This window comes from Aulonocara stuartgranti (genome assembly GCF_965226115.1).
Source record: "Aulonocara stuartgranti genome assembly, chromosome: 3".
NCBI lineage: Eukaryota > Metazoa > Chordata > Actinopteri > Cichliformes > Cichlidae > Aulonocara > Aulonocara stuartgranti.
In genome coordinates this window covers 5,065,711-5,209,889 of record NC_138941.1, presented here as the reverse complement: position 1 = coordinate 5,209,889, position 144,179 = coordinate 5,065,711, and the positions used below count along the sequence as shown (strand labels likewise).

Below are 144,179 nucleotides of genomic sequence, written 5' to 3'. Positions count from 1 at the left end.
TCTGTAAGGACACAGAGCTGGGTGGAGGTCCAGGCTGGTCCCTGTGAATAATGATGGAGCAGTGATGTGAGTGCTGAGCTGTGACATGGAGAAGAGTCATGGACAGTTAGAGATGGTCATCTCACCTCTGAGCTTTGGTCTGGCTCTCATGTTCCCCACACAGAGTGCTTTTAGAGGGAGGGACTCCCTCCTCTCTGTCCTCACACTGATCCATGCTGCTCAATTCAGCTCACACACACTTTCTACCTGCAGAGGAAACACAAATCATTCATGTGCACATCAGCTGAAATCCTCCTTTCATCATGTGTGCTGTCCAAATATCAGCTGCTTCTTTCCTGCTTCATCTCAGTGTCAGCTGGATGCAGTCAGACAGCAGTGTGAGGCAGAGGAAGCTGCCATCAGCTGCTCTGCTATCAGTCCACTAGATGGAGCCTGAAGCACACACGATGCATTCACTGACACACACTGATTCACTGTGACTGGAAGCTTCAGTCAGTCCAACACGTGTGAACAACATTTTAAACATTTCAGCTGATCCAGGATTCAAAGAGGATCAGCAGAGTTAAAGCTTCACACTAATTCTTGCTGCTGAGTTTGCAGAGAACTGCACACACACTGATTCACTGCTAATGAGAAGCTTCTTCCATCCAGTAATTCATCATCCATCAGCTCTGCTGCTGCTCTCAGTCCTGGACTCTGATCACACACTAAAAGCAACTTTTTAACTCGTGTCTGTAAGAACTCTTAGTGTTAGCTTAGTGTTAGCTTAGTGTTAGCATGCTGTGTGCTAGCTTAGCGTCAGAGCTCTGCAGGTGTCTCGTGTGTAATTATTAATCACAGTGAGAGTAAAGGAGGTAAAGGGCTGTGACGTCATCACGTACGCTGCGTCCTCTGTGGGCTCTGAGTGAACTCAAAGTACAAACTACAAGTACACAAACACGAACGTAGCTCAGAGTGGCGGACACACTCGGCCTCGTTGGTCCAGCTGTGAGTCCGTTACCGTGAACTATGGAGCGGCAGATTTGTGCTGAACTAAGCTGCACACAGCTGATGTTAGCCAGGAAACATTACACACTGACTTTAATGGAGAGACCGGAAATACAAACACACACAGTTTGTTGTGTGAAGAAATCAAACACGAGCTGAACAAACAGTAAAGTTCCTAAAGACAAACTGTTAAAGGAGGAAACAAAGCAAACTTACAGTTTCTTCACACACCAACAACAAGCTCCACTCCACACCTGGACACTAAACAGGGACACACAGGTGAGCTGCTTCCTGGAAGGAGGCGGGGCTCCACCTGAAACTCAGCACAGGTGGGAGGGGCTCAGCTCTGTGTGTGCTGATGTGTTAACTTTAAAAATATGCCGTCTGACTGCTCAGACTGAGTCAGAGTAAAGTTCACATGCTGACGTGTGGAGACATGAAACCTTGTTGTAGCTGCAGGTGTGAACACACTGATCCCAGATCAGCTCTGCTGTATTTGTAACATGAACATTTCTGCTGCAAAGCTTCAAATGTTCAGCATGTTTCTCTGTTTCCAGTCTATAGATCCAGTCACACTTTCTACCTTCACCTGTGCAGTAAAGACTGAGAGCAGAGCTGAAAGCAAGCGTCCAATCAGTGAGCAGCATCAACACCTGAGCTTCATTCAGACTCTGTTATTGAAGATGTTGTTGGTACAAAGTTCATCTGCTGCTCACATGAATCCATGAAAGATTTATTTCACTGAATGTTTCTTCAAAGCTCATTTCAACCTGTTGAAGTCATGAATGAAAGTGCAGACTGAGAGTGGATCACATGATGTTTGAGGTGTGTCATGTGACATGTTCAGTATTGTCACACATGTCTAGATTGTCCCTGATATCATAACTGCTCAAACACTGATGATTATATTTGAAGAATTATTCCTGATGGCAGCAAAGTTTGAATGGAGCTCTCTGTCTGTGCTGATTTGTCGCCCTCTGGAGGTCAAAGCACAAACTGCATGATGTCACTGTAACCACCACAGAGACAGGAAGTGTTTTTATGACTGAAACACTGAAATGATGCTAACGGCTGTCGTTAGGCTCACTGACAGCAGTGCTGATGTGTTCATGTCAAACACTGGCTCAGGTCAGACTCCTTCATCCTTCTCCAGCGTGAGGCCGCCCTCAGACCCACAGGAGCTCTGACCTTTGACCTCCTGACCCTAACCATTTTAGTCTTGTTGCATCTTTAAATGCAAATCCATCCAAACTGTAGCCGAGCAAAAGAAGCTGGAAGCTGTTCTATGAATGATGTTGTTGAAGGAGCTTGGAAAGAAAAGCGTCTGGACTTCTTTAAGTTGCTTGAAGAGGGACATGGACGTCTTAACGCCCACTCACATCCTGGGACATTTGATCACAGGAAATCACATGATAGCGTGGGGCTAGATCTCACAATGGGTTCACCCAAGACACGAGTAGTTCTTTATGTTTCTCGTGCACGGGAGAGACCTGGACCAATGCCGTTCCTTCGCTTGACCACAGTCGCTCTCGTCCGTTCCCTCGTAACACTGCTCTTTTATTGAGGTTACATGAATATACATAGGTTCATTAACATACACGTGAACAAAGGTACCAGTCTGTATGTTATGTAGGTGTGTGTGTGTGTGTGTGTGTGTGTGTGTGTGTGTGTGTGTGTGTGTGTGTGTGTGTGTGTGTGTGTGTGTGGAGTCAGAGTGTGACCTCATAAACGACTTCCCTAAACCTGCTGGTCTGGAAGTCCAGCAGTTCATCTAAACAAAAGGCACTTAGACTAAAACAGACATCCTACCACAAAACAATAAGAAGGTAGCACCTCTCCCATGATCCCAGGACGTGGGTGTGAATGCCAGAACACTCTGGAGTCACACAAAGTCTTTAAAGACTACTATCATTACACAATTGGTTCTACACCTCTAAGCATATATGGTTAGATATTCCCCAATAACAATGACAATGATAAAATATAAATCCAACAATGGTTTTCAGGGTTTTTATCGTTAACTTCGTTTCCCTGGGTCTTTCCCGTGTTGTAGTCGTGTGTCTTATTTTGAAAGAAATGTTTACGCGTTACCATAGTGACCAGAGAGCATTAAGGGAGCAGACAGGTGCATCCAACAACATTTTATTTTCCCTTATTTGATTTATGGACCTAACTGTATGAACTGGACTTTGGCTTTAATGCTGCTCCTCTTCATCATTGCTGTGTTGCATTTCCATCATTCTGCTGCTGGATTCACTGCAGGCTTTAACAAACACTCCTTTGGGTCCAGGCCCAGCCACGTGTTTGTAAGCTGCTGTGCTCCTCACAAATAAAGCCTGAAGCAGCTCAGACTGTTAGAAGCAGCACTGAGCCCTGTTACAGTTATAGTGTTAGAGCAACGGCTGCAGCCTACAGCATTTAAACTAGCTGACAGTAAACACATCAGTCCAGATGTTACCACATTACTTTGTGATGCTGAGAGTTAAAGGAGACTGGCTGATTAAAATCCCATTCCTTACATCACCGTCCTCTGCTCTGACTGCTTTCATTTAATCACAATCAGAATACTTTTTTGATCCCCAGGGGAAATTATTTAGGTTACAGTGCTGCAGCACAAACAGGAACAAAGACACAACACACTAAGTAAGAAATAGCACAACATACACAATATATACATGCATACATATGAGTCACTTATAAGTAACATGTGAGTGCTGGGGTCTATGACAGCAGGCAGGTCTGTATTTATGTCCAGGCTGACATGAACAGCTAGTAGTTCAGGGTTCAACACTCAGGAAAGTGTGTGACCTTCCACACTGACAGAAGATGCTAAACATGACTTTAAACTGTTGTTTGTTAAAGCCTCACAGATCTGAGAGCAGGGCTCAGTGGGTACATGAGCCTTTATACATGAAGGCTTTCTGTTTCCAGGAGAGGAAACATGTGATCCAGCTGTGTTTGGTCACATGGATCTGCTCTGCATGGATCACCTGACTAAAACATGTTGTTATTATTGTTCTTACAGTCTTAAATCGGTACATCAGGCGGGTCACATGACACCCGGGGGTGACAGCAGCATCTTTCCTCTTTAGAAAGCTGCTCTCTGTCCCAGGAGCTGTTGTCACAGTAACAGCAGGAACAGGAAGTCACATGCTCTCTGCTCTGTGATTGGCTGCTTCTTATCTCAGCTTCCTGCAGAGGGTGGGGTCTGCTGATAACGCACACCAACAGAAGTGTGACTTTCACTTCCTGTTTATTGCTGTTGTTCTTAAAGCTCTCAGGCGATGCTGCAGCGCCCCCTGCTGACACAAACTCCTCCCTCTGTCTCAGAGGTCACAGGTCAGCCTGCTGCAGAGGGTCTGCCTGTTCATGGACTTCCTGTTACAGAGACGGGTCTCAGCGTCAACACTAGTTTCTGATTGGACGGTGTGGAAAATGTTACGAGTTCAAAATATTGGGGATGGAGACAAGAGAAAAACCACAATAACAACACTGGTCCGGTCGGGTTGAGTCAAACGATGATTTTAATGATCACACACGTGGGAGATGGACACTGATGCAGACAGCCTCTGATCTCAAAATGGTGGAGTATTGCTCAAACTCTTATAGCCTCTGGTGCCTCCACCTTATCATAAAAGCCTAAACATTCACATGCTTTCTCTCACACAGCGCCTAAGCTACGACCTTGGCTCCCCGTTTATCTGCTCCTGCTGAGATGGGGCAGAAAACTCCAGCATGTTCTCTTCTAATCAGACAAATAAGGCGATGACTTTCTGCAAACAGTATTTCTTATAACTCAGCAATATAATGCATCATAAAACAATATCATTCATTCACAATAAATCAGCAGTTTAATATAATGCACATCAGTTTAACTAATGCAATAGTTATCAGCTTCTTCTAATTCAGGAGAATAATGCAAACTAAAACTACATAATAATTCACAATCTTTAATTAGGGGTATAACATGGCATAAAATAATATTATAATCTAAGAAAACCCAGCTTCCTCCAGCCGAGTGATGTGTGGATTCATCACTCTCTGTGGATCAGTGTAAGTCTGTGTGTGGGTCAGCTGCAGGACTTGTTTGACCTTTGACCCTGGCAGACAGAGCTGGTTACTGCTGTGTGACTCCTGCCGTCGCTCCACTTTAAATTTTACTTAAAATAAGTCCTGACATGGCCCCGCCCCCTCTGACCTGCTGCTCCTGGATGTGCTGAGGACACAGCGGAGGCTCAGAGGGGGCGGGGCTTTATGAGGTGCCGTAAGGGACATTATTACTGAAATGCTCTCACACACACTACTGAAACGCTCTCACACACACTACTGAAATTTTACCTCTCACACACACTACTGAAACGCTCTCACACACACAACTGAAACGCTCTCACACACACTACTGAAATGCTCTCACACACACTACTGAAACGCTCTCACACACACTACTGAAATTTTACCTCTCACACACACTACTGAAACGCTCTCACACACACAACTGAAACGCTCTCACACACACTACTGAAATGCTCTCACACACACTACTGAAACGCTCTCACACACACTACTGAAATGCTCTCACACACACTACTGAAACGCTCTCACACACACTACTGAAACGCTCTCACACACACAACTGAAACGCTCTCACACACACAACTGAAACGCTCTCACACACACAACTGAAACGCTCTCACACACACTACTGAAATGCTCTCACACACACTACTGAAACGCTCTCACACACACTACTGAAACGCTCTCACACACACTACTGAAACGCTCTCACACACACTACTGAAACGCTCTCACACACACTACTGAAATTTTACCTCTCACACACACTACTGAAACGCTCTCACACACACTACTGAAACGCTCTCACACACACTACTGAAACGCTCTCACACACACTACTGAAATTTTACCTCTCACATACACAACTGAAACGCTCTCACACACACTACTGAAATGCTCTCACACACACTACTGAAACGCTCTCACACACACTACTGAAACGCTCTCACACACACTACTGAAACGCTCTCACACACACAACTGAAACGCTCTCACACACACAACTGAAACGCTCTCACACACACTACTGAAATGCTCTCACACACACTACTGAAACGCTCTCACACACACTACTGAAACGCTCTCACACACACTACTGAAATTTTACCTCTCACACACACTACTGAAACGCTCTCACACACACTACTGAAACGCTCTCACACACACTACTGAAACGCTCTCACACACACTACTGAAATTTTACCTCTCACACACACTACTGAAACGCTCTCACACACACTACTGAAACGCTCTCACACACACTACTGAAATTTTACCTCTCACACACACAACTGAAACGCTCTCACACACACTACTGAAACGCTCTCACACACACTACTGAAACGCTCTCACACACACTACTGAAATTTTACCTCTCACACACACTACTGAAATGCTCTCACACACACTACTGAAATGCTCTCACACACACTACTGAAACGCTCTCACACACACTACTGAAACGCTCTCACACACACTACTGAAACGCTCTCACACACACTACTGAAAATCCAAGGCATTTCAGTTAAACAGGAAGGCGTTTCAGTTGAACAAGAAGGCATTTCAGTTAAATAGAAGGGCGTTTCAGTTAAACAGGAAGGCATTTCAGTTGAACAGGAAGGAGTTTTAGATGAACAGGAAGTTGTGTCCAGACCAGGAAAGTGAAGGAAAAAGTGGTACACTTCAAACCACTACACAGATGTCTACTCAGCAACCTGCTAGTAGCCTAAGTGAAGCAGCCGCATTACTCAACAGTATATTATCCTCAGCAGAGACCATCAGAACTTTGTCAAATGCCACAGTCGTGGGGCAGCAACCTGTTGCAAGTACCAGTGTGGACGGACTGGATAGTCACTTAACATCCCTCTTTCCCTCACGTCAACGTAGCAGCTTGCCCATGCCAGCGACATCTACAGTCAGGAGAGAATGTGCACCTGCACCACGTTATCAAACTCGGCAATGCTTCGGCAGCTGGACATCAGGCACCAGAAGAAAAAGGTAGTTACAAAGTTTAATGAGTTTGTATTCACTTGCCTGAAATGGGGCCATATGTAATAGTCTGATATTTAATAATATACTGCAGGGCTCGCAAAATCGCTAGCCCGACGTCCCGGGGCTAGCGATTTTTCCAGGCTACCAAAATCTATCTCTGCCCTGCCCGTCGGGCTATCGTAGGAAGGAAAAATATATGTCTATGCTTTTGCATTCTTTCGGAAATGTAGCTGGGTAATTATGTCATTGGCATCGGTGAGCCACTGTCAATATGTGACATATTGAAATCGCGTTTGAATTTGCGCTTGTTTTTTGCTTTCACTTTGCAATTATGTGTTATGCAACTGTGTATAGAGAGCGACAGCACTGATTGGTGAGTGATGATAATTTGCGCACCAATTCCTCTGACATCGTCTTATCAATCGTTAGCTTACTATGCAAACATGACAAGTGAAATCTCCCGCAGCTTAAACATGTGAGAGGTTGATTGCGCAGAGAATCGCTGAGCGTTATGTGTGTGTGTGTGTGTGTGTGTGTGTGTGTGTGTGTGTGTGTGTGTGTGTGTGTGTGTGTGTAAAAACAGCAGGATTTATATTTTAGTTCTGCTGAGCCAAATAAGACAGGTCAGGGTGAAGAAGTGACAGCCAAAGAAAAACTTACCACAAAACGGAAAAGTTATGACAAATCAGACTATAAGGCAAAAAGAAAGTGCAGCTTTATGGTTTCATGGACAAAATAATTTCTGTGGCTGCAATATGACAAGCTAAATAACCAGGGCTGCACATAAGTGGTCCGCAGGTGCGCATTCGCTGTCAAAACAAAAGACACGCACAAGATAAGAAGTTGCAACGCGTGTTTGCGTACATAGGATTTTCTGGAGGAGGACAGACATTTGTTTAGAACTCTTAAAGATGTCGAAGAAGCTCCTTTAAGCAATTACTTTGGTTTTCCTCCACCTCCAAAGAAATGTCAGAAGGAGTCCGAACCACAAAAGAAGCACGTATTCTCGGAAAAGTATAAAAAAAAGTATATAAAATTAACCCTTATGTTTGCCTAACTACAACAATTTTGTCTATGAAAGCATTCTGTGTAGGGGTTTGGATAGTGTTCTGCTGTCTGCATCTCAGTATTATTAGTTATCACTTGCTGTTGTTTATGGTATCTAATATTTATATTTCAGAGCTATGGCCCAGCAGCATGACCATTTCAACAAAGATGTTATACTACTTCCAACTCCATCATGGGGAGTAGTGTGCAAACAAGGTTCAAAATTATGGTTACACAAACATGGGCACATCCTCAGTGCTTTTGAATTCCAGAAGACCTGGGACAACCAAACTGTCGTGAAACACCTCAAGGAAAGCTTTGGTGAACGCCTTCCAGAGGATGTCAGGTAAAATACTATTGTTTATTGTTACTGTGTGTATTCATGTAATGACTTGTACTTAAAGATAATATACCAAAGTAAAGAAGTTTAAAATATCATTCATCATTATAAAAACATATGACTATACCAGTAGAATTTAAGTCATAAAAGCATACACACAAACAGAACAATATATAATAAAATATTTAACTAATACTTAAAATATTTAACTAATTAGCAATTGCTGTTGTCCCTATTTATTTTTTGTAGCCTCGAGTTTCTAATGGCTTGTGGCAATAAGCTGGTGTCTCCAAAGCTCCAAGTTGTTCAGGAGCTGAATGGGATGCTGATCCTAAAGGTTTTTAAAACCAAAGCCCTCTATGTAAGGCCATCAAGGACACTTTTAGTAAGTTACTAAAAGAATGAAAAGTAATCATGATTTGGGAAAAAACATGTCAACAATTGGGCTTCTAACAAAATAGAATATATTTATTTAAAACAAGTGTTTGGGAGCAATCAATATGGATATTTCTTATTTTAATCTTTTTAAGATAAGCTATAATTACTTGCTTTTGATATATGTTTTTGGTCTTTTTCTGTTGAAGAGTGAATCAGATGAAGACAAAGATCCTTCCCACATCAGCTCCAAATCAGCATTAAGCAGTTGTGCAACTGATAAGGACAGTGACAATGATTGTTTTGAAGTTGATAGTTCAAAAATCCAACAAGACATGAGCAGCCAAGTCACTACAAGGTTAAGAAGTCATGTTAAAGGTGATAACCCTGGCACTAGCAGTGATGAAGAAGATGATACTGGGACCAACTGTATTCGAAGGAGTGTTGGTAAAAGGCAACGAGCAAAGCAAGGAAGTGATGGGAACAGCATTTGTGATGAAGGCTACATGGCAAGAAGTGATGACAAACCTAGCACAAGCAGTCACAGCAGAGATTTCAATGCAAGAAGTGAAGACATCCCTGCCATGAGCGTTAATGATGAAGATTATTCTTCATATTTAACTCTCGTGGCATCGCTTTCTGGCGATTCTTCAGATGATGAGGATTTAAATCAAGCTATAATTGCGAGCTTGGAGAATCAGATGTGAGTAACAAACATACAGAATTTGAGTTTGAGACATAATTTGGGCTTTCCAGAATTGTCAAATCAATATAAACCTTTAAAGCTTTAACTCTCTATGATCAGTGTGACACATATTCTCAAATTCTGTAACATGACTACATGGCTGATATATTTTATTTTCTGTTTTATTTTCTTTTTTTAGTGCAGAAAAAGTCCCTGTTCAAGAGATACTGCTGGAACTATCAAGCAAAATTAGCACAAAACAGCAGTGCAAATTTAATATAAATCGCTCTGCTGTGTGGGAGGGAGCCTTGCGTGGTTTTCAAAGGCTATCTTATGATCCCAACTTGATGATCTGTGTGAAATTCTCAGATGATATGGGGAAAAATGAGGAAGGGGTTGATTTAGGTGGGCCAAGGAGGGAATTCTTGAGACTATTGATGGACACCATTGCCAGGTCAGCCATGTTTGAGGGGAAAGAAAACTGCAAGAACTTGGCTCTTGACAGTACTGGTAATTACCTATTTTTCTAAGATTAATAGTGGGAACTGTTTAACTGATATTTATTTTTACAGGCAACATTACTGACAATTTTGCTTTTCCTTTTATTCTGTTGCTTTGCAGCTCTCAGAGGGGACTGGTACTACATCTCTGGGAGAGCCATTGCAGTGAGCTTGGTACATGGTGGTCCACCACCTAACTTTCTGTCACCAACAGTATTTTCCCTTCTGGTTGGAAATTCAGCAAATCCAGCCCTGGAAGACATAGCTGACCTGGAACTCTTTGAAAAAGTCCGAAAGGTCTCTATATGTTTATTTTATAAATCTTATAGTGAATTGAAAATAGTTTGTGTTCCAGTTTTCTTTTGCAGGGAATGTTTATCCGGATCAGTCTGGCCATTGCTGAATGCCAAGTTTTTATATTTTGCTGCTATATTAAACTAAGATTCAGTAGATAAGGGTAGACGAAAGAGTATATTTTATCATTTTTTTAAGCACATTGTAAACATATTAAAAAAATATGTGTAGTCATTTGACTTCCAATGTACGCGCGGGCATATTGTGATTGTGTAGACCACTGGTGGCTGGGTTCCTTCTAATAGGTTATAAGACTACTGAGTAACTTCCATAACAAGCCCTTCCTCTGCTCTTTGTGATGCTAGATATCTCAAAGTACAACCCTTGAGGACCTTGAAAAGTCAAAAGAACCTCTGCTTGATTACTTGGCCAATGCAGGATGCCTGAGGCCTATGCGTTCACTAAGAGACAGGGATCTGCTGGTACATGATATTGTCATGTTTCAGGTCATCCACAGGGTTCAAGGTCCATTTCAAAGGTATTTTGGTATTCTGTGTTTTTCAGATTAATTAAAATGTGATAAAAATCTTACCTATTAATCAAAATGGCCAGTTAATAACCTAGTATAACTGATTGTGCCAAATTGATAATATACAATTAACTTAGAAGCATGAAATTGCAGAATTATTGAATAAAATTTCTTTGTGCTGTTTATCCAGATTTTGTGAAGGTCTGAAAACTCTTGGGGTTCTCGAGAAAATGAGGAGGCATCCAGACAGTTTTCGCCCTCTGTTCTGCTATGAGCCACATATGCTGACTGCTGACCAGGTGGATGATCTTTTCAACATTCATCTATCTCCAGAAGGAAGCAACAGAAGAGCTGCTGAGGAGACAGTTGTTACCTTCTGGAGAGACTATCTCCAAGATGCAGAAGGTAATTGTCACTTTAGTGCACAATAAATAGATGTAACGATTTATAGGTTAGCATTTCTGAAATCTTTATTTTAAATAACATACTCATATAACAATAACACCACATTACCCTCTTGGTTGTAGTAACATTTTTACATAGTTCTTTGAGACTATTGAAAGATGAAAAGCATGCTCTATAGTCATTGCAATAACAGTCATTAAGATTCTTGCTTTAGATTTGTACTCACTGACAATTTATGTTGGCCAAATGAAATAACCTTTTAACACTTTTTTCCTTCTCTGTTTTATGCAGAAGAAGAAGGACCTTCCAAATTACAGAAGATATTGGCCTTTGCAACTGGAGCAACTGCGGTGCCACCTATTGGCTTTTCCCCAACACCCTCGATTGAGTTCATTCATAGAGGAGACGATGACTTCTCTTCTACACCAATTTTCCCTCTTGCCAACACGTGTGTTAACTGCATTAGGCTGCCACTGCATGTTTCATACCAGCTGTTCAAGGAGAAGTTTGATTTTGCATTAGGTAACACTTACGGCTTTGGCAGGGTATGAACACATTATGCTGGAGGAGTTTGCGTGTTTCTCTTTTGTATTGGTCTCTCTTTTGATTCAAAGTGAGTATTGAGTATTAACTTGTTAAGGTTTTAATATTTCCAAATTTACCTGCTTCAGTCAAATTGATGTTTTAAGATGTAGTTTCGATCACATATGTTTTAAGACATCAATTTGACAAGAAGTGATTGTTCTTCAGGATTCATACAGGTAGATACCAATTGTTTAACAGCACGTCAGAAGTTAATTTAGATTGTTGAGTTTGAATATACAAAATTTGTGTCACTTTACTCATTTCATGTGTATGTCCATCGGTTTTTGATTTGGTTGTCTTTGTGTCTGTTTATTCTTCTGCCTGTGTCAGTTTCTGTTTGACAAAAGAGCTGTCATTTTATCATTTTAAAGAAAATGGTTTCAATATGTTAGTTTCGATCACATATGTTTTCTGAAATGTTTTTTTTATATATCTTTTTTTTATTTTTTGCAAAATATTTTATTTAATGTAGAAGGTGTAAAAGTGAAGAAAACACATCTATTCCATGATTTCCATCATTTTCTAATGGAGTCACTTGTTGAATTATGTTCATTGCAGTCTCATTTATGTTGATGTCAATAGCTGGAATATTGACATTATTGTTTGTTTGAAGTTCTGGTAATGGCCCTTCTTCATCAACGCCATAATAGTTATCAACATGAAAAATGTCATTTATAAACGACAGGATTCCCACATTGTTTGTGACACCTGTATGCCACAGCTGAAGAGGGGTCTGTCCTCCTTGTGTAGAGAGACCATGGTTGTTCCACTGATTGACAAATTCTGTTAATGCTCTTTCAATCCTTGGCAAATAAACATAATGCAGACAAAAAAGATGTAGCTCATTCAGTGAATCCAACATACCCTGTTCTTCCATAAAGTTAAAGATATTTATAAAGTGTCTTGATACAACTCTGTTGAGTTCTGCCCACAGTCTTTCAATTCTTTGGTTATGTACTGAAACACCTGTAATAACACTGCCTACTCCTCTTCTCTGTAACATAAAACGAGCAACCTGTATATTTTCCATACCATGATCACACCTGACCCTTAAGGGCAAACCAAAGTTTTGTATTCCTTCCAAAAATAATGACAAGACACTTGAGGCTCTGTTATTGGATAAGCAACGTAAGTATATGATAGTTCGGCTGAAGCCATCAACACAGCCATGCAGGACCAAGCGCCATCTAATCAATTTGTGGTTGCCGTCAAAATGCCTGTTGAGAGATCAGAAAGCATTACTACAGTTCCACATGTTTGTTCATATTATTTAGTAGTGAATTCCTGACTCTGTACTTAAACAAAAACTAGAGGTTTCATTTTGTACATTTACTTCAACAACAGCACACCTCTGTCTCTCTCACACACACACACACACACACGTGCACACACATACACACAGTGGCATAAAATGTCTTTTTCCACACTACGTTTACCTGGCACAATTGATGTTAGAGATTAAAATTGTGATGTAAAATAAAGGATTAAACAACTCAACAGTATATACATTAGACAACATCTAAATTGATGTACTATGAATCCCCCAAATATTTAACATACTTATATCAATTTCAGTTTTTTTGGTTATTGTTATTTTTTTATTATTATTATCTTATGCTGATCATATAGATTAACTTCAGTAATGTTTTGAATGAAGGACCATTAATTTTGATGTATTGTGTTAATACTTTTAAACACAAGGCCTGATCATTTGTTTCAAACCAGTGAACTTACCATAAGTGGTTGGGGGCCTGAACACTATAGATCCTTCGCCTTATCGCATGACGACGTCTAAATGCACGTCCAATAGGATCCACTTCCTGTAGACTTTGTCTGACCCTCCAACGTTGAACTCTTAAGCCACGAGATCTCAGACTTCCAAGAATGTATACTTCCCCTGCATTTGGAGTGTTCTGTAGGATATCCGTCACAAGGCCATTCAGTTCTTGATTTGAAATATCCACATAGCTTAATGGCTCAACTCCCAAAGTTTGTCTGTGTCTGTACAGGGTTCTTCGACTTATTCCAAAGCATGATGCAATTCTCTGCCATGTCATACCAATGGAAACAAAGTGAGAAATCTGTTCAGCAGATATAGTGTATCGTGGCCGACCTGGATGACCACTCAAGGTGGTTGGGGGTAACAATCTGTGGGTCACATAAGCAGATCTCTGTCTAGCATCATATTCATGTAGCAAGCTGCAAAAGCATCTATACAAGGATTGTAGTAGGTTGGTGGCAACCCTATTATTGGGATCATATCGAGATACAGCAGCAAGAAATTCTGATAGAGTTCGTGTATGATCATCTAGCTCTCTATAAAGCCGCTCTTGTCTGATATTGTCCGAATTTTCATTTTGGAGCGCCCCAATACATTGCAGAGCACAAGTAAAAAATCTTTCAACATCTTCTTCATTGGTTCTCACCTCAAAAAACAAAGAAAGTATGTAAAAAATGACAAGGATCTGATGTAATTTCATTGTAGATGAGGTACTGTCAGACACAGTCTTTCCAGATTATACGGGCAGCTAGCATAGCCAGGATGCCCCGACTTGTTGCAATAGGCTGCTACCCTACAACAATGTTTGGATAGTCACTGATGAAGGCAAAATATTTTTCAATTATACCTCTAACAGACTGTTGTCGACGTCACCGCGGTGTTAGCTGTGCATTAACGTGTTATTTGTTTTTCCTCACCTTCCTCTGCAGCTAAAATGCCTTCCTGTTCAATTGAAATCCTCTTGGTTTTCATTAGTGTGTGTGAGAGCGATTCAGTAGTGTGTGTGAGAGCGATTCAGTAGTGTGTGTGAGAGCGTTTCAGTAGTTTGTGTGAGAGCGTTTCAGTTGTGTGTGTGAGAGGTAAAATTTCAGTAGTGTGTGTGAGAGCGTTTCAGTAGTGTGTGTGAGAGCGTTTCAGTAGTGTGTGTGAGAGCGTTTCAGTAGTGTGTGTGAGAGCATTTCAGTAGTGTGTGTGAGAGCGTTTCAGTTGTGTGTGTGAGAGCGTTTCAGTAGTGTGTGTGAGAGCGTTTCAGTAGTGTGTGTGAGAGGTAAAATTTCAGTAGTGTGTGTGAGAGCGTTTCAGTAGTGTGTGTGAGAGCGTTTCAGTAGTGTGTGTGAGAGCGTTTCAGTAGTGTGTGTGAGAGCGTTTCAGTAGTGTGTGTGAGAGCGTTTCAGTAGTGTGTGTGAGAGCGTTTCAGTAGTGTGTGTGAGAGCGTTTCAGTAGTGTGTGTGAGAGCGTTTCAGTAGTGTGTGTGAGAGGTAAAATTTCAGTAGTGTGTGTGAGAGCGTTTCAGTAGTGTGTGTGAGAGCGTTTCAGTAGTGTGTGTGAGAGCGTTTCAGTAGTGTGTGTGAGAGCGTTTCAGTAGTGTGTGTGAGAGGTAAAATTTCAGTAGTGTGTGTGAGAGCGTTTCAGTAGTGTGTGTGAGAGCGTTTCAGTAGTGTGTGTGAGAGCGTTTCAGTAGTGTGTGTGAGAGCGTTTCAGTAGTGTGTGTGAGAGCGTTTCAGTAGTGTGTGTGAGAGGTAAAATTTCAGTAGTGTGTGTGAGAGCGTTTCAGTAGTGTGTGTGAGAGCATTTCAGTAGTGTGTGTGAGAGCATTTCAGTAGTGTGTGTGAGAGCGTTTCAGTAGTGTGTGTGAGAGCGTTTCAGTAGTGTGTGTGAGAGCGTTTCAGTAGTGTGTGTGAGAGCGTTTCAGTAGTGTGTGTGAGAGTGTTTCAGTAGTGTGTGTGAGAGCGTTTCAGTAGTGTGTGTGAGAGCATTTCAGTAGTGTGTGTGAGAGCGTTTCAGTAGTGTGTGTGAGAGCGTTTCAGTAGTGTGTGTGAGAGCGTTTCAGTAGTGTGTGTGAGAGTGTTTCAGTAGTGTGTGTGAGAGCGTTTCAGTAGTGTGTGTGAGAGCATTTCAGTAGTGTGTGTGAGAGCGTTTCAGTAATAATGTCCCTTACGGCACCTCATAGGGCTTTTCCCGTGGCGGTAACCAAACTGCATTAGGTCGCTGCACTGCCAGTGTTTAACCACACCTCTTCTGACTGACCTTTGACCTCTGACATGTTGATTTGATCCTTATTTAATGACGTCTTTTATCTAGTGATTTAATTCTGTGTATTTATATGTGATGGTGTTCCTGAGTTCAGCCTCAGCTGATATCCACAGACGCTCCTATTGGCTGGTTTTAAAAACACATTTTTCCATTAAAGAGACTCTTTTAAAAACACGTCTGCCTGAAATTCACATTTCATTTATTTTGGGGGATTTTAACAGAGAGATAGAACTTTATGAATCCCTCATGTTTATCCTCCAGGAAATCCAGTTTGTAGCAGCAGAACACCGACAAACTTTTACACAGCACAGAATTAGGATATCAAATAAAGGGGAATAAGAGAATATGAATATAAGCATAAATATGTACATATATACACAGACCTCACACAGAGACAGCAGCTACACTGTGTGTGGATGTGATCCACAGTCACAGCTGTGGGTTTCAGTCAGTGTGTCTCTAACTTCATGGTCACATTTCAAAGCTTATTGCAGCCAGAAGATGTTCAAGTAAAAGATTTATTGCTGTACTCGTCTACCAGGATAACAGGAGGTTCATAAAGCTGTGTCATACTTCAGCTTTACATCATGCAGTAGTAGTTTATTAAACCCCCCAAAATATGACTATCCAGAGTTGGGACCAGGAAGCAGAGTTGCAGTCTTACACGCCTCTCTGCAGCTTCTCTCCTCCTGCTACCCCCCAAAAACCCATCTCCATAGAGACTGTGTCAGCTTCCAAACAGACAAAAACAAACTAAAAACCAGCAACAAACAACTTAAACATAAACAATCACAAAGAAAGAACAATACAGTATCCACATCTGAACCAAAGAGTAAAACAGTGAAATGTGGATTATTAAACATTAGGTCTCTCTCCTCCAAGTCTCTGTTAGTACATGTTAGTAAAAACATTTCTGCATTTTATCCATATTTTATTTTTAACTCAAAATCAAAGATTCCAGATTCTCCTACATGTTGGTTTTGAATCAGATAGGACGACAGATTTCAGGTGGCCCTGTGTCTTTCTCTATTACATTTGCCACTGTGTAACTCAAAGTTATTTAAGGACTAGTTTATTTCAATGGATGAGTTTACTGACTGACGCGCAGAAGAAATAGTTCTTTATGGAGCCTAGATGGTGTGAATGATGAGACCAAAGACTGCAATATCTTGTACCAAAAATATATTGAATAAATGGAGGAAAGGGGAAATGGAACAAAATAATTAACACAACACACAACATAAATGCCAACAATTAAATAATAAATCAATGCTGTGATCTTTCTGTGCAAAAGTCCTTTTTGGTCCTCTTCTTTTTAAAGTTCACTTTTAAGGTATTCCTCCTTAGAGTCCAGCTTCATACAAATGGGGAAATATGTCCGTAATCCAAAGACGGCTAAGTGGGGGAAAGAGGGGAAACAAAGAATGGTCCTACCGGCTCGCCACTTCAATATGAAGAAGATTAATTCAAAGGGAGGGAACAAAACCTGACCTGTAGGTCAGAAAAACGTCCATTAGCACATCAAGTTCGATTCAGTTTACCGGTAAACAAATATATTTTTCTGCAAGCCTATGTAACAATGCAAATCATCATCAACCAATGTACAACAGTTAAATTATTAATTATCTTGGCTACGTAGCTTAATCTATACAGTCCAGTAGCGTTCGCTACAAACAATACAAAAACAACAATAAAGGAAAACAGCTGTCTAACAGACAGCATAGCCGAATTCAAGGCAACACATAACAATAATCATTCAATCGCACTTTGTTTCAAAGTAAGCCCATTAAAATGCTTAAGTAAATAAAAGTGTTCAAAAACAGCGGTTTTTGAGCCGGAGTTCTGCTCGCGGTGGGAACGCCGCCGCAAAAAGCCACTTTTTAATCGCGAAAACGATCGGCTGGTTACTGACAACCAAAAGGTTGTTTTTGGCAGATATTAAAGATCATGGGTGGGCGGGGCAAATGGAGCAGTTTTCTACAGTCGAGTAAAATTCCAGGAAAGAGCTGGGTGTGGCTTTCCTTTAAATCACATGATCAACAGCTTTAAGATGGAGGCAACTCGCTCAGTGTTTCCTGTTTCATTCTTAGACTGTGGCGATGGTAAGTAGCAGCTTTTCACTTGTTACCTGGCATCTTTTCAGCCACCAATGATAGTCATTGTATGTTATCAACATTTCACTAACTATGTTGTCTCTCATGTTTAAAATAGGCCGACCAAGAGCAAAATAGGTATGTCTGCAGACTCTGCTGTAGCCAAAGTTATCAGATCTCCTGTGTTTTTAAATCCCTAACTGCTCGATCATTATCATTTTAGAAGACAACAATTTCTCAAAGGAGGTTCAAAACTAATGCCTACAAGATTACCAAGAGGATGGTTCGGGGCTCTTACATGACTCCGGGAAGTCAACACTTGGTGGATGAGGTGTGTTACCTTTGACACTTTTAAGACAGTCCTGTTTATCACTACTAACAATAAGCAAATATGTTTTCACTCAACAGATCCTTCACAGCATGTTGTTTCTGGGCAAAATCAACAACATCCCCTTTTCTCCAGAAGAAATCTTCCCTAATCCTTTTGTTTTGGGTTTGTTAATGAGAAGATATCCCAGGCCTTTAAAGTTGTATTCGACTCAGCTTCCCAGGCGAAGTCCCTTCTCCTGTGTGCTCGACATGGTAAGATAACTCTTCTCACATTTTCAGTCAATCTGACAAACTTCCAGTTTTTAGGAAAGTATAATGCAAAGTGCTTTTTTACTGAGAAATCCAAAGAAAATCCATACTGTACCTTATACTTCAACATATGCTTCTAGCTATACTTCTCCACCAAACACAGAGACTGCAGGAGAGCTGGAGACTTGCTTCAGAATTTGTTAGTTCTAAATAATGTCTAACAGACTCATTATTGGAGATGCTTACAGTCTTCAAGGCGTATATGATGCTGTCACTGTGTAGCTGCTGGATCTGTTAAGCTCAAAGACTCTAAATTCAGCGTGTTTTGACAGCCCGGCATAGCAAAATAGAAAAAAAAAGGTCAATTAGCAAATTTAATTATAAATTAGTGAGAACAAAGATGGATTTTTGCTTATTGATTTAAAATTAAATAGATTTTTGTGACTTGTTTCACCCCCTATCTTAAAATGTCTAAATCAAAAGCATCCAATGGTCCTGCATAGTTAAACAAGTCAAGCAGCGAAACAAACATGTTGATCAACTTTCTATTAAAAACAACTATATAATCAGGTGCAACACTTTGACCAGATCTGTAACTGTTTTCAGATCGTCCTGCAAAATAACTCAGAGAATGAAGAGCAAATAAAGCAGAGTCTGCAAGATCTCCTCACAGACTTGGACTTAGAAGAGAATAATAAAAAAACAGCTTTCGTCTCGTCCACCATCTGCATTTCTCAAAAATCCCAAACCAACAAATCAGAAAGGTACTGCGGAGTCTCCATGTCCACCAAAGGTCCTAACGCTGGGAAAATTATGATTGCTGCCTCCTGTCTTAGCAAATGGCATAAATATGTATTGTTAAGGTTCAAAATATTGGGGATGGAGACAAGAGAAAAAACCACAATAACAACACTGGTCCGGTCGGGTTGAGTCAAATGATGATTTTAATGATCACACACGTGGGAGATGGACACTGATGCAGACAGCCTCAAAATCTCAAAATGGTGGAGCATTGCTCAAACTTTTATAACCTCTGGTGCCTCCACCTTATCATAAAAAGCCTAAACATTCACATGCTCTCTCTCACACAGCGCCTAAGCTACGACCTTGGCTCCCTGTTTATCTGCTCCTGCTGAAATGGGGCAGAAAACTCCAGCATGTTCTCTTCTACTCAGACAAATTAGACAATAACCTTCTGCGAACAGTATTTCTTATAACTCAGCAATATAATGCATCATAAAACAATATCATTCATTCACAACAAGTCAGCAATTTAATGTAATGCAAATCAGTTTAACTAATGCAATAGTTATCAGCTTCTTCTAATTCAGGAGAATAATGCAAACTAAAACTACATAATAATTCACAATCTTTAATTAGGGGTATAACATGGCATAAAATAATATCATAATTTTACAATTCCCCCTGATGAGGTCATTAGAATAATGACCTCACAAACACCCTGTAGCCCAGTGTGGCCGGGTTCATCTCTTCTCACTCCTGAGGTCCTTTGTCCCCCTGAGGGGCGAACCATATGTGGGATGACCTCTGTGTTTGCGCAAGTCAGGTGCAAGACAAACTATTACTACAAGGATAGCAGGTCCAGATGACACTCCCCTGTTCTCCCACAGCTTTATTTGGTGTTCCCTTATACCATTCAGACGTAGACTAGAACCTCTGTCCGAAGAGCTCTTAACCTTTATTTTATTGCTGCAGCTACCAGTGTCGTCTCGTCCAGTTGGGTGATCCTCTGCTCTTAATTCTTCAACCTTAGGGGTTAGACAACCCTTCAGTTGTAACACAGATCAGGGGATTATTCTGCTCCGATTTCAAACAACGATCTGTGTATTCTCCAGAAAAAGGAACAGGAAGGTGTCCCCTTTTTGCCCAAAAGCCTCTCGAACTTCGTTGGTCTGGTGTTCCCGGATTTCCGCCAACCCCTTCATGGTTATTGCTGTATTTATGGGATCCATCCTTTTGTGGTGACTAGCTGGAGCCCAAACGCCATGACCCTTGGACCCAGTTGATGTCTCGGCAGTCACTGTGTCTGACTCTGCTACGGAGGATCCTCGCATCTCTGTGACCTCGTCTGGTGTCTGTTCCTTTCTCTGTAAGAGACAGAAAACCAAAACACCTCTCTTCCTAACCCTAATAATCTAATGTTCTTATCTACTGACCTTCTAGTGATTCAGAATTGGTCTAAAACATTCAGAATGTCCCAGGGACTTATTCTAATCATATCTTATGTGTGTGTAAGCATGTTTGCATTTAGCCCTCTGCACTCAAGGCATTTCTTACACTTTATCAGTCCGGACAGTCACGCCGAACGAAGCTTCTGACCTTCAAAAGGCCGAGTGCCAACTCGTTATAAGCACATTTGCAAGGTGTGTCTGAAAATTATTGAAACCCCTCTTTTAACAAAAGACAAAAAATTAACAAATCTTCTAAGCGCTATTCAGTTCATTTCAATGAGTAATGATTAAACATGAAAGTGATAGTTTATGCTTTTTCACTGATTCTCTAAAAGGTCCGTCTCCTCGGACCGCTATTAGCTTAAGCTTTACCATTCCTAAATTATTAAAGACACAAATGAAGTTATAAAATGTTCAAATAATCCTTGTTTGATGTTAAAGCTCAACCTTCCCCCCCTTTTTTGACACATTCCAATGTGTCAAATCAACGGAGCTAGAACATTCAAAAAAAGTTAGGCAGCTACAAAGTTTCCCAGACTCTTAAGGTGATCCGCGTGTAACGTTCTGACTCAGGTATTTAATATTTTAATAAATCTCGTTTAATTAACTGCCACTATTTAAACTAACCTTAAAGACATGATTTAAGAAAAGATCACAAAGAATAACATGATATCAGTGTTTTGTAAGCGCGTGCGGCCTTCTATGCTCGAAGCCTTTCCCCTCAATAGATCAGTCAGACATTCGCGCTGACTGTAGCTTTTAACCCTTATTAACTTGAGCACAACTCTACAATGAGCAACAAGTTGCAATATGTATAAAAATGATCATGGTTACACCTGCAATGAAAAATTATATCATTATCCCAACACCTGTAAATAGAAGATTCATCAGAGGTTATAACAATCACAGGAACACAGATGTTAGTATAAGGTCAAAAGCTTCAATAAATGATCATCGATGCAATGCTTGTTGCATGATTCTCATACCATAATAATGCTGACATTGAAAATAACAGTATAACACCCCCTTTTGTCCCGTTTCACTTGACACCTAAACGTTTATAAATGCCTCTCTAATTCTTGATTTTATTTCCCCCTTTTCTCCCCTTACTGACCACAGCAGGGGGATCTTAGTTTTGAATCAGCCATGAATCCAGCTCACCTGATTCATCAGTGAGCTCCACCATCACTGGCGTCTGACAGGGTGGCGCTGCATACTCTTCCTTTAATATCACTATTTTCAACCTGTTAATGAGAGTGTTTAAACCTGAAGTCGACTACGTCCACAACAAGTCAATACAGCTGTAAATGTGGCCAATTATCAATCTATTACCAATCAATAACAACAGATAACTTCTATTTTATGCATGCTTTTAATCAACCACTCACCCAGAGGATCTCCAATCCCAGCAAGTTCCTTCTCCTCCTTTAATGAGTCTGTCCTCCTTCCATGCCCTGGTAACCGGTCCATCCAGAGCCATATGATCTCAAATATACATACAACAAGCCAAACCACACCTTGGTCACACCAACCCCCTTTCCACCCCCAAGATGTCCAATGCCACCCTAGTATGGACTGTCAAATGTGGCTTTAACGCTGACTGTTCTGACAATCCATTTTATAACGTTCCTGGTCAGATTTGCCAATCTCTGCACCAGGGTTTTAAATGTTTCGCCATTTTCATTAGGTTTTATCTTTTATTTAGTTTCGACTCCAGATTTTCAATTTTTTGCCAGTTGTAATTAGTTTTTACCAATTCTTTGCTAGTTTAATCTAGTTTTTATTTTCTGAAAATCCTTAGTTTCAATTTAGTTCTATTTGTGTTTTGCAAAAGTTAAGTGTAACAAAATCTCAGTTCCATCCTATCAGCCATGCTCTTCTAATTATCCTTGGGTGTTGAGACTAATAACTATTAACTCTTGCCGCACCGAGTGGTCCTAATTTTGGTTAAAGTTAATTGATAACCTTTTGAAGGCGATTGTTTCACACCTTTATTTAGATGTCCCAGTCCTGTTATCTCGGGATACATCACGCTGCCTTATCTGGGGTTAGCTATTTTCTTGGGATGCGAGTTAAGTGGGTGAGCTCTTCAACGAGGGGGAGCGTGCTCCCCCTGATGAGGTCTTCTAGGTAAGCTAGGTTAACCTTCTTGTGTGAGCTTTTCAAGTGCACTTTTAAGGTTTGTGGGATTTTTTGTTTTATAAATGTCCCTCAAGACCCCCTGATGACCCAGTAATTAATTTTTGCGCACTGTAGTACACATTTAGTTTTTTGCTTGTAGCTCTCATACTCTACTTGCCACTCCTCTAAGTCCTGATGTTTCTTAGAGAGGACAACAGAACCTTTAAAATTATATCCCATGTGTGGGGGTGTGGCCTTGCCAATTGTTTTTCCCACCTTTTCAAAATGGCTGGCGTGCCCACAAGCACATTTTATGGAAGAGAGAAAGGTAAGCTTGATATTTACATTTAAAATGTTTTGTTAAACTCAGATTTTTATTTTATTCAAAAAATAAACATCTGGTAAATAATTTCAGGGGTCTTTAAGAATTAGGCTCATTTACTTTCACAGGGAACATGACTAATTTATTAATGTGTGCTCTACACATTGGGACTTTATATTTATATTTATTTCACTTTTTCCTAATACCCAACATAGATTTTTCAAAATATGAGAGGGTCAGGACCCACTAAAAGCCACAGAGAAGATTATCGAGATGCAGTGGCAGATGTAATAGAGAAAGACACAGGGCCACCTGAAATCTGTCGTCCTATCTGGTGCAAAACCAACATGTAGTAGAATCTGGAATTTTGATTTTGAGTTAAAAATAAAATATGGGTAAAATGCAGAACTGTTTTCCAGTAAAGTAAAAAATAAGAGTCGCAATTATAGTTGAATCCATAACACCTAATTGTTTCTACGAGATCACGTCGTTGCTGAGAGTTATCAGTGATCTCAATGTGTGAAAAGAACTCACAGTATCTGGGGTTCAAGCTCCTCTTGGCTGAGAAACCTGGGACAAACATGTGAACAAGACCTGAATAATACCAGTAATGAAGACTTCTCTCCAAAGATTAATAAAAGGAAGCCCCAATCTGATGGGAGTCTAGCAAAATATGGTTCACTCCACTTGCCTGAAATGGTTAGCAGTCCAAGGCATTTCAGTTGTAGAATGATTGGGTACAACAATGAAACAGATGTGAGATGAGGGAAGTGCCAAATGTTCCTTTGTGTCTCCAAATAAAATCAGTACTTCCTCAGATATCCTAAATAAATTGACTTTTGTGAAATAGACAGTTCAGTGCCATCACTTATTCCTAAACCAATAGTTTACAGCTAGTGAAGTGTCAGTGACTTCTGGGTTGGTCCCTGATCTTCATCTTATGAGATTGTTATTTTAATAACACTTGATTCATTTAAAAGAAAAAAGAAAAAAAAGAAAAAAGAAAAAACGAAAATATTTTCTCCCTGTTTTTTCTTATTCTCTGGGTCTCAGGAGGACATTACGTCCCTCTCCACTACAAGACTCTTGTTATGTCTACAAAACAGTCATATTAAAATCATCCTCAATTCTATTCTGGCGCTGTCTCCCGACTTTTCCTGACCTGATTCTGCGCGTGAACGGAGCAGCAACACAGACGACTCGACTAACGTACTACCTTAATTTCACTATAGCAGGGCACGCACACATCAATGCAACCAAACACATTTTGCTACAAATCTAGTTAATTTTAGTTAGTTTTGTGAACATTCAGTACAGTTTTAGTTAGTATTTCTTTTTTGTTTTGATTTTATTACCGTTAACGCAAATTTTTCCACTTCTACTTTTCGTTATTTCATTTGTTGTCTTTAATAATAATAATCTCCTCTGCACCCTTGAATAAACACCATTAACATGATCAACCTTTTGCTGCTTGTTTTTTCACCATGTTATTGAATCAAATACTTCATGCTTATGTGGTTTACGACATTATATGTATCTAAATCTCCACTTTGTGTCTAAATGTTTGAAGAATTTTTGAGGGTCAAATTTTGAGAATTTGACCATAGTGAAAGTTATGGCATTATCACCCCCTTTGGGGATTACCTGTTTCCAGTTTTGATGATATTCCTCCCCGTTCTTTATTTTTGCAAGTACCCCTCTTCGGTGGCGAGAAACTGTTGGTGTGATCAAGCGGGTGCTGTAAAAACAAAAGCTCAGGACAGAACAGTCACCAGTCATGTACTTCATTCAAAATTAACAAATATCAAGCTTCATATTGATCCTCTGAGTGTAATGGTACATTTTAATTTGCACTTCTAAAAACAATATTTTCTTTATTTTACTCTTGTTCTTGTGCAGCACCACCCCTCAGCACATGCCCCTGTTATTTTATCTTACTTTTAAATTGTTGACTACTTCAAGAGAGCGCCCAAAAGACGGGGACCAGTGTTTATCATTACATATCTCCATTTTGAGTGTGGCTGTCTATCATTCCCCTCTTATTCATAGACCTCGGTGGAGGGTTTTTTGTTTGTTTGTTTTTTTTTTTTTCTAAAATTAATTGACTCTCTATAGTGACCCACTATGGTTAATAATAACATGCTCAGTCATGAGTGGGATCAAACCTTTTCTTCACTTTAGCATTTAATATTCCCAACAATATAATGTAATACCTTAATTAAAACACAGCTACTAAAACACAATTTCCTTAATGCAAACATCAGTAGCTCAAAATTAGCAACCAAAGGGTTCAGTCTGCAGTTCACACTGCTGTGAAGCTACAGCTCTTTAGTCTCTGTCATTCTTCTGTTCTTGCAGACAAAACAAAGCAAAACAAAACATCCACCCTTCTTTTACAGGCTGGGTGAATTGTCTGTGGACATTCAATAATCCTAAAGTCAGCACCGTTTTTGTCTCAGTATCAAGTCCGTTAAACTTTTAGTCGTCAGTCCATGACTTTTAGTCGTCAGTCATATGCATACATCCACACACATTCATACCAAAAGTTGCTGATAATGGAGTCTCACGCGCAGCCTATTCGAGGCTCCATCACCAGCAAGATGACGTCATCATTTTAAAGGAAACAGCTCCTTGTTTGTTTTTCCTTCTTTGGACTGGATTGACTCGCTGCAATCCTTTTAGGCTTCAGGATCAGTGTCCCATATAAGTGAATTTTCTCCCAAGCTCATTATAATCATGGAGAAAAAATACTTTGCGACTGTTTTCAATAAGAATATTTTATAGCGCTTTAAAGTTCAATCTCTCAGGCCTGGATTAAAGAGCTGATTTGTTAAATCAGGAACTCACAAAATACCAAAATATCACCACCGGTGGATCACACCTCTCAGATGTTCTTATCTCAGTGCACTGTAACGAAAGCAAACACAGACGTAACCAATTAAACACTCATATAATAACAGATACTGGGGCCCATTGCAAACATGTCCAAAGTTCAAACCATCTTCCTCTCTTTTAGAGAAAGAGAACAATCCAAACCTCACTGATAGAATCAACCTAGTGTCAAACAAAACCCAAAGATCAACCAAAACTCCTTTTTGCACCAACAAAACATGTTGGATTTACTTGACTCAATAGTGGACACTAGTTACACACCAACTCTTTACCTTGGCAAAAACGTAAACAACTAAGTTGAATCAACACAACCTTTTCATAATTTCTTCGAAATACAACTCACACCATTCATTCATCATTTTCGCTCTGTACCACTGCTCCTTGTTAGACTGTGTGAAGCACAGTAAACAATTCAGTGGAGGCTTTGAGCCATAAACAGACATCACGCACAGACATTGTTTTCATTATCAAAGTGCTTCAGACCATGTCCTCTAAATCTACACAAATGCCCTCTGCGTGGCATGAAATACATTTAAGCAATAAATAATCAATCAGTTCTTGCTGTTGTAACCAACTCCGTATTTGGATGTTTGTGTGCAGCATTTGTTAGTAAAGCATTCTTCATTGCATCAGCGTGTGTGTATGTGGATCACTTCTCAGTTCATTGAATCAACATTTTAATTTGTGTGTGTGTGTGTGTGTGTGTCATTTCTCCCTCAATCAACGAGTGCATATGTTCATATGTATGTTTCTTTTCACTCTGAGTCGGTGCATGTAGATGTGTGTGTTTGTGTGGGTGTTTGTGTTCATCACTTTCCTGTTGTAGTGTTCTGGGTAAACCACGGCCTGAAGCGTGCCCTGGGTCCTGCCCTCCTCCTTTTCAGTCTGTTTGCATCCATTGGTGCTGCTGCTCAGAGTTCTGTCCATACTGGTTCTGGCCCCAATTGAGGCAGTCCTTTTCTCCAGTGTCCAGCATCTTCTCCTTATTTCGCTCCTCCTTAACTTGACCCTTTTGCTTCGGTCTTCCTTCAGGGTTTTGATACGCAGCTCAATTGTCTGGATGTCCGTTTGTTGCTTGCAGAAGTGTGACTGCTGTCCGTTTGTTTGCAGGTGGAACGGCTGACATCCAGAAGGTGTATAGGAGAGTCTGCAGCTTCCACCTCCCCAGTGGAAGACCTCAATCTTTGTTCTGTTAGTTTTACACAGGCCTCAAGGCTCTCTGGGATCCCTTCTTGCACTCTCAAGCCCACGGCTGAGGTCGTAGTCGTGGTCCCATTCCAGGGGAATGGAGTCCATGGTTGTTTGGGTGTCTCGGCCCGAGCGTTCAGTCCAGAGCTGGGCAGCCCAGGACGCTGAGCGATCGGAGGACGGCAGAGGTGACAGGAAGCCATCCCCCTAACGTTCGCTCCATAGCAGACCGGACAAATCACACTGCTCATCTAGCTCCAGGATGCTCCGGCCTGATTTCAAGTCCGGTGTCTTGGACTCCAAGCCTGATGGGTTCGATTTTCAGCTAGCTCCTCCTGGGCCATGCTCAGTTTCTGCTCTGATGCCTCGAGGTCTTATTGAGGGCAGAAACCTCAGAGTCTTTTCCGTAGAAATCAGATTTAAGTCCATTGATGTTTTCCTTGCTTTGCTCCACGGCCTTTTGCGGCTCTGCTGTTCGGCTCTTCTCAGAGGTCAGCTCCTGGCCGAGCCCCGACACCTGTGCCTTCAGCTTATTTTCTCCTGGTGTTTTGTCCATTCTGAGGTGACCTCAGTTACTCCTCCTGTCCCTGGCACGCCCTTTTTGCTGCCCGATGGTCATTGTTGGTCCGTCACTGTCCTGCACAGTTTTAATGCAGAGTGGTTAAGGTCAGCATGGTTTTGCTCGGCCTCACATTTCATCTGGGCTTGATGGGCGTCTCGTCACAGCTCTGTCAGCTGAAGCTGTCTTTTTCCATATGGCAAGAATGTAAAGAGTGTGTGAGAGGGGTGTGTCCAATCAGGCACAATGCTGGTGGCTTTGCGAGTGCCTCGTTTTCCAAATCCAGATGTTTCTTTGTCACGTACACAGCAACAGAGAGAACAGTCTGTTGTTGGGATGGCTGAGGTCCTTCACGATCTTCCTGGTCTTGGTCCAGCACCGCCTGCTGTAGATTGAGTGCAGGTCAGGGTGCTCGGAGCGGATGGTGCGCTCAGCTGATTGCACAACCCTCTGTAGTGCTTGTCTGTCCGGCATGGTGCTGTTCCCGAACCAGACAGTGATATAGCTGCTCAGGATGCTCTCAATAGTTCCTTTATATAAGGTGGTCAGAATCGGTGGTGGGAGCCGGGCCTTTCTCAATCTTCTCAGAAAGAAAAGACGCTGACAGAAATCTCCCCGTGTAGTGAAACGGGCCTTGGATTACCGCTCTCCGTCTCTGCTGCATGAGATCATTTTCCTGCAGCACTGTTGACATTTTCAAGTTGTTGTTGCGGGTTCAGCTGCTTTAGCATTTAGTCAGGGTCACATCGAAGATGGTAAAGGAGAGAGCAACGATGGTAGAGGGGAGAGCAGGAGTCCAGGGTCAGCCTCGGCTTTTCCGGGCCGACAAAGCAGCCTGTAATCAAGCATAGATCACATTCCTGCAGGTCTGTTGACATTCTCAGGTCGTTGTTGTGGGTCCAGCTGTTGCAGCATTTGGTCAGTGTCACGTATGGGGGAGAGCAGGAGTCCAGTCAGCCTCGGCTTTCAGGGCCGGCAAAGCAGCCTGTAATTAAATATGTATAGAAAAAACAAAAACAAAACAAAACAAAAACAAACGAACAGGAAAATGATGTTGTATTGGCTGTGTTACTCAGAGAGGGGAAAAACAACGGGACCAGGCCCTGTGTCAGCCTTCTCTCCCCCTTTTTTTTTTCTTCTCACCATATAATCCTCTCATAACCCACCAAGCTGACAGGACAACACAGGTACATGTTAAAATTCTTAAGATCATGTTTAAAGCACAAAAATGGAATTTTCTTTCATTCAGTAATCACTTGTATTAATCAATCAGAAGAAAACATGTCACAATTTGACTTTTATTAACCACTAAATTTGTCGTGTTATCACTGGTTGTGATTTTTTTTTTTTTTTTTTGAAGTTAAGTTGTTGTCCTGCAACCCAGAGGGTTTATTTGTTAGTAGTGGATAAACTTTATTGTGTAACGGCGGGTGTATGTTAAGCTTCACTGCTTTAAAGTTGCTGGAAAATCTTCACATGTTCATGGGTGTAAGCTGTTTCTTCATTGCGTTTGTACATGGGCTAATTTAACGTTTTTTCTCAAACGAGGCATTTCTCTAGCACGTGCCTCTCTCTCACATTTCTCTGCTTGTGTGTGTTTTTGTTTCACCTTTTTGTTGTGATGCTCCAGGCGCCTTCCCAACCTCCACAAGTCTGTTGGCCGCAATTTTATGTGTAAAACTTCTCTTAATTTCTCCTTTAATTCTCTGCTAGCTGCTGTCTTTTTCACAGCTGCTGATTCTTGCTGATTTTGTGTCCATTACTATAATTTTGCTTCGGCCGCCGTGCTTGTGGGGGCAGTTGGTCCAGCCCCATAGCCACCTGTATCAACACACTGAGAGATTTATTTAATATCCTTTTCATCACTGTTAAATAGACTAGCAGGCAAGACGCCCACCTTTGCACTGCAGACTACATGCCAGTCTCCCAACACACTCCTCTCTGAGTTTCCGCTTTAAACTCCAACATCATTCACACCCTAGTCATTCAACACCTTATCTGTAGTATCATAATCAGCAAAATCAGCGTTTTACTTACAGGCATGTATCATTGTTTGCAAATCAAAATTATAAAACTCAAAAACACGCTAAACAGGAAGCAAAGTCCTCTGTGCGCGTCACAGCTCATTTGCATGTTCACACACCGTCTAAAAATAGCTCGCAGTGCTGCAGCTGCACATCACACACAGGGTCACACAAAGCTCAGACAAAACTCTTTTATTTTATATTACAAAGACGTCTTATATTTACAATCACTGACAGGCCTGACAGATTCAGCACCTAACAAATTTCGACAAATTTAAAATAACGGGTCTCACCGAAGAAAGTCTCACTTTTTTGTAATCAATCAAACAGTATCTGTTACTTCTGGGAACAGTTTCTGACCTAACTTCTAAATCCCTAACTCAATTTAACAGTATCCAAACAAGCACATGACACCATTTAAACGGTGAGGAGATTCTAACTCCTAGCTTATTTCGGGATGCCCTGTACCCCACAGTTAAAGCCAAACTGAACTACCCCTGTTCGCCGACAGGTCAGGACCGCGCGTCCACGGCCAGGAGGGAGCGTAACCTCCGGGCTATGTGCTTCTTAGCAGACTTCTGGGCTGCCGTCCTATAATAATTTTCACCTAACCGATTTTGAGAAATTTTACCATAACGGGTCTCACCGAAGAAAGATAACTTTTTTACGACCAATTAAACAGTCTCTGTTACTTCTGGGAACAGTTTCTGACCTAATTTGTAAAACTATTAACCAGTCTCTGTTACTTCTGGGAACAGTTTCTGTCCTAATTTCCCTACCAAACTACCTGAGCCTTCAGCTCAATATCCAGGGACTCAAACCCAACATTCTCTGTTACTTCTGGGAACAGTTTCATATTTCTTCAACTTCATTAAATACTCTTAAGCAACTTTAACTGCATACCACACGGTGATTCTCATCAAAATCAAAACAGACACTCTACCAGTAATTTCAGTGAGTAGACTTTAATTTAGTCATATCCAATTTGGCACATTTTGGAAATAATTCAACAGGTAGTGCCTTACCTTTAGATAAGCCGGCTTTTGTCCACTCAAATCAGACCACTGGCTCGTGCCTGTCCGTTCGACAACCTCGGACCGTCCAAACTTTTAAATTCCACCCCAATACCACAGGACGAGCCCCCAAAATGTTAAGGTTCAAAATATTGGGGATGGAGACAAGAGAAAAAACCACAATAACAACACTGGTCCGGCCGGGTTGAGTCAAACGATGATTTAATGATCACACACGTGGGAGATGGACACTGATGCAGACAGCCTCAAAATCTCAAAATGGTGGAGCATTGCTCAAACTTTTATAACCTCTGGTGCCTCCACCTTATCATACAAAGCCTAAACATTCACATGCTCTCTCTCACACAGTGCCTAAGCTACGACCTTGGCTCCCTGTTTATCTGCTCCTGCTGAAATGGAGCAGAAAACTCCAGCACACTCTGTTCTCTTCTACTCAGACAAATTAGACAATAACCTTCTGCGAACAGTATTTCTTATAACTCAGCAATATAATGCATCATAAAACAATATCATTCATTCACAACAAGTCAGCAATTTAATGTAATGCAAATCAGTTTAACTAATGCAATAGTTATCAGCTTCTTCTAATTCAGGAGAATAATGCAAACTAAAACTACATAATAATTCACAATCTTTAATTAGGGGTATAACATGGCATAAAATAATATCATAATTTTACAAGTCCAAAGCTGCTTTGGCGTGGCCGTGAGCTTCCTGCAGGGAGGCTCTCAGAGTCTCGGGGTAAGGCACACCCGGTTCATCAACACCTGCTGTAGAAGGCTGAGTGATAAGGTCAAGCGGGGTGTCTAACTCACGACCATAAAGCATCATGGCAGGAGTCATACCTGTACTGTCATGGGGGGGCGGTGCGCAGAGCAAAGCAAATCTGAGGGAGAAACTTGTCCCATGATGTGTGCTTATCACCTACATAAGCGCGGATTGCAGTTTTCAGAGTCCGGTTGACGCGTTCAGTAGCATTTGTCTGAGGGTGATATGCCGTAGTGAGTCTGTGCACTGAGCCTAAGGCAGAAACAACATGTTCAAAAAGCTCACTCACAAAAGGATCAAATAAGCATTACCAGTGGGGGTGCGGGGAAGTGGCCCAACAAAATCCACACCCACATACTCCCAGGGTTTCTGGGGGACAATGGGAACCATAAGACCGGCTGCTTTTTTCTGACTTGGCTTGGTGAGTTGGCACACTGAGCATGAAATCACATATTGTTTCACATCAGCTGCCATTTTGGGCCAGAAAAACCTAAAACGCAGTCTCGCCAATGTCTTAGAAACACCCAAGTGACCTGCTGTGGGGTGGTCATGGTAATAGTCCAGCAAGGTGCCTCTCATGGCAGTAGGGGCAAACAGTTTCAGCTCTTTCAAAGGGTGCAAAGCACATGTGGACTTGGGTTCTCTGTGATACAAAAGAGAGTCATACACAACATACTGTAACAAGGTGGCATTGTCCGAGCTGTTCAGAGAGTCTGCTTCAATGTCTCTGAGCAGTGGACCTGTGACATGATCGTCTAACTGCAGCTGTCTGAATTGTGAACGGTCAGCCAGAATGACGGGGGGCAGAGTACGAATGTCCAGGCTGCCCATAACAGCATGATCTGGTAAAAGATCAGTCGGCCTGTCACAGGTCAGAGGCATTTGCGATAATATCGCGACATGATCAAGTGCAATTTTCTAACCGCAAAGGCTGCGATTATACTGCGATTATAAGGCTGTCCAAATTACTACCATATCCCAGAATTCATAGCGCCGCCCAGCCAAACTCCAGTTTCCAGCAATGGCGGCCGCTACTAAGTTTTAAAATTACTCATACTAATCTTTCTGGGTCACAAAATAAACTTTTAACATATTTTCAGGCGAGAAAGTAGTTGTGTAAACATCAAATATCTGCTCGGTTTATCAAGATATCCCATATTTGCAAAAGTGCTTCGACGTTTTCAGAGGCGTCTGCTACCCACCAGCTCGACAGCTAGCCGGGAGCTCGAGGATTACTGATGCGGCCGAGAACGGCACAACTCCCGGCACATCATTTTCAGATCACCGCGGAGTTTCGTTGCTCGGGTTAAACGTAATATATAAGTCACTTAGACAACCTAAAAATGTTATTGTTGGGCTTTTTTCAGTGTTTTGTTTGTTCGTGAGTAAATCGGTTTGGCTGAGATTAAAGTTATTAGATTAGATAAAATAAAACTTTATTAATCCCCCGGGTGGGTTCCTCCTTGGTTTTCACACAGCTGACTAAACGTCAAACAGAAAACTTATTAAACAGAAGTATGAGACAGTCGAGAATTTACACCAGTGTCTGGTTATATTTTAGATAGCAAGAAGCAGACGGCCGAGTTTATTAAACTCCACCGAGACAGCGGTGACGCTAATCAGAACTAGCCTTCTGATTCAGAAGGCTAGACCGTCCAATTTCACGCCTTTAAACTTTAAAGGCGTGTTTGTGTGTGTGTTTATACAATTGCTATTATGTTTGCACTTTATGTGTAATGTTACTGACTGCAGAGATCAGTAAGATGTGTGTATTTTTTATTTATTAGTTTTATTTATTTAATATTATTTTTTAATTGAATGACTGTCTAGTAGTTCACAGATGTCGAAAAACTGAGTGTGGTAAAGCCACTGATTTTTTTTTATGTATATTTCTGCAATCTGCACATTGTACTGACTTTCATTTTAATGTTTACACCAGGGTTCCTTGTCAGCACTTTATGCTCAGATGTTTGTAAGCTAAAAATAAACTATTGTGTATGTTCAAATATACTGTTGTGATTGAAGAAGTTAAATAAAAATGTCAGTCATCAATTCATGCATCACCTCATGTCATCATAACAGAGGTCTGTCTTCCAGGAAAGAACAGTTTAAAATTAATGTAATATAGTATTGGCCATACTATATGATGTATTGCTTGTCTTTGTTTACTAATACAGAAGACAAAGACCTTAAAAAATAATCGCATATCGCATCGCAATCGCAATATTGGGGCAAAAAATCGCAATTAGATTATTTTCCATAATCGTTCAGCCCTAGAAATCAAAGTCCTGCAAACGAAGTGACCAGCGGGCGAGTCGGCCCGTTGGGTTTTGACGAGACATAAGCCACCTGAGACTGTTTTGGTCAGTGAAGATAGTAACATGAACACCTTCAACATATGGGCGGAAGTGTTCCAGAGCCCATATCACAGCGAGGCACTCCTTCTCTGAAGTGCAGTAGGGGAGTTCAGCTTTGTGAAGGGAGCGACTAGCAAAAGCCACAACGTACTCACGACCCTTGTCATCCTTTTGCATCAACACTGCCCCAAGACCAATGTCACATGCATCGGCGTGAATGGAAAAGGGACGGTTGAAGTCTGGAAATGACAGGATCGGGGCTGATGTGACATGATCCTTCAAAGTGTCCATGGCCCTTCGACAGCTGTCGTCCCAGTGGAAAGCATTGTCCTTTCTGGTGATGGCGTGAAGAGGTTCGGCATGGTGGGCATAATTCTGAATGAAGCGTCGATAATAGCCAGTCAAGCCAAGGAACTGACGGACGTGTTTCACTGAGGTTGGGGTATCAAACTCCTTAACCGCCTTTACTTTGTCCGGATCGGGCTTAACACCTGATGATGTGATGCGGTACCCAAGAAAGGTGAATTAATCGAGGCAGAATTGGCACTTTTTGAGCTTCAATGACAAGCCAGCAGCCTGGAGTCTGCCCAGCACCTCCTCAAGATCCACTAAGTGCTGTTCAAAGGTAGGTGAGGCGATAACAATGTCATCCAGGTAGACTGCGCACATTTTGTAAATGAGGCCAGCAAGCACAGAGTTCATGAGTCTCTGAAAAGTTGCAGGTGCGTTGCAGAGCCCAAAGGGCAGCACCCAAAACTGGAAGAGACCGCAGTGAGAGATGAAGGCAGTTTTAGGCTTCGAGTCCTCTGCTACAGCAACCTGCCAATAGCCTCACGCTAAGTCCAATGTCGAGACAAACTTTCCTCTTGCCAGAAAGTCCAAAGACTCATCTACACGAGGCAGGGGATAAGAGTCTTTTCGGGTAACTTGGTTGAGCCCTCGAAAGTCCACACAAAACCTTGGTTCCGTGGCCGCTCTATTTACAATGACTACAGGAGCTGCCCAAGGGCTTGTGGAAGGTTCAGTGATGTTGTCCTTCAACATTTGTTGCACTTGTTCTTCAATCACACGTTTCTTAGCAGGTGACGTGCGATAGGGTGGGAGTTTGACAGGTGTTGCATTGCCAGTCTCTATGGCGTGCTCAGTGAGAGCCGTTCGACCAAGTTGACCATCAAACAAGGAGCTAAACTTGCTGAGCAGATTTAGTAAAGCATCCTTGTTGTTCTCTGAGAGACTTGCTTCAGACAGTTTGGCTGTTAAGTCTGAGCGAACCAAGTCCAAAGACATCAGTGTTCCAGGTGAATGTGAGTAATCATTTTGAAGGTCCTCTTCATTGTCTGCGAGTGGGCAGGGGATGTCCTCAATGTAGACTGTTCTAGTGGGAATGTGAATAGAAACAGAAGCTCTTGCCATAAAATCCATTCCCAGAATGAAAGGAGAGGACAAATCTGGTATTATGGCAAAACGCTGGTAAAAGTTCTTGTTCATGAATCCAATATTGAGCCAAATAACACCAACAGGGATACAGGGAGCATTATTGGCGAGGTTAACTGCAGGACCATTCCACTCACTTGTGTTTCTAGGGTAAGAGTCATTTACTTGAATGAGATCTGCTCGTACAGCCGAGAGGGAAGCACCCGTGTCGAGGGTAGCATCCACAGATGAAGCATTGAAGTTCACTTTCGTTCTTAGTGGGGTATTCCAGTGGACTTGTGAAAAATTGTCTTCCAAGTGTCCAAGACTGTGTCCACCCTGTAGTGAATCGGGCGTGTGAGGCTCCGTTAGTAACTGGGGGAAGGTTGGCCTCTGTGAAATGTCCTCCCCCCCTGTAGTTTCCCGACTGCCTGTATTGTGGCTGGGATGTGATGCTGCTTAATTCCACCTTTTCATGGCCAGGGTCAGAGGTGCCAGGTGCTGGCAATGGCTGGACTGGGCCATGCCTAGCGGTGTTCGAGGCTCGTTGTGGCAAATGAGGTTGGGTGTTACAGTTTGGGCAGGTGCGTGTAGTGAACCCTGGCTGAGAGCATTTGAAGCAGTAAGGTTCAGGCTTATAGTTGTCTTTGCTACATAAAGCAGGCTGTGGTCTTTGTGGTCCAAGCACTGAGTGAAGCTCATGAGCGCGTAGCAGCAGGTCCATTACAGAAGTGACATTAGCGCCATACAGGGCAACTCTGTATTTTTCGAGAGCATGTTTACTAATTAGGTCAATTCTGTCTTTTTCAGGTGGGGGCCTCTTCAGTTTGTCAAACTCACTCAACATGTGGGCGACAAAGGTTGGGAGCGGCTTGTCCTGAGCCTGAACACGATCCAAAATTCCTCTCAGGATGCGTTCTTGGTTGTCGGAGGGCAGAAAAACTGTCTTAAACAGTTGACAGAATTTAGCCCATGATGTGATGTGGGAGCTCAGTGCCTTGAACCATTTCCCGGGCTCTTTTGCAAGAAAGTGTGGCAGTTCGTTTGGCAATTGCCCATCAGTTAGGTTCAATGAGGCTTTGTATGTGCCAACTGCATTTAACCAGTCCTCAGGTTGCACTTTTCCGTCCCCAGCATACACAGGAGGCTCCAGCTTTGCGTGATGTAAAGCTGCCGCAATCACTCTGGAAGTGCTGCTGAGTTCAAGTGAGTGAGATGGGAGGAAAGGATTTGTAGGTTGAAATGGGTTGCTGGGCAGGAACGGATTGGTACTGTTGGTGGGTTCAGTTTTGTCCATCACATGAATATGAGGTGTCGATGTGGCCATTGGGAAAACAGGAGACTGTGGGACTGCAGGAGGGGGAGAGTTCCCCATTGTGAGTTGGTCCCACTGCCTTAGTAAACTCTGCTGTATGTTCAGTGAGTCACGTAAACAATCACTAAGCTTATTCACCTCAGTTCTTAACTCCACCACTTGTTGGCTAAGGCTAGGAGTCACATTTTCAACTATCTAGCACATAGGTAACGAGGTAAGTTCCATGTCTGAGTCAGAGTCGTCTGGGCAGTGTGCCATTGCGATTTCAAAAAAATTAAGCCGCTCCAGGGCACAGCGCAGTTATTGATTTAGCAGTAAAAGAGTCAGTTAGGTCAGACTAGAAAGACAAAACTGCAAAAATGCGTTCAAGATTAAATTTAGAAAAACCACATATAAAATTTCGCCCAACAACTGAAATTAGACTGGCGTGATCAGAACCATGTTATTACAATAGCATGTCTGCAACACTAGAGCTCAATGCAAGATTAGTTTTAAGTCGTTTTGTTATACTGAGCCAAAGACCAGCACCAACGGTTGTAGTCGGCCAAGCTATCACTTACATGTGCTACAGTCAGTCTCAGCAGAGGGAAAGGAGAATGAAAAGCCAGCAGAAATGTTCATGTCCAGGCTCTCCACAGAAGAATTAATCCTTAGAAGACGAAACCAACAACAAATAACAAATCCACGGAGTCCATTCGCGTCGCGGAGTCAGCTTCTCTCTTTTTCTTTCTCCCAAGCGGAGCAGCGGCACACCACGGTATCCAGAAATTATTCGGGTCCCACCTGAGCTGAGGCTGCGGCCATGGCTGGAGAAAACGTCCGAGCGTCCGCAAAACTGGGGGGATTTCCGAGACAGTTCACGTGCTAGAAGAGAAGAATCCTCGGCGGGATGCAAAAATCGTCTGAAGTCCAAGGGGAAAAAGTTCGGGCGCCAGTTGTAACGTGCAGTGGAGATGAAGCCAGGCGTGGAGGTGTGCAGGTGGATAGCGAATGAGCAATAGCTTCTGACTTTCCAAAAAGTACTCATTTATTTACAATATCAAAAATAAAAGTGCTACCTCTACCACACATTACTAAAGAGCACACTAGTCCGCGTACACACGGGAGCATCCATTACAGGAGGAGTGCGAAGAAGAACAAAAAGGGGGTGACACCAGTCGTGAGACAGGAGGCGCCGCCATGTGGTGATACACTGCATTACAATAGCAACTGTTACAATATAAATATTGTTCTGAGAGGCTTTTTGTTGGTTGAGTCTGAAATTGATTGTATGTACAATTCATATCCTTATAAAAAGGCAGAAATATGGTGTTTTATTAATAAACTTACATTTATGGATATAAAATAGCTAAAAGTATTAACAAATATTTTATAAAAAAACATTTATCATTCTTCCTGCGGAACTTAAAGAAAAAGAATAAAACATTTTCCCATCGTAAAGAAAACTCCCTTAAAATATGGACAATAACAAAACTGCTAAATTCTTCCAGAATCTCTGTGTAGAGGAACCAAAAGACATGTGCCACAGTTTCTGGATGATCCCCACAGAAAGTTCAATTAGTATTTATGTCTCTTTTAAATGTTACCATATAGTGACTGGCTGGGTAACATTTATGAAGAATTTTATATGAGATTTCCTTCACCTTGTTCACAATTAGATATTTATGGGATCATCCAGACTATCTTCCAGGTGATATCTGGAACATGTCGGTTCCAGTAAGATATTCTATATATGGGAGAGACATGATATCTTCTTGGAATAAACTACGTATTCTCTTATTGCTGTTACCAAGTTCCTGTGAAAAGCAGATTTTTCCCACTGCTGACTCAGCTGGATCAGGGAGAGTGACTGAGGCAGATATTGAGCTGTCAGTGTTTTTATATAACATTAAAGTCCCTGAGGGTATGGCACCAAGCACCATTGAGAATTCCCCAACACTGTTTGACAAGTTTGACGAGCATCTTGACTTTTGGTCTTTGGATATTAACAGTCCTGGATATGTGACTTCTTGTTTAACAGAAATGTTACAGAGAGCATTTGCAGTGCAGCCTTTAATTGCTAGTAATTCACATTTTTTTAGATTTCGACATAAAGCAGATGCCTCAGAGAAATCACTAATAACACTAAGGGCTGGACGGATTTGATTTGCATTCTTCAAGAAGAGTGTGGTGTCATCAGCTAGCTGGCTGATGATGAGCTCCTTATCAGCTGTGCTGATTCCTTGTATAACAGGTCAAATCTCTGGGTGGAGTCTTAATCATTTTAATTGAGCTATTACCATTCGTGTACAAGGTTTTGATAGCTTTACAGAAAAATGCCAAATTTTTCCAAAGAGTGGAAAATAAATTGATGTTCAATTGTATCAAAAGCCTTTTAAAAATCCAGGAAGAGAATGAAGCTATAGTCAGATACCAAATCAGAGTAATCAAGTAGATCTAAAACCAGTCTCATGTTCTTAGAAAGGTGTCTGTTTCTCATAAAGCCTGATTGTGTCTCATCGATAATTGTGTCCAAGAACTCTTTCATTCTGTTAGCAAGTACTAAAGCCATAATCTCATAGTCATCATTGAGCAGACAGATGGGTCTCCAATTATCAATAAGAAGTTAAGTCTTTGTTTGGCTTTGGAATAAGTGTTATGAGACCCTGAGTAAGAGTAGGAGGGAGGATGTTATTCTCTACACTTCCTATGAAAAGCTGCAGTAAGAACGGAGCCAGGAGATTAGAAAATGATTCATAAAACTCTGCAGTTAAACCATCTGTGCCGGGAGATTTGTTGGCCTTAAGTGCAGAAATAGGATTACAAACGTCCTCCACAGTCAGAGGGCTGTCACAGTGACTTCTATCTTCCACAACAATAGTTTTTAGGTTTTTAATATTATTGAGAAACAGCGTTGAGACATATACAGTGGGGCAAAAAAGAATTTAGTCAGCCACCGATTGTGCAAGTTCCCCCACTTAAAATGATGACAGAGGTCAGTAATTTGCACCAGAGGTACACTTCAACTGTGAGAGACAGAATGTGAAAAAAAAAATCCATGAATTCACATGGTAGGATTTGCAAAGAATTTATTCATAAATCAGGGTGGAAAATAAGTATTTGGTCACCTCAAACATGGAAAATCTCTGGCTCTCACAGACCTGTAACGTCTTCTGTAAGACGCTTTTCTGTCCCCCATTCGTTACCTGTATGAATGGCACCTGTTTGAACTCATCATCTGTATAAAAGACACCTGTCCACAGCCTCAAACAGTCAGACTCCAAACTCCGCCATGGCCAAGACCAAAGAGCTTTCGAAGGACACCAGGAAAAGTATTGTAGACCTGCACCAGACTGGGAAGAGTGAATCTACAATAGGCAAGCAGCTTGGTGTGAAAAAATCAACTGTGGGAGCAATCATCAGAAAATGGAAGACATACAAGACCACTGATAATCTCCCACGATCTGGGGCTCCACGCAAGATCTCATCCCGTGGGGTCAAAATGATCATGAGAACGGTGAGCAAAGATCCCAGAACCACACGGGGGGACCTGGTGAATGACCTGCAGACAGCTGGGACCAAAGTAACAAAGGTCACCATCAGTAACACACTACAACGGCAGGGAATCAAATCCCGCAGTGCCAGACGTGTTCTGCTGCTGAAGCCAGTGCATGTCCAGGCCCGTCTGAAGTTTGCCAGAGAGCACATGGATGATACAGCAGAGGATTGGGAGAATGTCATGTGGTCAGATGAAACCAAAGTAGAACTTTTGGTATAAACTCAACTCGTCGTGTTTGGAGGACGAAGAATACTGAGTTGCATCCCAAGAACACCATACCTACTGTGAAGCATGGGGGTTTTCTGCCAAGGGGACAGGACGACTGATCCGTGTTAAGGACAGAATGAATGGGGCCATGTATCGTGAGATTTTGAGCCAAAACCTCCTTCCATTAGTGAGAACTTTGAAGATGAAACGAGGCTGGGTCTTCCAACATGACAATGATCCAAAACACACCGCCCGGGCAACAAAGGAGTGGCTCCGTAAGAAGCATTTGAAAGTCCTGGAGTGGCCTAGCCAGTCTCCAGACCTCAACCCCATAGAAAATCTGTGGCGGGAGTTGAAAGTCCGTGTTGCTCGGCGACAGCCCCAAAACATCACTGCTCTCGAGAAGATCTGCATGGAGGAATGGGCCAAAATACCAGCTACTGTGTGTGCAAACCTGGTAAAGACCTATAGTAAACGTTTGACCTCTGTTATTGCCAACAAAGGTTATGTTACAAAGTATTGAGTTGTATTTTTGTTATTGACCAAATACTTATTTTCCACCCTGATTTACAAATAAATTCTTTACAAATCCTACCATGTGAATTCGTGGATTTTTTTTTTCACATTCTGTCTCTCACAGTTGAAGTGTACCTCTGGTGCAAATTACTGACCTCTGTCATCATTTTAAGTGGGGGAACTTGCACAATCGGTGGCTGACTAAATACTTTTTTGCCCCACTGTATATATATATATATTCTACTTTTCTAAATGATTGACTATTTCAATGGAGAACCTAAATGACACGGACCCGTGTTTGTTATTACATATCTCTATTTTGAATGTGACAAGTCTATCATTGCCTGTTATTCATAGGTATTAACAGAGTTTTTGGCCTTTTTTCCTCTATAACAGTTAATTGACTCTTTACAGTGGCCTGCTATGGTTAATAATAACATGTTCAGTCATGAGTGAAATCAAAGCTTTTCTTCACTTTAGCATTTAACATTCCCAACAATATAATGTGATACCTTAATTAAAACACAGCTAATAAAACACAATTTTCTTAATGCAAACATCAGTGACTCAACATTAGCAACCAAAGGGTTCAGTCTGCAGCTCACACTCATGTGAAGCTACAGCCTCCCCCTTTAGTCTCTGTCATCCTTCTGCTCCTGCACAAACAAAGCAAGACAAAACCTCCACCCTTCTTCTACAGGCTGGGTGAATTGTTGTGGACATTCACTAATCCTAAAGTCGGCACCGTTTTTGTCTCAGTATCAAGTCAGTTAAACTTTTAGTCGTCAGTCCATCACAGTCCAGTCACATGCATACATCCACACACATTCATACCAGATATTGCTGATAATGGAGTCTCACGCGCAGCCTATTCGAGCCTCCATCACCAGCAAGATGACGTCATCATTTTAAAGGAAAACAGCTCCTTGTTTTTGGACTGGATTGACTCGCTGCAATCCTTTTAGGCTCAGGACTTCTCATGTGATCAATGTCACATATAAGTGAATTTCTCCCAAGCCCATTATAATCATGGAGAAAAACACTTTGCCACTGTTTCCAGTAAGAATATTTTATAGCGCTTTAAAGTTCAACCTCTCAGGTCTGGATTAAAGAGCTGATTTGTTAAATCGGGAACTCACAAAATACCAAAATATCACCACCGGTGGATCACACCTCTCAGATGTTCTTATCTCAGTGCACTGTAACAAAAGCACAAACAAACGCAACCAATAAAATACTAATAAAGTAACAAATACTGGGGCCCATTGCAAACATGTCCAAGCATAAAACCATCTTTCTCTCTCTTAGAGAAAGAAAACAATCCAAACCTCACTGATAAAATCAACCTAGTGTCAAGCAAAACCCAAAAATCAACCAAAACTTCACCAGAAAGTTTTCCTCCCTCCCGGGACAATATTGTGCAGGAATACAGGCACCGTAACTCCTTTTGCACTGACAAAAACATGTTGGATTTACTTGATTCAATAGTGGACACTGGTTGCACACAAAGGTTTTGCTTTGGCAGAAACTTAAACAACTGAGTTAAATCAACACAACCTTTTCATATTCAGTAAACCTGCATGTTGTGTTCATAAAACACGATTGAAACATGTTCAGATGGAGTAAGTTGAGCTCCTGGAACATTTTAATCCTTCAATTGAAATTGAATGGGTCTACAACAACTACCATCCTCCTATCTCTATCCTGGTTGCAGCAGGGCTGGGAAATAACCCTGAAGTGATAGGTTACCAGGCAGGGTACACCCTGGACAGCTCACCAGTCTATCAGATAGAAACACACAGCCGTTTACATTCATGGATAATTTAGCCCAGGACCTTCTTACTGTGGAGCAACAGCACTAACCAGCATGCCAACAATGGAGGAAATACAGGAAAGCTATGATTTCCTGTATTTGAGGCAGAATTATTTTGTTCTTGCCCTTGACAGGTTAATCCACAATAAATAGCAACAGCATGCATGTGGTGTGTGTGTCGTTGTCTGCCTCTTATAACTCCAGTGATTTTCCTGTAGTTTGAAATCTTATGCGGTGTTGACACAATAATTTGTTGTAAACCAGGAAATTCCCAACTGTGGTAGAAAGCACAGCTTAGCCTTAGCAAATGTTCAAAGAAAAGTCGTCACTTCCTGATTTCTGCTTCACTGATAAATATTGTCACACTGGGGTTTTTGCAAATGATATCAGTGAGCACTGTGTGGCAGCTGGAGTCAGACAACTGAAGCTCCCACAATCAAGACCACAAACAGCTTTCAAAGGAGATTTGAAGCTTTTCTGGCAGCAAGCTTCATGATTTATGGGACTGGAACTGGAACAGAAACTACCTGATCACCAATGGTGAGCTGGCATGGAATTATTTTTATGACATTTTATCAAAGTTATAAATAAGCATGCCCATTAACACATAGTGAGTGAGCATGTTGTCTTCCCACGCAGTGAACAGCGGATGCTAATGTTTTTGTCACTTTTTACAGAGTCAAACTCAAAGTAAGGTCAGTGCTTCCACGCTTTAAACGCTGCACGCTCACACTCTCTCCACACTCGATAGATTATCCATTGTTCATCTGCACACAGCTGCGGTTTTAGTAACGCAGTAACGCAGCGTGCTTACGGGAAAGTAACAGTAATCTAATTACCTTTTTTGCAATAGTAATCCCTCACTTTACTCGTTTCTTGAAAAAAGTAATCGGATTACTGCCCATCTCTGGTTGGAGCTGTGCACTTGTGGGTTCCACCTTGTGTACACGTTTATCTTTGCTGTGTGTACTTGTACCTCTGAGTGGAAGCTGAACTCTTGAGTTCGAGTATCGAAGCATCAGCTGTGACGTTAAAGTCCAAACAGCTCGTTCATTTGACGTGCAAATGAACGAAGGTAACGCCGTTTTCATGTGGATGTGTCACTGAGACACTTTCCACATCCACAGCTCACAAAATGGGAAAACTATAGAAGTATAACAATGAAGAAGTTACTATGTTACGGGTCCCAAGGATGAAGACCTCGATGACAAATATGTTACCTGTAAAAGCAGGTGAAGAGCAGAGTAAGGAAGACACGATGCGTCTCTGCTTTCCTCCAGAACGTGTCTGAGTCTGATTTATTTCACACAAATAAATGCTATAAAACACTAAACATGAGCTTTCAATATACTGTTCAGCTGGTTCCTCATTCACATCAATTACATTTACTTATTTCACAACATCAGTGAAATATACTCTTTTTAACTGGTTCAGTTTCTCAAGTTCACACTTCTTTCCATAACAGCTACATCCTTTTATCATATCAATAAACACATCACATTGTCTTCTGCAGTGTCTTACTGGCTAAACAGTTCTATTCAATAACAGCATTGGTAAATACATTACATTTGTTCCCTCCAGTAATTTACTGGCAAAATCACTATTTAGTGCATCATGAAACACAGCTTGTTTAATCAACCCATGAATGCCTCTGTTAGCTACACAGAGTTGCTCAGAGTGCTTGTGTTACACTAGCTAATCTACTCAGTCACTTTAACAGAACTATTAACATTCACATCTCACAGAACTGATTTGATTGGAGCATTACAACACGTTTGCACAGAGCATAGGAGCGCACTGACTCTGCTTCACGAGCGCTCCACCTAACGAGCGGGCTCGCGGTGCGGTCGCGCGGGACACTCCTCTGGTTTTCTCCCGTGTTTACATATAAATAACTTTGGCGGACCGCCTTAACTCTCCCATTCACATTAACGTGGGTAACCATGGTGACAATAAACAACATTTTCGGTGCGAGCACCGTGTACCGACCTGTAAAAGCAGGTGAAGAGCAGAGTAAGGAAGACACGATGCGTCTCTGCTTTCCTCCAGAACGTGTCTGAGGAAGCAGCGGAAGGTGGGCTCCACTTACTGCTCCCCGAAACCCCGGAGCAAGCACCAAAGTTCCGCCCTCACTGCTTTCTAACATAAAATGAATCCCTGTTACATGGATTTTCTATCCTCTTAAAGAAACTGAAAATAAATACATATAGCAATGAAAAATGTCCCGTTACATGAGTGTTTTACACAAAATAATATTAATGTGGTCATTCCCTCACAGGGGTGCCACAACTACACTGCTGTTTTGACAGAGACACAGTGTGTTTATCTAACTTGGCTGAAGCCAAAGTTCTCCAGACAAATTCAGTCTGTTTCTGCCAAGTGTGAACTCACTGGATGAGCGCCAGATACACAGAATCAAAAAGGGATAAATTAGTTTTCTTATGTCATGTTCCCGTCACAAACTGGCTCAAGGAGAGGGGAAGCAGGAGTCCACAGATGAAATGTTCCTATAAATAAAGTGGAATTTATTCAAACTTTACCAAAACTTCAACACATCAAATACAAGCAGTTCAGCAGGGAGTGGATGTGTGTTGCATGTGCCAGGTGGATGCAGAGAGAGGCCAGGGCCACGTTCAAACCTGAACACGCTGCACAGTGTTTTGTTCCATTTGTTAGGGATGAATGAAATGCTTCCTTGAAAGGATGTGTGCAGTCACCAGTGGGCGTGGAAGCATGTGCGCCCTCATTTGGTGGGTGTGCAAGAAAAGTCATCCTGTCACACAGCAATGCCTACATAAATCACACCACTCTGCTTAAAATAATAATGTTTAGTGAAGCAGGTGAAGCAAAGGGCTGCTTTTAATAGGCTGGGAGACCCAGGTGTGCTGCTTTAGCTGCTGAGCCTCTTATGACAGAACAGCGGAGAGTGGTAAGAAGGGAGGAGGGGGTCTGGCTGTGTTTGTGAACGATAGATGGTGTAACTCTGGGCATTTCTCTATCAAAGAGACGCTATGCTGTAAGGACATTGAGCTGCTAGCGGTTAGCATGAGACCGTACTATCTACCACGAGAGTTTACACACGTGATTATGATAGCTGTGTATGTCCCGCCCTCTGCTAACGCTGCAGCAGCCTGTGAGGTCCTGCACACTGTAACCAGCAGACTCCAAACACAGCACCCTCAGGCCCTTTTCCTGATCTCTGGGGACTTTAAAGATGATGTAACCATTTAATTATGGTTACATAATTAATTATGTAATTAATTATGCAAAATACAAAACGCTCAGCTGTGTCTCCAATCAAAGCTCTGTAACTTCAGAGGTGATGTTCATATGTTGACTAATGGTTTTCTTTCATTTTTGATGTACTGCAGAATATTTGTATAAAATCCAGGCCAGGAAAATCTCCTTCATGTGTTTCTGTGTTTTGTCTTCAGCTACGTTGACACAAAGGCCTCTGCTGTGACGCTCACACCTTTGATAAAGTCTGGAGAGTGTCAGCTTCCTGTTTATAGATACAAAAATATTTAATGTTGTGAACTCTGGCCGCAGCGGCGCAAGAAAAAGGAGAATTACGGGAAGCACTCACAACAGGTAAAATCAAAATAACAAAGTAAAGTACGATAAAATAAAAACCAACAAAAGAACAACACAATATACTTCCCCGTACTGTTACTGCTAACCTCTGTTAACCTAGTAACTCTTACCTTCTAACTGACAGCTGGTCAATAAACGAGCTCCATAAACGCTCCATATTCACCTTTACATGGAATATAAAGGGAAAAGAAGAAACACAGTGCTGTGTCAGCGTTAGACATATAGATATATCCTTGCTTTTAATACATTTGAAGGTGGGTGGGAGAGGTGCTTCTCCGCGTAGTCTACGGTCTCTTTGGGATCGGTAAAGCTTTTCCTCACATCACCATGGGTCATGTGATATTATTCTGTTATTATATGTTACCTTATACATGTAATCAAAATAGTTGAATTATGTTAACTGCTGTAGATCATATTATACCCTTTAATATAGAGTGTGTGATTAGTATGTAGTTTTAGTTTGCATTATACTTCTGACTTAAAAGAGTGTGAAAATCATTCGATCTATTGGTTTGACCTGTATTACTCAACACTGTTGAATGTATTACATTGTTTCTTGACATGTTTTACTGCTGAATCATGAAGAGAATGTTGTGTGCAGAGGACCTTGTCCAGATAATAGAAGAAACAGACCACATTCCTTTGGTGAAGAGCAGAAAGACAGAGAGCCGAGGTCATAAATTAGGCGCTGTAACAGAGAAAGAATGTGATGTTTGGTCTTTTACGACCAGGTGGGGGCCACTAGAGAGTATAAAAAGCTGTGTAACCCGTCACTATTTTGAGACTTGCTGTGACCCTCTGCAGGCAGCTCTCCCCATCATGATGGTCCTTATGCTCATAACTGTTGAATTGTATGGAAATAAATGATTGTTGATTGAGCATTTATACACCGAGTATTGTCCCTCCTTCAGCCCAAAGATTCAAAGAATTGGGAGATTTCAACAACTTGGTGCCGTGTGACCCGGATCTTTGGTGTGCTGAGGAGGTGCAGATTTGACCTTTGGTGAGATCGTGAGGCGAGGTGAACAGAGGACCGGTCCAAAAATAAAAAGGTAAGCACAGCCTGTTGTATTATAAATACCAAATGTGCATATTGGGCTTTCCAAATTAATCTGTTCACTGAGTCACATGTATTTTCACAGTAAATTTGTCGGTGTCTGGTTTTTGGCGCAAGATACTAACAACATAAGTTGAGGCTGAATTCCAGTGTGTTAAATAAACTGCTTCTACCGAGATACTAATAAGATACTACGTTGGACTAGTTGCAGCCACTTTACCTTCCACATTTAATTTTGTCTAATACTGGCTTCTGTAGCAATAATACGTTAGAATTTCTTCTGAAGACGCGGCCATTAGTTCAGTACATTGAAGTCGAGGTTTGAAGTTTGTTTATGGTGTCGGTTACGTCCTGGCTCTTGCCGGCTATGAAATAGAAGTTGATTTAAGGAAAAGCAGATGCTGGCTTCATGGTGCGGTTGAACGCTGGCAACGCGAGAGCGAAACACGTCCGTAGGTTTGGTTTATGATACGGCCGTGTTCCGGTGGTGCGGCCGTGAAGTGCAGTAGTTGTTGGTGCTAATTTTAGTACATTGAACAGAGGCTTGACGGTGGTTTGTGGCGTCAGTCGAGTTTTTTTTTAAGGGCTGCGGTCATAAAACAAAGTAAAATTTTACTTGCCAAGAAGTACATAGAGCAAAACCTGGTTTATGATGTCGGGTATAACTTCGGGGATGCAAGCATCACTTTTATGATGCGACTTTGCCCCGTGGTGGCGGTCATAAGCGCAGAGAAAGGGGTATTTTGGTCTATGGTGCAGTGTGCTTTAAGAAGATCTAATAGTTGAGCTCAGAGGTTTCTGTGCAAATTTCTGCAGATGAGAGGCGCTCTCTGTGTGTCTCACTGATGGTGTAACGCGCTGTGTGTGTAAGGCGCGCTCTGGCTGTGTGTGAGGCGCGCTGAGTGTGTTTCTGTGTGTGAAGTCTGAACACAGTGACAGTGACGGTTGATGTGTTTGATTAGGAGGACATTAGAGCAAAGACACATTTTAGGATCAAAGGTTGATGCCTAGTGTACCTGTGGAAATAATTTTGCCCTAGGAGTGGCGACCCTCCTGTTCGTGGACGCGTGGCCAGGACCGGCGGCGTCCGGGTGCCGAGGTGGTGACTTGGGGAGGTGAGGGCCCCCGCATAGCTACGGAATAACACTGGGACCGCAGTGTAATCACGGGTTCACATTTATTCCGGACTAGAACAAGACACATTTTGCGAACAAAGGTTGAGTCTAGATTAGTAAAGAAATATAAAAAGGTTGAATTCCTCGTTTCAGTGGTTGAAATTGTTGTGTGCCTGTCCCCTGACAAGTGTGAAATTAAAATAAAGAGGGAATTTGGAGCCACATAGAGATAGACGGGCATAATTGGGTGTATGACTCTGTGGTGTAATAAAAATAAAAAGGAGAGATAGTAAGAGGTGTGCAGTGGAGAATTATGGAGGAGTACAGAGAGGAATGTGTTGGGAGACTGGCGTACAGTTTACGCTGTCAAGGTAGGCATGTTGCCTGCTTATCTGTTTAACAGTGATGAAAATGAAATTAAATAAATCTCTTAGTGTGTTAATACAGGAAGCTGCGGACCTGGACCAACTGCCCCCACAAGCACAGCGGCCGAAGCAAAATTATAGGTAATGGGAACCACACCCAGCACGAATCAGCAGCTGTGAAACAGACAGCAGCGAGGAGAGAATTAGAGGAGAAATTAAGAGAAGTTTTAACACATAAAATTGGGGCCAACGGACTTGTGGAGGTTGGGAAGGCGTCCGGAGCATCACAACAAAAAGGTGAAACAAAAACACACACAAGCAGAGAAATCTGAGAGAAAGGCTCTTTTTAAGGTAACGCCTAGTTTGAGAAAAGATAAAATTAACCTGCTTTTATACAAATGCACATACACGCAATGAAGAAACAGCTTACACTCATGAACACGTGAAGATTTTCCAGCAAGGTTAAAGAAAAATTAACATACTTAAATGATGAAGTCTATACATTACTGACAAAGAAACCCTCTGGGTTGCAGGACAACAATTTAACTAAAAAAAAAAAAAAAAAGGAACACTGGTCTAACCAACCAGGCAAGACGCAACAAATTTAGTGGTAAAAAGAGTCAAATTGTGACATGTTTTCTGTTGATTGATTAATAAAAGTGATTACTGAATGAAAGAAAATTCCTTTTTTGGGCTTTTAAACATGATCTTAAGAATTTTAATATGTACTTGTGTTGTCCTGTCAACTTGGTGGGTTAGGAGTTGATTATATCGGGAGAGAAAAAACAAAAAAAAAGGGGGAGAGAAGGCTGACACAGGGCCTGGTCCCGGTGTGTCTCCCCTCTGAATAACACAGCCAACACAACAACATTTTCCTGTTCGTTTGTTTTTGTTTTGTTTTGTTTTTGTTTTTTCTATACATATTTAATTACAGGCTGCTTTGCCGGCCCTGAAAGCCGAGGCTGACTGGACTCCTGCTCTCCCCCATACGTGACACTGACCAAATGCTGCAACAGCTGGACCCACAACAACGACCTGAGAATGTCAACAGACCTGCAGGAATGTGATCTCATGCAGCCGAGACGGAGAGCACTAAACCTAAGGCCCGTTTCACTACACGGGGGAAAATTCCCAGACTGCGTCAGCTGACAGAGCTGTGACGAGACGCCCGCCAAGCCCGAATGAAAAGTAAGGCCGAGCGAAAGAATGCTGACCTTGATAACTTTGCATTCACACTGTGCAGGACAGTGATGGACCAACACGGATGATCGGGTGGCGAAAAAGGGCGTGACCGAGACAAGAGGAGTAACTGAGGACAGAAGGCACCTCAGAATGGACAAAAACACAGAAGAAGATGTAGGTTTCACCTGCGGTGAACATCGACACTGGAGAAAGGACTGCCCCAATTGGGGTCAGAACCAGGACGGATTGAATTTTGAGCAGCAGCAGCAATGGTCGCAAACAAACTGAAAAGGAGGGGGGCAGGACCCCAGGGCATGCTTCAGGCCGTGGTTTACCCAGAACACCAGAACAGGAAAGTGATGAACACAAACACACACACACACACACACACATCTACATGCACTGACTCAGAATGAAGAGAAACAAACACACACACACACACACACACACACACACACACACACACACACACACACACACACACACACACACACACACACACACACACACGCTGATGCAATGAAGAATGCTTTGCTTATGCTGATATGCAAAATGCTGCACACAAACATCCCAATGCATAATTTTTATGAGGAGCCATTGATTACTTAGAATGTGTTATATGTCACCTAGAAGGCATTTATGTAGATTTTAGGAATAAGCTCTAAAACGGTTTGGTTATGAAAACAATGTCTGTGCGTGATGTCTGTTTATGGCTCAAGGCCTTGACTGAATTCTTTGCTGTGCTTCACACAGCCCTGATGAGGAACAGTGGCACAGAGTGAAATTGATGAATTAATAGTGTAAGGTTAGGTTGGAGTACGGCATTTTCTGTGATTGAGTTTTAATTCAAGGAGGAACAAAAGGTGTTCCGGCACCTGAGGTTCTCATTCCCACACAATATTGTCCCGGCAGGAAGCAAAATGTTCCTGTGAATTTCTGGTTGATTGTTTGGTTTTGTTTAGCGCTAGCTTGATGTTATCAGTGAGCTTTGGCTTGTGTTCTTTCTCGTAAGCGAGAGAGGATAGTTTTATGCTTGGACATGTCTGCAACGGGCCCTAGTTTGTGTTATTGTTGTTAGTGTTTTGTTGGTTATGTCTGTTTTCGTTTTGTTACAGTGCACTGAGATAAGAAAATCTGAGAGGTGTGATCCACCGGTGGTGATATGTTGATATTTTGTGAGTTTATGATTTAACAATCAGCTCTTTAAACCAGGCCTGAAAGATTGAAATTTAAAGCGCTATGAAATATTCTTACAAAAACAGTTGCAAAGTGTGCTTCTCCATGATTGTAATTGGCTTGGGAGAAATTCACTTATAGGGAACACTGAGAAGTTCTGAGTCTAAAAGGATTGCACCGAGTCAATCCGGCCCAAAAAACAACAAGGAATTGTTTTCCTTTAAAATGATGACGTCATCTTGCTGGTGATGGATGCTCGAATAGGTTGCGCGTGAGACTCCATTATCAGCAACATCTGGTATGAATGTGTATGGAGGTATGCATGTGAATGGACTGTGATGGACTGACGACTAAAAGCTTTGACTGACTTGATACTGAGACAATGACTGCACCCACTTTAGGATTAGTAAATGCCAATAAACAATTCACCCAGCCGACAAGAGAAGGGTGGATGCTTCGCTTTGTTTTGTTTTGTTTTTTCAGGAGCAGGAGGATAAGAGAGACTGGAGGAGGAGACTCTAGCTTCACATAAGTATGAACTGCAGACTTAACACTGTGGTTGCTGATTTTGAGTTACTGATGTTTGCATTAAGAAAACTGTGCTATATTAGCTGTGTTTTGATTAAGGTATCATGTTATATTATTGGGAATGCCAAATGCTACAGTGGAGATAACTATTGATATCACTCATGACTGGAATATGTTACTATTAACCACAGCAGGCCACTGTAAAAAAGTCAATTAAATTTTATAGAGGAAAATCGCCAAAATTTAACAATACCTATGAATGACTGGCCACATTCAGAATAGAGATATGCAATAATAAACATTGGTCCACGTGATTTAGGTTCTCACTTGAAATAGTAAGTTATTAAATGTAGAATATAATCGACAGGGACATTTGATAGGATGTGGTACTGCAAAAGAACAAGAGCAAAGTAAATAAAGAAAATATTGTGTTTAGTTTGGATAAATTCAAATTAAAATGTACTATTACACTCAGAGGATCAATATGGAATAAAACATATGCAAAATTTGTAGGAAGTACATGACTGATAACTGTTCTGTCCTGAGCGTTTGTTTCCAGAGCACCCACTTGACCACACCAACAGTTTCTCGCCACCGAGGAGGGGTACTTGCAAAAAGAATAAAATAAAAATCTGAGTTTAACAAAACATTTTAAATGTAAATATCAAGCTTACCTTTCTTTTTCCATGAAATGTGCTTGTGGGCACGCCAGCCATTTTGAAAAGGTGGGCAAAACAATTGGCAAGGCCACACCCCCACACATGTGATATAATTTTAAAGGTACTGTTGCCCTCTCTAAGAAACATCAGGACTTAGAGGAGTGGCAAGTAGAGTATGCGAGCTACAAGCAAAAACTAAAATGTGTACTACAGTGTGCAAAAATGAAATACTGGGTCATCAGGGGGTCATGAGGGACATTTATAAAACTAAAAGTCCCACTAACCTTAAAGTGCACTTGAAAAGCTCACACAAGAAGGCTAACCTAGCTTACCTAGAAGACCTCATCAGGGGGAGCACACTCCCCCTCCTTGAAGAGCTCACCCACTCAACCCGCATCCCCAGAAAACAGCTAACCCCAGATAAGGCAGCGTGATGTATCCCGAGACAACAGGACTGGGACATCTAAATAAAGGTGTGAAACAATCGCCTTCAAAAGGTTATCAATTCACTTCAACCAAAATTAGGACCACACGGTGCGGCAAGAGTTAATAGTTATTAGTCTCAACACCCAAGGATAACCAGAAGAGCATGACTGATATGATGGAACTGGGATTTTGTTACACTTAATTTTTGCAAAACACAAATAAAACTAAATTGAAACTAAGGATTTTCAGAAAATAAAAACTAAACTAAACTAGCAAACAATTGGTAAAAACTGATTAAAACTGATGAAAATTGCAAAACTATTACAACCCTGGTCCAGACTAAGATGGTGTTGGACATCTTCAGGGCAGAAAAGGGTTGGTGTGACCAAGGTGTGGTTTGGCTTGTTGTATGTACATTTCAAAATGTTACAGCTCTGGATGGACCAGTTACCAGGGCATGGAAGGATGACAGACTTTATTACATGAGGAGAAGGGACATTTTCGGGATCGAAGATCCTCAGGGATGACAAGGCTGGAGCAACGGTACTCGAGAGAAGAATTTCTGATACTTTCTGAGATATGATGTCACCAACCTTCTCTTTTAATTGTCTAGCTCCAATGAATTGACACATGGGAGTGTGTCAAAAAGGGGGAAGTTGAGTCCGAACATCAAACAATGGTTTTATGAACATCTTATGACGTTATTTCTGTGTTTAATAATTTAGCTATGGTAAAACTTAAGCTTATAATGTGTTAGACTTAGAAAGGGTTCACTAATTTTTTATTTCTTTTACACACACATAGATTATGATTAGAATAGGTCCTGAACATAATATTTTAAACCAAATTTGAATCATTAGAACAACAATGGATAACAATATTAGATTATCAAGGCTAGGGAGAGAGGTGTTTTGGTTTTCTGTCTCTTGCAGAGAAAGGAAGAGACACCAGACGGGGACACGGAGATGTGAGGACCCTTCACAGCAGGGACAGATGTAGGGACTGCCGAGACAGCAACTGGGGTCAAGTGTCATGACGTTTGGGCTCCTGGAGAAGATGGATCCCACAAACACAGCAATAACCATGAAGGGGTTGGCGAGAACCAGGAACACCATACCAACGAGGTTCGAGAGGCTTTTGGCAAAAAGGGGGACACGGCGGTGACCCCAAAACACACAGATCCTTGTTTGAAATCGGGGCAGAATAATCCCCAGAACTGTGCAATGACTAAAGGGTGGTCTAACCCCGGAGGTCGAAGAAAGAAGCTGAGAATCACCCAACTGGAAGACACTGGTAGCTGCAGCAATAAAAATAAAGGTTAAAAGCTCCTTACACAGAGGTTCTAGTCTAAGTACATTTGAAAGGTATAAGGGGGCATTAAAATGGGAGTGGAAAACTGGAACACCAAAATAAAAGCTGTGGGAAAAATTGGGAGTGATGGGAGTGTCATCTGTAACTGCTGTTATGGTTGTAAATCTAACTTTGCTTGCATCTGAACTGCGTGAACACAGAGGTCATCCCACAGATGGTCCACCCGTTAAAGGGGGACAAAGGGCCTCAGGATCAAGAAGACCTGGACCTTGCAATGCTGGAGTGCATGTTGTAAGTGATCTCTTTGAGAAAAGAGATCAAAGGGGGAATTGTGATATTATTCTGTTATTATATGTTACCTTATACATGTAATCAAAATAGTTGAATTATGTTAACTGCTGTAGATCATATTATACCCTTTAATATAGAGTGTGTGATTAGTATGTAGTTTTAGTTTGCATTATACTTCTGACTTAAAAGAGTGTGAAAATCATTCGATCTATTGGTTTGACCTGTATTACTCAACACTGTTGAATGTATTACATTGTTTCTTGACATGTTTTACTGCTGAATCATGAAGAGAATGTTGTGTGCAGAGGACCTTGTCCAGATAATAGAAGAAACAGACCACATTCCTTTGGTGAAGAGCAGAAAGACAGAGAGCCGAGGTCATAAATTAGGCGCTGTAACAGAGAAAGAATGTGATGTTTGGTCTTTTACGACCAGGTGGGGGCCACTAGAGAGTATAAAAAGCTGTGTAACCCGTCACTATTTTGAGACTTGCTGTGACCCTCTGCAGGCAGCTCTCCCCATCATGATGGTCCTTATGCTCATAACTGTTGAATTGTATGGAAATAAATGATTGTTGATTGAGCATTTATACACCGAGTATTGTCCCTCCTTCAGCCCAAAGATTCAAAGAATTGGGAGATTTCAACAGTCACTAACAGCTTTGCAGGGTATAGCAGTCTGTACCTGACGCCGGTCATCCCACGTAGTCTTCCTCTCATATTTGCAAATGCGGCTCTGCGTTTCCAACAGAGGGAGGGAAATCTGGGAGGATGTTTATTTTAAAAACCCTTATACATCAGGTTCTTGTTCTCTGCAGCTTTCAGCAGAATTTCCTCACCAATGTGGTAGTAGTGCAATCTCAAGATGATGGGCCGAGGAAGATGACTTTGTTTGGGACGCTGGCGATTCGCTCTATGTGCTCGATCGATGAGTGGCTTCTCCTCGAGAGATAGCGCCTCCGCCAACAGGTGTGAACCAACTCAGTCATCTTGGGTCCCTCTGTGCCTTCTGGTATTCCTGCAGTTCTTAAATGATTCCTCCTGGAGTGCCTCAAGAGCTCCACATCTCTCATCTAACTTCTTTACCTCCGCAGACAAACGCTCCACAGTGGCCTGGAGAGTGGCGATGGTGTCAGAGTGGTTCGAGGCACAGTCCTGCAGTTCAGTCAAAGTGTTATCATGCCTGGCCACGTCACTTTTTATGTCCGAAATTGAGGGCTGGATGCTCTGGTTCAAGGATGATATCTCGCCTCCTATGGTGGTAGAAATCTCTAATATGCAAGTGTCCAGTGCTAGTTAGTTAGTTCTAGTGGTTAGTGGGGCTTTATTTGATGATTCTAGTGTGTGTTACATTGTTGTCATATTGTTGAGTCGCAGAGCTGTACAGTGTTACAGTTTCTGTAGAGTCTGGTATAAGGAACTCAGATCCCTCTGTGAATAATGTTCACTGAAACTGATCTGTAGTTAATGAACTAGTCAGGATTTACACTAGAGAATGTTTCTGCCATTACATGGCCTGTATTTGTAGAGCGCTTTACTCGTCCCTAAGGACCCCAAAGTGCTTTTTTGCCCAAGGACACAACAACCGAGACTGTCCAAGCCGGGGCTCGAACCGGCAACCTTCCGACCCCAAAGTGCTTTACACATCCAGTCATCCACCCATCACACACTCACACAAGTTTATATGCTTGTACTTGCTCTATTTTCTGACCTTTAATTAAAGTGACTCCGTGCCCATTTTGTTGTTTCCTAAAATCAACAACCATGTCTTTTGTTTTAGATATGTTCAGCTGGAGATAAGACTCCTCCCACCACTGAACAAAGTCATCAATGACTGGGCCGTGGTTAGTTTCACCCTCTTTCAGTAAGCTGACAATAACAGAGTCATCTGCATATTTAATAATGACCCTGTTTTCATGTCTGCCCTGACACATGTTTGTATAGAGAGTGAATAATAAGGGCGATAGGACGCAGCCTTGAGGAGAACCTGTGGAGGAGAACACTGGGTCAGACAGAACCCCATTTATTCTCACTCTTTGTGACCTGTCAGTTAGAAAATCTAAAATCCAGCCCAGCAGGTTTTTCCTGATTTCAAACTGTTCTAAAAGTCTTTTAATTAAAATATGGGGCTGTGTTGTATTAAAAGCCGAAGAAAAATCAATGAAAAGAAGTCTTGCAAAAGTCCCTTTACTCTCTACATGTTTAAGAATCAGATTTAGTAAAGTCAAAAGTGCGTCCTCCACTCCTCTGTTGGGCCTGTATGCAAACTGCATTGGATCCAGCTGACCTTCAGTCTCTTCATAATCACATTTCTGAGGATTTTTTCAAAGACTTTCATGACAACTGAAGTGAGGCAACAGGCCTGAAGTCGTTTAGATTTAGGGACAGGAACCACGACTGCTTCTTTGCAAAGAGAGGGCACATGTTGTGTTTGCAAGGATTTGTTAAAAATAACCTGAAATATAGGCCTGAGTTCATCAGCACAAGATTTAATTAGGCGGCCACTAATATTATCAGGACCTGGCTCTTGTTCACATTGACTGTATGAAAGGCCTTTTTAACATCGCTGAGTTCAATGATAAAGTGCTGAGTATCTCTCAGTTTCTGTTTCAGTTCCCAAATATCCTCGCTGAAATCAGAAGAACTAAAACGAGCATAAAACATGTTTAAAGCATTTGAAAATCTCTGTCTGAATTAAAACATCTAAAATGACCTGACTGCTGCTCTGGGGGTTTTGAAACCCTGCTATGGTTTTCATACAAGTCCAGGCAGACCCAAAAGTTTTTGCATCAAATTTGCTTTCAAGAAGGTTTTTGTCTGTTTTGCTTTCAACATCTCGATTTTCATTTCCTTGGTAGCTGTCTGAAAATCGGTAACAGCCCCTCTTTAAAGGCCTGTCTCTTTTTCCTTAAACAGGATTTGACACTTTTAGTGACCCATGGCTTATTGTTAGCGTAAATTTTAACGTGCTTACGGGGTGTAATCATGTCTTTACAAAATACTGCACAGGAGCTAGTAACATCCACCAAAGCGTCGAGATCATCTCCACAAGACTGAAGACGGGGCTGTACGAAGTCACTTTATCTCTACAGACTGTAAGCTGTCGTCTGTGAGGCGTGAGCGTGTTTGTTTGAACACAGTTCACGGTGGAGAACAGCTGCTGACATAATGTGGATCCCAAGATCCATAACTGGCCTACCTGGGGCTGAAAGTCTCCATAAATGCAGGCGTTTCGGCGGCTACACCGGCTTCCACGAGTGTGACGCTTATTTTGAGAAAATAATAGAATATAAATGTATTTTTTATATTCCAATATCACAATAATCTTCCAATGTAGAACTACAAGTTAAAAAAGAAGTAACATAAATCAAATCCACTTCAGCTAAATACTTCTCATTTATTTCCATCTTACATGCTGTGACTGCAGCCATTCCCACATCTCTGTGAATGGGACTCATGGACATGGATCAGTGGTTGTTGATCAATGGTCCTGAGAATCTGCATAATTAAGATGAAGGAACGGAGCTCCCAGCCCATCGTTCCTGCAGCTGCTTTCAGTCTTTATGCAAATGTCCTGTTTGTAAGACTGAAACCTGCAGCTGAGACTGAAGACGTCACCTGATGATGACGACACGTTTCTCCCACAAAACGCTGCGTCCAGATGAACAGAAGCAACAGACTCACTTTCCTGGATGATTGAGATGCATCAAGACTTCATTGTGTGTTACTTCTCATTCAGCACAGACACATTATTCCTGTTAGGTCATGTCAGCTGTCACTCAGTACAAGCACAACTGTGAACAACACAAACTTCTCTTCAATGTGTCACAGAAACACTAAGTGTGAGAGCCTGTATGACACACAGGACAGACTGTAAGCTCTGCTGGCTGCACAGCACTTTGTAGCAGTTTTCCAACATGTCCTCCACCCGTGATGTCAGTGGTGGGACCCCAGTCACAGCACTCAGCACCACCTCCTTTAAATGTATTTTATACCAGTTACTCCCGTTACTCGGTGCAACGCTTCTTAAATGTGTTTTTGCAGGATAAAACACAGCAGGTGGTGTAGAGAGGACGTCAGCTGACGGAGCAGAGGGAGGCAGACTGTGGATAAATGACAGAGTGAGAGGAGAGCAACCATGACAGAAGCACAGGTGTGGCAGATAGAAGTGGCTTTATAGACACTTATTGTCAGTCCTCGTGCATGCTGTGGAAATAAGTGTCTGTGTCATGAGGTGACATGTGAGCTTATCTTTGGTCAATAAAGCTGAACGACCAGTTTTCACTTTGCTTGTTACGCTTGTTTAGTGACGTCTGGGTTTCTGTGGAGCCCGAATTTTGATGAGTTCTGGTGAAATCATCTGAGATCATCTGAGCATCGGTGAAGAGTCAGCAGAGAAAGTGTGGGACAGAAGTTTGCTTTGGACACATGGACTGAAATCAAAAAGTAACAAACAGGATTTCCAATGGACAGTATGGAGAAGTGAAAGTACACAAAGGCTGTGCTGGAACACGTGTGTTACACTTTTTGACAGCTGAGAACAAAACACAATATTTTGCATCATCTCTGCAGTGTCTCTTCTTTCCTCTGCTGTTGTGCTTTTAGCTCCAAACTGTTTCAAATGGTTTGTCAGCAAGCTGACCTCTGACCTCTGCAGTACTAACTCCTGACCCGTACAAAGAGCGGGCGTTTCTGACCTTTGACCTGCAGCTGTATGTCTCTCAGTCTCAGTTCTTCTCTCCGTCACTGATGGAGCAGGTGTAGTTGCTGCTGACAGTCAGTCGTTTGTTTTCTCAGAGTGAGGCTGAAGTCTGAACTGTTCAGAGCATCAGGTCTCATCAACGTGCGCTGCTGTAACGCCGCTTTGTCCTCTGAGATCACCAGGTATGAAACCTGAGTGCTGACAGAGCAGCATGTTCCCCCTCATTCACCTCCACCACCACAGCCAAGGCATGCTGGGAAACTGAGGACACACAGACGGAGAACTGAAGTGTCTGCTGTGTGTTCATCTCAGAGTCCTCACAGGTGACACATTAGCTCCAGAACACCAAGCCAGGTGTTTGAAGCCTGACAGGGATTCTTCCCATCCAGAGGGAGGATTTAGCTGCACAACAATGAACATTAGTGTGTAGTTTAGAAACACAGACTGTGCCTGCACTGCATCTAGTGAAGAAAAGTGTTACTGCCAGAGAACGAGGCTCCTTTAAAGCAGCTGATATTAAGGTTGAAAAATCAACAATAAGCTGATGTAATCAACGTTTCACAAAATGGTCAGCAGCTAAAATCTGGAGCCGTTCTTTGGTGGTAATTAACAGTTTGTTCTTGTTAGCTAATTATGTCATTAAAGGTAGCAGCAGAAGCCTTGTGTTGAAAGCCCATTCACTCACACATTCACACAGTATGTGTGTGTCTGTGTTACACTGTGGACATCCCTTCTGTTGGAGCGCCATCTTGTGGCAGGTTTAAGAAATGTTCTTCTTGTAAATCCAAACTGATGCACCTCCATAGCAGACTGTGGAGGCTTTCAGTGACATGAAGACTTGATTTATACTGTCATATTCTCCTGTTACACAAAGCACAGCACGCTGAACATGGATGAACTGAAACTCCCAGCATCTGACTGAGGAAAAGCACAAATCATTCTCACACTGACTCCTGCTTGATTTTAGATTTGCTTTCAAATCCTCACACTTTCATATGAAGCACTAAATGGGCTCCAGACTGTTTATCTCAGCTTCCTGTCAAACACACTGCTGCTCACACCGAGGCTCAGTTTACTCCTCCAGCCTGGCTTAACCTGCTGTCTGTTAAAAACAGTCCCACACTCCTCTGTTTAATCCTTCTGATCAGACTCTTTGATTTTGTATTGTTTTTACCTGAAGTTGTGTTTTTGACATGGTTCTGTCTGTGAAATAAAGCTCACACACACACTGCTACAGTCCTTCATACACTTAGAAACGAAGCTGCTCCTTTCCTCAGTGCTGACACATAAAGAAGAGTTGGTTTTATATCCAACACGTCTCTGTTCCAGAAAACAGCTTCAGCAGCCTCTGAGTCTGAACTTGGAGTTGGTTATAAGCCACAGGCCTGTGTGCACAGCAATGAGGAAATATAATGCAGTAAGTGAAACATGGATGTGTGGAACAGATTATCCCAAAGGTTGATTCTGTTCATCTGGACGTTCTCAGTGAAACATTTGGTCTCTCGGTCAGGTGACTCCTTTAGTCTCAGCTGACTGCAGCTTTCCAAACCTTTGTCACTGGATCACTCACTTCATCTCCAACGTGTCCCTGACACAGACAGCTGGAGCCGTTACAGCAAAATCATTGATCATCGTTTTTAGAACATTAGCTGGTGTTGGTGGGCAGGCTAGCAGTGCTAATTGTTAGCACTAGTTCTGCTGCTCTCCCTTTGTCTCTGTTATTGTTGGTCTTTAGTGAACAATAGAAAGTGTCTTCATGAGACTGTTGCCTAATGTTCAAATGTAGATAACACCACCTGCACCAACCTGTTACACAGCACAACCCTCTGGTGTAGCTTTGGCTGGTGCACATATTGGCAGCTCCAGTGACATCACCACTCCATGGTGACATCATCTCTACAGACTGTGGCTGTTACATATCCTCACCTGGTAATAATAAGACTGTCCTCAGCTGCACACAGCTCCAAGATGAACAAACTGAAGTAAATACAAATTAGAGTTATGATAGATTGAAATCTTGTAATCAGAGCTAATTCTTAGTGAAACTCTCACAACATCATATCATGATCCTGGGTTAGTGTCTCGGTCTCAGATCACAACATCAGCACAGGCTTGGCTTGGGTGAGGTATTGAGTGGTTCTTGTCCATGACAGCTGCAGGTACAGTGCCATCAGCCATGCTGCACCACATGTCTGCCCAGGAACATTAGTGTGGCTGAGTCTCATGTAAACATTGTGCTAAAGTGGTGGGAAAGTGGCTGCAAGCTGGCTGCACTGTGTCCAATACTCTCAGTATGATATCCACAAACCTCTGAGTGTCACAGAGTGGGCTTGTGCTCAGCTCACTGTGCCCCATTCAATTCTACTTGCATAGTTTTACAAGTAAAATTAAAAGTTGCTCAATGATAAGTTATTGTAGTAACAACTAAGTCCATGGTTATTATTTGTTAATAGGAGCTTAAAGCTTCTGCACCAATCATGGAGCAGCAGGTTTAGAGCATGTGGATCTACAAAAGTAAGTCCCAGTAAGATGGGCTGAGCCTTACATACTAGAAGAAACATGTCATTCCCAGCAGATGAAGCGCCCTTTAAAGCAGGATCTCACTTTAAACCTAAAGAACTTGCTATGAGCATGCAGTGCATTCATGGTTATTATTCATACGATTGTGGGGAGCTAATAAAGTGCAACTATCACATTACATTTTATTATTAAATTGTTGTTAACAATCCCTTCACTTCTGCTTATCTAATTCATGGTTGCAGGATGGCTGACAGCTTCCATTAGGCAGGAGGTAATGTCCATTCTGGCCACAGTGCAACCCACAATGTGTAACTGACACTATTATATTGCATTATGTCACATTGTTACATCTTTTTAATAAATGATGACAGTCAGCTGAATTTGCTGCCCCCTTGGTGGAGGACATCAGGATCAGCAGCTCCATCACAAACACCACAGAAGAAGAACAACACTGGATCAGATTATCTGGACGTGTTTGACAGGGACAGTGTTCATGTTCATGGACATCAGGACAAAAACAGACGATGGAAACCTGCCAGATTTGAGCTAAACTGCTCGTTTCCATGTGTAGTCCCTGGGAGGTCACATGACCAACAAAGACACACAAGCTGTGTCCCAAAACGTCGGCTGCATCCTCCGGAGGCCGCATTTGAAGGCCGATGACGTCACAGCCAGGCGACGAAGGCTGTCCCGATTCCTCGACTCCTTCAAATGCGTCCTTCATTCCCCCGAGTTTGAAGGATGGGTCGGGTGTGTCCTTCGTGGCCCACCATATCCCAGAATTCATAGCGCGGCCCAGCCAAATTTCAGCTGCCAACAATGGCGGCCGCTACTAAGTTTTAAAATTTAACGAGGGAGTACTACTTACTTACAATGAATTCCTTACACTATATAATTTTCCCGTTAGTGTTGGGGAATTCTCAATGGTGCTTGGTGCCATACCCTCAGGGACTTTAATGTTATATAAAAACACTGACAGCTCAATATCTGCCTCAGTCACTCTCCCTGATCCAGCTGAGTCAGCAGTGGGAAAAATCTGCTTTTCACAGGAACTTGGTAACAGCAATAAGAGAATACGTAGTTTATTCCAAGAAGATATCGTCTCTCTCCCATATATAGAATATCTTACTGGAACCGACATGTTCCAGATATCACCTGGAAGACAGTCTGGATGATCCCATAAATATCTAATTGTGAACAAGGTGAAGGAAATCTCATATAAAATTCTTCATAAATGTGACCCAGCCAGTCACTATATGGTAACATTTAAAAGAGACATAAATACTAATTGAACTTTCTGTGGGGATCATCCAGAAACTGTGGCACATCTCTTTTGGTTCCTCTACACAGAGAGTCTGGAAGAATTTAGCAGTTTTGTTATTGTCCATATTTTAAGGGAGTTTTCTTTACGATGGGAAAATGTTTTATTCTGTTTCTTTAAGTTCCCCAGGAAGAATGATAAATGTTTTTTATAAAAATATTTGTTAATACTTTTAGCTATTTTATATCCATAAATGTAAGTTTATTAATAAAACACCATATTTCTGCCTTTTTATAAGGATATGAATTGTACATACAATCAATTTCAGACTCAACCAACAAAAAGCCTCTCAGAACAATATTTATATGTTGATTTTTTTCGCCTACTCATATCATCATTTTTTTACTCCTGGTTCTGTATGTTCATGTTCTGTTCTTTTGTAAACTTCATCTGTTTGTATGTTGTATACTCATTGTGTTTCAATAAAGTTCGATTTAAAAAAAGGTACGTTCTAAACGAAGCTTCAGACGTCACTGATCACGTGACTCTGGCCAAACAAATCAAGCCTCGACACGGTGCTTCTGAAGCAGCGCGTTGATCTTTCTGACACACGCACCGGAGCGTCAGCTTCAAGCGGACCATCACTACGTCTCACATCTAAAGGTGTCAAGGTAACTTTGAACTGAGTTCAGTCAATCTGGAGTTTTTCCAAGTTTTCTGTTGCTCTCTGTGAGAGAAGAGCGTTAAAGGCGGGGCTCTCCAGAGTCCAGCAAAACAGGAAACCACAGCTGGGTGTGTGTAAGTGTGCAAACCAATAGAATGCATCGTGGTGGGGGGGCATCACGGGCAAGAAAAAAATAAAATAATCGGTCGTACCCATGCTTCCCCGACGTCATGCCAGCGCATATTGGGAAATTCGTAGGCACCGATCGGTTTTCTATCAGCCATTTGCTGGGAGTAAGGGCGCCCTCCGTTTGCGAGGTGCGCCTGCTGCTGGCGGCACAGGGAGGAGAGGGCGGGGCGGCGGGGAGTCTCTGGCTGGCTGGAGCGGCATCTAATAACCAACTCGCAAAACAAAATAAAAACAACAAACAGATATTATGATACAGACTTATAATCTGCACCCATGTTTTTTCTAAATTCTATAAAGTGAGCGCGAGAGCCCTCGGTGCGCCTGCGCGCTGCTGAAGTCAAAGTAAACTTTATTGTCATCTCCGCTACAGACAGTCCAGCATATAGAGAGACGAGACGACGAGGCTGCAGTTACAGCGGTGCAAGTAAACAAACAATAAATATAAGAAGAGTAAGAAAATAAATCTACACTTTAGGACTCGGGGTAAAGGATCAATAACAATTTAATTTATAATTTACAGTTTGATGATTTAAAGTCTCACACAACCCGTCAAAAGGGGCGGGGCCGGCTGCTTCCAAGTAGAGCACATTTCATTTATAATGATGTAAATCCAAGCCCATCATGGATTCACGATCTGAATCCTGGGTTGTGTGAAATCCCAGAAATCAACCTTAGACAAAGTGAATCTGTGAACTAAGGTGTAGGTCTGTTAGGTTAATTGTGCTGATCCTCGGGTTGGGGGATTTGTGTTTGTACTGGAGCGCAAAATTCAAACCAATGGAAGATGGACAACAAAAGTTCAAAGCCATCAGGTGCTCAGGTTAGAAAAAAGAGAAAAGATGCAGGTAAGCAGACGTGTGATTGGATAATGGCAGGTCATCCTGAACCAATCAGACTAAACTCCAAACAATACATTATGTTACAGATTTTAATATTAATTAGTCATTGTTACTTGTTGATTTGTCCTTTTCTCATTGTGTGACGAATTATGACGACTGTTTGGTAGCTGTTATTGTCTCTCTCTCTCTCTTCATGTGTGTTTCTCTGGTGAAACAATAGTTTTGTGTTAATGTTAGGGCTGCACGATTTTGCATAAAATGAGAATCACGATTTTTTGGCTTAGAATTGAGATCATGATTCTCTCATAACAATAAATAAACATAAAACAACAAATGTCTCACGTTTTGTTGTTGCAGCAAAATGTTGTCCTGCTTGAAATTCCGTCTCCACCGTTGCTCGACGCTGCGTGTACAGAGCAGGTAGTGCAACAATAGAAAAATAGTTGCGGGACGGCACTGTGTAGCGTTTGTCTAGGGCAGTGGTTCTTAACCTTGTTGGAGGTACCGAACCCCACGAGTTTCATATGCGCATTCACCGAACCCCTCTTTAGTGAATTTTTTTTTTTTTTTTTTCAAATTCAAGACATAGATATGTTTTTTTACTGGTGCATAAAATGAGCCGTACATGAACATCACCTTGTTCAAAGAACAAAACCAACACAATGCATGAACTTACAACAAATTACATACCTGCAAATCAGTGTGACTTCTGCTGTTGCCTTTGAGAGACCAGTTCAGATATGCGTGGCTTCACCTTGGCAAGTGCCAGTCTCATGTCATTTTCACAGAAAAGTATGTTCCTTTTCTTCGTTTTTATGTCCAGCATCGTCGAAAAGGATTGCTCGCAAAGATATGTTGTAACAAATGATATAAAAAAATCCAGGGCTTTCTTAGCAATAATTGGATACTTGTCCATTTGTCGACACCAAAACGTTGAGAGTGTTGTTGTTCTGAAGAGTTGCTGTTGAACCTGGCTCTGCTGAATTTCAATGATTTCGTCAAGGTATTCATCATTGACATCTGCTGTCTCAACAGCAAACGTGAACGGCTGTCTCACCCATGCTGGATATGACTCTCTTGTAGGGAAATATCTGTCGAGAGACTTTGCAAGCTCATCTAAGTGCGTTGCAATTGTTTGCTTCAGTTCCGTGGATACAGAAACATCTCCGATTCCAGACACATCTTCGACCTTACTTACACAGTTGTCCAGAAGGGGGAAGTTTGCAAAGTTGTTGTTCTCTGTTCGTCGTTTCCATAACGTTAGCTTTTTTTGAAAAGCCTTCAGGTGTTCTTCCGCTTCTATGATATTGACTCCACCACCCTGCATCTGCTGATTGAGATGATTGAGAGCTGCGAATATATCAGCCATGTACGCTAAAATGAGAATGAACTCAGGATTTTTGAAGCAATCTGCATGACAGTGTTGGTGCTCTTGCAAAAACAGGGCTAATTCCACACGCATGGCAAAAACACGATTCAGCACCTGTCCCCGGGATAACCACCGAACATTAGAATGGTACAGAAGTACCTCGAATTCAGAGCCCATTTCTTTACACAGCTCACTGAAGATGCGGTGCCTCAGAGCACTATTTCGCACATAGTTCACACATTCCACCACGGTTTTTAATACTTCTGCCATTTTTGGAGGCAAGGTTTTTGTTGCCAATGCATGCCTGTGCAAAATACAATGAGTCACAATGATGTGTGGTGCATCGGCTTTTACTAGCGCACCAAAACCAGAGTTTCTTCCCAGCATGACGGGAGCTCCGTCTGTACAAACTGCAGAAACCATGTCCCATGAAAGATTGTTGTCTCCGAAGAAGTCATCCACAAGCTTCTTCACATCGGCTGCCTTAGTTGTTGTCGTAAGAGGCTTACAAAATAAAAAATCTTCTTTTATCATGTCATCTTTCACATAGCGCACAAAAACAGTAAACTGGCTTAGATTAGCAACGTCTGTGCTCTCATCGAGCTGAAGGCTGAATTTTGCCGGGCTTGAAATCAGATCGGCGACTACTTGAGCCAAGATGTCTTTACTCATGTCTTCTATTCTGTCGCTGACGGTGTCATTTGAAAGAGGAATTTGTGATAATTTACCTTCGGCCGCTGTTCTGAGTATCAGATTTGCCATCTTTAACGCGGCTGGTTTCACGAGTGTTTCACCAATGGTGTGTGGCTTGCCCTGCTTTGCGATCAGGTAAGCAACTTCGTACGATGCTGTGAGGATCGGTTTGTTAACGGGTACAAATCCAAGAGCAGGCAGAGTGGGCCTTTCATCGAATCTGGCTCTCTTCACCTTGAATTCAGCAAGTGTTGTGTTCTTGTATTCCCCGTCTCCATGCAGCTTCAAGAAGTGTTCCTTTAGTTTTGCCGGTGCGAGACTAGAGTTGCTCAATTTGGCGTTGCAAATCATGCAGATAGGACGCTCACTCCCATCACGTTCCGTGATACATGTAAATCCATATTGTACATATTCGTCCAACCACTTTCTTTTTTTGCCCGACATAGTTAGTATGGATTAAAATGTTAAAAAAAAATCACGCGAAGTACTACCACGACATTCACATGTTGACTACTGCGCGCGCTACATTCCCCGCAGCCCTGATTGGCCAAGCAGTGTAGCATGATCGTCTGCAGCCAGTGATGGCCAGAAGGGGGCGTGTCATCACAAATTTACACGATAATTCGGGCGTGGCTGGACCTCTGCGACCTCCGCAGTGGAGGCTCTGCCGAACCCCTGAGACCGACTCACCGAACCCCTAGGGTTCGATCGAACCCAGGTTAAGAACCACTGGTCTAGGGTGTTGATCGTTTTCCTAAATCCCTCGTTTTGCACAGTGTTGATGGAGCCATATCTTTGGTCAGGTGATAAGTGATAGCCTCCGTAATGTCTTTGTGCCTGCGGGAGTTCGACGTGTATAGGGAAGCGCTGTATAAGGTTCCCGTTATTGATGTTTGGGTGGTTGACCGGGACGGATTTTCTCCTGTCACTTTCTCCTCATCCCTGACGTGCTCTCCGTTGTTTTTTTCCCTGCTAATTTTAGCATCACACGGCACAGCTTCTGTATCACGTGGTATAAGGCTCCGCCCTTGTCATTTGTTGAGCAGGAAGAGTGAGCACTTGTTTTCATGCAGAGTACGTCCCGGATCAAAATGTGAAGTTTTACAAATCACCACTTCTTTAGTTAATATCATTTCAGTCTCAGACAATCTCGTTTCTCTTACAGAGGTTGAATGCACCTTCTGCGGATGGCAGTACCACACAGTGTGCGTGGACTTCCCCTGCACAGAAGGCAACTACAAATGCTGTGAATGCTAAATAAACAGAAACAAATGATCCCTGTTGTCTTTGCTTTTTTTTTTTTTTTTTTTTTTTTTTTAAATGACATCAGAAACAGCAGTATGCGACATTACGTGATGGCAGAGCTTCAGTTCATCCTTTGTCATTTTTTTTTTTTTTTTTTTTTTTTTTTAATAAATAGGACAGGGGGAATGAATGAGAGAGAGAGGGGGAGAGAAAGAAAGAAAACCCAAGGGGAGAAGAGACGGTGAGAAGGGGGGGGGAAGAGAGACAAAAAAAAAAAAAAACTCCTGGGTCACCTGTATGGAGAAAATGATTTTCTCCTGTCACTTTCTCGTCATCCCTGACGTGCTCTCCGTGGTTTTTTCCCTGCTAATTTTAGCATCACACGGCACAGCTGCTGTATCACGTGGTATAAGGCTCCGCCCTTGTCATTTGTTGAGCAGGAAGAGTGAGCGCTTGTTTTCATGCAGAGTACGTCCCGGATCAAAATGCGGTACATTTGATCCCTGTTGTCTTTGCTTGATGATTGGTTTGAGTCTTGACAATCCACATTGCTGGCGTTGCATCTTTCAATGCCAGCAATGGCAGGTATCAGTGCTCAAACCTTTTGTGTTTGTTTCCAACAAGTTGCCCACCTCGGGAAACAAAAATGTGTTCTTTTACTTGTCAGATGAACATATGAGACACTTTGACTCTTCAGTGCAGTGTGGAGCCTAACAAAGATCTGTTTTGTGTCCCAGCTGATCAGCAGGAGGAGGAGAGTCTGACGGAGCAGCAGAGGAACATTTTCAGCTACTTGGACTCAGCTCAGCCACTACAGAGGAAACAATGAGCTCAACACAGAAGGTGACAGACAGAGCAGGACCATATGACCAAAGATATTTATCACCATATGCATTTGAACATTTGCCATAACGATGTAGCTGACGATAGAATTGACACCAGACAAAATACTTTACAGCTGCACAACTTTATTAAAAACCCATCAATGTATTTTCACTGAAACAAGCAGCTGTTGTTTATGTGCATTAAAGTTATATAAAAATGTAACAGTGCAAATGCAAATTCCTCGCTGACAGTTTAACCAAAAGGCGTTTCCAGTGGAAACTGGCCGACACATCCTGAGCATAACCATGTATAATATCCACTAAACTTCAGAAGAGGTTATACAGTCGTGGCCAAAAGGTTTGAGAATTGCATAAATATTGGAACCTGGAGAAGTTCCTGCTTAAGTTTTTATAATAGCATTTTGCCTGCACTCCAGAATGTTATGAGGAGTGATCAGATGAACTGCATCGTCCTTCTTTGCCATGAAAACGAACTTAATCCCCAAAAAGCCTTACCACTGCATTTCATTGCTGTCATCAAAGGACCTGCTGAGACCATTTCAGTGATCGTCTTCTTAACTCAGGTGAGAATGTTGGCGAGCACGAGGCTGGAGATCATCATGGCTGTATCCCGATTCAGGTTCTGCAGCTTTAAAGTCCTCAAGGGCCGCGTACTCAAAGACCGCTAAGGCCGAAGTGCGAGGCTCGTAGGCTCGTGAAATGGGACGTCTAGCCTCCGTCGCGCTGCCCAGGTTGCCTAGCAACCATGATACTAACAGCTGGAAACGTTTCATACAGCTTTGTTTGACAGAAATGAAGGAGAACATATTTAGTTCATTTGTTTCTACATGAGCTCTGTGTGATTTGATGAGTATCTGAGGCTGAGACCACAGGACTGTGAAACATGATTGTTGGGCTTCATTTCTGTGCTGAACAGTCGTTTAAGATTAGCTGTAAATAACAATTAGCTGATGTTGTTCATGAGACTAAAGTCATCTCACTGTGGTAATGTAAATTGTTACGAGTTCAAAATATTGGGGATGGAGACAAGAGAAAAACCACAATAACAACACTGGTGCGGTCGGGTCAAGTCAAACGATGATTTTAATGATCACACGCGTGGGAGATGGACACTGATGCAGACAGCCTCAGATCTCAAAATGGTGGAGCATTGCTCAAACTCTTATAGCCTCTGGTGCCTCCACCTTATCATAAAAGTCTAAACATTCACATGCTTTCTCTCACACAGCGCCTAAGCTACGACTTTGGCTCCCTGTTTATCTGCTCCTGCTGAGATGGGGCAGAAAACTCCAGCATGTTCTCTTCTAATCAGACAAATAAGGCGATGACTTTCTGCAAACAGTATTTCTTATAACTCAGCAGTATAATGCATCATAAAACAATATCATTCATCCACAATAAATCAGCAGTTTAATATAGTGCACATCAGTTTAACTAATGCAATAGTTATCAGCTTCTTCTAATTCAGGAGAATAATGCAAACTAAAACTACATAATAATTCACAATCTTTAATTAGGGGTCTAACATGGCATAAATAATATTATAATCTAACAAAATATAATATGACCAATATTATAGTTATTATATTAATCACTTCACTCACAGACAAGTATCTGTGACAGTGTGTATACAGATGTATCATATATAAGAGACAAATATTGTTCATTTAATATGTTGGTACTAAATTTGGCTCAGTGCTTACATATATGTGTAAAAAGCAAATGTAGGAGCTGTGATAACTGTGTCTGATAGAATGAAGAGTAGACTGATATATGAAATATTCCTTTATTGTGTGAGAAAATCAGACCATGTCATAACTGCTGTAAGTCACACAGAATAGATATCAGAGCCTTAAACAGGCTGACTTCTGCTAAATGGGTCAAACTGGGCAGGAAGTCTACAAACACATAACATCCTTATAGAATATGATGTAACACTATAGATCAACTTAGCTCAGAATATATAAAGCATATAAACAGTTACAGCAATACGTTGGCGATTCTGTTCTCAGACATGTGAAGCTAGAGATACCGGCAACCATAGTCAGTTGTCTTCCAGGGGACAGAGCAGGCGACATTGAAGGAAATTTAAAACTGCTGGCTAAGGGTAAACGTAAATTCAGTAAAATCATAATTCACGTCGGCAGTAATGACACCCGGTTACGCCAATCGGAGGTCACTAAAATCAATATTGAATCGGTGTGCAACTTTGCCAAAACAATGTGGGACTCTGTAGTTTTCTCTGGTCCCCTCCCCAATCAGACCAGGAGTGACATGTTTAGCCGCATGTTCTCCTTAAATTGCTGGCTGTCTGAGTGGTGTCCCAGAAACGATGTGGGCTTCATAGATAATTGGCAAACCTTCTGGAGGAAACCTGGTCTTGTTAGAAGAGACGGCATCCATCCCACTTGGATGGAGCAGCTCTCATTTCTAGAAATATGGACAAATTTATTAAACCCCCCAAAATATTACTATCCAGAGTTGGGACCAGGAAGCAGAGTTGCAGTCTTACACGCCTCTCTGCAGCTTCTCTCCTCCTGCTACCCCCCCCCCCCCCCCAAAAAAAAACCCCATCTCCAAAGAGACTGTGTCAGCTTCCAAAAAGACAAAAAACAAACTAAAAACCAGCAACAAACAACTTAAACATAAACAATTACAAAGAAAGAACAATACAGTATCCACATCTGAACCAAAGAGTAAAACAGTGAAATGTGGATTATTAAATATTAGGTCTCTCTCCTCCAAGTCTCTGTTAGTACATGACTTAATAATTGATCAACAAATTGATTTACTCTGCCTTACAGAAACCTGGTTGCAGCAGAATGATTATGTTAGTTTAAATGAATCAACACCCCCGAGTCATTCTAACTACCAGAAATCTCGAAGCACAGGCCGAGGGGGAGGTGTGGCAGCAATTTTTCACACCAGCCTATTAATTAATGAAAGACCAAGACAGACTTTTAATTCATTTGAAAGCCTGATGCTTAGCCTCATCCACCCCAGCTGTGAAACTCAGAAACCATTCTTACTTGTTATCATCTATCGTCCACCTGGGCCTTACACAGAGTTTCTGTCTGATTTCTCAGACTTTATATCTAATTTAGTTCTGAGCTCAGATAAAATAGTTATTGTGGGTGATTTTAACATCCATGTAGATGCTACAAATGACAGCCTCAACATGGCATTTAATCTGTTATTAGACTCAATTGGTTTCTCTCAAAATGTAAAAGAACCCACCCACCACTTTAATCACACTCTAGATCTTGTTTTAACATATGGCATCGAACCTGAACATTTAACAGTGTTTCCTGAAAACCCTCTCCTGTCTGATCATTTCCTGATAACATTTACTTTTACAATAATTGATTACACAGCGGTGAAGAGTAGACTTTATCAAAGTAGATGTCTTTCTGAAAGTGCTGTAACTAAGTTTAAGAATATAATCCACCCACTGTTATCATCTCCAATGCCCTGTACCAACACAGAGCAGAGCAGCTATCTGAACGCTACCCCAACAGAGGTCGATTATCTTGTTAATAATTTCACCTCCTCACTACGTACGACTCTGGATACTGTAGCTCCAGTGAAAACTAAGGTCTCTAATCAGAAGTACCTGACTCCGTGGTATAATTCTCAAACACGTACCCTAAAGCAGATGACTCGTAATCTGGAGAGGAAATGGCGTGTCACAAATCTAGAGGATCATCATTTAGCCTGGAGAAATAGTTTGCTGCTTTATAAGAAAGCCCTCCGCAAAGCCAGAACATCTTACTATTCATCACTGATTGAAGAAAATAAGAACAACCCCAGGTTTCTCTTCAGCACTGTAGCCAGGCTGACAAAAAGTCAGAGCTCTTTTGAGCCAACCATCCCTTTAACGTTAACTAGTAATGACTTCATGAACTTCTTCACAAATAAAATTTTTATCATTAGAGAAAAAATTACCAATAATCATCCCACAGATGTAATATTATCTACAGTTACTCTTAGTACCATTGATGTTAAGTTAGACTCTTTTTCTCCAATTGATCTTTCTGAGTTAACTTCAATAATTACTTCCTCCAAACCATCAGCGTGTCTTTTAGACCACATTCCTACAAAACTGCTCAAAGAAGTCCTGCCATTAATTAATTCTTCGATCTTAAATATGATCAACCTATCTCTAATAATCGGCTATGTACCACAGGCCTTCAAGCTGGCTGTAGTTAAACCTTTACTCAAAAAGCCATCTCTAGACCCAGCAGTCTTAGCTAATTATAGGCCAATCTCCAACCTTCCTTTATATCAAACATCCTTGAAAGAGTAGTTGTCAAACAGCTAACAGATCATCTGCAGAGGAATGGTTTATTTGAAGAGTTTCAGTCAGGTTTCAGAGCTCAGCACAGCACAGAAACAGCTTTAGTGAAGGTTACAAATGATCTTCTTATGGCCTCTGACAGTGGACTCATCTCTGTGCTTGTCCTGCTAGACCTCAGTGCAGCGTTCGATACTGTTGACCATAATATCCTATTAGAGCGATTAGAACATGCTGTAGGTATTACAGGTACTGTGCTGCAGTGGTTTGTATCATATCTATCTAATAGACTCCAGTTTGTTCATGTAAATGGAGAGTCCTCTTCACACACTGAGGTTAATTATGGAGTTCCACAGGGTTCAGTGCTAGGACCAATTCTGTTTACATTATACATGCTTCCCTTAGGCAGTATCATTAGAAGACATAGCATACATTTTCACTGCTATGCAGATGACACCCAGCTCTATCTGTCCATGAAGCCAGATAACACACAACAATTAGATAAACTGCAGGAATGTCTTAAAGACATAAAGACCTGGATGGCCGCTAACTTTCTGCTTCTTAATTCAGATAAAACTGAGGTTATTGTACTCGGCCCTGAAAATCTTAGAAATATGGTATCTAACCAGATTCTTACTCTGGATGGCATTACCTTGGCCTCCAGTAACGCGGTGAGGAACCTTGGAGTCATTTTTGACCAGGACATGTCCTTCAACGCACATATTAAACAAATATGTAAGACTGCTTTCTTCCATTTGCGCAACATCTCTAAAATTAGAAATATCCTGTCTCAGAGTGACGCTGAAAAACTAGTTCATGCATTTATTACTTCCAGGCTGGACGACTGTAATTCATTATTATCAGGATGTCCAAAAAACTCACTGAAAAGCCTTCAGCTAATCCAAAATGCTGCAGCAAGAGTACTGACAGCGACTAGAAAGAGAGAGCAGATTTCTCCTGTTTTGGCTTCCCTTCATTGGCTTCCTGTTAAATCCAGAATTGAATTCAAAATCCTGCTCCTCACATACAAGGTCTTAAATAATCAGGCCCCATCTTATCTTAATGACCTTGTAGTACCATATCACCCTATTAGAGCGCTCCGCTCTCGCTCTGCAGGCCTACTTGTTGTTCCTAGAGTATTTAAAAGTAGAATGGGAGGCAGAGCCTTCAGTTTTCAGGCCACTCTTCTGTGGAACCAGCTTCCAGTTTGGATTCGAGAGACAGACACTATCTCTACTTTTAAGATTAGGCTTAAAACTTTCCTTTTTGCTAAAGCATATAGTTAGGGCTGGACCAGGTGACCCTGGATCCTCCCTTAGTTATGCTGCAATAGACATAGGCTGCCGGGGGATTCCCATGATGCATTGAGTTTTTCCTTTCCAGTCACCTTTCTCACTCACTATGTATTAACAGACCTCTCTGCATTGAATCATATCTGTTATTAACCTCTGTCTCTCTTCCACAGCATGTCTTTATCCTGTCTTCCTTCTCTCACCCCAACCAGTCGCAGCAGATGGCCCCGCCCCTCCCTGAGCCTGGTTCTGCCGGAGGTTTCTTCCTGTTAAAAGGGAGTTTTTCCTTCCCACTGTCGCCAAAGTGCTTGCTCATAGGGGGTCATATGATTGTTGGGTTTTTCTCTGTATCTATGAAGCGCCTTGAGGCGACTTTTGTTGTGATTTGGCACTATATAAATAAAATTGAATTGAATTAAATTGAATTGATGCAACAAACACAGCAGCTACTGATCCAAAATACTCAAAGCTTCATAGAACTGAAACCAACATTTATTTTTAGCTCCATCCTGCTGCTGATACAGACTTTAGGTTTCTGAACATTAAACTTGTTGCTGCCTTTCATAGTGTGTAACTTGAAGGCCCTGAGTACTTTCTCCCACACTGGAAACACTGGGATGATCACATTATTTGAACATTACCTAATAAGACTGATTCAGCACAGACAGTTATGTTAAACTTTCCTAGCAGTCCTTCACAAACAGGGAACAGTCTGTCTATTCTCTCCATCTGTCAGCTGCTGCTGGCTCTTCCTCCTCCTCTTCCTCACACACTGTTGAGTTTGTCCTGGTGGATCATCAGGGCTGCAAAGCCTCACAGATGATGTGCAGCAGTGGCTCCCTCAGTCTGTCCTCACTCGGGACACTTGCAGTCGTCACACATGGAAATCAAATGTGTGATAAGCTGCAGGATTCAAACACAAGTGTAACTTATAAACACATGTTCATACTTTTATTCCACAATCAGAGAGAAAGAAACAGAGAGAGAGTGCAGGACAGACAGACAGGTGACAGTCTCAGGTGTACACACTGCTACACAACAGCACCAGAGAAGCAGGATTTAGTGTTTGTGTTATTACGAGTGTAAACAAGAAGAGTTCCAGATGGTGCAGTGGACACATGTGTGACTGCTGTGATTAAAGCATCTTTCTTTCAGCTTAACGAGTGAACCGTCAGCTCGTTCAAACACACGTTAAAGTGCGTTTGGCTCGACACCACCGAACAGAGGCAGCAATATAACACAGCTAACATTAACAGTGCAGTGAATCCTGCTTGTGCCGTGATGTTCAGGACTGCAAACCGAGCAGCATCACTGACTTTCAGCTTGTTGTGTTTGTGGATATATGACTGACTTTAATTATCCACAAAATCATCACATTCTCTGTCAGATTAAGGTCGACTTATTGAACGGCGTATATTTTAAAGGCTTTAAAACCAAGTTAACGCTGAAAGTACAAACATCACTAATGTCACATGACTCTGCCGACAAGGCATAGCTATGGCTATGAAATGCTCTTTGTGTATCACTTCTTCATTATGAAAGATGTCATTAATGCACTAGTAATGTCTCATCTGGAGTATTGTTCAATCATTTGGTCAGCAGCTAATAAGACAGATCTTAACAGACTTCAGTTAGTCCAGAATAAGGCGTCCAGATTAGTGTGAAGATGTTCATACTATACTAATATTGATAAAATGCATAATAACCTTTCTTGGCTTCCTATACAGGCTAAAATATTCTATGGCTTACTTGTAGTTCTAAAGAAAGCAATTCTGTTAAACACACCACATTTATTCTGCTCAGCTGCAGTATCCAGATGAAATACATCATCATATTACACAGTTTTCAACAAGCTGCAATTTAGTAAATGCTCGAGTTAAAAGTAACGTTTTGTAAAACTGTTACATTTAGAGCAACTTTTAAGTGGAATAAGTTGCCTTAAAAAATTAGAGAATTATTCAAAACTTCAATGAACACTTAAAAGCCGATTTACAGAGCTTTTAGTTGTTGTAAATATTGTAAGACATGATTTGTTTTTGAAATTTGTGTAATGTGCCTCAATGTTATTGATATTATTATTATTATTATTGATTGCTTATATTTGAACAATTGTGAAACCTCACTGTGGATGTAAGAGTGAAATTATGTGGATATCTTGAATCCACTTTATTGTGTAATATTTTATGTGAGTATTTGACGGAAGACGAGCAACATCTGTTGTGGAAGCTAACGGGGTTCCTTTAGAATAAACAAACATAGGATTTATTATCACTGAATAATTCTGTATAAATCTATACAAATTATAGAAATATGTAATAGGAAACAACAAAATAATCTAAATTATAAAACTGTGTGTGTGTGTGTGTGTGTGTGTGTGTGTGTGTGTGTGTGTGTGTGTGTGTGTGTGTGCATGATTTTAGTGTTTGAACAGTCATAAATTATCTTTAACAGCCGGTTGGATGTAATGTGTTAGAACTACCAGCAGGTGGGGATAAGAGACCTTTAAGGTGTTTGGTCCCACGCTCCACCTTCAGGTTTAAAACTAGTGTTAATGGAGTTTGAAGGTTGAGTTTGTTCCACGACTGCATTTCACTCACTGCCTCTGTTTGTATCTCTGTCACTGCAGGACCAACATGGAGCCAGAAGTCAGCGCTCTCAGGAGGCCGACAAACCTCACAGAAGAAAGGGAGAGAAAAAAAAAAAACCTGTGACGAGTGTGGGAAGGGTTTTACTGTGAGGGCTAAACTAAAACAACACCAAATCATCCACAGTGGAGTTAAAGCGTACAGCTGTGATCAGTGTGGCAGAGCTTTTACTCGCAGTAGCCACTTACAGAAGCATCTAGTTACCCACTCTGGAATTAAGGCATACAGCTGTGATCAGTGTGGCAGAGCTAACCCAAAGTGAAATAAAGTTTTGCTCGTCTTAAAAAAGCTAAAAAACTAACTGTAGAATTGGTCGACTCAGTGACTTCATAAAATATTGAAGTGGTTCAGGTAGAGCCAGTTTTTAAATGACCATGAACACTGAGCGTATTGTATCTGTACAGCATGTTTTTCTATTAGACAGATTTGTAACAGAGGCCTTGCTCTCAGTAAGTTTGAAATCCTTTTCTGATTTATTTTGTAATCTCTGATCTTTGTGTATCCTGCTCAGTTTGCATGCTGCCTGTAGGAGTTTCTGTCTTTGTATTTGAAGAGAATTCATTGAATATACTCAGCTGCTTCCCTTTGGTGCCTCACACATCACTGAAGTTTTTCAGTGTCCAGTTATTTGTTTTTAATAGCTGTTTGAATTCTCTGTATGTTTGACCCTGTAGACTGTTTAATGGACTGCTCGTCTTCCTGTTTGTAACCACTGCCTGTTTAGGACTAAAGATTTGGATTTTTGACTTTAACACAGCCTCTGCGTGTCGTCCCTTTGTGTCCTCGTCCTCTGTGTCACAGATGTTTCCATGATAATAACACAGCTTTCCCACAGTGGCTTGCAGCAGCATTTATTCACAGCACATTTGAGAAAGGTTCAGATTAACTCGATGAGTTTATATTCAGAATGATTCTGACAGTGGGCCACTGTGAATTGTGATCTTTCATCAGGTCAATGTTTAAGTTCAGTATTTCAAAGCAGGAGCTATGAACAGTCATCATGTTGGCATTAGAATTATTATTATTAATCATTATTAATAATGTCGTTACTCATGTATAACTTTGATTAGTATACATGAATTTTATCAATAGTCAAAATAATGAATAATTCATGTATAACTTTTATTGTGTTTTGTATATTAATTATATTTAAATAGAGATGTTGACCCTGTCTCTACAGTAGCATCAGTGTAACATACATTATTGGTCCAAGCTGTCATAAATGGGGAGCCTGATCCTTTATTATGAAAACATGACGAGTATTTTTCTTGTCAGTTGGGAAGAAGTTGGTCTTTTTTTCCTTCTTTTTGCTCAGTTTGTCTTTTCTTTGATAATTGAAACTCTGATCAAACCTACTCATGTTCACAGCATGTAAAAGCAGCTGACAGTCCGTGGCATTGTTGTTTGTAGAGGTGCAGTGTAGTGGGAGCATAAATCAAAAGAAAACAGTAACATTTATGTAATAAAACATCTGAATGAAAATGAACAGGCCCTTTATGAACTTCAAAGGGATCTGAAAACAACACTTTTTAAAAGAGTATCTTGGGGTGTAGGTGGTCAAAATAGAAAACTGAGCTGAGACTCTAAGTTTAATCCATCCATTGGTTTTTACTTAGGAGGAAGAAATGTCAGGCTGGTGCAGGCTGGTTAGGTGCATGTGGTTATCTTTACCTAAATGAGTTCACTTTGTGGCTGCCAGGTTGGGCAGAAGTACCTGTCCCCTGTTAGGCTTAGAAAGGTTCTCCAGGAGTTTCTCCATGGGTAGAGCTTCTAGCTCCTCCAGCACATCTGTGGCCGTGCAGGCTGCCACTTTCTTGGTTGCTCTTTTTACCCCACTGGTGGATGAGCTGCAATGGTCTCCATTTGTCCCATATGTCTTTACTTCTTCTTCTTCTTTTGCATATTAAACACATTATTCTGTTTCTATGTATTTGCTATGATTTGCTATTTGTTAAGTAACATTGCTTCACTCACTATGCCGGGTTTGTGTGTGGAAGCATTCAGTTGCTGGCAAATCAAACATTCTGCAAATGAAGCTGAATACTCAGTTACATGTTTCTTTACATTTTATTATGTTACAGATTAAGTCATTTGTTCTTACTTTGTTTGTCTTTTCAGTCTTCATGAGGGTCAGGTGTGGGGAAACGCCCGCCCGGCATTTCCTCATTTTAAAGTCCTGCTGATGTCACACATGACATCAGCAGGTCAAACCAAGTGGAGGGGTTTGTTTGTCCATAGAGATGCTTCCTTTTGTTTGTTTTAAGGTTTAAATGGATTTGTTGAATGTGTTTCTTTTCATCAATACTGCCATTTAGTTGTGTAAATGTGCATGTTAGAAGTGTGAAGAGGTTTTGTGTTTAGAAATGTATAGAAACCAATCATTTACTGACAGCATGTCTGATGGAAATAAGTGCAGATTATGTATGAAGTCTAACTGCACACAGTAACTGTGTTACAATAAGGACTTAACAGCGCCCTCTGCTGGAGTGTTTCAGTACTGCGTTAACTAGAATACACCACCTCCTCCTCACACCACCTGCTACAGCTCTACTCTTCTATGACTACAGTCATCCACAGCACTGATGTGAGGTCACATGGTTCATATGTAAGGAGCACAGCTGACCTCAGGTCAGTTTAATGACTGTGAGCAGCAGCTGTGTTATTGTCACTGTGACAGGGAGACACTCTCAGACACAGCGCTCATGTCAGCTTGTTCTCATGCAGGAGGATCAGGAGCTCCATGTTTGTCTTTCTGTTTGAATCATGATGTGTTTGTGCCATCAGAGTCTGTCATGAGTACTCAGGGTTTCACAGCAGCTCTTCTGGATGCTGACGAGGACTCCAACCTCATGTTTCACCTCTCTGAGCTTCTGATGTCTGTGAACACTCGTGTTTCTTCTCTGGGCTCATCTGGACAAAAACACCTTTCTGTGTTTGGCTGCAGCCTCATTCTGACTGACAGGAAGTGTGTTATCCATGAGCTGCACTTCTGTGAGGAAGTTTCCTGCTGTGTTTCCTGTCTGTGGACAAACACGAGTGTTCCAGCTGAGGACTTGGTTCCTTCCACCTGTCCATACAGGACATCACGCTGTCTGCAGCTCTGTAAATGCAGCTCCAGGTCCTTCCACGTGCTGCTCTGTATTTGTGCAGTTTGTAGTGTGTCCTGGGAAACGTAGCACACATGGTGTTCTTCTGCTGTTTCCTCCTTTCACTGAGTGTGAAACACTGACGCTGTGCTGTTGTTCACAGAGGGGAGCTGATTCTAGCTGCAGCTGGACTCTGTCATCTAACTGAATGTGTTGGTGCTGATCACGGGGCTCTGAGGGGGGAGCAGCAGGAGGACTCTGGATGCTGACGTCAGTGTATCTGTGGAAGCTCCCACAGCGTGTCTGTCATTCAATATTGTGCTGTATATTGTATCTATGCAAAGATGAACAGACTGTGTGTTCACTGGTCTCTGTGCTGCAGCTCTGATGTCATCATCACTCCCTCCTCCACCCTCAGCAGTCCCAGCATGCTGCTGTGGTGCACCCCACCCTCACTCTACACCTGAGCCACAGACCACACCCTCCACCTCAATATACACCACAGTTTTCTCTGCTGTGGAAATGAGATCAGGAGGAAATCATCATTATTATTATTTAATAAACGCTCACATTAATGTGGGCTTATTTGTTTCATATTAGAAACATTAGTTGAGTGTTTTTAGTATAAAATGGTCAAAGTCCCTCTTTTTGCTCCTCCCCTCACCTGTGGATGGACGCTGCTGTTACCGTGGTGACAGCTTGGATGTGTTTCAGTCCTGCCTGGTTATCACTGCAGGAATCTTTCACATTTATTACAGGTAATAACTCTGATTTTTCTGTGTATTATGAACCAAATGTATCCTGATACACACAGAGATGGATGAGCAGAGGTTTTTTTTGCAGTTTATGTAGTTACTATGGACTTAATGCATACATATTATTAAAATTAGGGCTATAACAGTTGTATTGATGTATAGCAACTTGAAATGCTCCCACAAATGGCTCCACAGCATGTAAAAATATAACAAAAGCTCTGGCGGACTTGGTTCTGTGGTCAGTCTTAAAGGGTGAAGTTAAACTCTGTAATCTTCACTGTGTCACAGAGTTCAGTGAGTCCCGTTATTCACAGTATCAATCAGATCATCAGAGAACAGCTGATCAGCAATCAGTGGTCCCAACAGCGCCTCCTGTGGTGAGAGGATGCAATAATGCAATGTAGCATTTTTCCACTCAACACTTGCAGTCATGGAAACTGTCTGTTGGATCTGTGTGACGTTGCTTTCTTGGTTAGAGTTCCTCACAAATGTCCAGATGATTCTTCTAATGAGGCGTCGACCATGTTTGCAGCTCTTTGGAAGAAAACGTCGCCCTTTGCCATCCTTACTTTTCTTTGACTTCTTCAAATGCAGCTGAACTCCAGCTGGTATTTTCTTGGACTTTGCAGCTGTTTCTGGTCATCAGTTCATTCCTGCAAACCTCTGAAGCTGAACAACAATGATGCTGCATTGCTGGCTGATCCCAAAAGGTTGATTCTGTTCATCTGGACGTTTTCAGAAACGTTTGCTCACTGATCAGGTGACTTCTTCAGTCTCAGCTGACTGCAGCTTTACAAGCTTACAAACAGCACATTTGCACAATGACTGAAAGCAGCAGCACCTGATATATATGATACTAATATAATACATATACATATATAATCCATACTAATGATGAAGGAACTGAGCTCACAGTCCATTGTTCATTCAGTGAACTACTCAGTTTATTTTGGGCCTCAGAAATGCTCACTCTGTTTGTACATCACTGTCAGCAATAGACTCATTCTGCTGTGTGGACAGGAACACATGTGACATCACTTCCTGTTTGTTTGTGACTGAAGAAGTTTACAAGGAATCATTTAGAAGAGTTTCAAACATCAACTGATTGAATCCATGAATCTGAAAACGTGTTTGTGAGTGAAAGAGACAGACATGTACAGACTGAACTATCTGTTCAACAGTCAGAGTGTTTCTGTAACAGGAGACACTCTTTACACTCCACTCAGCACAGGGACACTGAGGCACCAGGAGACAAGAGAAACATAAACCCAGGATAAAGAGTTTGAGTGAATGTGGTGTTGAAGGTGTGGAGGTGGATCAGAGTGTCAGAGGAGACTCTGTAGAAGGACAGAGTGCCAGCAGGACAGTCCACATACACTGCTGCTCTGTTAGAGACAGAGGAGGAGGAGGAGGAAGAGGAGGAGATGGATGTTAGTCTGTTATTGTGCCTGACAGACTGAGGACCATCATCAGAGCAGATCAGACTCCAGGACTGATCATTGTATCCAAACACACAGTCAGCACTGCGTCCTTTCCTTCTGATGCTTCTGTAACTCACTGATATATAAACGTTTCCTCTCCACTCGACCTCCCAGTAACAGCGACCAGTCAGACCATTTCTACACAGCAGCTGTTTCCAGTAATCAAATCTGTCTGGATGATCAGGATATGACTGAACCTCCTCCACACGTGTCACCTTCCTGTTGTTGTCAGACAGTTGGAGCTCTGTGTTCACTGTGTTTGTGTCGATTGTGAGTTGACAGGAATCTGATGGAGAGAACAAACACAATCCAGCTGCAGTTATTGATCCATCATCTGTTCATTGATTGACACTTTGATGATGACTCCTGACATGATGAAGATGGTTGAATGTGTGCTGCTTTGTTTTCATGAATCCCATTAAAAACACACTTACACTTCCTCAGACCTGGTCTCAACCATCGGACTCCAGCAGGCTCCACCCTGAAAGGAGGAGGGGGGTCAGAGCAGCACAGTCAGCATGCACACATGGACATTACATGGCTCTCACACACACACTGTTACACACTGAGCTCAAAGCTCGGCTCCACTGTTTTATTCAAAGAAATCTACATTTATTTATCAGCACATTTAAAAACAGCTTGAGCCAAAGTGCTGCACAGAGTAGAGAGAAAATAGGAAACATACACAGTAATGACTATAAAGACTGGTCAGGATTGAAAGCTACAGAGTACAAATGTGTTTCCAACCGGCTTTTAAAAATGTCCAGTGTTGGTGACGACTAGGGCTGGGTATCGTCACTGATTTCTAGAATCGATTCAATTCCGATTCACAAGGTCCCGAATCGATTCGATCCACGATTCGATTTAATTCGATTTAATTCGATTTAATTCGATTCGATTCGATTTAAATCTGGGAAATTTTGACAGTCAGAAATATTATAATTCAGATCAGTACATTTACATATTTTTGTATCTATAAAAAGGAAGCTGACACTCGCAAGACTTTATCAAAGGTGTGAGCATCACAGCAGATGCTTTTGTGTCAAAGTAGCTGAAGATAAAACACAGAAAAACATGAAGGTGATTTTCCTGTTCTGGGATTTTATAAAAATATTCTGCAGTACATCAAAAACGAAAGAAAACCATTAATCAACATATGAACATCACCTCTGAAGTTACAGCGGTTTTATTAGAGACACGGTTAAGCGTTTTGCATTTTGAATAATTTTAAAAAGTTTCAATTTGTTCAGTATTGAACAGCAGAAATGAGGTTTTCTTTTCGGAAGAATGTAAAAGGGAAAAAAACAGCGGCTGACAGCGCTGTAAACAACAGTAGACTTGTGTAACAAGCAAGCGAATAATGAAGAAAGCGAAACTGTTCTTGAAGTACAGAGAGAGAGAGAGAGAGAGAGAGGGAGGGAGAGAGAGGGAGCGAGAGAGAGCTGTGCATCGCGGTGGAAGCAAAACAGTAAAAGTCAGAGTGAATTCATGACGATGTTTATGTGAAGCGTTTGGATCTTCTTCTGCTGCTGGTTCGGTCAATATTGTTTGGAGAGAGATCAAACTAACAGCTTTAGAATCGGCTCATAAAGGGCGTGAACACAAAGCGCGGACCCGCCGACAGATCAGAGTCAGCGAGCTGTCGGCTTTCAGCCCCGACCGTGAGAAAGGCGACATCTCACTGATTCTGATCCGCGGGTCGCGCTGTGTGTTTAAGTCTATGTGCAGAATCCGTGTACCTGCTCTCATTTACTGTCTTAACTGTTTGGTGGTTCTTGAAATTTTGTGAGATGTCACCAGAGATTCTGGCATTTCGGGCAAAATAAATTTATATTAAAAAAATCGATTCAGGATTTTAATGAATCGATTTTATGTTATCCAAGCCAGAATCGATCTTAATCGATGAATCGATTATAAAAACCCACCCCTAGTGACGACCTGATGTGAAGGGCGACTGTTCCAGAGTTTGGCTGCAGCCATCGATAAAGCTCACCTCTGTTTTTACGTCTAGTTCTGGTCAGAAGCTGCTCATCTGCAGACCTGAGGGCTCCACTTGGATTCTTTTGTTAAAGAGAGATAAGATGGAGCCAATCCATTCACAGATTTAAAGACAACCAGATCTGGAAGTGGATTCTACCACGTACTGGTAACCAGTGGAAAAAGCTGGTGATGGGTCGTCTAGCACAGACCCACCGCTGGAACCAGACAATTGATGAGGGAGAGAACTGTGACAGCGCCGTTCCTTCACTTGACCTCAGTCGCTCTCGTCTGCTCCCTCGTAACACTGCTCTTTATTGAGCTTACATGAATATGCACAAGTTCATTATGACGTCTTACACAGGTATGAACAAAGAGTACCAGTCTGTGTGTGTGTGTGTGTGTGTGTGTGTGTGTGTGTGTGTGTGTGTGTCTGTGTGTGTGTGTGTGTGTGTGTGTGTCTGTGTGTCTGTGTGTGTGTCTGTGTGTGTGTGTGTGTGTGTGTGCGCGTGTGTGTGTGTCTGTGTGTGTGTGTGTCTGTGTGTGTGTCTGTGTGTGTGTGTGTGTGCGCGCGTGTGTGTCTGTGTGTGTGTCTGTGTGTGTGTGTGTGTGTGCGCGTGTGTGTGTGTGTGTGTGTGTGTCTGTGTGTGTGTGTGTGTGTGTGTGTGTGTGTGTGTGTCTGTGTGTGTCTGTGTGTGTGTGTCTGTGTGTGTGTGTGTGTGTGTGTCTGTGTCTGTGTGTGTGTGTGTGTGTCTGTGTCTGTGTGTGTGTGTCTGTGTGTGTGTCTGTGTGTGTGCGCGTGTGTGTGTGTGTGTGTGTGTCTGTGTGTGTGTGTGTGTCTGTGTGTGTGTGTGTGTGTGTGTGTCTGTGTGTGTGTCTGTGTGTGTGTGTGTGTGTGTTCCAGATGTGACCCTGTGACCCCAAAGCTGGTGCTAAGAGTCCAGCGGTCCCCCTAACAAAGGGCTCTTATACTTAACCAGACACAGAGTAGGTGTCCTCCTACACCAGGGGTCTCAAACTCGCGGCTCGCGGGCCAATTGCGGCCCGCAGGACGATAGTTTTTGGCCCCACCTTAATATGAAAATGTAATGTTAGTTTGATAATGTATGACACTTTACAGTGTTGTGGGCGGAGCTGAATTAACCCACCAATCAGGGTGGGATATGGATCTCAGGGGACACCAGCCGGGCTTGATGCAAGCAGGGAAACATTTCTCAATGAGTCAAAGTTCCAGCAGCGTTGCCCTGGAGTGTTTCTTTCTTTCCTGTGCCTGGCTGGCTTCCTCCTTTCTATTGGGCAAACGCCGACATTCGCCCCAGCGCGCTGCGTTCACAACACTTCAAAAAAAGTTGTTTTTTTAAGTTGCTGCCCAGCGGGACATTATACGTATATAGATTTATACACACGTCAGTGGGATTTAAAGTTATTTTTCCACAGAGAGAGATCTCATATTAACTCTCACAGTGATGCGTAGGCGGCGGGATAAAAGAAAAGTCATGAACTCAATGCAGCCCAATTTAGTCTGCAGTCACATAGCGACACCTGTTCATCGGCAACAACAGTCCCCGGTAACCCGGACTAATTATAGGGTCGCACCGTAATTTGTGGCTCGATGTTTTTATTTGCATCACTGCGTTTGCATTGCAGCAAACATGAACATTACATATATTTCAATATAATGTAAAAGCAGTCAAAACAACTAACATCAGAAACAGCTGATGTTATTTGTTATATGTCACGGTGTCATTTCCGCTTCTTTCTCCTGTAACAACAGCCCGGCGCCGTGAGCAGTCGCCTTTTTTGCGCTCGCTATCCCTGCACTTTCTACCATCTGCAAACGCCACGGTGTTCGTGTCGTCATGAAAGACATGAACATCGAGCGTAAAAACAAAGGAGACTGCTACCGGCTTTTTATCTGCCGATCGCCGTGCTACGGTTGCAAGAAAAAGAAGCAGAAATGACGTTCTCTACGCGTTGAGACGTTCCCCGTCCGTCGGCTAAACGCTTGATTGAAACTTCAATGCGACAGTGACACCAAGTAGAATTATAAATGTCACATAGCCCCAAACATGTCTTTTTCAAAGCCTGCGGTGAAGAGAAAGGTTGGTGATGAGCACCGACAATTTCAGGAAAAGTGGGAAATGCAATATTTCTTTGTTGAGCACAGGGGCACCCCGACCTGTCTTATTTGCACAGAGAAAGTTGCGCTGCACAAGGAATACAATTTGAAACGTCATTACACAACTAGACATGCTGAGCTGGATGCAAAATACCAGGGAGACGAGAGAGCGAACCGGGTTGCCAGTCTTAAAACAGATCTACTGAGGCAGCAAGATTTCTCCAAGAAAGCAACCAAAGAGAATAATGCAGCAGTCGGAGCCACGTGGTTAGTGAGATGATTGCTAAAGCAGGGAAGCCATTCACAGAAGGTGCATTTGTCTAAAAGTGCATGTTGCAGGCTGCAAATATAGTCTGTCCGGGAAAGAAAGGTCAGTTTAGCAACATCAGCCTTTCTGCCAACACCGCAGCAGATCGCATTTCTGACCTGTCAAGTGACATTTATGACCAACTGTGTGAGAAAGCCAAATGTTTCAGTGTATACTCAGTCGCTCTTGATGAGACCACAGACATCACCGACACTGCCCAGCTCCCAATGTATGTCCGTGGTGTTGATGACAGTTTTGAAGTGATGGAGGAGCTGCTCACAGTAATTCCAATGCATGGCCAGACCACCGCTCAGCAGATATTTACAAGCTGTGTGATGCCATTGAGAATGTTGGTTTGCCATGGAAGAGGTTTGTTGGAATAACAACAGATGGAGCGCCATCAATGACAGGGAGGAAAAATGGACTGGTGGCACAAAACAAACTGGAAGAGGAAGGCGTGGAGGAGGCCATTGCTCTGCACTGCAGCATCCATCAGCAGGTCCTTTGCAGCAAATGCCTGAAGTTTGACAATGTGATGTCTATTGTTGTGAAATGCATCAACCAAATCAGATCCAGGGGCTTAAAGCACCGAAGGTTCTGTGCTTTTTTAGAGGAAATGGAGTCAGAATATGGGGATGTGCTCGACTTCACTGAGGTACGTTGGCTCAGCAGGGGAAATGTTTTAAAGAGACTTTTTGAGTTGAGAGCAGAAGTGAAGCCTTCATGGAGAAGGATGGAGTTAGTGTTCCTGTGCTAACTGATCCCAAATGGCTCATGGACTCAGCTTTTCTTGTTGATATGACACATGAGCTTAATGTACTGAACAAGACGTTACAAGGCCAGGGGCAACTTGTCAGTGCTGCCTATGACAACGTGAGAGCATTCTCCACAAAACTGGCGCTCTGGAAAGCTCAGCTCTCTCAGACAAACCTTTGCCATTTCCCAGCATGCAAGGCACTCGTGGATGCAGGCACACCATTCAGTGCTGACGAGTATGTTGATGTCATTTTGAGGCTACAGGAGGAATTTGATCACAGATTTGCTGACTTCAAGACACACAGAGCCACCTTTCACATTTTTGCAGACCCCTTCTCCTTTGATGTGCAAGATGCCCCTTCTGTGCTTCAAATGGAGCTCATTGAGCTGCAGTGCAACTCTGAACTCAAAGCAAAGTTCAGGGAGGTGAGTGGAAAAGCAGACAAGCTTGGACAATTTTTGAGAGACTTGAGCCCTAGTTTCCCTCGGCTTTCCCGAATGTTCAAACGGACCATGTGCCTTTTTGGTAGTACATACTTGTGCCAAAAGCTCTTCTCCACTTTGAACTTCAATAAGTCCAAGTACAGGTCCAGACTTACGGATGATCATCTTCAAGACATACTGAGGGTCGCAACTGCTTCCTCCCTCAGGCCAAATCTGGCTCGGCTATGCGAGAGGAAACGCTGCCAGGTCTCTAGCAGCAAGGAGTAGGCAAGAGAAGCCATGTTCAGAAGAACAGTTCATTTTCTACAGTGTTCCATTCATGTTCAGAAGAAGGTTATAGAACTGTTAATACAGACATTTCAATCTAAACACAGCAGATATAGAAGACTGAAAGAAACACACAAGTTCACTGACTAAAAATATCTTATTATTATTTTATTTATGTATTACAGATTGATTTATTTTCTTATTAATTCTTAATTTGTTTATTTATTTTTCATATTTTGTGTTAAAAAATAAAAATAAAGAGATTTGAGAAGATTGGAATTTTTTAACCATGCCTTTCTTGTGGAAAACCTAATGCGGCCCAGCCTCACCCAGACTCTGCCTGCAGCGGCCCCCAGCTAAATTGAGTTTGAGACCCCTGTCCTACACCATAAATCAGTAAGAGAGGGTACGACCTCTCTCATGGCCCCAAGTGGTGTGTGCATGCCAGAGCACTCTGGAAGGCACACAGAGTCTTTACAGACTACTCAGGATCAAACCTCTATCATTATGCAATCGATTATACAACTCTAAGCATATATGAGTAAATATTTCTAAGCATCAATCAACAATATAAACCTTACAGCTGGTTTTAATAACAGAATTCATTTGTTTCTCAAATGAGAAAGAGCTATCGAGAAACACTCCTAAATCTTTAGTTCTTAACTTTTCCAGTGGGCCAAGGTCAACATTATCTGCTAATGCTAAATAGGCTGCCGTTATTAACTAATGCTAATTTGACATGAATTAGCATTATGCACTAATGCTAACACTTACTTTTTTTAAAAATGTGAGTAGCTAATGCTAACACTATTTCCCTTAACTTTATAACAATGTGAACGGCTAATGCTAACACTCTTTTTCCTAGCATTATAACATCTGAGCTGCTAATGCTAAGTAGGCTGCCATTAGCACCTACGTCTAATTTAAGGCAAATACGCATTAGAACCTAATGCTCATATCGTTTTCCTTTGCTTTATAACAATGTGAGCAGCTACTGCTAAATAGCATTAGCTAATAACAGCAGTCTAATTTAATGCAAGTTAGCCTCATTTGCATTACAACGATGTGAGGAGTTAACGCTAAGTATGCTGCCATTAGTGGCTAATTCTAATTAGGGGTGAATAAATATTACCAGCTAATGCTAATATCGTATTCTCTTCCCTTTTAACAATGTGAGCAGCTAGTGCTAGGTAGGCTGATGCTAGCAGCTAATGCTAAAGCTAATTTAATGCAAACTAGCATCACATTAGTGAGGAGTTAATGCTAAGTAGACTGCCATTAGCAGGTAATGCTAATTTTAGGTGAATAGGAATTGGCAGATAATGCTAATACCATATTTTCTTGCTTTATAACAATGTGACCAGCTAATGCTATATAGGTTGCCGTTATTAGCTAATACTAATTTGAGGTGAATTAGCATTATCCCCTTATGCTAACAATGTTTTTTCTTACTTTTTAACAATACAAGTAGCTAATGTGAACACTTTTTTTTTTATTGAATTCTAATTTTTCCCTTGCGATGTGAAGAGTTAATGCTAAATAGGATGCCATTAGTGGCTAATTCTAATTTTAGATGAGAAAGCATTAGAAGCTAATGCTAATACCATATTTTCTTGCTTTATATCAATATTAGTAGGTAATGCTAAGTACGTAGCCATTATTAGCTAATGCTAATTTAGGTGAATTAGCATTATCCACTAATGCTAACACTGTTTTTGCCAACTCTTTTCCCTTGCATTATAACAATATGAGCAGCTAATGCTAAGAAGGATGCCATTATTAGGTAATGCTAATTATTATGTGTGTTAGCATTATCCGCTGCTGCTAGCAATGTTTTATCTTACCTTTTAACAATATCAGCAGCTAATGCTAACACTACTTTAATTTCAGTTAAACCTACTTAGCATTAATTAACTTCATTTAGCATTAAGAAGTTTTTGCTATAGGCTACCATTAGTGGCTAATGCTAATTTTAGGTAAATAGAAATTGGCAGCTAATGCTAATACCATATTTTCTTGCCTTATAACAATGTGACCAGCTAATGCTAAGCAGGTGCCATTATTAGCTAATACTAATTTGAGATGAATTAGCATTATCCGCTTATGCTAACAATGTTTTTTCTTACTTTTTAACAATACGCCATTAGTGGCTAATTCTAATTTTAGATGAAAAAGGATTAACAGCTAATGCTCATACTGTTTGCTTTGTAAGAATGACAGCAGCTAATGATATGAAGTCTACCGTTATTAACTAATGCTAATTTGATGAGAATTAGCATTATCCGATAATGGTAACTCTTTTCCCCTGCGTTATAACAATGTCAGGAGTTAATGCTAAGTAGACTGCCATTAGGGGCTAACTCTAATTAGGGGTGAATAATTATTAGCAGCTAATACTAATACCGTTTTCTCTTTTTCCTTATAACAACTTGAGCAGCTAATGCTAATTTGATGCGAATTAGCATTATATTAGTGAGCAGTTAATGCTAAGTAGGCTGCCATTATTAACTAATACTACGTTGACGTGAATTAGCATTATGCGCTACTGCTAATACTGTTTTCTCTTACTTATTAAAAATGATAGTAGCTAATACTAATACTCTTTTCCGTTGGGTAACAACAAAGTGAGGAATTAATGCTAAGTTGGCTGCTTTTAGCGGCTTATTCTAATTAGGGGTGAATAATTATTAGCAGCAAATGCTAATACCGTTTTCTCTTTCCTTATAACAATATGAGCAGTTAATGCTAATTTGATGTAAATTAGCATTATATTAGTGAGGAGTTAATGCTAAGTAGGCTGCCATTAGCAGCTAAAGGTAATTTGAGGTGAATAAGCACTAGTAGCTAATGCCAATACCCTTTTCTCTTGTGTTATAATGATGTGAAACGTTAATATTGTTCTCAAACAACAGAATGAGAATGAAATATTGATTCTAACAGGGCCCATAAACAGCATTAGCTTAGCAGCATTAGCTTATCAGAGTCTCCATCATGGTCACACAAATCCTTAGCGGAGCAAAGTGGCCTACTTAGCAATAGCTGCTGTAGAAAGCAAAGGGAAAACAGTATTAGCATTAGCTGCTAAATGTGCACTTGAGAACAAATCTATTGTGAATTCAGCCGTGAATGTAGTGTTTCCAGTAAGCTTCCATTTCCAAATGTTAGCTGCTCCTGTCTGCCTCTTTGTCACACACACAGACTGAAATGATTCACAGCCTTGTTTCATCCTTCTGTCAGTGTCACTGACTGTCACTGTGACTGTGGACATACAGCATGGGAAACACACACATGGCTGATACTTGTATCTAAAGTTACAAAATGTTGTCTCTGTCCAAATATTACCTAACTGTAAGTCTACTTTTAATGAAACTCTCAACATGACTTATCAGTTATCATTAATGTTCCTGCAAACAGACTCCTTGAAGACCCCCTACATAAATATCCATGTACTATCCAGCTAGACTAGTGTGTCTGTCCCTGAAAATATTCCTGCATGTGTGATTGTTCATGTCTCATCTGCAGGAAACAAACAGGAAGTGAGTGAAAGACACAGGAAATGATTCCAGCTCTTCCTCCTATATCAGACATTCTCTCCATACCTGAGAGTGTCCAGTCTCCAGCCTGGATCCTTCAGTCCAGCCGACAGAAGCTTCATTCCTGAGAGACCTGGATGATTGTATCTCAGGTCCAGCTCTCTCAGATGGGAGGGGTTGGAGGTCAGAGCTGAGGCCAGAGAAGTACAGCCTTCCTCTGTGATCAGACAGCCTGACAGACTGCAGACACACAAAACAACAATCCATCTGTTATCCATCTCTATAGCAGCATAACTAAGTGATGGTTCAGGGTCACCTGATCCAGCTCTAACTATAAGTTTTATCAAAAAGGAAAGTTTGAAGCTGATCGTCAAAGTAGAGAGGGTGTCTGTCTCCTGAACTCAAACTGGGAGCTGCTTCCACACCCAGTCCAACATAGCCAGGCTTTCTTTGCTGCTTTGACAAAACCTCAAATCCCAGTCAGAGATGGTGAGCATCATCACAGTGATGATCATTTCTCTGTTAACCCAGGCTTTCTGCTTCAGGATCTGTGCACGCTCACAGAACAAGGAGACCTTTAAACATCATTTCACTAAATGGATGGACTGAGCTCAGCCTACAGATGAACTGGATAAATAAAGATTTGACCTCAGTGTGCTCAGTGTTCCTGTCTATTCCTAACATATTCCTAACATGATAGCTGCACTTTAGAGCTCTAAAACTGGAACTGACACATATTTAAACTCCACATGTTACTCAGTACATTCAGTTCTGACACTCGCCCACAGTCCAACAAAGGAAACATGGAGATCACATCAGTTTGTCACCAAAGTCTAATTATTCCAGAGGGCAGTGTTGATACAACTAAAGTTATTTTTAAGCAAAGTTGAGTTTTTTATTGTCGCAGTACTTCATGTCTGAAGTATCACTTAAATGCATTACACGCTGTTGATGGCAGCAAACAAACCACCCAAACAAACAGAGGTGGGAGGCTTGGGCAGACTACGTAGGATCAGCTTGTGGGAGGAGTCAAGATAAACCAAAGAAAGACAAGCTAACAAACACCACAGTGAAGTGAGTAGCTACAAACTGCAGGCTGATTAGTGTTGTTGAAGAAGTCGGTCTGAGGAACGTTCTTAGGATCAACAAATGACGGCATGTATGAGCCTCCCTCAAGACGCACCATCACAAGAAGAACACATGAGCTGTAGAAAAAGGAGAGACTATGAAAGCCACGGCGTTACAACGTGCACCAGCTGTTGGTCTCTCTGGAGACTACTGGGCGTGGCTGGGTAACCATGGTTACTTGGGAGTTACAGTACATGATATTAATGAAGAGTGGGAGCTGCGTTCTATAGCAAACAATTTGTTATGAGGTAATCAGCTGATCTTAGTTTAACCGGAAGCCCTTCACAATAATTGCAATGCCTTTATTTTGTACAACTACCATCAGTTCGTCTGTACTGATGGTAACTTAAAGTCACACTAATGTCGTTTAGTTTCTATAGTTTATGTAGTGGAAGTATACTACAGTACCCTGATCACTGATAGGACAGATTTATGTAGATATACACCTTTGTGTTTAACATTACTGCATTATAGTACTGTGATCTTTGTCCTTATATATGGCTATATTAGCTATACTGATGTACGTACATATAACTGGATATGTAACTTATCTATTCATCTTATTTGTCATGTATTTGTATTGTGTACTTCCTTTTTGTAAGAAACCACACACATGATCACAGCCGCAAGAATCAATGAGTGAAAGAATAAAGTGTCTCAAACCAAACCTTAAGCTCTTTATTCCACATGCTGGGATCATTTGGCCTTCAGTGGTGTTCTGGCTGACACACCGGAGTGACCAGAGTGCTAAAGAGTGAATCGGACACACCAGTGTCATCTCTGATATCTCCACTACATTTAATCGTCCTTCAGCTTGTGGCTGCCGTTAGCTGGTCTGCTAGTTAGCTGATTTGCTATTTAGCCGGTGTGCTAGTTAGCTGGTGTGCTAGTTAGCCGGTTTGCTAGTCAGCTGGTGTGCTGACCAGCGAACCAGTAGGTTACAAGATGAGCTTGTCTGTCTGATGAGCCAGCTCTCTCTGTCTTGGTCATTTTGTCCTTGGGCAAAGCCTAACCTACCACTACAACTGTAGCTTACCTCCACCAGTGTGTGAATGTGAGAGTGAATGAATACAGGGAGTGCAGAATTATTAGGCAAATGAGTATTTTGTCCACATCATCCTCTTCATGCATGTTGTCTTACTCCAAGCTGTATAGGCTCGAAAGCCTACTACCAATTAAGCATATTAGGTGATGTGCATCTCTGTAATGAGAAGGGGTGTGGTCTAATGACATCAACACCCTATATCAGGTGTGCATAATTATTAGGTAACGTCCTTTCCTTTGGCAAAATGGGTCAAAAGAAGGACTTGACAGGCTCAGAAAAGTCAAAAACAGTGAGATATCTTGCAGAGGGATGCAGCAGTCTCAAAATTGCAAAGCTTCTGAAGCGTGATCATCGAACAATCAAGCGTTTCATTCAAAATAGTCAACAGGGTCGCAAGAAGCGTGTGGAAAAACCAAGGCACAAAATAACTGCCCATGAACTGCGAAAAGTCAAGCGTGCAGCTGCCAAGATGCCACTTGCCACCAGTTTGGCCATATTTTGGAGCTGCAACATCACTGGAGTGCCCAAGAGCACAAGGTGTGCAATACTCAGAGACATGGCCAAGGTAAGAAAGGCTGAAAGACAACCACCACTGAACAAGACACACAAGCTGAAACGTCAAGACTGGGCCAAGAAATATCTCAAGACTGGTTTTTCTAAGGTTTTATGGACTGATGAAATGAGAGTGAGTCTTGATGGGCCAGATGGATGGGCCCGTGGCGGGATTGGTAAAGGGCAGAGAGCTCCAGTCCCACTCAGACGCCAGCAAGGTGGAGGTGGAGTACTGGTTTGGGCTGGTATCATCAAAGATGAGCTTGTGGGGCCTTTTCGGGTTGAGGATGGAGTCAAGCTCAACTCCCAGTCCTACTGCCAGTTTCTGGAAGACACCTTCTTCAAGCAGTGGTACAGGAAGAAGTCTGCATCCTTCAAGAAAAACATGATTTTCATGCAGGACAATGCTCCATCACACGCGTCCAAGTACTCCACAGCGTGGCTGGCAAGAAAGGGTATAAAAGAAGAAAAACTAATGACATGGCCTCCTTGTTCACCTGATCTGAACCCCATTGAGAACCTGTGGTCCATCATCAAATGTGAGATTTACAAGGAGGGAAAACAGTACACCTCTCTGAACAGTGTCTGGGAGGCTGTGGTTGCTGCTGCACGCAATGTTGATGGTGAACAGATCAAAACACTGACAGAATCCATGGATGGCAGGCTTTTGAGTGTCCTTGCAAAGAAAGGTGGCTATATTGGTCGCTGATTTGTTTTTGTTTTGTTTTTGAATGTCAGAAATGTATATTTGTGAATGTGGAGATGTTATATTGGTGTCACTGGTAAAAATAAATAAATGAAATGGGTATATATTTGTTTTTTGTTAAGTTGCCTAATAATTCTGCACAGTAATAGTCACCTGCACACACAGATATCCCCCTAAAATAGCTAAAACTAAAAACAAACTAAAAACTACTTCCAAAAACATTCAGCTTTGATATTAATGAGTTTTTTGGGTTCATTGAGAACATGGTTGTTGTTCAATAATAAAATTATTCCTCAAAAATACAACTTGCCTAATAATTCTGCACTCCCTGTAGTGGGATTGTAAAGGGTCTTTGAGGGTCTCGAAAAGCGCTATATAAATGCAATCCATTATTATTATTAAGAGCATCTTTAGGCCTGACTGTGCTCATCCTTCCTCCAACCTCTCCTTACCAAAGATAACAACTACATCAGTATTAGCTCAATAACAATTTCTGCAATTCAATTGTGGACATTCATTTTTAAACCTTGTGTAAAACGATAAAACCTCAAAGTCTGAGCATTATTCTTTGTGCAAACAGCTCTTGCAGGTTCCCCCGGACTTAGGTTATTTTTATTATTTAATTACTTTCCTTTAAGCAGCTGTTCAGGCTACTAAACTCATCCCAGAAATAACAAGTGACACCATTAATAGTAGAGGTGGGAATCACCATACAACTCGCGATACGATATTATCACAATACTTAACGCACGATACGATATTATTGCGATTTTTTAAAAATATTTTGCGATATTTAAATTCTGCACATAAAGGTAAACTTTATCAATATTCATTTTATCTAATATCAAAGTCTCACACTCAGTCTTTCTCTCATTTCAGTCAGTTTTATTGTTGACAAACTGAACGGTTTGTATTACAGTCTAGTCCAACTTAACTGAATGCAACCATCTGGTACAATTATAGCTATTCTGAACTATGCAATTTATGAAAACTATGCAGCCCATTCAGCAACTGAAGAATTTGAAAGTAAATTTAAAAAAATATATAATTTTACATTAAATAAAAAAGTTTCAAACTTAATTAAAATTAAACATGTCTTAAATTAAAATAAGTAAACTGTCATGTTTATTGCTGCCAAAAAAAAAGTTAAACACATTTGGACAGTGAAGGAATGTCAGGATTGTTGCTCAGAAAAAGGATCAACATGCTCTGAAGTCAACATGCTCTGACTCCAGAGCATGTTGACTTCAGAGAAAAAATTGTTTGTAACAAAATATCGATTTCTGCTGTCCCTGTATCGATACATTATTAGCAAACAAAATATCACGATACTACACAGTATCGATTTTTTCCCCCACCCCTAATTAATAGTGGAGCTAACTTTAACAGGTGAAACTGATTTGACCTATAAAGCTACTGCAGTTACTTCTTATCAGGTTTAGTAGGGAAGACATCTGGATGAGGTAGTTAGTAGTATGTAGTTAGTACCGGGCGACTCCCCTCCCCCACATCGGCACCAGAACCCTGTATTATCTACAGGGTAAGACTGCCTGTTTTATCAAACTATGGCCATTACTACTGTGATCATTTGCAGCCCAGTGTGCCGCTCTCTCTGCTGGGATGAACCACTGGAGCTCACCCAGTCATCCCTTTCTTTCTCTCAAGAAGAAGTGAAATAAATATATTTATTATGTTACGAGTCTAATATTCTTTAAATCAAACTGTAATGAATAAATCAAGCAAGAAGATTTGGTGGCTCCACGTGTAGTAGAAGAAAAGATAAACATCTCATTTTGAGAAATCAGCCTTTAAAATTAAGTACTGTGAATAAAAAACAAACAGCGAGCCAATCAGCAGTCGCCAATATCCTCCTAATTTCATTCACAAAGAAATCAAATATATATATTATGGGCCCAAAGGAGCCTAAATCTTTAAATTAGGCAGTACGTGAAGTATTTTTTTAAATAAACAGAGACATGACTATAACAACTTTTAGTAATTCAGAGTCCAATTATCCACTCAAATGTGAATAAAAGTTCACTTGACAGCTGTAAAAGTTACCTGTTTATACAATAATATAATTCACATTTCAAATGATCATCTGTGGAAAAGTTTGAATCCTGACCTGAGAGTTTCCACTGCACACTGTGAACTCTTTAGTCCAGCGGACAGAAGCTTCACTCCTGAATCCTGCAGGTCAGAGTTACTCAGGTCCAGCTCTCTCAGACTGGAGGACTGGGAGCTGAGGACTGAGGACAGAGCTTCACAGCTTCTCTCTGACAGGTTACAGCCACTCAGTCTGAAAAATAAAAGACAATCTATAAAACAAGTACTCATGTAGAGTTTGTTAATACATTTCAAAACATTAAATGTTGACTTTCTATTTTTTAAAGGAAACATAAACATACTAAGATACAACATCATATGGATGAACTTTAATTAAGAATTCTAAAAACAAACTGTTCCCTGATCTGACCTCAGAGTATTCAGTTTACAGTTTAAACGTTGTAGTCCAGCAGACAGAAGCTTCACTCCTGAATCCTGCAGCTTTCTGATACTCAGGTCCAGCTCTGTCAGACTAGAGGACTGTGAGCTGAGAACTGAGGACAGAGCTTCACAGTTTTCCTCTGAGAGTTCACAGATGTTAAGTCTGAAGATAAAAACATGAATAAAGATTGTTGTTAAAGTGTAATCAGGGTGCAATAGCTTATTGTCTTGTGCTGAGCAGGTTAGTATAAGTTTACCTTAACTTGGAAATGAATAAAAATGCTATGAGACAAGGATAACTGGATAAAGATATAAACAAAAACAAACATCAAACATCAAACACATAAACAAACAGAACTAAACAGAATACAAATTGATCTGACCTCAGAACATTCAGTTTGGCATGTGGACTCTCCACTGCAGCAGACAGAAGCTTTACTGCTGAAGCCTTCAGGCTGTCGGTACTCAGGTCCAGCTCTCTCAGACTACAGGACTGGGAGCTGACCACTGACAACAAATTTTCACAGCCTTCCTCTGAGACGTTACAGCTGCTCAGTCTGAGAGAGAAAGGGAAAAACAAAAACAAAAAAAAACAAACAATATATGTGATCAAATTAAATTTGTTTATATGTTGAACCCTTTTTTTAAAAAATTTATTTAAACCTATGAGACTATGAGTGCTACCAGTCCAGTGCACATGATTGGTACCTTGATGGTACCTTGCTCAGGGGTACCACAAGGTAGCTATTCGGTGGATTCGACCCCTGACCTTATGATCATGGGGCGACCACTCTGCCTACTGAGCTAATAATTCTGTGTACACTGTCATACAATATTAACTAAAACAATTATTTTAGAAAATTTTAGTAATTCAATAATCATGCTCATTACCTGTGTATTGTGAATAACACTGGATTTTAAACACTAGCTGTATAAAACTCTTCCTGTTAAAGGTGCGTATAAAGGAAATGGCCATATTTTGGAGCTGCAACATCACTGGAGTGCCCAAGAGCACAAGGTGTGCAATACTCAGAGACATGGCCAAGGTAAGAAAGGCTGAAAGACGACCACCACTGAACAAGACACACAAGCTGAAACGTCAAGACTGGGCCAAGAAATATCTCAAGACTGGTTTTTCTATGGTTTTATGGACTGATGAAATGAGAGTGAGTCTTGATGGGCCAGATGGATGGGCCCGTGGCTGGATTGGTAAAGGGCAGAGAGCTCCAGTCCCACTCAGACGCCAGCAAGGTGGAGGTGGAGTACTGGTTTGGGCTGGTATCATCAAAGATGAGCTTGTGGGGCCTTTTCGGGTTGAGGATGGAGTCAAGCTCAACTCCCAGTCCTACTGCCAGTTTCTGGAAGACACCTTCTTCAAGCAGTGGTACAGGAAGAAGTCTGCATCCTTCAAGAAAAACATGATTTTCATGCAGGACAATGCTCCATCACACGCGTCCAAGTACTCCACAGCGTGGCTGGCAAGAAAGGGTATAAAAGAAGAAAAACTAATGACATGGCCTCCTTGTTCACCTGATCTGAACCCCATTGAGAACAATTATTTTAGAAAATTTTAGTAATTCAATAATCATGCTCATTACCTGTGTATTGTGAATAACACTTGATTTTAAACACTAGCTGTATAAAACTCTTCCTGTTAAAGGTGTGTATAAAGGAGATGAGCTGAAATGCAGACTTCATGGAGAATGTTTGCTGTCAGCATATATCAAAGACAAAGCAGAGATCCATCCAGTCTCTTCCACTAAGCCCACAGAGGGACAGACAACCACTCTCACTCACACCTGCATGAAGTTTAGATCACCAGGTAACCTAACTGCATGTCTGTGGACAGTGGGAAGAAACTGTAGAGGACCCAGAGTGAACCCACTGTAATTCTGTGATAACACTGGTTATGGAAGCCTTACAGTTACATATGGTTACTGACAAGAAACACGACCTTAGAGGCAATTTCAGTAATGAAGACCGAGTTTCTCCCTCCATACGGGATGAAAACATGACAGCACAGCAGAGATTTATATTTAAAAAGGGAGAGTGTGCACTGAAAGTGAGATACAAACTTGAACTTAAATTATGAACATCAGAAAAAGATGTAGGTGAAGTCTGGCAGGTGAAGTTTGTGCATTAGAATAAAACAACCAAACTCCTGGAGTTGGAGACAAATGAACAAGCTGAGGATAATAAACCTGTCAGAGGGGCTGAAGCATCAGAGCTCATGTTCTTATAGGCTGGGTCTGGATTGTCCTTTGATAAGAGTTACAGAACAAAGTGTGTTTTAGAAATGCTGGAGTGAAACATTAAAACTACCATATATTTACCGAGTGACTGATGATCATTTAATTCACTATTTTAAAAAAATGTTACAATGCTCTTTGAACTCAGCATTTCTGATTTATTTCCCATGATTTTAACAATGAAGCGATGACAACATGTTTACTCACAGAGCTTTGTTGGAGGCTTTGACCACTGGCAGCATTCTCAGAAGAGCCTCCTCTGAAGCAGAGTATTTCTTGAAGTCAAACTCATCCAGATCTTCTTCTGATGACAGTAAGATGAAGGTCAGAGCTGAGCACTGAGCAGGAGACAGTTTGCCTGTGGAGAGACTTCCTGAAGTCCTGTATTGTTGGATCTCCTCCACTAGAGAACGATCATTTAGTTCATTCAGACAGTGGATCAGATTGATGCTTTTCTCTGCAGACAGATTCTCACTGAGCTTCTTCTTGATGTACTGGACTGTTTCCTGATTGGTCTGTGAGTTACTTCCTGTTTGTGTCATCAGGGCTCGTAAGAGAGTCTGATTGGTCTGCAGTGAAAGACCCAGGAGGAAGCGGAGGAACAAGTCCAGGTGTCCATTTGGACTCTGTAAGGCCTTGTTCACAGCACTCTGGTGGAGAGATTGAAGTTTTAGTTTGTTAAATAGTTTAGACCATGTAGAGATTCTCTGTTGTTGTTCCAGCAGATTGAGTCCAGAGTTGATGAAGGTCCGATGGACATGAAGAGCAGCCAGAAACTCCTGAACACTCAGATGGATGAAGCAGAACACCTTGTCCTGGTACAGTCCTCTCTCCTCTTTAAAGATCTGTGTGAACACTCCTGAGTACACTGAGGCTGCTCTGATATCGATGCCACACTCTGTCAGGTCTGATTCATAGAAGATCAGGTTTCCTTTCTGCAGCTGATCAAAAGCCAGTTTTCCCAGAGACTCCATCATCTTCCTGCTCTCTGGACTCCAGTGTGGATCTGTCTCAGCTCCTCCATCATACTTGACCTTCTTCACTTTGGCCTGAACCACCAGGAAGTGGATGTACATCTCAGTCAGGGTCTTGGGCAGCTGTCCTCCCTCTCTGGTTTCCAGCACATCCTCCAGAACTGTAGCAGTGATCCAGCAGAAGACTGGGATGTGACACATGATGTGGAGGCTTCGTGATGTCTTGATGTGGGAGATGATCCTGCTGGCCTGCTCCTCATCTCTGAATCTCTTCCTGAAGTACTCCTCCTTCTGTGGGTCAGTGAACCCTCTGACCTCTGTCACCATGCCAACACAGTCAGGAGGGATCTGATTGGCTGCTGCAGGTCGTGTGGTTATCCAGAGGCGAGCAGAGGGAAGCAGTTTCCCCCTGATGAGGTTTATCAACAGCACATCCACTGAGGTGGACTTTCTAGGGTCAGTTAGGATTGTAGTTTTGTGGAAGTCCAGAGGAAGTCGACACTCATCCAGACCATCAAAGATGAACACAACCTGGAAGTCTTCAAAGCTGCAGATTCCTGCTTCTTTGGTTTCAGTAAAGAAGTGATGAACAAGTCCCACCAAGCTGAACTTTTCCTCTTTCAGCACATTCAGCTCTCTGAAAGTGAATGGAAATATGAACTGGATGTCCTGGTTGGCTTTGTCTTCAGCCCAGTCCAGGCTGTATTTCTGTGTTAAGACTGTTTTCCCAATGCCAGCCACTCCCTTTGTCAGCACTGTTCTGATTGGTTCATCTCTTCCAGGTGAGGCTTTAAAGATGTCTTCTTGTCTGATTGTTGTTTCTGGTCTGTCTGGTTTCCTGGATGCTGTTTCAATCTGTCTGACCTCATGTTCATCATTGACCTCTGCAGTCCCTCCCTCTGTGATGTAGAGCTCTGTGTAGATCTGATTCAGGAGGGTTGGGTTTCCTGCTTTAGCGATGCCCTCAAACACACACTGGAACTTCTTCTTCAGCTTAGACTTAAGTTTACGATGACAAACAGCAGCTGGAAGTTCTGAATAATAATAATAAAAATACAACTTTAACAATCACATTTTACAAAATGCTGATGACAATTTCTGACCCACTGAGAAATGACTGAACACACTGGTGTCACAAGTCTCTCATTTATCCAGCAGCTTAAATCTTTAGATAAAGCCTCTTACGTCTCTGCAGACGGTCAGCCAGCTCCTCCTGCTTCATTCTCCTCAGGAAGTCCACTGTGATCTTCACAAATGCCTCTCTGCTGCTGCTCCTCTGCTCATCATCCTCCCTCTGAAACTCCAAGCACTGAGGCTTATTTGGATTCAGAGCCTTCTGGATCTTCTTCAGCTCGTTCTTCACAAAAGTGATGATGTTGTCCTCCAGCAGCTGGAACAGAATATTTATGAATGACCCACCACTCTGAACTTTAGTCCACACAACATCCACTTCTTTACGATCAAGGGGCATATCATCCACGAACTCTTTACCAATTATAAGTTTGACTTCATCTGATTAACTGAGACTTTGTCCACAACTCCATGATCCCAAAACGTTAATTCTGTTCATATGAATGCAGCGATTTCAGTGGGAGAAACATTTCACTGGTGTTCAGAGCTGAACTACCAACAGGTTGATGATCAAAGCCAAAAACTTGGAGATGTTTCAGGTGACTGAGTTGATCGTACAGACAACTGGTCTTAAAGGTTCACTCTGTTTACGCATACAGATCAGTATTTAAGGTTTGACTCTCATCATCCACTGGGGCACAAACTGGGCGTCATCAGGACGCTACAACACAGAACAAACACCATCCCCACAGACACAGCAGCCAGCGAAGCAGAAGAACTTCACATCAAGAAGGTCCTGAGTAAATGTGAACGCTGGTTTGAGGGCGGAGTCAAGGAGGCCATTTAGGTGAAAAGGAAAGACCATCTCTGAATGGAGGAGGGGCCTAAGGGTACATTTGTCACCATCTTACATGCTGTGATTGCAGCCATTCCCCAGCTCTCTGTGAATTGGACTCATGGGCATTGATCAACAACCATTGATCAATGGTCCTGACAATATGCGTACCAATGATCAATGAACTGACCTCCCAGCCCATTGTTCCTTCAGTGGGCTGGTTTCAGTCATACAAATGTCCTGTTTATGAGATTGAAACCTGCAGTCAGCTGAGACTGAAGAAGTCACCTGATGATGATGAAACGTTTCTCCCTCTGAAAACATCCAGATGAACAGAATCAAGCTTTTTGGGATTTACGTACCTGGATGATTGAGCATCAAGACACAACTCTGTGACTTTTCTCAGATGAATAAATCCTCTCCTCCAGCTTTGTTTACATCTACCAGCCCTGTGGCGCTGCCCAGGGAAATAATCTATGTGAGAGGTGGAAAGTCATACAGGTGTCTGCTCCTGCCTTCAGTTATTTTATCTACTGTGTGTCAACTGGCTGAACCTCCTCCAACTGTCTACTGTCTCCCTAAACTCAACAATGACTTAGTGATCTATCCATTCTCTGACCAAACACATCCTGCTGCAGGAGGTTAACATAGCAGCCAATGATGATCCCACTCACTGTGAACAACACATTTGGACCTGATTTGCTGCTCTGGTTTACACGTGAACTTCCACTGCTGCTGTCACCAACTTGAGAGGCTCTACAGAAAAACTGGACTTGTCCATAAAAATCATAAACTACATTACAAGGACAGCATTGCTCAATCAACTCTAATTACTACTGACATGTTATCTCTTCTAACTAAGGTACAGACACTCAAACTTGCTGCTTTCAGTGAGAAGTCAAATGTCTGAATATGAGCTGGAAGCTGCTGAGAGTCCTCCTCCTTCCCGTGGGGTTTACTTCCTCTACTACTTTCACTATAAACACGCCCCTTTCATGCACCTGCAGAGGGCCACCAGCAGATGGAGCTGTCTTAAACAAATCCACTTGGATAGTTAGCTGTAGATGACTTTATCAGTATGATTGTAGGATTTTGAGTTATTCTTTAGATTTATTTCAACTCTTATATTGTGCACAAGCGTTGAGCGACCCATAATTTCTCTGTACTTTTCATAAGGCCCAGGCAGCAGGCCCAGACAAGGTGTGTCCTAGGATGCTAAAGGCGTGTGCTGCTGAACTTGGGGAGCCGCTACAACGAGTCTTCAACCTCAGTCTGCGACTGGGGAGAGTGCCCGCCCTATGGAAGACATCCTGCATCGTCCCGGTCCCCAAAAAGAACCGGCCCAATGAGCTGAATGACTTCCGACCGGTGGCACTGACGTCACATCTTATGAAGACTCTAGAGCGGCTCTTCCTCAACCTCCTCCGACCACAGGTACAACATGCCCAGGACCCACTACAGTTTGCATACAAGGCGGGTGTCGGAGTGGAGGATGCCATCCTGTACCTCCTACACAGAACCCACTCACACCTGGATGGGGGAAAAGGCACGGTCAGGATCCTGTTTCTTGACTTTTCCAGTGCCTTTAATACCATCCGGCCCTGTATGCTTCAAGAAAAACTGAACAGGATGGAGGTGGACCCCTGCCTGGTGGCTTGGATCTCCGACTACCTCACCGACAGACCACAGTACGTCAGGCTGAAGGACATCACGTCTGACACAGTGGTCAGCAGCACAGGAGCACCACAGGGAACTGTGCTGTCCCCTCTTCTCTTCACCCTGTACACCTCTGACTTCTGCTACAACTCTGAATTATGCCACATTCAGAAGTTTGCAGACGACACAGCGATCATGGGGTGTATCTGGGATGATCAGGAAGAGGAGTACAGAAGTCTGGTGAGGAACTTTGTCGCATGGAGTCACACAAACCACCTGCAACTCAACACCTCAAAGATTAAGGAACTGGTTGTGGACTTCGGGAGGTCTAGAGCAGGTCCACTGCCGGTTCAGATAGAGGGGGAGGAGGTGGAGGTGGTCAACAAGTACAAGTACCTCGGGCTGTGGGTGGACAATAAACTGGACTGGTCATGCAACACAGAGCACCTGTATAAAAAAGCCCAAAGCCGACTGTACTTCCTCAGGAGGCTGAGGTCTTTTAACATCTGCAGGAAGCTCCTGAGGATGTTTTACCAGTCAGTGGTCGCAGGAGTCCTTTTCTATGCTGTGGTGTGCTGGGGGAGCAGCACAGCAAAGAAGGACTCATCCAGGCTGGAGAAACTGATCAGGAGGGCTAGCTCTGTGGTCGGCATGAAGCTGGACACTCTGGTGACAGTGGCAGAGAAAAGGACATTAAAGAAACTGATGGACATTATGGACAATGCCAGACATCCTCTGCACACGGCCATAAACAATCAGAAGAGTCACTCTTTTCTTATTCATTCACACTCTCTCCTTTAACATGAGTTTAAGCTAGTAATATCAATATGATGTCATAGCAGATATAACACCGTCACCCTCCGTCATTGCTTTAATTGGAATGTTTCCGTTTCGTTTCCTTTTTTTTTGTTGTCGCTCACAGTTCATGTGGTTTCTTTCTTTCTCTTGTCTTTCACTGCTGTGGTCACCTACTTCCCCACTCACCTACAAACAACACCCTCTATTTCTCCATATTTTCACAACACGATCACGCAAACACATCAGCTCAACGGCAGCACATTCACAACAGCCTCACAGCACGCACAGACTTGCAGGACACATAAGCAAGCCACGCTTGTTCATATTAGTGAATATTCACACACATAGTCAGACTTATGGAGTCTCTCACCACACTTCTTTTTCTCTTTCTATTTATAAACAAGGGATGTTTCCATATTCTCTCCACCTGTCTAAACGAAACACCCAGCATACATCATTAGACATACACGCACAATTAAGGGCATGCTGAGGTTTGTCACATGGAATGTAAATGGAGCTGGCACCAGAGGAAAGAGGTTAAAAATATTTAACCAGCTTAAAAAACTACAGGCAGATGTTGTTTTATTACAAGAAACTCACAAACCTGTCACAGGTTTAAATGAACTTAAAACACCTGAGTTTCCTAACGTGTTTGCAGCCGGTTATAATTCTAGACAACGGGGAGTAGCAATTTTAATACATAAAAATGTTAATTTTACAGTACTCGATACAGTTATAGATCCAGAGGGTAGATTTCTAATTATTAAACTATCAATATTGAACAAAAAACTATGTATTGTTAGTATATATGGTCCAAATGTTGATGAACCCTCATTCTTCCACGGTTTTTTTAGTGCACTCTCTGAACACCTTGATTGCACACTCATTCTTGGCGGTGACCTCAACCTTGGACTAAATGAAGAAATGGATAGGCTCAACACAACAGGAACTCAGCGTAATTGGCAGTCCACAAATATAATCAAACAGTATATGAACGACTTTGGTCTTTGCGATGCATGGCGCTCTCTTCACCCCACCAGTAAGGAATATACTTTTTTCTCGCATGTTCATCACTCTTACTCTCGTCTGGATTATTTTTTGGTCAGCAGCTCACTGCTGTGTGACATTTCAGACACTGAGATTCATCCTATAGCTGTCAGCGATCATGCTTCTGTATCATTAACACTAATGCACAAGAATAATACTACGCCAAGTAAAAACTGGAGATTTAATATATCACTACTTAAAGATGAAGACTTTATTAAATACTTTAAAAAGGAATGGACTTCATATTTAGACTTTAATGACACTCCCGGAATATCTGCTTCTGTTCTATGGGAAGCAGGGAAAGCTGTGATGAGAGGTAAAATAATTTCTTTCTCATCATACAAAAAGAAAGAAGAAAACAAAAATATTCAGGAATTAGAAAAAAACATCAAATCACTAGAAGAAGCCTACGCGTCCCACCAAGATCAGGAAACATTGAACAAAATATGCAAAACAAAACTAGAATTAAATGAAACTATTAATAAAAAAACACAATTCCTTATACAAAGACTTCGCTTGCAGAATTTTGAACACAGTAACAAATCAGGTCGATTTCTAGCTAACCAGCTAAAAATAAATAAAGAAAAAATAACTATATGTGCTGCTAAAGATTTATCGGGGAACACAATATATGATCCTGGAAGAATAAACAACATTTTTAGGGATTTCTATGAAACTTTATACTCACCACAAATAAACCCATCTAAAAATGAAATTGATCTGTTTCTTGACAACGTAACTCTTCCAAAATTACTAGACAGTCAAGCAATGGAACTGGATTCGCCACTGACGCCAAGTGAACTCCAGGAAGCCCTGATAAGTATGCCCAATAATAAGGCTCCAGGTCCAGACGGCTTCCCTGCAGAATTCTACAAAGAATTCTGGACAATTTTGGCACCAGTATTCCACAGCATGTTGCAGGAAATCGAGGAAAAGGGCAGACTACCACCAAATATGAATTCTGCCAACATTAGTCTCCTGCTAAAACCAGGCAAAGACCCTTTATTTCCCTCAAGCTATCGTCCAATTTCTCTTTTAAATGTAGACCTTAAAATAATCTGCAAAGCTCTCTCAAAGAGATTAGAGAAAATGACCCCCCTCTTAATTCATCCTGACCAAACTGGTTTCATAAAAGGTCGGCACTCCTCAACAAACACTCGTAGATTACTTAATTTAATAGACTACTCATACGATAAAAACATCGAAACCATAATATTATCTCTAGATGCAGAAAAAGCATTTGACAGAGTTAATTGGAAATTTTTATTCGCAACTTTACACAAATTTGGTTTTGGAAACTCTTTCATAAACTGGATAAGAATATTATACAATTCCCCAACGGCTCGTATCAGAACAAATGACCAGACATCCTCCAGCTTCTGTCTCCTGAGGGGCACCAGACAGGGATGCCCACTCTCCCCTTCACTTTTTGCAATTTTTATCGAACCTCTAGCAGCAGCATTTAGACAGGCTACAACAATTAAGGGCATAAAATGTAAGAACATAGAACATAAAATCAGTCTCTATGCGGATGATGTGTTGCTTTTTCTGCAAAACACACAAACCAACCTCTCTGAGGTAATTACTTTAATAAACTGGTTTTCAAGAGTTTCAGATTATTCAATTAACTGGCCAAAATCTACAGTTCTCCCCATTAACTGCTCCTTCCATAATTCTTCCTCTGCCCCACTGCAATCCGGAAATATTAAATATTTAGGTATTAATGTCTCTCCTAAGCTTTCAGACTTAACTAAACTAAACCACATCCCACTTCTAAAGAAAGTAGAAGGCGATCTGACTAGATGGAAATCTTTACCCATATCACTCATGGGAAGGGTTGCCACTATAAAAATGATGATCTTGCCAAAAATAAATTACTTATTTTTGATGATCCCTAACAAACCATCACAAGATTGGTTCAGATCTCTGGATTCATATATTTCCAAATTCCTTTGGAAAGATAAACCCCCGCGTATTAGCTTAAAAACGCTACAAAGAACCAAGGATAGAGGAGGATTAGATCTGCCTAATTTTCACCAATACTTCTTAGCCAACAGGCTTCAGTTCATCTCAGAATGGTTAAAACATACCTTCTTAGTTGAGCCCTGGCTAGATGTTGAACAGGCACTATGCAAGGATCTAGAGATTTCAGACCTACCATTTATTAGCTCAAACATCAAAAGACATGAATGCTTTAAAAGTATCAACATCAGCTTTTCTCTAACAGCATGGTGGGAGTTTCTAAAAATAACGGAGTCTTCATTAATCCCATGCAAACGTACACCTATCTGGAATAACCCTGACATATTACAAAACAATAATATGATTAATTTCCCAGAATGGAGTTGTAAAGGAATTAAATACTTAGAACATATATTAGAAGGAACAGAATTTATTCCATTTGACAGACTAGTTGAACAATATGGGATCAACAAGACAAGGTTTTTAGAATATCAACAAATTAAATCCATAGTAAAAAAGAAATTTAACCTCAGTCAAGTTGAATTACAAACACCACTAAGTGCGGCACATTTTCTTACTCTTAAATCCCCCAAATTATTATCTAAAATATACAGAACACTTTCTAAATTAGATGAATCAATATCCCTTCCTACTGCAAAGTGGGAAGCAGATTTATCAGTCAACCTAGACCAAAACTTCTGGTCTCAGATTTGCTTAAAAACTTTTAAATTAATTAAAAATCCCAGTCTGCAATTAATACAATACAAAATACTTCATAGAGTGCACTATACAGGTCATCGGATGTTCAAGATGGGCTTTACATCTTCCAACAACTGCTCACACTGTCAAGGCAATACACCAGACAATTACATCCACGCTCTTTGGTTCTGTCCACCAGTGCAAAAGTTTTGGCGCGAGATATGTGAAGACTTATCAAAGTGTCTGAAATGTAACATTCCAACTTCCCCCTTAGTGTGTCTACTGGGCAGCTTAGATAATGTCACTTCAGAAAAGAATATAGCCCATATGATCTTCACTGCCCTATGCATAGCCAAGAAAACAGTCCTCATGAACTGGAAAAATAAAAATAATCTTAATTCTAACCAATATAGAAATTATCTATTAGATTACATTAGTCTTGATACAGCCTCTGCCACCACATCAGATCAATTGCTCTGGGCCCCTTTTATCAGCTCCATCACCTAGTGGGGGTGGGGGGTCATAGTTTGGTCCCGCCTTCACTGTTGTGATTGGTGAGGGGGTAGGGACAGGCTTAGGGCGTCGGGGGGTTCCCCGGAGGCATCTTCCTTGGGGGGCTCAACCCGGGGTAGCGGTCACGTCCGGTTGGGGGCTCTGTTGGCTCTCAGGTGACTGTTTCCTCGCGGCTGCGTGCAGCGGGGCTAGGGGAGGGTCTGTGCTGACGGACGTGGGTTACTGACCTGGCAACCTGGCTGCCCCTGGGTGGGTCCGGGATGGGCGTGAGGTTCTGGGGGCGCTCCGTCTCTGGGCTGGGGCCCGGGCCGGGCCTCGGGGGCTTGGGTCCTGGTTGGTGTGTTGCCGGGGTTGTGGGCGGGTGGGTGCATGGGGGCCCGGCCCTGGAGCAGGGTGCCGCCGGTGCGTCGAGCCGCCTGGGGGGCTCTTCAACTGGTGGGGGGGATGGTCACATCTTGCAGGAGCTTTCTTCTCTTCAGGAACTCTCTGCAGGAGGGGGAGATACAGGAGAGGTGGAGGAAGATCTCAGCCTGGGCGTTTACCGTCTTATGTAGTCTGGAAGATGTGTGGATGGTGGGGTGGGTGCAGTTTTCTCTGTGGTGGGGTTGGGTGGACTGTCCAGGGCTCTGTGGAGCCGGAGGGCGCTACTGCACTGGGCCCCGGTCTGATGGGCCTGGGCCCCCCTTCCCTGGCGGGTCGCGGAGGGTGGGAGTGCCTACTGGGGTCAGCGGGGGAGCTGGCCCCAGGGAGGGGTTACCTGCCCCTCCCTTCCTTCCCTCCCCATCTCCAGCTGCCTCCCTCTTCCCGCTCCTCCACAACCACCCACACATGCAGGGCCTTGGAGTGGGGGTATGTCACCAGGGTGCAGAGGAGGCTACCCCCCCCCCTGTCCCCTTCTGGCTGCCTCTGCCTCAATTTTATCCCACAACTTAGACATTCACATTATTCACACTCTCATTACACATACATATAGGATCTTGGGGGTGGGCACAATCACGGAGTCCAAATTACCATCAGGGTGTATACCTCACCCCTGACGTCGTTGCCCACCTCTCAATTTTAAATACACTTAGTCATTGAGGGCTAGCAGGAGGGACTATGCGCTTACCTGCTGCTCCTTGGCAGGTAGCTCCATGCCCTCCTGGGTTTTAATTGCACCTTAGAACACATATGCATCAACACTACAATGAGCGGGTGGAGGGAGGTTTGGAGTCTTCTCCCACCCCCATTCTCTGCGGCCTGCTGGAGCGGGAGGGCTAGTAGGAGGAGTTGGCCGTCCGACTGCGGTCTGGGGTGTGGGGCCTCCCTGCTGCTGCGGAGTCGGGGTGGTCTGCCTCTCCCCACCGCAGGGAAAAGGGTAACACCACCTGGGTCTGGGTGCAATTCCCCCATCCAGGGGCAAGGGTACCTAGACCCGGTTTGTAGAGTACGCTTGGGGAGTGTGATTGTGTGTACAGCGTCTCTTTATGTCTGTCTCCACGTTGGTTGAGTGTGGAGTGAGTGCATATGAGAGCATGAGGGTGGGAATGGATGTTTGTGTCTGTGTGTGCCTGTATGTCTGTGTCTATATGTCAGGTTGGGTATCAGACACCACCTCTCTGGGGACACCTCAGGCCCTCCAAGGTTTGGAGGCCTATCTCCACCCACCACCACTTCCCCTGCCGGTGGCGGACTCCCTCAGGTGTCGGTGTGTTGGTGGTTCTTTGTGTCTGGGGGTGGGCGTCCGGGTACACACCGGCTCACTCCTTGGCGGCCGCTTGTCGGGGCCTGGGGCTCGGTCACTCAGGCACAGCTGGCTGCCGGCGGAGCTCACGGGCGCGTCACTGCAACTCCCCCTGGCTTCTGCTCCGCGGCTGCTGGGCGAGCCCTCATCTGGGACTCTCCTCAGCTCTTACTGGAACAGTGGCGCGGCTGCCCCTCTGTTGGTCTTCCATGGTCTCTTGTGTTCTGGGGGCCTCTGGATGTCTGGAGTTTTGATCTCCTCCATACCTGCTTCACACCCTGGAGGACGGGGCTGTGGCCCCCCCACACTCCCTAGCAGATCATTACATGGAGAAACCTTTGGAATGCAAGCATGCTGATCCACACAGGTATGCACATGGGTATTCACAGACGCGGACTAAAGCTTTCTTGGCTGCTGCCTCAAAGCACACTGTGCGCTGTCTATCTTGCGTGCTGCACAATATCGTTTATTATTTAGTAAATATTGATATCTATGACTAGCTAGTTTATTGTGATGGTGCTTTGTTTTCTCTATTATTATGTTGCTCTTTGTTGTTTGCTGTCTCCTCTGTTTGTTTTTTTTGTTTGTTTGTTTTTTTTTTCTCCATACAGGTGACCCAGGAGTTCTTTTTTTTTTTTCTCTCTCTCTTCCCCCCCTTCTCACCGTCTCTTCTCCCCTTTGGTTTTCTTTCTTTCTCTCCCCCTCTTTCTCTCATTCATTCCCCCTGTCCTATTTATTAAAAAAAAAAAAAAAAAAAAAAAAATGACAAAGGATGAACTGAAGCTCTGCCATCACGTAATGTCGCATACTGCTGTTTCTGATGTCATTTAAAAAAAAAAGAAAAAAAAAAAACAATCAGAAGAGTCTGTTCAGTGACAGGTTGCTTCTCCCAAAGACAAGAACTAACAGACTTAAAAACTCCTTTGTCCCACACGCCATCAGACTGTTTAACTCCTCCCTGGAGGGGAGAGGGAGGGGAAACAGGAGGACAAAGGAGGGGGGAACAACTAAGCTGTAGTGCCTCTTCACCTCACTGTGCAATACCTTTTGTGCAATACTTTTGTAAATAGTCAACGGTGCAATAGACTCAATACTTGAAATGTGCAATTCACTTGTATTTTTATTTTTATTCCTATTTATTCTATTTATCCCCTTCGTATATTTTATTTATATTGTCTCTGTATTTATATATATATATATATATATATATATATATATATATATATATATGTGTGTGTGTGTGTGTGTGTGTGTGTGTGTGTGTGTGTGTATTATATATATATATATATATATATATATATATATATATAATACACACACACACACACACATATATATATATATATATATATATATATATATATATATGTGTGTGTGTGTGTGTGTGTGTGTGTGTGTGTGTGTGTGTATTATATATATATATATATATATAATATTCTGTAACTCTGTAACTTCTGTCGGTGCTGTGCTTTTTTGGAAATCGAATTTCCCAGAGGAACCCACCCGAGGGATTAATAAAGTTCTATCTAATCTAATCTAATAAGAGCAGCCAGACTTTCAGCTAGTTTTTCTTTTTTAAGAGCTCTGCAGGTTTATGAAGGTGTGTCAACGTTGTTCTTTGGACATTAGCTGCTTATTAAATCATTTTCAGTCCTCGTACAGGAACACTCTTCAAGCTAAATCCAAGTGTCTTAGACCAGAGTTAACCTGATAGATATGCATGGGTGTGTAACTCTTAGAAGCTGATTGGCTGCTTTTTATGGGGGCTGGGTCTTTGGAAAGTGAGCAAACCACAGTTTTAGTAACACACCCTGTGTTATATTGTGCAGTGTTGAGCGACCCATAATTTCTCTGTACTTTTCATAAGAGCAGCCAGACTTTCAGCTATTTTCTTTTTTAAGAGCTCAAAGATATTGAAGAAACAGTTATTCAGCTTCATTCCCACTGATCTCGACTACAAACTGTTTCACGTTGGTTTCTGTTTAAAGCCTCGATGTTTAAAACGTTTCCCTGTGATCACATTTGCACCGTCTGATTTCAAAGTTTGTTTTCTTTTGGTCATTTAGTCCACAGAGTCCTTGGTGTTCTGAAAGGGACCTATAAATAAATGCATTATTATTAATATTAATAATAAAGTAGTTGTTGTACATGTACACACCATAAATATGGAGTCCAGCTGTGTTTGATGCTGCTGGGCAGACTGACCACTGGGACCCTCTGAGCTCTGCTGCTCCACTCTGTGGAGGAATCATGAAGGATTAGATCAACACAGGATAAAGATCCAGGAGTTTCTGCTCAAATAACTTCATCTGAATCAAGTCTGTCAAGTTTTAAACTCTCAGATTGTGAACATATCAGTAATTTTCAGTCTGTTTTCATGGACGTCCTTTCAGTGGTGATGTCAGGGATGATTTTGAAGAAGCTCATCAAACTGAACCATCAGCAGATCACTGCTCCAAAACCAGAACATGATCCGAGTCTCCCTCCACCACCAGAACACCAGCTTTACTAACGTGGTAGATCAGTGTAGTACAGATCAATAACTGATGAGTCATTTGATCAAAATCACTGAGTGCTTCACGTCTGACCCTCTGATGCTTCTGTAGACATTTTGCATATTTAATGAATGTCTGACAGTTTTACATTCATTCTATGAACACAGTGGAAATGTTGTGTTATAGTCTCCATGTTGTTTCCAGCATCATAAATTCTTAAGTTCAGAAAATTAGATTCTTTCTTCACAGCTGTAAAACAACAACATTTATTCTCTATTGAAATCTGCATCGTCCACTCCAAAGGTCACAATCTGAAGGTAACATCTGGTTTTGTTCCCTGTGATTAACTCTGAGCATCAGTATGGTGGGATTTATCCACTACATCCACACCACTGTGGTTCAGTGTTGTCCTGATGGAGTAACAGCAGCCAGTATGATCCAGGCTTTAGCTGCTGGGTCTCTGTGTGACCTCTCAGACTGTTTAACAGATCAGACACAAAGAGAATCAGAGCAGCTCTGTTCTTTAAAGACAAACATGAACCCACTCAGGTCACACTTTCCCCACAGATATGAGCATCACTGTCCTCAAACAGCAAATGACCAAGTCGAACATTTGGATCTTTTCTCTTTCATTCTTTTCTTTTTAATGAATCTTTGTAACAATCTGAGGATGTTTCAGGTCATATTTATCCAGGAAACACAAACATGTAAAGGAGTCATCACAGCTCTCTGACCTCGTTGCTCCAGGTTCACCACTGAAGAGTGGAACGTCATCTTTGGACCGGTCACTCCTCACAGACGGACAGCTGGACCCTGCAGACTCTGCTCTGTCCTCCTCTTCCTCCATCATCATCTTCAGTCAGTCTGAGAGGTAAACCACAAACACTCAGTGAGTTCACATTAACAGGAGGAACTGAGTTACAGTCGCTGACCTCTGACCTGTCATGTGACCATGAAACCAGGTCAATATGTCTGTAGGTTCAGTCATCCAGGTCATGTGATCTAAGGAGCTTGGAGAGAAAAGAGACGTCTTTAAGTTTCTGGAAGACGTTTCATCAGAGAAGCTTCTTCAGCTGTGATCTGGATGACGCTCACCAATGATCATGTGATGAGTCACATGATCAATAGTGGGTCAACAATATAACAACAATATAAACACTTATTTCAAGGAGGAAACTGAGAGCCTTTGCACCAGGAGCACTAACATCAGCTCCAGCAATGATCCACTGATGTGTTTTTATTCCATGTATGAATGTTGTTATTGACAGAGATGACGTTTGTGTGTCAGTGATGCAGTGACTGTTGTTGTTACCTGTACAGGCTGGTTAGACTCTATGAAACAGATCATACAGATCTCTGCATGTTAGAAGAGACTATTAAAGGTCATGAATGAGACAAAGGCAGGGAGGCGTCCTTTACAGCTAAACAGCAGAGTGAGAGAACAGCCAGCACCTCTACATTTATCACATTATACAGCACATGTATGATACTGACAGGGATGAGAAGAATTTAGTGATTCTGATCCCATCATTGATATTACTTATTGATTCTCAGTAGCTCTGCTCTGACAGTCACCACCATCACTGAGCAGCATATCAAAGACATTTGTGCACATTAACTGCATGTTGTGGCTCAAATGTTTGTGCATGTTGGAGGCATTTCCTCTTTGTTGTGATCAGTATTGGTCATTACTCAAAACAGTCATTATTACACATATTACACAGAACACTTTAATTAAAAGTAATGGAGTACGTTACTTCATTACTCCTCATAACATTACTTTGATGTTAAAATGAACAAATGAGCATGTAACAACATAAAGCTGAGGTACAGCCCCACACACCAACACAGATCCTGATGAGGTCACGTGATGTTTCTCTGAGTGTTTATGAACACAAATCAAAGATGAAACAGCACAAAGACACTTCAAAGTGATTCTACTGTAGAAACATGAACAGGTAGAAACCTGCAGCCTGACTGCTCATCACTTTGTTACCTGTTCAAGTTCAGCAGCAGCAGCTCACTTTATCACGGTGCTGGTCTGGGGTCAGTGTTTACTCAGCTTTAACTAGTGATGTGACGTTCTGTATCGAGGCTTCGAAGTGTGTGTCGAGTAATGGAGGGGGCGTTTCCGCGAAGCGCGTATCCAGGCTTGCTTCATTTATGGGAGGAGCTGAAAATGATGACGTCCGAAGCCTCGCTGCCCGGCTGTACCACGTGACTGGTTCAGGAAGCGGTTCGAACTTTGCCGCGAGCTATGACAGCGATATAAACCCCTCAGACAAAATGTGAGCGTTTGATGGAGAGTTGCGGTTAGTGAGAGTTAGAGACAGTTTAGAAAAAAAAAATCGCCTACGACCTGCCACAGTGGAGAAACTGTTTCTTTTTAATAAAAACCAATGATGTGTCCCCTAAACACTAATCACTGTCCTTGCCTCAATGTTACAAAAGCACAACCACTGTCCACACCTCACCTCACAGTATATGATCATTTCCATTTTAGGCATTTCCAAATAATCATGTTCCATACTGCCAGTATAAATATACACAGTACACTGCATCACTACAATATACATGTTTTACACACTCCTTTTGTTGTTGACATTTACAGGCTGTGTGCAAAAAGGCCACACTCTTCAAATTCATCAGCTGCTCTGCTATCAGTCCACTAGGTGGAGCCTGAAGCACACACGATGCATTCACTGACACACACTGAGTCACTGTGACTGGAAGCTTCAGTCAGTCCAACACGTGTGAACATTTTAAACCTTTCAGTTGATGGACTACTTTTAATTAACTGCTTTAGCCCACTTACAATGAAAATTTAAAAAAATCTTGTTCATGACGTGTGTAGTATGTTAACACTATTGGAAGGAAAAAAAAAACTTGAACTCCAATTTTGAAAACACAACTTTCTTTTTTTTTTTATAAAGCTCTGACTTGTATTATGAGTCTGTGGTCTGGGAGAGAGTCTGTAACTCTGTCTGCAACATACAGTAAATAATGACCAATGTTGGTGATAGAGGATTTTTATTATGCAATATGATCAAGTATAATCAAATGTGCTTTATATTCAAATACAATATAATCAAGTGTGTTTTATTTTCTAGTGTTCATATATTTTCACGTAACTGAGTCTATTTGTTAACACAAACGCAATGTATTCTTTTTTAGTATCTGTGATGTCAGATAAGCATGATAAACTTCTGTATTCTTTACCCCAGTCTGAAAGGTCAGACAGGTTGAGATAATGCCTGAACTCTCCTCCTGTAACTGAAAAGAGGAAGTACTATGTAATCAGTTTCTTACCCTATAAATAAAGGAACAAGACATGCATTCTGTGTGTGTGATTTTGCTGAGAGGCACACACCCATGCGCATGTCTTAAAACTCTCTGATTTGGTCTGCAAGTGTCTTATTTTCTTTTACTTGTGAAAATAAATGTCAAAACCCCTGACAGTTGGGCAGTTAATTATATAGTTACTTCTTCAAAAAAGTAACTGAGTTATGCAAACAAAGTTTTTTGCAGCTGTTTACCTAAAAATGCAGCCAAGGTGTTTTTTTAAAATAAACATTTCAAACTATTTACAGAACAATCAGCTGTTCTGCATCAAATCTGATGCCACACAAATTATTTGTGCCGCTCCAAAAAATAATTTCTGTCCACTATGAGATGAAGGAGAACAACAGCCTGATACCTGCAGGCCTGACAGCAGCAGATGTGTCACTGCTGTAACACCTGTAACACTCAGCAGTCGCCTCATTGTTCTGACACACACAACAACACTATTGACTACACTACACACTAACTACACACTAACTACACACTAACTACACAAGATTTGCTCTAAACGCCTCAAATCTCTCACATCTCAAACACGCCGTCACTCCGTTTCTTAACAACTAAATGCCATGTTTTGATTGGTTTACTTTAATTTCAATTCAGGTTAGAATTCTTTTTGTGTGCGCAACACAGATTTTCTCTGCGCAGAGACCGTGCCAACAGTGCGCAATTCAGAATCAGAATCAGAAAGGGGTTTATTGCCAAATGTTGAGCAGGTTTACAACATTAGGAAATTGCTGCGGTGCTTCAGTGCAAACAAACTGTCATAAATTGCGCTTAAATAGACATGAAAAAAATAAAAGTAGGAATAAGAATTAAAAGTGCTACGTAGAAAGATATGTGCATGAGATATACATGAGATATATACATGAGAATAAGAATTAAGAGTGCTGCGTAGAAAGATATATACATGAGTGCAGGTGGTGATCAGTGCCAAACATGGAATGAATGATGCAGTGACACAGCGTAGGGTCATGTGTTAGTGGCGGGGACAGTCATACGGTTATTGTTCATGAGTCCAACAGCAGAGGGGAAAAAAACTGTTCTTATGGCGAGAGGTTCTGGTGCGAATGGACCGGAGCCTCCTGCCTGAGGGGAGCAGGTCAAACAGACTGTGTCCAGGGTGAGAAGGGTCAGCTGAGATCCGAGCTGCACGCCGCAGTGTCCTGGAGGTGTACGGGTCCTGCAGAGATGGGAGTCTGCAGCCAATCACCTTCTCAGCAGAGCGCACAACACGCTGCAGTCTCTGTTTGTCCCTGATAGTGGCTCCAGCGTACCACACGGTGATGGAGGAGGTGAGGATGGACTCGATGATTGCAGTGTAGAACTGCATCATCGTCCGTGTTGGCAGGTTGAATTGCGCACGTGCGCAGCTTAGAGGGAACATTGCTCACAAGGTGACTACCAATAAAAATGAGTGTGCTTCACTGTCAGAGCTACGGTGATTCAACCAGTAGGTCGAATGACTTGATAATAAAAATGTTTATTTGATGCTTTGCATTGAGGCGCATTGTTGAATTTGCAGGGACACAATAACCACAGATCAGTTGTTCAAACCACTACAGTAGGGAGCCATGTTATGAATAATAATAATACTAATAATAATGTTAATTTAAGTAATTGTTTTTGACTGAACATCACATATAATGTAACAAGCAGAAAATTCAGGTTAAGTGCATTATCAGCATTTGGAGGAGCTCCTTATCCTTCTCTTTACTGCTCACCTCTTACAAAGTGTTCACACAGTTTGCTAGCCTCTGTCAGCCTGCTAGCTATGCTAACAAGTCTACTACACACACTTGACTCGGTCACATGACAGACAGCAGAGATAGCTGCTCTGCTAGCTAAGCTAACTCATGTTAAAGGTCAAAGAAATGAGGCGATGCTGCTGGGAGTTACGTCACAGACTAGCAGAATTTAGTTATTCAGCATAATATTTAATCCTTATTATCTGCTCCTCTCACCTCTGTTTACATCTAAAAACAAGAAAATTTAGCCAACAGTTTATTAGCTTTGGTGAAATTATAAACAGGCATCAGCGCAGTCACCTATACTGTCCTTTAATGCTAGAGCAGCAGGAACACCAGTTAATCTAAAATCTCCTTTTCTCTCTGAAACAAAGTGACAGCAGACTGAGTCAAAGACAGAAACCTTATTTAAACACCAAATATTCACTTCCTGATCCAGGATTCAAAGAGGACGTTGAACTTACTCAGCTTCTTCCAATGAATGTCTTCACTCTGCAGCTCTCTGCTGTCTGGACCAGGTCTGTGTAGAAACAGAGAAAATCCTCTGCTTCTTCTCCGTCAGCAGTCGTCTGTGTCTGCAGGCTGCGTCACATTAAACACTTCACACCAGCAAAGACTCTGAAGCTCACAGGTCAAAGGTCAGCTGCTGCACCTTTTGTGATATTAATTTGATCAATAATTAACCTGCAGCAGGTTTCTGCTCCAACTCCAACACACAGAAAACAACCCTGAGAACGAATCAGATGGTGTGTGGGTGTGTCTGCAGGCTTCAATAGATGAGCATTAAACACTCAGCAAAGAGGCTGAAGCTCACAGGTCAAAGGTCAGCTGCCACACTGTATATAACAATTCACTTTTGAACAGTAGATAGCCTGTAGGCGTCTCTGCAGTGATAAACAGTTTACACATTAAACACTGAACCATAAAAGAAGCTTAAGCTGCAGCTCACAGGTCAAAGCTCAGCTGCTGCACCCAGTTATGAGTTTAAATAAATCATTAATCATGATCTTTTCCCTCTCAGCACTTTCACTTGGCCTTGGAGTGTTTTGACGGAGCTACACTGTATGTTTCAAATGTTGTAAATAAATTGGGAGTTAGGGCTGGGCAATATGGCCTAAAATCCATATCGCGGTATAATTTGAAGCATGTGCGGTAACAATATATATCGCGATATATTCTTTTCTTCTGTATAACATATTTTCCACACTATAAGGACTTACAATCCTTTAATTTTCTCAAAAATCAAGAGTGTGTCTTATGTATGAATTCTGGTTGTGCTTACTGACCTCGAACCGATTTGGGCGTGCAGAAATCTGTTAAAAAATGTTTTAGTAGAACTTTGGTAAGCTACGAAGCCGCATTGCTTGATGGATTGTCAGAGCATTACGGCTGCCGTGGTGAGGAGCTTCGCGGAGTAATCTGGGTCTAAAACTCTGTCCGCTTCAGGTCCCAAAGTCAAACGAACACTAAGAGTTAAAAACGGTCTAAATTCTTTCATCTTTAATAAAATCATCAGCGTTGCTGCTTTACCAGGTGTAACAATTAAGTTTAACATCCATGAAAACAGAATTTATTAAATTTAACGGAGTTAGAAGTTAACAGGAAGTTAGCTCGCTAGTTTCCACCTAAACATTTCATAGCATGTTCTGACTGAGAGATTTTTGAAACTAATTCAAACAGCTCTGCTATCACTTCCACCATAAATGAAGACAGAAAACTAAACAGCAGTGGCGTTTGCAGGGTTACTGAAGTTGGACTACCTGGTATATAATGTTGTGCTACGTGATTGCTAGCGACACAGCTATGTTAGCATAACATTAGCACAGTGAAGCTGGAGGATGAACGCCAACTTTTTTTCCACTCGATAAAAGTTAACGTGAGGGATTCTGGTGGTCAGGGACAAATGCAATCGCATAGCAGGATGCTGTACACGGGCCAAACTTCAGTCAGGAGAACAACTGAAATCATCCATCCACAATACGAGGTTAGTTATGATTCGTCTCGGAACTGAGGACGCCATCATCTACCTGCTCAATCGTGTCTACACCCATCTGGACCAGCCGGCGAGCACTGTGAGGGTCATGTTTTTTGACTTTTCCAGTGCTTTCAACACCATCAGGCCGACCCTCCTGGGTGATAAGTTAGCAGCGATGCAGGTGGATGCTTCTCTGGTGTCCTGGATTGTTGATTACCTGACAGGAAGACCACAATATGTACGTCTCCCACAGTGTGTGTCTGACAAGGTGATCAGCAACACAGGGGCACCACAGGGGACTGTCCTCTCCCCCTTCCTCTTCACCCTCTACACCACAGACTTCAGCCACTGCACAGAGACCTGCCATCTTCAGAAGTTTTCTGATGACTCTGCGGTGGTTGTATGCATCAGCAGGGATGATGTGCACACGTGGTGTGAGCAGAATCATCTGCAGCTCAACGTGGCAAAGACCAAGGAACTGATCGTGGACTTCAGGAAGACCAGGAAACACTTGACCCCTGTTTCAATCCAGGGGGTCAGTGTTGACATTGTGGAGGACTATAAATACCTTGGAGTACACATTGACAATAAACTGGACTGGGCTAAAAACACCACAGCACTTTACAGGAAGGGCCAGAGTCGTCTCTATTTTTTGAGGCGACTGAGGTCCTTCAACATCTGCCAGAAAATGCTGAGGATTTTCTATGAGTCTGTTGTGGCCAGTGCGATCCTCTATGCTGTTGCATGCTGGGGGAGCAGGCTGAGGGTCGCAGATGCCAACAGACTTAATAAACTGATCCGTAAGGCCAGCAATGTTGTGGGGATGGAGCTGGACTCCCTCAAGGTGGTGTCGGAGAGGCGGATGCTGTCCAAGATAAAGACAATGTTGGATAACACCTCCCACCCACTCCATGACATGCTGGTCAGTCACAGGAGCACGTTCAGTGAGAGACTGAGGTTACCGAAAAGCACCACTGAACGACACAGGAAATCATTCCTGCCTGCCTGTCTGTCTTGTCTTAATGTTGGTTTAAAATGGAGCACTGTAACAAAAAATAATTTCCCCCAGGGATCAATAAAGTATTCTGATTCTGATTCTGATTAATATACTGCAACAACATGGGAATAGAGCAGCTGCGAGAGAATTCAACATTAATGAATCAATGTTACGGAAGTGGAGGAAGTGCAGTTTTTGGCTTTCCCCGTATTTCAAAAGTGCTTTATCTCTTTGTTATGACTGTCGCCCGCCATAATTTGAAGAGGATAATGGTTGGTCGTGTCCAAATTCATGGGCTGCATCCTCCTGAGGCCGCATTTGTAGACCGATTACGTCACAGCGACGCGCCGAAGGCTGTCCAAATTCGTAGACTCCTCCGAATGCGGCCGACAAATGCGTCCTCCTTTTCCCCGAATTTGAAGGATGGGTCAGGTGTGTCCTTCGTGGCCTACCATATCCCAGAATTCATAGCGCGGCCCAGCCAAACTCCAGTTTCCAACAATGGCGGCCGCTACTAAGTTTTAAAATTACTCATACTAATCTTTCTGTGTCACAAAATAAACTTTTAACATATTTTCATGCGAGAAAGTAGCTGTGTAAACATCAAATATCTGCTCGGTTTATCAAGGTATCGCATATTTGCAAAAGTGCTTCGACGTTTTCGGAGACGTCTGCTACCCAGCTAGCCGGGAGCTCGAGGGTTACTGATGCGGCCGAGAACGGCACAACTCCCGGCACATCATTTTCAGATCACCGCGGACTATCGCTGCTCGATTTAAATGTAATGTATAAGTCACTTAGACAACCTAAAAATTTTATTGTTGGGCTTTTTTTCAGTGTTTTGTTTCTTCGTGAGTAAATCGGTTTGGCTAAGATTAAAGTTATTAGATTAGAATCAGAATCAGAATCAGAATCAGAATACTTTATTGATCCCTGGGGGAAATTATTTTTTGTTACAGTTTTTTGTTAGATTAGATAAAATAAAACTTTATTAATCCCCCGGGTGGGTTCCTCCTTGGTTTTTACACAGCTGACTAAACGTGAAACAGAAAACTGATTAAACAGAAGTATGAGACAGTCGAGAATTTACGCCAGTGTCCTGTTATATTTTAGATAGCAAGGAGTTTATTAAACTCCACCGAGACAGCGGTGACGCTAATCTGAAGGCTAGACCGTCCAATTTCACGGCCGTTTACTTCCGGCCTACTCGACCTTCTGAGGACCCGGCCCACGTAGACCGCGAAGGCCGGGTCCTCAGGAGGATGCAGCCCATGAATTTGGACACGACCAGCGTAGCCGCTGCGATGCTTTAGACCAAAAAAGGCACAGCTTGATGACATCATCAACATGCGCTATCGCGATAGAGCGATATATATATATATATATATATATATATATATATATTAGGGGTGCAACGATATTCGTATCGATATTGAACCGTTCGATACAGTGCTTTCGGTTCGGTACGCATATGTATCGAACAATACAATTTTTTTCAATTTTTTTTTTTTTTTTTTTTTTTTGTGTCCCGTTTGGATCTATAGCCATCAGAATTGTTGTCTTGAGGCCAAGAAAGATGCCAAGAGGATTTATTTTAAGTGGATCATCATATTGGTCCATTTGATTGACCTTTATTATAATTATGAATTTATTTTATTTTCAGTTGCAAACGGGACAGACATGACTATGGGATAGGACAGGGGGAAAGAATGAAAGAAAGAGGGGGAGAGAAAGAAAGAAAACCAAAGGGGAGAAAAAAAAAAGAACAATACAAAATTTGTAATTTATTTTATCAACTTTCCTTCTGACGATGCTGTCTGTGTTGAGCGCTCAGTGAATCTGCATTTGACTACTCCGCCTAGGCTCGAGAGTGCAGCCTAGGCAGAGTAGTCGAACGCAGATTCACTGAGCACTCAACACAGACAGCATGGTCAGAAGGAAGAGCGCAGGGCAAGCTAGCGAGACAGAAGTGGACCTCCCCACCCTCATTCAGATCTGGCGTTTGGAATTATTTTGGTTTTCATGTGACGTATGACCCTGAAGGTAAGCGAGTCATGGACTAAAGTAAAACAGTATGTTGGATGTGCCATGCAATGCTCAATTACATGGGTGGGAGCTAGTGTGTTAGCGCAGTTAGCTCGTTAACGTGTTGGCCGTCTAGCCCCTCTGTATAGGGTAGCTCGTTAACGGAGATTTGCCGTGTTGTGGCGTTAAGGTTATTTCAACGAGATTAACCTGAAAGCACTAGTGGGAACACAACGAATATGACTGCACATTTACACCGACATCATCCTAGTGCAAAGACAAAAACAACAAGCATGCATGCTACAAACTTTAGCCGAGTCATTTAGACAGCTGTTAGCACAGGATTCTCCTTATGGAGACCTGATATGTTTAATATGCTGCTGAGAATATAGCCCAGAAGAAGCGGATAGTATAGCTTTTATTTTGGAAAGAGACATTTCTCTGTAATAAACTCTCTTTTCCAAAGATGAGTGATTCCTCAATCAGATACAGGGCTCGCAATATCGCTAGCCCGACGTCCCGGGGCTATCTCTCCCCTGCCTGTCGGGCTATTGTAGGAAGGAAAAATATATGTCAATGCTTTTGCATTCTTTCAGAAATGTAGCTGGGTAATTATGTCATTGGGTGAGCCACTGTCAATATGTGACATATTGAAATCGTGTTTGAATTTGCGCTTGTTTTTTTGCTTTCACTTTGCAATCGCGCGAACTGTGTATAGAGCGCGACAGCACTGATCTGTGAGTGATGATAATTTGTGCACCAATTCCTCTGACATCGTCTTATTAATTGTTAGCTTACTATGCAAACATGACAAGTGAAATCTCCCGCAGCTTAAACATGTGAGAGGTTGATCGCGCAGAGAATCGCTGAGCTTATGTGAGTCCGGCAATATATATATTTCACTACGATGACCTGGATGACTGAGAACCTTCACAGACAGATATATATTTTAGTTCTGCTGAGCCAAATAAGACAGGTCAGGGTGAAGAAGTGACAGCCAAAGAAAAACTTACCACAAAACGGAGAAGTTATGACAAATCAGACTATAAGGCAAAAAGAAAGTGCAGCTTTATGGTTTCATGGACAAAAGAATTTCTGTGGCTGCAATATGACGAGCTAAAAAACAACACGCACAAGGGTTAGGGTTAAATTTAAAAACTGTACTTTTGTGTTAAAATATATATTTATAATTTTAATAAATGACAAATTAAAAAGGCATGAACATTTTTTTTGTATCGAAAAAATATCGAACCGTGACACCAAAGTATCGAACCGAACCGTGAATTTTGTGTATCGTTGCACCCCTAATATATATATATTTATTTTTTTTATTTTTATTTTTTTTTATTAGTAATATAAACATACAAACAAAATGCACCATATATCACAGATTCAGAGAATAGACCTTTCTTACATATTAGGAACTTTCATGCATAGTGAAAATAAAATACAAAGATGGGGTCACATAATTCAACAAATTATTAACTCACTAAATCAAAATCTTCTATAAAGGAAATAAAAGAAGCAGCCTTTTTCTTCTTAACTAAAGTCAAAGATTTAACCAACAGGTTTAAGTCGTTTTTCCAGTAAGCTAGTGTTGGTTTAGTCTTAAAAAAACGACATTTATGTATAAAATGCTTGCACAAGATTAATAACACATTAACACCATAATTAGCTTTCTTTTCTTTCAAAAACACTCCAAACATTATCATATTTAGGGTAAATGGGGTAATTTGAATCCCCTTGGAATAAAGCCAGGTATGAAAATCCAACCAAAATATTTGTATAAAATTGCACAAAAAGAATAGATGATCCAAATCCTCCTCTTCTGTTTCACAAAATGCACAATTACCTGTTTCTATTTTGAATCTATCACTAAGGAGTCTATTTGTCGGGTAAATTTTATTCAAGATTTTAAATTGGACTTCTTTCCCTTTAGGAGGGATAGGGAAGGTGATATAATCAGTTCTTATTTTTTCAATTTCTTTCCTTTGGAAATCTTTTAATATGTAATTACGTCTAAGTAAATTTGGAGAATAAAGACTCCTTAATGAAGATCTAAGAAACTTATTGTTGCATTTAACATCACAAAATCGAATACCATCTATATATAATTGCCTTAACTTGGGGGAGATGTCAGAATATATTATATCATTTACAACTATGTTTTTAAGTGACAATGGAATGGATTTTATAACCCGATTAAATTTACTTTTAGAACATTGGATATTAAACTTCTGGCAAAAATCTTGATGTCCTAGAACATGTCCTTCCTCATCTACAAAATGGGCAATTGCCCAAACACCTTTTGATAACCAATCTTGAATAAAAATAGATTTTCTGTTTATCAGCATATATCTATTGTTCCAAATTGGGCTATTATGTGGAGTGAAATTATGTTTAAATAACATTTTCCAATAAAGAAGGACCTGTTTATGGAATTCAGAGAGTTTAGCAGGTAGCTTAGTAATTTCAAAGTCACACTTTAGGAGAAAGTCGATACCCCCCAGTGTGTTGAAGACCTTATTTGGTATAAAAAACCAAATGGAGTGTGGATTATTTAGGAAGGATTTTAACCATTTAAGTTTCAAAACACCATTCATTACATCAAAATCAATTGCGTTTCCACCGCCTTCAATGTATGGTTTAACCAAATCATCTTTAGATATATAATGGCACTTATTCCTCCAAATAAAATTAAAATTCAAGCCATTAATTGTCTTAATAACTTTATTCGATATTGATAAAGAGTAAGCTGGATATATAAATCTAGATAAACTATCCATTTTGGTTAATAATATTCTTCCAAAAATTGTGATGTCTCTCTGTAACCATTTATTTAAGATTGTCTTACATTTGTCAACATTATCTAAAATATTTACTTTTTCTAAGACTTTGTGATCTTTTGAAATTGTGATGCCCAAATATTTTACCTCCTTCTTCACCTTTATATCGTACAGTAATTGTGAATTACACTCTTTTAATGCCAATAATTCACATTTATTTAAATTTAACTTTAAGCCTGAAGCTTTTGAGAATGTAGTGATTATTTGTTTTACCAGGGGGATCTGATGTTCATTTTTTAAGAAAAGAGTAGTGTCATCTGCAAGTTGACTAATTATTAAAAGATTATCCATAATCTCAATTCCAACAACGCTGCTGTTTTTAATTAGAATTGCGAGCATCTCCACAACCATTATGAACAACAACGGAGAGCTTCCACACCCTTGCCTAATTCCTCTTTTAACGCTAAACCTTTTACCAGTGCCATAGCCTAATGACACAGAGCTATTTATATCATTATACAGTATATCTACACTGAACAAAAATATAAACGCAACACTTTTGTTACTGCTCCCATTCCCCATGGGTTGGACGTAGAGACCTAAAATTCATTCCAGATACACAATATAACCATCCCTCCCAAACAGTGGTCACAAATCAGTCCAAATGTGTGGTAGTGGGCACATCTGCTATATTAAGATAATCCATCCCACCTCACAGGTGTGCCACATCAGGATGCTGATCTGACATCATGAGTAGTGCACAGGTGTACCTCAGACTGCCCTTGGCTGATTGAGACCCACACCCGTTTTCACGGAGGAGGAGTTTCACATGCTGAACATGTGACAGCCTGGTTTAAAGGGACCAAAAGTAACTGGACACCTGATTCAGTTCAGGTTTATTCATCTGCTCCAAACCACAGCAGCAGTCACCTCCAGGGAACCAGCTGATCCATGTAACTAGGGACAGACCACAGCCCAGAGCACTGGTTCATGATGTGTTTGTGGACTGTAGGTTGTTTGGATAGAGATGAGATGTACTCAGCAGTCTGTCTCTAATGTTTAATGAAACATGAACAGGTAGAAACCTGCAGCCTGACTGCTCATCACTTTGTTACCTGTTCAAGTTCAGCAGCAGCAGCTCACTTTATCACGGTGCTGGTCTGAGGTCAGTGTTTACTCAGCTTTAACCTCACTCTGGGTTCTAGGTTAGCTTAGCGTTAGCTTAGCGTTAGCATGCTGTGTGCTAGCTTAGCGTCAGAGCTCTGCAGGTGTCTCCTGTGTAAATATTAATCACAGTGACAGTAAAGGAGGTAAAGGGCTGTGACGTCATCACGTACGCTGCGTCCTCTGTGGGCTCTGAGTGAACTCAAAGTACAAACTACAAGTACACAAACACGAACGTAGCTCAGAGTGGCGGACACACTCGGCCTCGTTGGTCCAGCTGTGAGTCCGTTACCGTGAACTATGGAGCGGCAGATTTGTGCTGAACTAAGCTGCACACAGCTGATGTTAGCCAGGAAACATTACACACTGACTTTAATGGAGAGACCGGAAATACAAACACACACAGTTTGTTGTGTGAAGAAATCAAACACGAGCTGAACAAACAGTAAAGTTCCTAAAGACAAACTGTTAAAGGAGGAAACAAAGCAAACTTACAGTTTCTTCACACACCAACAACAAGCTCCACTCCACACCTGGACACTAAACACGGACACACAGGTGAGCTGCTTCCTGGAAGGAGGCGGGGCTCCACCTGAAACTCAGCACAGGTGGGAGGGGCTCAGCTCTGTGTGTGCTGATGTGTTAACTTTAAAAATATGCCGTCTGACTGCTCAGACTGAGTCAGAGTAAAGTTCACATGCTGACGTGTGGAGACATGAAACCTTGTTGTAGCTGCAGGTGTGAACACACTGATCCCAGATCAGCTCTGCTGTATTTGTAACATGAACATTTCTGCTGCAAAGCTTCAAATGTTCAGCATGTTTCTCTGTTTCCAGTCTATAGATCCAGTCACACTTTCTACCTTCACCTGTGCAGTAAAGACTGAGAGCAGAGCTGAAACCAAGCGTCCAATCAGTGAGCAGCATCAACACCTGAGCTTCATTCAGACTCTGTTATTGAAGATGTTGTTGGTACAAAGTTCATCTGCTGCTCACATGAATCCATGAAAGATTTATTTCACTGAATGTTTCTTCAAAGCTCATTTCAACCTGTTGAAGTCATGAATGAAAGTGCAGACTGAGAGTGGATCACATGATGTTTGAGGTGTGTCATGTGACATGTTCAGTATTGTCACACATGTCTAGATTGTCGCTGATATCATAACTGCTCAAACACTGATGATTATATTTGAAGAATTATTCCTGATGGCAGCAAAGTTTGAATGGAGCTCTCTGTCTGTGCTGATTTGTCGCCCTCTGGAGGTCAAAGCACAAACTGCATGATGTCACTGTAACCACCACAGAGACAGGAAGTGTTTTTATGACTGAAACACTGAAATGATGCTAACGGCTGTCGTTAGGCTCACTGACAGCAGTGCTGATGTGTTCATGTCAAACACTGGCTCAGGTCAGACTCCTTCATCCTTCTCCAGCGTGAGGCCGCCCTCAGACCCACAGGAGCTCTGACCTTTGACCTCCTGACCCTAACCATTTTAGTCTTGTTGCATCTGCAAATCCATCCAAACTGTAGCCGAGCAAAAGAAGCTGGAAGCTGTTCTATGAATGATGTTGTTGAAGGAGCTTGGAAAGAAAAGCGTCTGGACTTCTTTAAGTTGCTTGAAGAGGGACATGGACGTCTTAACGCCCACTCACATCCTGGGACATTTGATCACAGGAAATCACATGATAGCGTGGGGCTAGATCTCACAATGGGTTCACCCAAGACCTTGGCTGATTGAGACCCACACCCGTTTTCACGGAGGAGGAGTAGTTTCACATCCTGAACATGTGACAGCCTGGTTTAAAGGGACCAAAAGTAACTGGACACCTGATTCAGTTCAGGTTTATTCATCCGCTCCAAACCACAGCAGCAGTCACCTCCAGGGAACCAGCTGATCCATGTAACTAGGGACAGACCACAGCCCAGAGCACTGGTTCATGATGTGTTTGTGGACTGTAGGTTGTTTGGATAGAGATGAGATGTACTCAGCAGTCTGTCTCTAATGTTTAATGAAATGTTCTGAAGATGATAATAACTTGTGATTTTCTTTTGAATGAATCTTTAATCGTGTTGTAGGGCCTCTGACTCTCATGAAGATTTTCACATCAATGTGCTTTTCACAAAGATATTAACAATGAAAATGACGTGCAGCCCTGAACTACTCATGCGTTAACTCAGCGGTTCCAACCCCCGGGTCACGGACCGGTCCGTGAGTCGTTTGGTACCGGGCCGTGAGAGTCGAGGCTCGGTGTGAAATTGATGGTTGATAGGTTTGTAGCATAAACCTATTCGCTGGATCGTTCAATACAATCACAATACACAAGGTGTGTGTGTGTGGAGTCAGAGTGTGACCCATAAACGACTTCCCTAAACCTGCTGGTCTGGAAGTCCAGCAGTTCATCTAAACAAAAGGCACTTAGACTAAAACAGACATCCTACCACAAAACAATAAGAAGGTAGCACCTCTCCCATGATCCCAGGACGTGGGTGTGAATGCCAGAACACTCTGGAGTCACACAAAGTCTTTAAAGACTACTATCATTACACAATTGGTTCTACACCTCTGAGCATATATGGTTAGATATTCCCCAATAACAATGACAATGATAAAATATAAATCCAACAATGGTTTTCAGGGTTTTTATCGTTAACTTCGTTTCCCTGGGTCTTTTCCCGTGTTGTAGTCGTGTGTCTTATTTTGAAAGAAATGTTTACGCGTTACCATAGCGACCAGAGAGCATTAAGGGTGCAGACAGGTGCATCCAACAACATTTTATTTTCCCTTATTTGATTTATGGACCTAACTGTATGAACTGGACTTTGGCTTTAATGCTGCTCCTCTTCATCATTGCTGTGTTGCATTTCCATCATTCTGCTGCTGGATTCACTGCAGGCTTTAACAAACACTCCTTTGGGTCCAGGCCCAGCCACGTGTTTGTAAGCTGCTGTGCTCCTCACAAATAAAGCCTGAAGCAGCTCAGACTGTTAGAAGCAGCACTGAGCCCTGTTACAGTTATAGTGTTAGAGCAGCGGCTGCAGCCTACAGCATTTAAACTAGCTGACAGTAAACACATCAGTCCAGATGTTACCACATTACTTTGTGATGCTGAGAGTTAAAGGAGACTGGCTGATTAAAATCCCATTCCTTACATCACCGTCCTCTGCTCTGACTGCTTTCATTTAATCACAATCAGAATACTTTTTTGATCCCAGGGGAAATTATTTAGGTTACAGTGCTGCAGCACAAACAGGAACAAAGACACAACACACTAAGTAAGAAATAGCACAATATACACAATATATACATGCATACATATGAGTCACTTATAAGTAACATGTGAGTGCTGGGGTCTATGACAGCAGGCAGGTCTGTATTTATGTCCAGGCTGACATGAACAGCTAGTAGTTCAGGGTTCAACACTCAGGAAAGTGTGTGACCTTCCACACTGACAGAAGATACTAAACATGACTTTAAACTGTTGTTTGTTAAAGCCTCACAGATCTGAGAGCAGGGCTCAGTGGGTACATGAGCCTTTATACATGAAGGCTTTCTGTTTCCAGGAGAGGAAACATGTGATCCAGCTGTGTTTGGTCACATGGATCTGCTCTGCATGGATCACCTGACTAAAACATGTTGTTGTTATTGTTCTTACAGTCTTAAATCGGTACATCAGGTGGGTCACATGACACCCGGGGGTGACAGCAGCATCTTTCCTCTTTAGAAAGCTGCTCTCTGTCCCAGGAGCTGTTGTCACAGTAACAGCAGGAACAGGAAGTCACACGCTCTCTGCTCTGTGATTGGCTGCTTCTTATCTCAGCTTCCTGCAGAGGGTGGAGGTCTGCTGATGACGCACACCAACAGAAGTGTGACTTTCACTTCCTGTTTATTGCTGTTGTTCTTAAAGCTCTCAGGCGATGCTGCAGCGCCCCCTGCTGACACAAACTCCTCCCTCTGTCTCAGAGGTCACAGGTCAGCCTGCTGCAGAGGGTCTGCCTGTTCATGGACTTCCTGTTACAGAGACGGGTCTCAGCGTCAACACTGGTTTCTGATTGGACGGTGTGGAAACCCAGCTTCCTCCAGCCGAGTGATGTGTGGATTCATCACTCTCTGTGGATCAGTGTAAGTCTGTGTGTGGGTCAGCTGCAGGACTTGTTTGACCTTTGACCCTGGCAGACAGAGCTGGTTACTGCTGTGTGACTCCTGCCGTCGCTCCACTTTAAATTTTACTTAAAATAAGTCCTGACATGGCCCCGCCCCCTCTGACCTGCTGCTCCTGGATGTGCTGAGGACACAGCGGAGGCTCAGAGGGGGCGGGGCTTTTCCCGTGGCGGTAACCAAACTGCATTAGGTCACTGCACTGCCAGTGTTTAACCACACCTCTTCTGACTGACCTTTGACCTCTGACATGTTGATTTGATCCTTATTTAATGACGTCTTTTATCTAGTGATTTAATTCTGTGTATTTATATGTGATGGTGTTCCTGAGTTCAGCCTCAGCTGATATCCACAGACGCTCCTATTGGCTGGTTTTAAAAACACATTTTTCCATTAAAGAGACTCTTTTAAAAACACGTCTGCCTGAAATTCACATTTCATTTATTTTGGGGGATTTTAACAGAGAGATAGAACTTTATGAATCCCTCATGTTTATCCTCCAGGAAATCCAGTTTGTAGCAGCAGAACACCGACAAACTTTTACACAGCACAGAATTAGGATATCAAATAAAGGGGAATAAGAGAATATGAATATAAGCATAAATATGTACATATATACACAGACCTCACACAGAGACAGCAGCTACACTGTGTGTGGATGTGATCCACAGTCACAGCTGTGGGTTTCAGTCAGTGTGTCTCTAACTTCATGGTCACATTTCAAAGCTTATTGGAGCCAGAAGATGTTCAAGTAAAAGATTTATTGCTGTACTCGTCTACCAGGATAACAGGAGGTTCATAAAGCTGTGTAATACTTCAGCTTTACATCGTGCAGTAGTAGTTTATTAAACCCCCCAAAATATGACTATCCAGAGTTGGGACCAGGAAGCAGAGTTGCAGTCTTACACGCCTCTCTGCAGCTTCTCTCCTCCTGCTACCCCCCAAAAACCCATCTCCATAGAGACTGTGTCAGCTTCCAAACAGACAAAAAACAAACTAAAACCAGCAACAAACAACTTAAACATAAACAATCACAAAGAAAGAACAATACAGTATCCACATCTGAACCAAAGAGTAAAACAGTGAAATGTGGATTATTAAACATTAGGTCTCTCTCCTCCAAGTCTCTGTTAGTACATGTTAGTAAAAACATTTCTGCATTTTACCCATATTTTATTTTTAACTCAAAATCAAAGATTCCAGATTCTCCTACATGTTGGTTTTGAATCAGATAGGACGACAGATTTCAGGTGGCCCTGTGTCTTTCTCTATTACATTTGCCACTGTGTAACTCAAAGTTATTTAAGGACTAGTTTATTTCAATGGATGAGTTTACTGACTGATGCGCAGAAGAAATAGTTCTTTATGGAGCCGAGATGGTGTGAATGATGAGACCAAAGACTGCAATATCTTGTACCAAAAATATATTGAATAAATGGAGGAAAGGGGAAATGGAACAAAATAATTAACACAACACACAACATAAATGCCCACAATTAAATAATAAATCAATGCTGTGATCTTTCTGTGCAAAAGTCCTTTTTGGTCCTCTTCTTTTTAAAGTTCACTTTTAAGGTATTCCTCCTTAGAGTCCAGCTTCATACAAATGGGGAAATATGTCCGTAATCCAAAGACGGCTAAGTGGGGGAAAGAGGGGAAACAAAGAATGGTCCTACCGGCTCGCCACTTCAATATGAAGAAGATTAATTCAAAGGGAGGGAACAAAACCTGACCTGTAGGTCAGAAAAACGTCCATTAGCACATCAAGTTCGATTCAGTTTACCGGTAAACAAATATATTTTTCTGCAAGCCTATGTAACAATGCAAATCATCATCAACCAATGTACAACAGTTAAATTATTAATCATCTTGGCTACGTAGCTTAATCTATACATTCCAGTAGCGTTCGCTACAAACAATACAAAAACAACAATAAAGAAAAACAGCTGTCTAACAGACAGCATAGCCGAATTCAAGGCAACACATAACAATAATCATTCAATCGCCCTTTGTTTCAAAGTAAGCCCATTAAAATGCTTAAGTAAATAAAAGTGTTCAAAAACAGCGGTTTTTGAGCCGGAGTTCTGCTCGCGGTGGGAACGCCGCCGCAAAAAGCCACTTTTTAATCGCGAAAACGATCGGCTGGTTACTGACAACCAAAAGGTTGTTTTTGGTAGATATTAAAGATCATGGGTGGGCGGGGCAAATGGAGCAGTTTTCTACAGTCGAGTAAAATTCCAGGAAAGAGCTGGGTGTGGCTTTCCTTTAAATCACATGATCAACAGCTTTAAGATGGAGGCAACTCGCTCAGTGTTTCCTGTTTCATTCTTAGACTGTGGCGATGGTAAGTAGCAGCTTTTCACTTGTTACCTGGCATCTTTTCAGCCACCAATGATAGTCATTGCATGTTATCAACATTTCACTAAATATGTTTGCTCTCATGTTTAAAATAGGCCGACCAAGAGCAAAATAGGTATGTCTGCAGACTCTGCTGTAGCCAAAGTTATCAGATCTCCTGTGTTTTTAAATCCCTAACTGCTCGATCATTATCATTTTAGAAGACAACAATTTCTCAAAGGAGGTTCAAAACTAATGCCTACAAGATTACCAAGAGGATGGTTCGGGGCTCTTACATGACTCCGGGAAGTCAACACTTGGTGGATGAGGTGTGTTACCTTTGACACTTTTAAGACAGTCCTGTTTATCACTACTAACAATAAGCAAATATGTTTTCACTCAACAGATCCTTCACAGCATGTTGTTTCTGGGCAAAATCAACAACATCCCCTTTTCTCCAGAAGAAATCTTCCCTAATCCTTTTGTTTTGGGTTCTTTAATGAGAAGATATCCCAGGCCTTTAAAGTTGTATTCGACTCAGCTTCCCAGGCGAAGTCCCTTCTCCTGTGTGCTCGACATGGTAAGATAACTCTTCTCACATTTTCAGTCAATCTGACAAACTTCCAGTTTTTAGGAAAGTATAATGCAAAGTGCTTTTTTACTGAGAAATCCAAAGAAAATCCATACTGTACCTTATACTTCAACATATGCTTCTAGCTATACTTCTCCACCAAACACAGAGACTGCAGGAGAGCTGGAGACTTGCTTCAGAATTTGTTAGTTCTAAATAATGTCTAACAGACTCATTATTGGAGATGCTTACAGTCTTCAAGGCGTATATGATGCTGTCACTGTGTAGCTGCTGGATCTGTTAAGTCAGCTCAAAGACTCTAAATTCAGCGTGTTTTGACAGCCCGGCATAGCAAAATAGAAAAAAAAAGGTCAATTAGCAAATTTAATTATAAATTAGTGAGAACAAAGATGGATTTTTGCTTATTGATTTAAAATTAAATAGATTTTTGTGACTTGTTTCACCCCCTATCTTAAAATGTCTAAACCAAAAGCATCCAATGGTCCTGCATAGTTAAATAAGTCAAGCAGCGAAACAAACATGTTGATCAACTTTCTATGAAAAACAACTATATAATCAGGTGCAACACTTTGACCAGATCTGTAACTGTTTTCAGATCGTCCTGCAAAATAACTCAGAGAATGAAGAGCAAATAAAGCAGAGTCTGCAAGATCTCCTCACAGACTTGGACTTAGAAGAGAATAATAAAAAAACAGCTTTCGTCTCGTCCGCCATCTGCATTTCTCAAAAATCCCAAACCAACAAATCAGAAAGGTACTGCGGAGTCTCCATGTCCACCAAAGGTCCTAACGCTGGGAAAATTATGATTGCTGCCTCCTGTCTTAGCAAATGGCATAAATATGTATCTGGTGCGGTGATGACCTATTATCCAAACACAGTCCAGAAAGATTACTTTGATGGAACAATTGAAGTACCTGGAAATATCAGGTGTGAGGCTTTTTGTCTCCGTGATGGTGCCAGAATGAAGCCTTGCAGATCATGTAAGAATTTGTTTGGCTTGAACACAGAAGACCTCAGAGAGTGGCCATATGGTAACTGTGCTGAAGCTGAGAGCCTGAGCAATTTGCTTGAAAATGAGAGAGAAGTTGAAACACATGTGGATGAATACTCAGCTGAAAAGGACAACAGGCAGAGAGCTGAGGATGAGGTTGGTAGGGTTCTTAGAACCGTGTTGCAAAGGATTCGGTTTAACTGGACAGGTGAATTTTACAACCCAGAACAAGAGTGAGATTTCATGAAATCATTTGCATTCATCATTCTGATAAATCAAAGATTCTCTGCTCTGACAGCATCTGTGTGGATTTTCTGTAATCACAGAGACGTGTATAAGCATGGTTACTTTCCATCTCCATGTAATTGTCACATTTAATAATTAAAACTGGCTTCTATGGGTTTTTGTTTGTTTGCTTACATATCTAGTGTTTAATGCAATATGAAGCATTATCAGACAGCATTTATTGGGAAGAATCCCATATTTATACTGGTCTGTACCCAGGGTACACAGAAAATAAAAACACATGTTTTCTTATTATGATCCCAAATATAATTTACTTAAGCAAAAGCACTACATGTGTAGTTATAATATTTATAGCAGTTACTGTTGAGCTTTAAATTTATCATCTTAAATGTTTATATGCTGATTATATTGCTTTATATAAGAAAGGCCTAACTCTGAGTACACTCTGTGCCAAAAAGTGCTGACAGGAAACTGCATGCTTTTGCAGAAACGTGCTTTTGCAGCTAGAAAGTGAAGCTGATATATATCAGTTTTAATTAGTTTTTACCAACTGCTTGCTAGGGCAATCCCACGAGTTTGGTGTTTTTGTATTGAACATGATTCCAAGTGCTTTCTATAACACATAGCAGAGGTGCCACAACAAAGACTGAGAAGAGGACAGGAAGAGACAGTGAAAGAGATGCACTCCTTCGCCATTCATGTTAAAGCGTTGCATAGCTTTAATTTTAGAGAGTGTTGCATAACTTTAGTCATTTTTCTACCACAGGTGAAGCCAAGAATTGTGAAGCTCTCTTTTGGCCAAATACCAGAATCTGTAAGAAGAAGAAAAAACAAACAATCAAATAGGTCATTATTAAGAGGACAACAATCTCTTGATGATTATCCACAGTGTCTTTGATAACTCTGAGATACAAACTGTCAAGTATATACACATCCCAGCAAACAATAGCTGTGTTTGACTAAAGCGATTAATAACAAGGACAGAGCTACAATCACTACAGTCAAACATAAAGGGCTTAATCCTGAATCCAAGTCTGAGCTGTGATGCCGTTGGTGCTGAAAGCTGCTCAGATCCTGAAGCTGCACGTTTTGTCTCTCTCTAACCAAACCAGCAGCAAAAGAAGACACATTTCGCTTGACATAAACATTGTCATGAATTCCCTCTTACTTTTGCTGGTTTGCTTCCACCACCATTAAAACACACACAGAAAAACAACACAGCACAGCTCTCTGCCTCTCTCAGTGTACTTTAAGAACACCGTTTCCCATCTCAAATCTCTGTTTTTGGCATTATTCGCTTGCTTGTTATGAAGCAGTCTACCGTTGTTTACAGCCATTTTTTTTAATGACTTCCGACAAGACAGCCTCATTTCTGCTGTTCAATACCAAATTTTATTTATTTTTTTCAAATTAAGTGAAACTGCAAAATGCTCTGCTGTGTCTCTATTAAAACCTCTTATTAAAACCTCTGAATCACTTCAGCAGCATCAGCCAATGTACATTTGTTGAGTCGTGGTTCTCGTCTGCTTTTGTTCTACTGCAGAATAATATTTTTAAGGTTATCTACTGTAAAAAGCTAGGCCAGGAAAATCTGCTTCATGGTTTTGTGTTTTATCCTCAGTTACTTTGACACAAAAGCATCTGCTGTGATGCTCACACCTCTGATGAAGTTTCACAAGTGTCAGTACTGATAAATGATCAGAATTATAATGTTTCTGACTCTCTGAGTAAGAATTAAATGGAATCTAATTGGGACCTTGTGAATTGGAATTGAACAGGTTCTAGAAATCAGTGATGATACTCAGCTCCAATACCCACCTATGATATTAGGCTGACGAACGCTGACTGGGTTTCATTTACCAGCTTTTTATGTTCTTCCTGCAGTTTCCTCCCCACATCACTCATCTTAACTTTTTTCCAGTCCTCCTCAGTCTAAACAGAACACACAACAATACAAAGAAAAGCTCAGGTGATTGATCTCTAACACTAGGCATCCCCAGTCTTATTCTTAGCAGTCTAACTTCTCACCATATCTTTGAAGGCCTCTCCATTGTAGTAGCGCTTGGATGCTGGATACTCTATCGTTTTGTCACATAGTTCCAGGAAACTGGAAGCCAGCAGATGCAGCTCCTCTCCGTCATAGCCGTACAGCTTTTTGTCCTCACGCGTCATCAGCACAAGCTCGTCACATGGACATGAGGTGCCCTTTACCACACCAATAACCTGCATTTTTACAATCTCGGGAAGGTAGAATTTTCCCCAGGCGTTAACTTCATCATCATCCCCGTTGTATTTGGTGTTCTCAAGCTCTTCTATCCACAGGTCAGCACCACTTGGCTTCTTCAGGTGAACGCACATGCTTTTGTTTTTGGAAACAAAATCTTTCACCCATTTCAGGTACTTTTCACCTGGAAAGAAGCAGACAAGGAAATATGGATGAATGTAGAAGTGTTGGAAAAGACAAATAGCAAGGTTATCCTACAGCAGTTTGTGAAAATGTTGTATCTTGAAATAAGCAGGCAAAATGAGGATCTCACTTATCTCATATGTTCTGACTACCGACTTTCTTCAGTTAAAGGACAAAAAAAGGGCACACTGGAGGCTGACAGAGTGTGCAATGGTGGGAATCATTTTGCAGAACTCACTAAAGTTTGTTTCTCCTGGAACAAGCTTTTTACACTTCGGCAAATGAAAATACTGTGTTAAACTAAAAAAAGAGCACCAGACCAAGGTCTACAGTACTAACAGAAAAGCATGCCGTTACCTGTTGCCTGTCGACACAGCTGCTGATCTTCCTTACCAAAAAAATGAGGATCCCTGAAAGGAATAGAAAGGTTATGTTAAAATGAATGACTGTCACGGTGATCATGGGAAGCTCCGAAATATCACAACAATAGCTACGAAATCACAAAATGCAGTGTGATGTCTGTAAGCACCAAACATGACATCTCTGCAAATTCATCTTGAAACATGTAGGTACCTCACACGTACAGCTGCAGCCATCTCAGCCATTTATCACCTAGAAAAATATGTCATTGTTAAAACGGTTATGGAAAATCCAACTTGAGATGAAATCTACTTAAACAAGTTTGTGACTTTCAAAAACAAACAAAACATACATTTAAAAAATCTTTGCTGTTAAAATAGAATTAATGTTGTCTGTAGCAACTAACCGGAAATATAATGGTCTTTATCTGTTATTTGCTTGCCACTCAGTATATTTATTCTAAGCCTAAACACTATATGATAGTGTTGAGTTTAAAAACGAAACTAAGGTGAATGTGACAAACAAAGCGCCTTCTTGTTCTCTGTGATAATGTAAAGTTATTAATGAAAAAACAAACGAGTAAAAAACGGACTGGAAACATGTCTTCAATCAAAACTCGACAAAAACAAAGAAACAGCCTCACTTCTCTGCGACGCTCCCTAAAAATGACGTTACGTGTTACGTACCAGAGATTTCTATACAGCCCTTTATCAAGCCGAGAGAAAGTGACGCAAAACCCTCCAACTAATAACGACTAGCAGAGAGGCTCAGCTGAGTGTAGTTACCTGGTTTGCAGACGCATACAGACGTTTCCTGTCCTCTCGGACGCAGCTGTGATAGAACATGTGGTGCATTACCGCCACCAACTGGCTTGGAGTGAGGACCGGAAATCGCTCATGCCAAATCAAAAAAAAAAAAAACATAAAGAAAGATTAAGTGAAGAGATAAATGAATACATTAAATCAAGAAGAAAAAAACCCACCACCGGACATATACATCCTCATATCCTTCTGTACAAATGAGTTTGTTTTAGAAACTGAAAAAAGCCACAAAACCTTCACATCTAGAAATCCTTTGCAGTAAAACTTGTTTTTTTTTGGCAGGTTCCACAGGTTTTGAATCAGTTTTCTTCTTTATTCCTGATAATTTTGACAATGAAAAAGAACATGTTCTATAGGGCTTTGGAGTTGACGTCACGCCGCAATGCATTGTGGGAGCGCGGCACCATTTTCGAGGTCTACGAATCAAAACAAACACACTGTGTTGGAACGACGATTACAAGATGCTTAAAAGCAGCTCAAAAGAGAACGGACTGTATAGAGACCGATTGCGTCCAGAGGCGAAGCGGCGGTACTTGCAGAAAATAGCGTGCAGTGGAAATGTGGACCCGTATGAAATACGGCCGTGGAGTAGAAACCCTGAAGACGTAGCCTGATATATTTTCGTACCTTATCTGTGGAGTCAGCGCGTACAAGTCGTCATTCAAACAAAGGTAAGTCAGCTCGAGTACTGCGTGTGAAATGCGTTTGATTTCCCTGCAAACATTCACATTAGTGCAGCATAAATTCATTCATGAGGGGAAATTACAGTGAGAACATGTGGAGGCTGTTAGAGGGAGAAGATAGTGAGTTCAGTGCAGGGCTGTGCAGAGAGGTTTAAAGGGGCGGGTGCTCAAAGTTAAAAAGGGGCACATTGAACCAGGCTGAATAACAACAACACACATTCATCAAGAATCTAATATGGGAAGGGCAGGGCTGTGTTGGTCCGAGACTGTAGACATTAAAAAGTCCACAGGAGAGATGGTAGCTGATTAAACAAGTGTCATGAGATAATAACAAAATGCAAAGATTGGTGACAGCGCTTGGAACCATAAGGCAACAAAAAACTATGTATGTAAAAAAAAAAAAAAAAAAAAAAAAAAAAATTATATATATATATATATATATATATATATATTGCCCCACTGTGTATATATATATACACAGTGGGGCAAAAAAATATTTAGTCAGCCACCGATTGTGCAAGTTCCCCCACTTAAAATGATGACAGAGGTCAGTAATTTGCACCAGAGGTACACTTCAACTGTGAGAGACAGAATGTGAAAAAAAAAATCCATGAATTCACATGGTAGGCTTTGTAAAGAATTTATTCGTAAATCAGGGTGGAAAATAAGTATTTGGTCACCTCAAACATGGAAAATCTCTGGCTCTCACAGACCTGTAACGTCTTCTGTAAGAAGCTTTTCTGTCCCCCACTCGTTACCTGTATGAATGGCACCTGTTTGAACTCATCATCTGTATAAAAGACACCTGTCCACAGCCTCAAACAGTCAGACTCCAAACTCCGCCATGGCCAAGACCAAAGAGCTCTCGAAGGACACCAGGAAAAGTATTGTAGACCTGCACCAGACTGGGAAGAGTGAATCTACAATAGGCAAGCAGCTTGGTGTGAAAAAATCAACTGTGGGAGCAATCATCAGAAAATGGAAGACATACAAGACCACTGATAATCTCCCTCGATCTGGGGCTCCACGCAAGATCTCATCCCGTGGGGTCAAAATGATCATGAGAACGGTGAGCAAAGATCCCAGAACCACACGGGGGGACCTGGTGAATGACCTGCAGAGAGCTGGGACCAAAGTAACAAAGGTCACCATCAGTAACACACTACAACGGCAGGGAATCAAATCCCGCAGTGCCAGACGTGTTCCGCTGCTGAAGCCAGTGCATGTCCAGGCCCGTCTGAAGTTTGCCAGAGAGCACATGGATGATACAGCAGAGGATTGGGAGAATGTCATGTGGTCAGATGAAACCAAAGTAGAACTTTTTGGTATTTTGGTATCCTGTATTTGTTGTTGAAGACTTCTTCAGCTTCTTCTCAAGGACATCAGCTGCTTGTTTGGCAGCAGAGGCAGTTAAGAAGCTTCCTGAAAAACACTGAACAGTGAGTTCACTGTGGCATATGACAGATTCAGCTTTCTGTGTGCAAATGTGTCTGTGTCGACCTTTCAAATGCTGTTGAATCCAAAACATCAGCGGCTCCTCGGCTGCTCACTTCATGCACTTCTGTCTGTGTGACAGTCCAATGACATCACAGCTGTTTCCAGCCCCAGTGTCTCAGGACTGGACACCTTTAAACATGTCGAGGATCAAACAGCGTCCAGCTAAACACACATGAAACTATCAGAGCTGACAATCATTCCAATAACATCTAATGGTTCATGTATGTAGACACAGGACTACAAGGAAATGGCTCTCAGCATCTGGCTGTGGGAACACATGAGTCCCTGTTTGTGTTCAGATTGTGTGCATGTTTTAGACGTGTGTCACATGTAGAAACACAACAATCCCACAATGACACACAGATGTGTTTGACACAGCTGTGCAGCTGTAAGTTGTTTCTAATGATTCATTGAAGCTCTTCTAACATTCTGGAGACGATCAGTACATGAATCTGTTCAACACGACAACAATTTGACTTCAGTGTGAACGTTTGCATTAAATAACCTTCTTCATCCAGCTGACAGCATCTTCATCCTATGATGTGAACAGTTCCTCCTGTTGATGACAAACCTCTGACAGGATCTGCTTGAGGAGCTTTTTCATGTGCAGCTCTCTGAGCTCAGGGCTGAGCTGCTGTTTCATCTTTAAGAGCTGCTGCCTCCTCGCCGGACTTGTTCTCCTCTTCTTCTCCTAGTGACACCATTTCTGCTTCATATTAAATTCAATAAAGATGCTGACATGTATCTGTAGCAACAACATCATTGAATCTAGAACAACTGGAGCCAAACCAGTGGCTCTGCTGGGATCACTGGTGAGCCAACACTTCCTTGTTGATGCAGATTTCAGGGCTTCCTTTTGCTCCTCCGTTATAACTGTTCTCTCTTCTCAACACATGATGACACAAAGGAATCAGCAGTGACAAAGATGATGCTGAAGAGAAGCACACACTTCACACATATAACAGAGCAGTGCAGTTACACACACCTCTGCTCGACATCAGGCCTCAAACAAAGACACAAAACACTAACTTGACTCTAAACAGAAGAAACGAGCAGCTGTTTCTGTTCTGTGCTTATTTATATTTGACACACATGCTTCTCTTTGTGCAAACACACATCGCACTATAAGGGTAACCTCGCACACAATGATTGGACAGCACAGTGATGATGCTGGGAGATCCTATACGCAGCAACACAGAAACACTGAGAACTTTAAACAATGATGGAAAGTGTTATAAATGACTTGTTGGCCTCTGATCTGTCACAAACAGCTGAAACGTGTCTCTCATGAGTCACATGAAGGTTTTTGACAGAAAGGACAAAAAGTAGCTGCAGTCAGTTTGTGTCATTTTTATATTTATTCATCTGGGAGAAAAATCTGAGGGACATTAAAATGTGTTTTCAACAGAGACAAGAACATGAATATAACAGAACAGGTAAATGAACATGTTTCAAGTAAACAGCTGGACTGATCAGGTCCAAACACAGAGTGATAAACTTGTCAAACAGCTGTCATATCTTTATATAGAAGCTCTTTATAAATGCTGCTCACTGCAGTCTGTTTACTAATAATGTCAAAGTGTTAGAAACACAGAAACATCAGAATGGTCTTTGTTCACAGAAACCTGTCTGGGATCCTTTGTTGTTCTTTTGATGCAGAGTTACATTATAAATATAAAGAGTTATTTCAGAGTCTCATCAGTTTTCCTGCATGTCTTTATTTAACACATCAGCAGGGCTGAAGCTCTCATGTTAAACACACACTGATCTATGGACACGTTCATGTGTTTCTAACAGAACCAGGCTGTTATCAGCCTGCACTAACATTATGTCACACACACTGAATGTAACAGTGACAGTTTACATCATCACACAATCAGCTGTGATTGTTTCACTGTCATCAAACGAGTCAACAGGAAGTAGAATCAATAGAAACCAATCATTTCCTGACAGCATGTCTGATGGAAATAAGTGCAGATTATGTATGAAGTCTAACTGCACACAGTAACTGTGTTACAATAAGGACTTAACAGCGCCCTCTGCTGGAGTGTTTCAGTACTGCGTTAACTAGAATACACCACCTCCTCCTCACACCACCTGCTACAGCTCTACTCTTCTATGACTACAGTCATCCACAGCACTGATGTGAGGTCACATGGTTCATATGTAAGGAGCACAGCTGACCTCAGGTCAGTTTAATGACTGTGAGCAGCAGCTGTGTTATTGTCACTGTGACAGGGAGACACTCTCAGACACAGCGCTCATGTCAGCTTGTTCTCATGCAGGAGGATCAGGAGCTCCATGTTTGTCTTTCTGTTTGAATCATGATGTGTTTGTGCCATCAGAGTC

The 144,179-nt window shown here is 41.7% G+C and overlaps 5 protein-coding genes and 3 long non-coding RNA genes across 8 annotated transcripts in view; 4 read left to right on the top strand and 4 right to left on the bottom strand.

Moving 5' to 3' along the window:
• The window catches only part of LOC309702409 (protein NLRC3-like), a 28,191-nt gene extending 27,927 nt beyond the window's left edge, over positions 1-264 (bottom strand). The window contains exons 1-2 of the mRNA XM_082527127.1: positions 126-264; positions 1-41 (exon numbers count right to left, since the gene is read on the bottom strand). The exon at positions 1-41 is cut by the window's left edge and continues 61 nt beyond it. Of these exons, the coding sequence (XP_082383253.1) occupies positions 1-41; positions 126-214 (130 nt within the window). The 5' untranslated portion in view covers positions 215-264. The remainder of the gene's footprint in view (positions 42-125) is intronic.
• A 6,421-nt stretch (positions 265-6,685) lies between these two features.
• LOC309702493 lies at positions 6,686-8,739 on the top strand. Its single transcript, XR_014275554.1, has 3 exons — positions 6,686-7,059; positions 8,234-8,446; positions 8,690-8,739. It is a non-coding gene; the product is annotated as an uncharacterized lncRNA (long non-coding RNA).
• A 13-nt stretch (positions 8,740-8,752) lies between these two features.
• On the top strand, positions 8,753-11,897 carry LOC309702280 (G2/M phase-specific E3 ubiquitin-protein ligase-like). Its single transcript, XM_082526879.1, has 7 exons — positions 8,753-8,825; positions 9,025-9,518; positions 9,700-10,010; positions 10,122-10,174; positions 10,660-10,832; positions 11,014-11,228; positions 11,520-11,897. Exons 1-7 carry the CDS (start codon positions 8,763-8,765, stop codon positions 11,777-11,779), a joined length of 1,569 nt encoding a protein of 522 aa, XP_082383005.1. The 5' UTR covers positions 8,753-8,762; the 3' UTR covers positions 11,780-11,897.
• A 51,617-nt stretch (positions 11,898-63,514) lies between these two features.
• On the top strand, positions 63,515-77,139 carry LOC309702536. The gene is made up of 3 exons (XR_014275601.1): positions 63,515-63,634; positions 68,700-68,805; positions 77,020-77,139. It is a non-coding gene; the product is annotated as an uncharacterized lncRNA (long non-coding RNA).
• Positions 77,140-81,640: 4,501 nt separating this feature from the next.
• Positions 81,641-93,881, bottom strand: LOC309703007 (stonustoxin subunit beta-like; the record flags this gene model as incomplete). Its single annotated transcript, XM_082527709.1, has 2 exons — positions 81,641-82,694; positions 93,815-93,881. 2 exons carry the CDS (start codon positions 93,879-93,881, stop codon positions 82,102-82,104), a joined length of 660 nt encoding a protein of 219 aa, XP_082383835.1. The 3' UTR covers positions 81,641-82,101.
• A 3,410-nt stretch (positions 93,882-97,291) lies between these two features.
• LOC309703005 (uncharacterized protein) lies at positions 97,292-98,461 on the bottom strand (the record flags this gene model as incomplete). The annotated part of the gene is given in 5 exon segments (XM_082527708.1): positions 97,292-97,633; positions 97,637-97,642; positions 97,646-97,844; positions 98,065-98,238; positions 98,451-98,461. Coding segments are annotated over 5 exon segments (732 nt in total).
• A 1,672-nt stretch (positions 98,462-100,133) lies between these two features.
• On the bottom strand, positions 100,134-128,302 carry LOC309703004 (protein NLRC3-like; the record flags this gene model as incomplete). The annotated part of the gene is made up of 5 exons (XM_082527707.1): positions 128,236-128,302; positions 114,438-114,567; positions 113,367-113,445; positions 102,090-102,294; positions 100,134-101,938 (listed from the first exon to the last, which is right to left on the bottom strand). Exons 2-5 carry the CDS (start codon positions 114,554-114,556, stop codon positions 100,134-100,136), a joined length of 2,208 nt encoding a protein of 735 aa, XP_082383833.1. The 5' UTR covers positions 114,557-114,567; positions 128,236-128,302.
• On the top strand, positions 111,291-111,981 carry LOC309702563. Its single transcript, XR_014275628.1, has 2 exons — positions 111,291-111,575; positions 111,820-111,981. It is a non-coding gene; the product is annotated as an uncharacterized lncRNA (long non-coding RNA).
• Positions 128,303-144,179: the final 15,877 nt, after the last annotated feature.

Coding starts and splice junctions, on each gene's coding strand:
- LOC309702280 (XM_082526879.1), top strand. CDS start 8,763: ATGCTGATCCTAAAGGTTTTTAAAACCAAAGCCCTCTATGTAAGGCCA. Junction 10,175..10,659: donor GAGCCATTGCAGTGAGCTTG/GTACATGGTGGT, acceptor TTGTGATGCTAG/ATATCTCAAAGTACAACCCT. Junction 11,229..11,519: donor CTATCTCCAAGATGCAGAAG/GTAATTGTCACT, acceptor TGTTTTATGCAG/AAGAAGAAGGACCTTCCAAA.